The following is a 144179-nucleotide window of genomic DNA, read 5'->3' as shown; positions in this document are numbered from 1 at the left end:
TCTTGGATCTAGGAGGTGAGAGTGTGTATTAAGTTGATCAGGTATTACAGTTGTATGGTCCTGATTTTCATTGAAAGTAAGTATTGACCAGTGAAACAGTCTTTACATCCGAAGGTAAAGAGTATTAAATGAGGTCAATATCAACTAATATGATGTCATCACAATGAAAAGGCACATGGTTCCACAGTTCAAGGACAATGAGAATTAGTGGAGATGTTTTCTTTACTTACCTTAATTAGAATTATCTGTTCAGAATTCCAGTCAGACATTAGGAATATGATAACTCCAAATGCAAGGGAGCATCTGTAAGAGTCCTAACTAGACTAGTAAGAGTCAAAAACTATCTTAAAATTACATGTCGTTTTGTCAGGTATCAGGATCGAAATACCCCAAATACGCAATTAAAATGCAGTTATTGTATTTCTGTTGGAGCTAAGACATATGCACAAGTTTAGATCATTCCAGAGCACAGCCAAAGGTGCCTTGCCAAAAATGCCACAAAACAATATCTGCATCCCCTGTCACTTTAGGTTTAACGTATAAATAAGACCATAAGATGTAGGATGCAGACCATTGAGCCCATCTGCTCCACCTTTCAATGAGGTCATGGATGATCTGAAAATACTCAATTTCACTTTCCAGCCTGATTCACTGACTGATTTAAAAATCTGTCTGTCTATCCTATTGAAAGTACTTAATAACCCAGCCTCAATAGCCCTCCATAGTAAAGAATTTTGCAGATTCACTACTCTGAGAGACAAATATCCTCCTCATCTCTGATATAAAAGGGTGACCCCTTACTCTGGAATTATACCCTCAGGTTCCTTTCTGTCCCTCAAGAGGTACAACCTCTCCATATGTACTCTGTCAAACCTGCTCAGAATCGTACATGTTTCAGTAAGTCCAGTCTTACTCCAAGCTCCAATGAGCACAAGCCTAACCTACATAATCACTCCTCATATGAAACCTCCCCCCCCCTTACCCAGAATCAACCTAGTGAGCATTCTCTAAACTACGCCCAATGGCAGTAAATATTTCCTTAGATAACAGGACCAAAAGTGTTTACAATATTCCAGATCTGGTCTGACTGGTGCCTTGTATTGTTGTAGCAAGACCTTCCCATTTTATATTCAATTCCCTTTGAAATAAAGACCAGCAATACATTTGTTTTCCCTATTATCTGCTGAATTTGGATCCTTTTATGACTAATGCATGAAGACCACACCCTCCCCCCAATATCCCTCTGTCCTACAGATTTCTGCAGTCTCTTTCATTTAAATAACGTTCAGCGCTTCTACATAAGAACATAAGCTGAAGTAGGCCTTGACCCTGTTCCCCCACTCGATAAGACCATTGGTGGGTTTTTTTGTGAACTTACCCGCCCACTCACCATAACCCTTAATTCCTTCACTGATCTAAAATCTATCTATCTTTGTCTTAAAAACATTCAACAAAGTCATCTCAACTGCTTCACTGGGCAGGGAATTCCACAGATTCACAACCCTCTGGGAGAAGAATGTCTTCCTCAACTTAGTCCTAAATCAGTTTGCCCTTATTTTGAGGCCATGCCCCTAGTTATGGTTTTACTAGCCTGTGGAAACAACCTCCTATTTCTATCTTATCTAATCCCTTCATAATTATTTTCATTTCTCTAAGATCCCCCCCCTTCATTCTTCTAAATTCCAATGAGTATAGTTCCAGTCTACTCAGTCTCTCCTCCTAAGCCAACCCTCTCTACTCTGGAATCAACCAAGTGAACCTTCTCTGCAAGCACTCCTATGTTAGTACATCCTTTCCTTTTGGAGACCAAAACAGTATACAGTATACCAGGTGTGGCCTTACCCTTAACCTATACAGCTGCAGCATAACCCCTCTATCTTAAACTCTATCTCTCTAGCAATGGAGGACACTATTCCATTTGCCTTCTTAATCACCTGCTGCACCTGCAAACCAACATTTAGTGATTCATGCACAATGACACCCAAGTCTTTCTGCATAGCAACATGCTGCAATTTTTCACATTTAAATAATAATCCATTTTGCTGTTATCCTTACCAAAATAGATGACCTCACATTTACCAACGTTGTACTCCATCTGCCAGATCTCTGTTCACTCAATTAACCTATCTATATCCCTCTGAAGACTTTCAGTGTCCTCTGCACACTTTGTATCATCCATGAACTTGGTCCCCAACACTGAATCATCTATATAAATTGTAAACAATTATGGTCCCAACACTGATCGCTGAGGCACACCACTAGCCACTGATCTCCAACCAGAAAAGCACCCATTTACCCCCACTCTTTGCTGTTAGTTAACCAATCCTCAATCCGTGCTAATACATTACCTGAAATGCTGTGCATCTTTATCTTATGCAGCAGCCTTTTGTGTCTTGTTGAATGCCTTCTGGAAACCTAAATACACAACATGCATCGGTTTCCTATTGTCCTCCACACTTGTAATGTCCTCAAAGAATTCCAGTTAATTAGATATTCTATTCTATTCTGTCAAAATGATCTCAGCTTTTATCCACATTAAATTCCATCTGTCTCCCTCCATATACTCTTTTAGTCATGCTTGCCACTTTCCTTCCACCTACGTTTGTATCATTTAGTTTCCCTTTTTGAACATGGGTGTTATATTGACAGTTTTCCATTCCTCTGTATTTTTTTTCAGAAACTAAGGATGCCTGTACATTCACAATCTCAACAGCTGCATCCTATAAAATCCAAAGATACAACCCATGTCAGGGAAACCAATTGGTCCTTAATCCTAATAGTTTCCTCGTACTTTGTTGATCGTGATAACGATTGTCTCTATTCCCTCCCTTCTTTAGACCCTTAATTATTTAATATTTTTGAAATGCTGTTGGTGTCCTCTGCTGCACAGCACTTATTCAACTCCCCTGTCATTCCCTGGTTCCCTATTATTATATCTCCAGCCTCATTCTCTAAGAGCCTATGTTTACTTTGACATATCTCTTCTTAAATTTATAATGAATTACTTGTTAATTTGCCCTCATTGTTTATTTTCAGTCTCCCTATTTTCTTTTTAATCATGTTTTGTTGGTTTGTAAAAATGTTCTAATTCTTTGGTTTATATTAATCTTTGGTACATTGCATATTTTTTCTTTCGATTTGCTATTTATCCTTAACTCGGTGAACCATAGTCAGACTATCGTCTTCCTAGAATCCTTCTTCTTCACTGGAATATATCTTTGCTGTTCGTCAACTATCTTTTCTGTTAAACTCCTTTCACAGTCCACTCCAATCAATCCAGATGGAAAAACTAAGAAATTATGTTTAACACAAGTTTCTTATTGGTACAAAGTGGTTGAGGAAAGAAGTTTCCTTCTTGAAGGGATTAAAATGAGCAAGCTATGGTGTTCATTTACAATCCAGGGACAATGCAGGGAGCCTAGTGATGGGAGATAAGGAAATAGCAGGAGAACTTAACAAGTACTTTGCGTCAGTTTTCACAGTGGAAGACATGAGTAATATCCCAAAAATTAAAGGGTGTCACGGGGCTGAGTTGAGTATGGTTGCCATTACGAAAGAGATAGTGCTAGAAAAGTTAAAAAGTCTTAAAATTGATAAATCTCCTGGCCCCAATGGGATACACCCTAGAGTTCTGAGAGAGGTTGCTGAGGAAATAGCAGAGGCATTGGTTGAGATCTTTCAAGAGTCACTGGAGTCAGGAAAGGTCCCGGAGGATTGGAAGATGGCTGTAGTAACCCCCTTGTTCAAGAAAGGATCAAGGCAAAAGATGGAAAATTATAGGCCAATCAGCTTAACCTCGGTTGTTGGTAAAATTCTAGAATCCATCATTAAGGATGAGGTTTCTAAATTCTTGGAAGAGCAGAGTCTGATTAGAACAAGTCAACATGGATTTAGTAAAGGGAGGTCATGCCTGACAAACCTGTTGGAATTTTTTGAAGAGGTAACAAGTAGGTTAGACCAGGGGAACCCAGTGGATGTGGTCTATCTGGACTTTCAAAAGGCCTTTGATAAGGTGCCACACGGGAGACTGCTGAGCAAGGTGAGGGCCCATGGTGTTCGAGGTGAGCTGCTGGGATGGATTGAGGATTGGCTATCTAACAGAAGGCAGAGAGTTGGGATAAAAGGTTCTTTTTCAGAATGGCAGCCGGTGACGAGCGGTGTCCCGCAGGGTTCGGTGCTGGGGCCACAGCTGTTCGCATTATATATTAATGATTTGGATGAGGGAACCGGGGGCATTCTAGCGAAGTTTGCTGATGATACAAAGTTAGGTAGACAGGCAGGTAGTACTGAGGAAGTGGGGAGGCTACAGAAGGATCTAGACAGGTTGGGAGAGTGGTCCAGGAAATGGCTGATGGAATTTAACGTGAGCAAGTGCGAGGTCTTGCACTTTGGCAAAAAGAATATAGGAATGGACTACTTTCTAAATGGTGAGAAACTTAATAAAGCCAAAGCACAAAGGGATCTGGGAGTGCTAGTCGAGGATTCTCTAAAGGTAAACATGCAGGTTGAGTCTGTGATTAAGAAAGCGAATGCAATGTTGTCTCTTATCTCAAGAGGGTTGGAATATAAAAGCAGAGATGTACTACTAAGACTTTATAAAGCTCTGGTTAGGCCCCATTTGGAGTACTGTGTCCAGTTTTGGTCCCCACACCTCAGGAAGGACATACTGGCACTGGAACGTGTCCAGCGGAGATTCACACGGATGATCCCTGGAATGACAGGTCTAGCATATGAGGAACGGCTGAGGATACTGGGATTGTATTCGTTGGAGTTTAGAAGATTAAGGGGAGATCTAATAGAGACGTACAAAATAATACATGGCTTTGAAAAGGTGGATGCTAGAAAATTGTTTCTGTTAGGCGAGGAGACTAGGACCCGTGGACACAGCCTTAGAATTAGAGGGGGTCATTTCAGAACGGAAATGCGGAGACATTTCTTCAGCCAGAGAGTGGTGGGCCTGTGGAATTCATTGCCACGGAGTGCAGTGGAAGCCGGGACGCTAAATGTCTTCAAGGCCGAGATTGATAGGTTCTTGTTGTCTAGAGGAATTAAGGGCTACGGGGAGAACGCTGGCAAGTGGAGCTGAAATGCGCATCAGCCATGATTGAATGGCGGAGTGGACTCGATGGGCCGAATGGCCTTACTTCCACTCCTATGTCTTATGGTCTTATGGTCTTATTCTCAAACTGAATTTTTTTTATTTGTCACTAGGGGATCTCTTACTCTGAGATCATTTATTAAACCTACCTCATTACATATTACACTTTGGGAAGAATAACAGGAAGGCAGAGTACTGGGTCAATGGAAAGATTCTTGGTAGTGTGGATGTGCAGAAGGATCTTGGATCCCTGAAAGTTGCCACCCAGGTTGATAGTGCTGTTGAGAAGGCACACGGTGTGGTAGGTTTCATTTGTAGAGGGATTAAGTTCCTGAGCTGCAATATCATGCTGCAACTATACAAAACGCTAGTGTGGCCGCACTTGGAATATTGTGCACAGTTCTGGTCACCATATTTAGGGAAGGATGTGGAAGCATTGGAAAAGGTGCAGAGGAGATTTACCAGGATGTTGCCTGGTCTGGAGGGAATGAATGAGGAAAGGCTGAGAGACTTGGGCCTGTTTTCATTGTAAAGAAGAAGGCTAAGAGGGGATTTGTTAGAGATATACAAGATGATCAGAGGATTAGGTAGGATAGACGGTGAAAGTCTTTTTCCAAGGGTGATGACGTCAGCTTGTACGAGGGGGCATAACTACAAATTGAGGGGTGATAGATTTAAGACAGACATCAGAGGCAGGTTCTTTATGCAGAGAGTGGTAAGGGCGTGGATTGCTCTACCTGCCAATGTAGTTAACACAGCTACATTAGGGAGATTTAAACAATCCTTAGATAAGCGCATGGATGATGATGGGATAGTGTAGGGGGACGAGCTGAGAATAGTTCACAGGTCGGCGCAACATCGAGGGCTGAAGGGCCTGTTCTGCGCTGTATTGTTCTATGTTCTATATGGACTCTACATAATAAAATTATCTAAATGATTATGTGTATTGTGTTGCAAGATCATTTCTTTGTTATCGTTCTAGTTCCATCTCATACTAATAAAGCTACCCTGCCTCTCCTTCCTCCCTGCCTGTCCTTTTAAAAAGTCACTTACCCTAAATATTTAATGCTTAACTTCAATTTTCTTGTAATAATGTCTCCATGATAGTTATGATGTGGTGGTGCTGATGTTGGACTGGGTTAGACAAAGTCAAAAATCACACAACATCGGGTTATAGTCCAACAGGTTTATTTGAAACTACAAGTTTTAGGAGCTACCTGAAGAAGGACTGAGTTCTGCAAGCTTATAGTTTCAAATGAACCTGTTGGACTATAACTCAGTGTCTTGTGATTTTTGACTTTGTCCATAATACTGGTCCACAATCCTTTACCTGAAATTCTGAAATCCGATCAGCTCTGAAATCCAATATTTTTTCTCGTGGAGTGTGGTGTTTTGTCATTTTGATGTGTGAACAGATGACCCAACTCCACACCCACTTGAACCACGTCACTCGGATGTGACATGGTAGTGTGGCCCAGCAATGGCAGGCGTCAACTGAGTCTCAGTGCTCGTAATATTCACACATGCGTCTGCTCTGAGATAATTTTTTTTACTTCACTGTGAAACTGTCATTTATTCTGAAATCCAAAATATTCCAAATTCCAAAAACAACTAGCCCCAAGGATTTTGTATAAAGGATTGTGTACCTGTAGCTATAAGCTCAGACTGATTAAACTCCATTTGAGCTGGTAACTCATTTGTTTTATTCTGAATACTATGTAGAGCCACTATTCTTGCACTTTTACCATTGTTTCCCCGTTTAAGCCTATTTTCTGCTGTTTTTGTCTATACTCTGTGCCATCCTGCCCCACTCTGGGTATCATTATCAAAATAGTTGCCCTGCAATGCCATGACATGCTTTTGTTTGGTAAACATCTATATGCCCCCTCCTGAATCAAATACAATACAAAACAAAATACAAAAGGTTTGTTCTGCGCAGTAAAAGCTGGGCAAATTTAATCTAAAAGAAATCTAAATACCATCCCATCTGCTTGCTTTCATTGATTGGCAAAGTGATGGAAAGTGCTGTCAAAAGTACTAACAAGTAACTGTTCACCACTGCTCAATTCGAATTCTGCTGGAACCATTCAGTTTCAAACCGTATCACAGCATTGATCCAAATTTGGACAGAAGGCTTGATTTCAAAGGGTGAGTTGGGAATGACTGCCCTTGACACCAAGGCAACTTATGACCAAACAGATTTCATGAAGAGCTAATAAAATTGAATTCAGTGTAAATCAGGGAAAACCCTCCACCGATTAGAGTCATTCCTGTCGCAGAGGAATTGTGGTAGGCACAGATCAACTATATCAGTCCTAGGACGTCACTGCAGGTGACACAGTCCTCAGCCAAACCACCTTCACCAATGACTTTCCTCTATCATAAGGCCAGGAGTGAGGATGTCAACTGATGATTACACAATGTTCAGTATCACCTCAGACACCATACTAGTTGATGCCCACATGCAGCAAGAGTTGGAAAACATTGCACCTTGAGCTGATATGTTACAAGTAACATTTGTGCCATAGAAATGTAACCACTGACCACTTTCAACAAGAGAGAAGCAATTATCTCCCATTAATATTCAACAGTACTGCTTTTGCTGGAACCATATTATCAATATCCTGGGGATTACCCTTAGAATTACCATTTAATTACTCTGGAGAGCAAGTCACAGGTTTGGAATTATGTGGCTAACTCCCCAAAGTCTGTCCACGATCTAAAAGCCACATGTCAGCAATATGGCAAAATACTCTTCATTTGCCTGAATGAATGTAGTTTCAACAACACTGAAGAAAATCAATGCCATCCAGGTCAAAGCAACCAACATGGAAAGCAGTGGTGGAGAATGGTACAATAACAATATTTAAAAGGCATCTGGATGGATATATGAATAGGAAGGATGTAGAGGCATGTGGGCCAAATGCTGACAAATGGGACGAGGTTAATTTAGGATATCTGATCACCTTGAACCGAAGTGTCTGTTTCCATGCTGCATAACTCTATGACTCTGAACACTATTCACCACCTTAAAAATTTGCTCATTTCACCATCAACATCAGTGTGTACTATCTAAAAGATGTACTGCAGCAACTCACCAAGCTTCCTTTAACAGCACCTTCCAAAACCATGACTTACATCACCAGGAAAATCAAGGGCAGCATATGCAATGGAATGCCACCATCTTTAAGTTCCTCTCCAAGCCCCAAACCATCCTGACTTGGAACAATATCAATATTCATTCAATGTTGATGGATTAAAAACCTGGAACTGCCTCCCTAATAGAGTGTACATATACTACATGGACTGTAGGAGTTCAAGAGTATGATTCTATCAAGGATAGTTGGGGATGGGCAACAAATGTTGATCGTGCCGATCTTCTTAATTTTCAATAGTGAGTAAAACGAAATGCAAACAGCAAAACAGGACAAAGAAAACAGGATGATCTACAAAAAATGGGTATGAAAAGAAAGTTGCAAGTGATATCAAAACCTGGACAAACTTGTTTCCAATTGTATTAGGAGTAAGAGAGTGGTCTGTGGAAATTTGGTTCTACTGATGACAGTGACATTGCTACTGAATAAGGAATGGAGGAGATGTTTAATAATTATTAATACCAATATGTACTATTGAGGAAACAATCTGCCTGTTAGAGATACTGTGAAAATCAAGAAATAAGTAGTACATGCAACTCACCAAAATTAATGTAAGCTAAGCAATAATAAGAAAGAAAATGATGGCATGACATTTCAGAATTTAAAAGAAAGAAGGTCTTGCATATGCCTTAATTATATTCTTCCAAAGTTCTCTTTATTTGGGAGCTGTTCCTTTAGGTTAGGAAATTGTGCTTTTCCCTCCATTATTTATGGAAGGTGACAGAGGGAAATCAGATTAGTTTGCATAACATCTATTGCTGGTAAGTTGTACATTGCTTTCATTATGTATAGAGTGACTGAACATCTTGAAAATGTCTGGTGGGCAGAGGAAAATCACTTATATGGGCGTCTGGAAGGTGTGTAATAAACGCTTTCATAAGAGGCTAAATAGAAGCCCATGGAATTGAAGGTTATTGAGCTATTTCGAAAATTGGTTGAGCATTTCGAGATAAGGACTAAAGACAATAGTCAGTTACTCAACTTAATAGGATGTGTCTAGTGGTATACCACAAGGATTAGTATTCTGGACTCAACTATTTTCTGTATTTATGAACGGCTTAAATAATGGGATAGAATCTACATATCCAAATTTGCTTATGATGCCAATTGCTTATGATGCCAAGTTGGGTGGCTTGGAAGGCAGTGCTAATGGGACCATAAAGTTACAAAGAGATATTCATAAATTATTTAAATTGGCATAACCATGGGAACTAGATTTCAATATTGGCAAATGTGACAACCTAAAATAGACAGCATGAAATCCTTTCTAAATGGTGGGAAGCCAGAAATAGCGGAGGTCCCAAAAGACTGTATGTCCTGGTGCACAGGTTATTTAAATGTCATCAACAAGTAAAAACAATAATCAAAAGGCCCTTGGAATGTTTGCCCTCCTTATCAGTTGCTCCACCTGCAGACCAACATTTTGTGATTCATAAATGGGCGACCATATCGCTCTGTAGCAGATTTCTGCTGTCTTGTTCCACTCAAGTAATATACCGCATTTCTATTCTTCCAGCTGCAGTGGACAAGTTCACATTTTCCCACATTGTATTCTGTCTGCCATTTTTGCCCTCTCCTTAATCTATTTATAACCCATTGTAAGCCTTTTAAAGTTGTCTTGAGAAATTAATTTCTTATCTATTTTTGTGTCATCAGCAAATTTGTCAATCATACTTTCAGCCCCTTCATCCAAGTCATTGATTTAGACTCTAATTAGTTAAGACTTTGCTTCCTCTCTCACTATTTCTCCCCCCTTTTTCTATTTATTTCTCTCTCTTTATCTTTATCTCTTACTTTCTGTTTCTCCCTTCCTGTCTTGATCTCCTGACTCTCTCTCTCTCTCTTTATTTCTTGGTTTCCTTCTCTATCTCGATTTCTATGGCAACATTTTTATTCTCTGTCTTACTGGCATCCAGTGGGGCAGGATGTATATGTTGTTCTTTGTGCTTAAAGACTGTACTTCCAAACAATTTAGTTTAGAGAACAGAATACAGTAAAAATGTGCTATTCTTCCTAACTGTATTGAAATCCTTAGCAGGTGTCTTATTATACTTGAAGATTTTCCCAATGCCATTTCCTCACTCAAGCAGCCTGATAACATTTTCTTTAAGGCACACCATATTTTTCTCTGTAACCTGAAACTTTTTTTATTCAGTTAACCTTTTCAGCAATCCAGAAATCTATACTGACTTTATACTGACAATTACTAATTGAATTTACAATTAAATACATGATTTATAGAAGAATACGGCCAAAATATTGTACAGCACAGCATACTACATATGAGACCTAGAAGCAGTCCAGATGACATTAATTTAATCTTTAGGAATAAAAACACTAGATCGAAACAAACTATCCAAGAAGCTTACACCAATGAAAACAGAGAATGCTGGAGATCACAGCAGGTCAGGCAGCATCCATGCAGAGAAAGCAAATTAATGTTTCGAGTCTAGAATACTGTTCATCATAATGTCATCTAGTCATCTAGATGCTTTCTCTCCACGGATACTGCCTGATCTGCTGTGTTCTCCAGCATTTTTGGTTTTCAAGTACAGGTTCTAGCATCTGCAATAATTTGCTCCTACAAGCTTACAGCAATGACCTCTTAGGATTCCAGGTGCTTTTCTTCACTAAATACAGAGCCCAAAAATACAATATGTTACTGTAGGGAAGGAAGTTTTCCTATTAATTGAACAGTAATGCAGAAGTCTGGTGTTGCATCTGATGTATCCAGCTTCTGGATTAGTGGTGCTGGAAGAGCACAGCAGTTCAGGCAGCATCCAAGTAGCTTCGAAATCGACGTTTCGGGCAAAAGCCCTTCTGCCCAAAACGTCGATTTCGAAGCTACTTGGATGCTGCCTGAACTGCTGTGCTCTTCCAGCACCACTAATCCAGAATTTGGTTTCCAGCATCTGCAGTCATTGTTTTTACCACCTTGATGTATCCAGTTGGCTATATTATGGAGGATTTGTATGAACTGTGCAAGGTTCACTGGAACTTACAATTTAATTTAAATGAGGAAACCTCCCAAAAATGGAAATGAGAGACAGGCCACAGAAATCATGCACTGCTAGGAAGGAATATTCCTTTCATTAAGCCTTTATTCTTAAGTATACATTATAATTTTTTTGTTGGATCACTAATGACTTTGTGTCTGCATTGTTTTGGTTTTGTATTCCAGTGGGCCTTCTTGAACTGCTAATGACCTAGTTTATTTCATTCTGCAATTTTTATGCTTTATCCTTCCTGCCAAGATGAACAACTTCATATTTTCCCACATTCTGCTCCATCTGCCAGGCGTTCCCCCACTCACTCATCCTATCTATATCTAGCTGCAAACTTGTTTATGTTCTTCACAGTATACTTTCCTACGTAACTTGTGACTCATGCACCTAGGACACCTAGATCCTTCTGCACCTTGGAATTTTGCATTGGTTCATCATCTGACACAATTTTGCTCATTCACCTTAACTACGTCTGTCTGCATCTTTTTAATGTCATCGATAAAACATGCTTTCTTACCTATTTTTGTGTCCTCTGCAAATATAGCTGCCATGCCTTCATTCCCCTTATCTAAGTCATTGATCTAATTAGATAAAGTTGAGGATCCAGCAGAGACCCCATTAGGATACTACTCATCACATCCTGCCAATCAGACAAGTGCCCACTTATGCATAATCTCTGTTTTCTGCAAACTAAGCTTCAATCCATGCATATATAGTATAGTCAATGCCACATGCTTTTAGTTTCCTCAATGACCTTTGATGTGGCACCTTATCAAATGTCTTCGAAGATATTATGACAACAGGCTCTCCTTTATTCACAGGAACATAGGAACTGGATCAGACCATTCAGCCCATCAGGCTTGTCCTACTATTCATTATTCGTGGGCGGCATGGTGGCACAGTGGTTAGCACTGCTGCCTCACAGCGCCAGAGACCTGGGTTCAATTCCCGCCTCAGGCGACTAACTGTGTGGAGTTTGCACATTCTCCCCGTGTCTGCGTGGGTTTCCTCCGGGTGCTCCGGTTTCCTCCCACAGTCCAAAAGTGTGCAGGTTAGGTGAATTGGCCACGCTAAATTGCCCATAGTGTTAGATGTAGGGGTAAATGTAGGGCAAGGGGTATGGGTGGGTGCGCGTCGGTGTGGACTTGTTGGGCCGAAGGGCCTGTTTCCACACTGTGAGTAATCTAAAACAAAAATTAAGGTCATTGCTGATCGAGCTCTTCAGTGCTTTTTACCCACTTTATCCTCAACCCCATAACTCTGTGTGCCACGGATCAATCTTAACTTTAACTGTACTCAAATGCTGAACTTCCACAGTCCTGATATGGTGGAGAATTTCAAAGGTTCACATCTTCTGAGTAAAAGTAGCCGTTTTTAAGTTGTATCACCTGTTCTCGATTCAACTAGGGTAAATATCTCACCTGTAACTACCCTGTCAATCTCTCGTTATTTTGAGACTGCTTATACCAGTCTTTCTTTAAGTCTAGATTTCTTTCCATCAGTAATCTCTTCTGGGCTGCTTCACAGCTTAAACTACACACCAGCCTGTCTCTGATACCATCACTTAAGTTGTCTCCAAATTTGCAGAAATCTGTTAACTTTTTAAAACTTGCTGCAAACTAGGAGATATATTCACCATCATGCTGAATCGTGAATTTGTGGAATTTGAACCTTTCGGCAATCACCAATGGTTTTGGTGCAAAATGGTTCCTGCTAGCTTAGATTACTTACAGGCCCTTCGGCCCAACAAGTCCACACCGCCCCGCCGAAGCGCAACCCACCCATACCCCTAACCTAACACTACGGGCAATTTAGCATAGCCAATTCACCTGACCTGCACATCTTTGGACTGTGGGAGGAAACCGGAGCACCCAGAGGAAACCCACGCAGACACAGGGAGAATGTGCAAACTCCACACAGTCAGTCGCCTGAGGTGGGAATTGAACCTGGGTCTCTGGCGCTGTGAGGCAGCAGTGCTAACCACTGTGCCACCGTGCCGCCCCCTAGTTCTTTGTAAGTTTTGGAACCCAACTTCTCTTGTTGTACCAGACTCCTCAGGAAGTTAAAACTTTATCAGGAATGACTGTATCTTCTTCAATTTTGTAACCCCGAACAAAATAATAGAATCTCTCTGTGCAGGAGTTCCAACTGTCTGTATTATCATCATAAGGTTCCCCAGCACCAACATTTCTCACATTTTTTAAAATGGAAAGGAATTTAGAAATGTAATGTATCACAAAATCTTTACCACTACCTTGCTGCTTTCTCTTGTTTAAATGAAGGTATTCTTGAAGCTGCCTGTTTCTTTCCAAGTCTAGCTCAAGATACCTCTCCATGTAGGGTATTCAAAACTCCCAGTAATCCTTCAGCAGGGAGCACCCAGTGAGCTTTTTCTGTGCAGTTCATTTCTTCACTGGGGTGAAATTTTCTAATAGTTTGCTCACTGTACCTGCTTCATTGCAGCGATAGCATCGTTTTGCTTTCTTTTCCTCTTTTTATCAAATCACCACCAAGATTTGCAGTGATTCATTTCTCTTCGATAAATTAGTGGATTGATTGGGTGGCTCCTGAAGCAGTTTTTGTCCTTGTTGCCAGTTTTCTTCTTGTGTTAAGTTCCCAGGAAGGACCAGGAGGCCAAAGTGTTGAACGGCAGGAGCTTTACTCTGTTCACTCTGCAGGCAGCAACGTTAGACTAAACTGTTTTCTGTCCAAAATGACTGGCGATGTCATTATTCTATCAACTGATTGGATGGGATTTAGGGGTATTCTACTGACACGGACAGAGAACTGGTTGGCAGAGAGGAAACAAAGATTAGGAATAAACTGGTCATTTTCCAAATGGCAACCAATTACTAGTGGGGTACCGTAGGAATCAGAACTTTGAGCCCAGCTATTTACATTCTATTAATAATTTAGGTGAGTGTATTAAATCTAGTATCTCCAACTTTGCAGATCTCACAAAGCTGGGTGGAAGGTTGAACTGTAAGTAGGTTTCAAAGATGCTCTGTTGTGAAGTGGATAAACTGAGTGAGTGGGCAAATGCATGGCAGATGAAGTATAGTGTGGATAAGTGTGAGGTTATTCACTTGGGTAACAAAGACAGGAAGGCAGATTATAATCTGAATAGTGATAGATTATGAAAAGGGAATGTGAAATGACATCTGGGTATCCTTGTATACTAGTCGCTGAAAGTAAGCATGCAGGTGCCCCAGGTAGTGAAAAAGGTAAATGTTATGTTAGCCTTCATAGTGAGAGGATTCAAGTAGAGGAACAGGGATGTCTTGCTGCAATCATACAGGGTCATGGTGAGACCACACCTGAAGTATTATGGGTAGTTTTGGTCTCCTTGCCTGAGGAAGAATGTTCTGATTATGGAAACAGTGCAACAAAGGTTTATCAGGTTGATTGCTTGGATGTCAGGACTGATGTATGAGGAGAGACTGGGTTGTTTAGGACTATATTCACATGAGTTCAAAAGAATGAGGGGACATCTCAGAGAAGCCTATAAAATTCTAACAGGACTAGACAAGATAAATATAGGAAGGATGTTCCTGATGATGAGGGGAAGTCCAGAACCAGGGGTCACAGTTCAAAGCTTCAAGAATGATCATTTAGGACTGAGATAAGGAGAATTTCTTTTCCCAGACAGTGGTGAATCTGTCAAGTTCACTGCTACAAAAAGTATTAACGCCACAACATTAAATGTTTTCAAGAAGAAGTTGGATATAGATCTTAAGGTTAAAGGGTTGAAAGGGTATGAAAAGAAAGTGGGAGCAGGGTTGATCAACCATGATTATACAGCCAGTTCTTAAATAACACAATGGTTACAGTCTTGTATAACCCTACATTATAGAAAAATCGTGCTTTAGAATCAGCGCTTAAAATTGTTGGCGCTGTAATCGCATTACAGCCAACACATATTTTAAAAGTTTGAACTTTAGAAGCAACGTCCCCAATTCGTCAATCGCGTTACAGAGAATTTGCATTGATGAAACGCGTGTTATAACAGAACGACCTGTACTGATTGGTGGAGCAGGCTCAAAATATGGAATGGCCTATTCCTGCTCCTATTTTCTTTGTTTCTATTTAACTTCAATTATCCTTATTTGGATAGCCAAGTTGACTTCAAAGATCTTGAGCATTTGTCTGTAACAAATAGCATCCTCTGGAGTTACCATGTTGAAGGATCAAACTGAGACAGTCATTATGGAGGACATTAATTACCCATTGTTGCCCAGAATTATCCCCTACATTGGTATGTGGCAGAGTTATCCCTTACATTAGTATGGATAATGACATTGTCTCTTGGAAAAATAGCACTTCTCTAATTCACCTATACACTAACTCAAATTAGCACAGCCACTTCATTAGAAGCTGTGATGCTGTCTTTCATGCCTTCTAACAATACTGATACACCACAGACATACACCACTTCCTTGGTCCTTAAAGGGATCACTTGGAAGAATTACCAGGTTAGAATGAAGTAAGTGCATTAGGAGAAAGAAGCATTGAATCAAAAATTACATCATAAACTGAAAGGGTTAATGAAAATCACCTCTATTATTCTAACCTGGATAGCCAAGATTACTTTAAAGGATGTATTTTAGAGGACCAAAGATTTGATTTGCAGCTATCACTCGTGTTACCAACGTGGTATCTGATTGGAGTGCAGGAAAGATACAAAATTGCCAAGCATCCACTGGATTCGTTGCAGAACTTATGGTCTTGTCTGAAAGCTACATTGCTGAAGTGACCAGAGGTTTCTGCATTATAGCTCATTACTTCTGCATAGCCCATCTGGCTGCTGTGCTTCAAAATTTGACCTGAGAAAGGGTCTAATTATATGGCACATTTCACCGATATCCCAAAACACTTTACAGCAAATGAAATACTTTTGAAATGTAGTCACTGTTGTAATGTAGAAAATGCTAATGGAACTACTTGGAAAATAAAGGCAGAATGATGCTGGCAAAATAAAAATGAGATTAAGCACAAGGGAGCAGAATTATTGGCTGGATGAACTTCCAAATCTGTTTCAATCATTGGACATGATTTAATAGCACAAACATTTTAATAGTGATCTTTTCCAGCAGAGTATAACATTTAATAATGTTCTTAACTTCTTGCATAAGAAAAGCCTTCCATCCATTGAGTGTATTTGACCATCAGCACCCACAAATGCTCAACCTCATTTGCCCAACATAACCTGCCAGAGAACAGGAGTGGCACGGTGGCACAGTGGTTAGCACTGCTGACTCAGTGCCAGGGCCCCCAGCTCGATTACAGCCTCAGGTGACTGCCTGTGTGGAGTTTGCACATTCTCCCCGTGTCTGTGTGGGTTTCCTCCGGGCACCCCAGCTTCCTCCCACAGTCCAAAGATGTCCAGATTAGGTGAATTAGCCATGCTAACCTGCCCATAGTGTTCAGGGATGTGTAGGTTAGGTGCTTTAGTCTGGGGTAAATGTCAAGGAATAGGTCTGGGTGGGCTACTCTTCAGAGGGTGGGTGTGGACGGGCCTGTTTCCACACAATAGGGATTCTATTGAGTTTCAACAAAATTAGAAAATAATCTTTTCTTAACACTTACACATTATGACAGTTTATATTTCAATGTTTTCGCATCTAATCTGATGAACCTCCCAAATAGTCCCTGGTCAGTTTGAAGGTTCTACTCTGAATCTGCTGAGTGCTTGGCAATTTTGTATGGTACTCAAATCATATCCCACAGTGGTATCATTAGTGATTGCTGCACATCAAATCTTTGGTCCTCTACAAGACATCATTTAAAGTAATCTTGGCTATCCAAATTAGAATAAAAGAGATGACTTCTATTAATCTTCTACAGGCTCCAACTCCATTAACCTGATGCTTCTGTAATACTTAAGTCAAGACTTGCAACATTAATAACCCCTAAACTCTTCTGTTAGGTGTTGACCAAATTCTTAAAAGCACTTATGTGGGAGAAAATGTATTCCAAAATATGTTGTTACAAAGCATCCAGAACAACACATACCTTTTGTGAATACGTGCAATTGTGAGGAGCCTTGTGCCACCTTTTGCTCAGTGTGCAACTCAGTTTCTAACAAAGGTTGCCAGGACCATTTTTGTTTTTCAACATGGCCCCAGTGAAACAGAAGACTCTATTGGCTAATCGTGTATTTGCAAAAAATTAGCAGTAGTGCTCAAAAAAAATTGGATAAAATCCCATCTTTTATAAAAGCTGTGATGTAAGCAACTTTACTGTTGCCTTTTAAATTCAAAAGCCAACTGAAGTAAGAATTCTATTTTTGTCAGTATCATTTATCCAAGACCTCTGCATGAGGCAAACTGAACATAAAATGTGTCTTTATGCAGCTGGCATGCTGCTACTGATTCAGATTTCCAAACCCTCTATCCCCCATTAAAGGGTCATTTTATGAAATTGTGTTCCCAGTGTGGAGCCTTGCCTGCCGAGAGTATTGCAAATTCTACTCACTATTTTTCAGAAGCATGAGGTAAATGCTCGTCTTCACCACATGGGTGGTAATATGACTGAAAGGATCACATGGTTTTAGTTCAGCGGTACACAGGTCAACCAAAGTCAACTAGTACAGCTTGCCGATCTACTCACCAGGTTACAGTTCACACACTGAAGTTGAAAGTGTGACTCTATTATTTTCATCAGTTAGCAAATTAAACAATGTGTGTGCTGCCTCTTGGATCTGCATTTTTGCAGACAAAAAGAAAGCATTTATCTGAAACATCATCTGAAGCTTTATTGAAGTCACCCTTAAATTGAACGATATTATAAAAGTAGGAATGGGTTTTGTGTCTATATTTGTGGGAATAAGAGAGAGAGTGATTATTTCCTCATTAATTTTGAGTTCATTTCTTCAAAAGCAAACATGAAATTTGAGTTTGGAAGTAAAAATCCTCTATTTATAATGTGTGTTGTGTTGGCTATTAGAAAATATAATTCTAAGGAGTGGTTCATGTGTGCTGGAGAGGAGAGTGGAGAGGTCAAAAACCAGCAGTGATGCAGTGGTTAGTACAGCTACCTCACAGTGCTAGGGACTTGGGTGACTGTGTGTGTGGAGTTTGGATGTTGTTCCTGTGCTGTGTGGGCTTCTGCCAGGTGCTTTGGTTTCCTCCTATAGTCCAAAGTTGTGCAGTTTAGGTGGATTGCACATGGTAGTTACAGAAACAGGATCTGGGTAGGATGCTGTTTGGAGGGTCAGTGTAGGGCCAAAAGACTGTGTAGGGGTTCTATGATCTGCTGGTTGTGAATCAGTCTGTTCAGGCTCCTGAAGACCAATGGCAGAAGCTCACAACTCTGAGAAGCCATTATTATTGAATTTAGGACAGTCAATGATAATTACATATATTAATTAGCCTGCAAGTTGACAGATTCCCTGACTCTGATGACCTTTATCATAGACTTTTAAAATAAGTGGCTGTAGAGGTAGTGGATGCACTAATTATAATTTTCCAGAATTCCATGGCTTCTGAAATAAACCTTGGATTTGGAAAACTGCAAATGTACAACACAGTTCAAGTGAGGAAGGAGACAAGACAGGAAACTATAAACCAACTGACTTAACACCTGTCGCAGGGAAAATTATTCAATCAACTAGACAAGTTTATTTTCGATAATACATTAATGGGATGTAGCGGTGACTGGTTAGATCAGCTTTCGTTACCAATTGGTATTTTCCCTGGAGTAGATTGTGGTGAAAATAATGCTGCAGTTCAGATTTTGTAAGTACCCCTAAAATGGGATAGGGTTTGGGAGTGAGTTCCAGGATTTTGACCCAATGACAATGTTATATACATTTCTAAATCAGGATGGTGAGCGACTTGGAATGGAACATGGTAGTGTTCCTGTCTATCTCCTGCCCATGTCCTTCCAGTTTGTTGTGGTTTTGAAGGGTGCTGTCTAAACAGCTTCGGTGAATTTTAGCAGCACATCTTGTAGATGGTACACACTGCTACGACTGAGCTTCAGTGATTAAGGGAGTGAATGTTTGCGGCCGTGGTGCCAATCTAGCAGGCTGCTTTGTCCAGGATGGTGTCAAGCTTCTTGAGTGTTGTTGGAGCTGCACCCATCCAGGCGAGTCAGGAGTATTCCATCACACCCCTAATTTGTGCGTTGAAGATGGTGGATTTGTTTTGGGAAGTCAGGAGGTGAGTTACTCAATGCAGTATTGGCAGCCTCATCTTCTGGTCAACAGTAACCACCAGGGTGTTGATAATGGTAGATTCAGTGATGGCAATGCCATTGAATATTAAGGGGTGAAGTTTGGATGATCTCTTACTGGAGATTGTCATTGCCTGGCATTTGTGTGGCCTGAATATTACTTGCACTTGTCACGTAACCTGAACTACGAACAGTGCTAGCTGCCACATTATCAAATGGATGTGGATGCTTTGGAGCAGGTGCAGAGGAGGTTCACCAGGATGCTGCCTGGTATGGAGGGCCTGAGCTATAAAGGGAGGTTGAGTAGATTAGGATTATTTTCTTTAGAAAGATGGAGGTTGAGGGAGGTTTACAAAATCATGAGAGGTGTAGACAGATTGGATAGCAAGAAGTGGGGGACTCAATTACTAAGGGTCACGGGTTCAAGGTGAGGGGGGCAAAGTTTAAAGGACATAAACATGGAAAGTTCTTTACACAGAGGATGGGGGTGCCTGGAACACATTGCCAACAGAGGTGATAGAGGCATGATAGCATCATTTAAGGTGTATCTAGACAGGTATATGGGATACAGATCTTTAGAAAATAGGCGACAGCTTTAGATAGAGGATCTGGTTTGGTGCAGGCTGTTCTTGTGCTGTAATTTTCTTTGTTCTTTGTCCTTTGTCAGCCCAAGCCTGAATATTGCCCAGGTTTTAGTGTATAAAGACTGCATCAGTATCTGAGGAGACGTAAATGGTGCTGAATGTTGTGCAGTCATCCCCTAGTCTAACTTTAGGGTAGAGGGAAAGTCATTGATTAAACAAATGAAGATGTTTGGACATAGAACACTATCCTGAAGAACTCCTGCAGAGATGTCCTGAAGCTGAGATATCTGACCTCCAACAATCATAACCATCCTCCAATGTTTCAGGTATGAGTCCAACCACTGGAGAGATTTCCCTGAGTTCCATTGACTCCAGTTTTGCTCAGGCTCCCTGATGCTGTCACCCTCACCTCACTTCTGGAATGCATCTCTTTTCTCCACGTTTGATCCAAGGCTGCAATGAAGGTAGGAGCTGAGTCGCCCTGGCAGAACCCAGATTTGGTGTTACTGAACTAGTTACTGCTGAGCAAGTGCTGCTTTATAGCACTGTAGGTAATACTTCCCTCACTTTAGTGCTGATCGAGAGAGGACTGATGGGACATAAACTGGCTGAGTTGAACTTCTCCTGCTTTTTGTGTACAGGACATATCTAGGTGATTTTCCACATTGTTGGGTAGATGTCTGTGTTGTAGCTGTGCACAGTGGTATTGGGAACACCTCGGGTCTACATAATGATTGTTGAGGTACATGGCTAGTCACAGCTTGCCAATGTGAGAAAGACCCAATTATTCCTACTGTCTCTTTTCTGTCTGTTAGAAACTTAGAAATATAGAAAAAAAATGAACAGGATGTCCCTCAGATAGACAAATTGCCTCTGAATGCTCATAAAGGCCTTTCCTAAATTCTATGAATGACTGTTCATCAAGAGAAGCAGCATTGATCTTGCAGCTGCTCCTGGGATTGCAAGTTTAGTTAAAGATTTATTATGTTTTTTTAAGTTAGTACAGTCATTATAGGTTACTAATATAAGAATTTTATTCATCTTGATTCATTAACATTCAAAAAAAACAAATAATTCGCACAAAAAAAATCATGATTTGTTTTTAAAGAGTTTTTTTTTAAAATGAGCTTTCCAGGGACTACAATGAACAGCTGAGGTTTTTTTAAATTTAAAATTCAGAAGTTAAAAAAGTCTATAGGTGTTCAGAAGTTTTTGTTTTACATTGCAAAGGGTTTTGTTTTTTGAAAACCCAGACAATTCTTTTTAAAGTAAGGAGTTGTGTTTTTGTTCTGGAGAGTCCTGCGTGTGGTTGGCTCTGGAGAAAACTTTTATTATTTGATGAATGTCGAGCAGTGGATGTGGTGTACATGGATTTTAGCAAGGCGTTTGATAAGGTAGGCTCATTCACAAAGTAAGGAGGCATGGGATACAGGGGAATTTGGCTGTCTGGATATAGAATTGGCTGGCCCATAGAAGACAGAGGTAGTAGTAGGTGGAGAGTATCCAGTCTGAAGCTCAGTGACCAGTGGTGTTTCATGGGGATCTGTTCTGGAACCTCTGCTCTTTGTGATTTTTATAGCTGACTTGGCTGAGGAAGTGCAAGGGTGGGTTGGTAAGTTTGCCAATGACATGAAGGTTGGTCGAATTGTGCATAGTGTGGAGGGCTGTTATAGGTTGCAATGGGACATTGACAGGATGCAGAGAAGTGGCAGATGGAATTCAACCTTGAAAAGTGTGAAGTGATTCAATTTGGAAGATTGAGTTCAGAATTCAGAATGCAGGGTTAAAGGCAGGAGTTTTGGCAGTGTGGAGGAACAGAGGGATCGTGGGGTCTACATCCAAGGTCCCTCAAAGTTGCCACCCAAGTTAATAGGGTTGTCAAGGTGTATGGTGTGTTGGCTTTCACCAGCAGGGGATTGAGTATAAGAGCCGCGAGGTTATGCTGCAGCTCAATAGAGACCTGGTTAGACCACACTTGGAATATTGTGTTCAGTTCTGTCGCTTCATTATAGGAAGGATTTGGAAGCTTTAAAGACGGTACAGAGGAGATTTACCAGGATGCTGCCTGGAGTGGAGGGCATGTCTTGTGAAGAAAGGTTGAGAGAGCTAAAGTTTTTCTCACTGGAATGAAGAAGGATAAACAGTGACCTGATAGAGGTGTACAAGATGATGTGAGGCATAGATAGAGTGGATAGCCAGTTACTTTTTCCCTAGGGTGGAAATGAGGCGGCATAATTTTAGGGTCATTGGAGGAAGATTTAAGGGAGATTCTATACACAGGAAGTGTTGGCTGCATGGAATGCTCTGCCAGCGGTGATAGTAGAGTCAGATACTTTGGGGACATTTAAGTGACTCTTGGATAGACACTTGGATGATAGATAGTACAACAAAGAATATGTAGGTTAGTTTGATCTTAGAGTAGGATAAAAGGTCAGCATAACATCGAGAGCTGAAGGGCCTGTGCTGCTCTGTACTATTCTATGTTCTATATTTTATGAATGTATTGAACAGGAGTCAGTTTTTATTAAGTTTATCAGCTAAGCATTTAGTTTTATTTAAGTTTTATATGTTTGATCTATATTTTTAATGTTTTTCAATTTAACATTATTTTCTGTAGGTAATGAGAGGCAGCTTATTTTATATATTGGGGTTATTGAATTTTTTAATGCTTATTATTAAGGGCATAAATGAAATACCGAGTGAGGTGGCTAGTAGATTTAGAAACTTATTACACTGTAGGATCACTCAGATAGATGGGTGACTGTTGGGAAAGGGAACAAGGTAGTTCAAATGTCTCTAGTGGCTTTTTCGCTATCAAATAAATATTCAGTTTTTAGAACTGTCGAAGGGGATAGTCGCTCTGAAGAAAATGGAAGGGGCAGTCAGTTATTGGCCATTTGAATGCTTATTATATTCGGCAGCATTTGACAAGATTTAATAGAATTATTGTTATCAGAAAGTCTCCTGTCGGGCACAGAAATTCTGTGGCAGTGAGCGTAAATTTAGGATGTTTTCCTGGTGCTAGAATTAAGGCTGTCTCTAACTGTTTCAAGATTAGAGTGGTGCTGGAAAAGCACAGCAGGTCAGGCAGCATCCGAGGAGCGAGAAAATCAATGTTTCGGGCAACAGCCCTTCATCAGGAATGAAGGGCTTTTGCCTGAAATGGTGATTTTCCTGCTCCTCGGATGCTGCCTGACCTGCTGTGCTTTTCCAGCACCACTCGAAGCTAGACTCTGGTTTCCAGCATCTGCAGTCATTGTTTTTACCTAAATGTTTCAAGCATATTGTTAAAGGTGAGATTGAGAAGCAGTAATTATTGTACACATTGGTAGGAATGACATATTTAAGGAAAAGATTAAAGCAGTACAGAGTGAATTTAAGAGGTTAGGTAGAAGATTTAAAAATAATTAAGTAATTAATCAAGAAGTGTCCAGTTCTATTTGCCCAGTTATAGGGAAGAGTATAAGCTGGAGAGGTTCAGAAGAGGTTTACTAGAATGTAGCTGGGATTGGAAGGTTTAAGTTATAAAGAAAGGCTAGCTAAGCTGGAACATTTTTACTGGGCATCGGAGGTTGAGAGGTGATGTGATAGAAGTTTATCAAATAATGAGAGGTATAGATAGAGTTAATGGTTGGTCTCTTTTCCGTAAGATAGAGGATTTCAAGACTAGGGATATATTTTAAAGTGAGAGGAGAGAGATTTTAAAAAATCATAAGAGGCAAATATTTTACACAGAGGGTGGTTTGTGTGGAAGGAACTTCCTAAGAAAGTGGTCGGTTGCAACGTTTAAAGGACAATTGGATAGATCCATGAATAGGAAAGGATTGGAGGGATATGGGCCAGGTGCAGGCAGGTGGGAATAATTTAGTTTGGGATTATGTTTGGCATGGACTGGTTGGTCCGAAAGGTCTGTTTCCGTGCTGTATGACTCTATGACACTTTGAGAGGCCATTCAGCTCTTTGAGCCTCTTCCACCCACCATTCAATATGATTGTGGCTGATCATCGCACTCAGTACCCTGTTTCGGATTTCTCCTCATACGTTTTGATGCTTTTAGCCCTCAGATTAATGTCCAACTTCTTCTTGACATCATTCAATAGCACGGCCTCAACCACTTTCTGTGACACAGAATTCTACAGGCTCACCACTCTCTGGGTGAAGAGACTTCTCTTCTCAATCCTAAATGGTCTTCCCCATATCACTACATGCTTCTGGACTTTCCGAGCATCCGGAATATCCTTCCCGTGTTTGTCCTGCGTTTTGTATTGGTTCAGTCAGGGAGCCCTGCCCGATACAGGACTGTCAGAGGTTCTGTTCGTTCTGAGAGCTGGCGCTGAGGGAGCTGGATCAGTGTTAAGGGCTCTCCACGTATGAGTGATCTTGTAATGAGAGACAAACCTCTGTGGGGTTGTGTCAGTGGCAAGAGAGAACATACTCCGGAAGAAATTCACTCACAGCAGGTATCTTTGAGTTGAGGTAAGCATTTCTGGCATCACGCTGTTATTTGGGAAACTTGACTCATTTGATCCTGCCATCGGAGACTTGCTAAGTGAGGGTTCAGATGAGTGCGTTTGGTCCTGAACAGGCACGTGGACCAAATAAAAGTTTTTAACTCGCAAACGGTGCAGGAGCAAAACGTGCCCGGCTCCTCGACCATCTTTCTGACTGTTCGGGAACCCACGGGTTCTCCGTCTCTGTCAAGTGTTGAAGATGCCAGGGAATCTGAGGTGAACACAGCAAGTGTCGCCTTTGCCACCTGAAGAGGAAAATGAATCTCTTCTAAGATGCCTTGGTGCAAGAGGTGAGGTACTGTGCATTACATGCCACCCGTATCAGAGGCAGAATTGGAGAATCCTGACCTGGGGGCTAAAATGCCCGAAGAGGAGCAAAAAAAAAGGAACCAGCCAATGTCATCGGACTCAGAATGGGGAGGGATGTAGTGATGGTAATGAGGTCAGCCGGGTAGACCTCATAAGAATATGAGTTCCCTAATTGAGGCTGTTAACCTGGTTCAATCAGGTAGCCCTGGCTGATATGTGTAAACAGGAGTGTCAGAGGTTCTACTCACTCTGAGAGCTGGCTCTGAGAGATCTGGATCGGTGTCAACTGTTTCCACACTGTTGGGAATCTACTCGATGACTCTTCATGTTTCAATAAAGGGGGACCAGCCTGTGTGGAGTTATTTCAGTATATTGGACATTGCTTGGAATTTCTCACATTATGGGGTATACAGCATTGTAGTAGCTGTACTAGAATAGCAGGGGCACATCAAATTCACAGCACATATCTTCAGTATTGCTGCTGATGTGTTGTCAGTGTCTGTAGCCTTGGCATCTATTAGACGTCATCTATTTCTTGACATCACATAGAGTCAGGAGAAAGTGAGGACTGCAGATGCTGGAGATCAGAGCTGAAAATGTGTTGCTGGAAAAGCGCAGCAGGTCAGGCAGCATCCAAGGAGTAGGAGAATTGACGTTTCGGGCATGAGCCCTTCTTCAGGAATGAGGAAAGTGTGTCCAGCAGGCTAAGATAAAAGGTAGGAAGGAGGGACTTGGGGGAGGGGCGTTGGAAATGCGATAGGTGGAAGGAGGTCAAGGTGAGGGTGATAGGCCGGAGTGGAGGTGGGGGAGGAGAGGTCAGGAAGAAGATTGCAGGTTAGGAAGGTGGTGCTGAGTTTGAAGGATTTGACTGAGACAAGTTGGGGGAGGGGAAATGAGGAAACTGGAGAAATCCGAGTTCATCCCTTGTGGTTGGTGGGTTCCTAGGCGGAAGATGAGATGCTCTTCTCATGGAGTCAGTCAAATTGACTGAACTCTGGTGTCTGTCATCCAGAGGACCTGTGGAGGATGCCAAGATGGATCATCATCGAGCATGAGAATATGTGTGGAGTCTCCTCCTCCAGTGAGTTGTTTAATTGTACACATTGGTGGGAATGACATTTTCAGGGAAAGTCTTAAAGCAGCATAGAGTGAATTATTTAATTGTCCACCATTGCTCATGGCAGCACTGCACAGTGTAGATCTGATCCATTGGTTGTGTGATTGCCTAATACTGTCTATTACTCTATGCCTCCACTGTCTGGCATGCAGATAGTCCTGTATTGTAGCTTCACTAGGTTGACACCTAATTTGTAGTTATGCACTGGTGCTGCTGGAAGCATGTCATTCTGCATTGAACCAGGGTTAACTTACTGACGTGATGGTAATTGCAGAGGGGGAGATACTGGCCCATGAGGTTGCACATTGGGTTTGAATACAATTCCAATGCTGCTGATGAACCATAGACCCTCATGGCTGCTCAGTCTTGAGTTGCTAGGTCTGTTCAGAGTCTATTTTACTTAACACAGTGATAATGTCACACAACACAATAGCTGGCATGCTCAATGTGAAGAAGGACTCTGTATCCTCAAGGGTTGCTTAGTGGTCATTCTTATTAATGCTGTCATGGACAGATACATAATGGCAGGCACATTGATGGGGATGAGAACCTATTTTTTTTCTCTCACCACCAGCAGCAGATCCAGTTGAATAGCTATGTCCTTCAGGACTTGACCAGTTCAGTCGGTAGTGCTTCTGCCAAGCCAATTTTAGTGTTGGACCTTCAAATTGCCCATCCACAGGACATTATTTACCTTTGCCACCCTCAGTGCATCCCCAAGTCATGTTCAATATGGAGGAATGCTGATTCATCAGCCGAAGGACTGTGTGATGGTGAGGTGGGTAATTATTCGGTAATCAGCAGGAAATTTCATTACCCATGTGTTTGACTTGATGTTGTAAGACTTAATGGTGTCTGGAGTCAACATGAATGACTTCCCCCAAAAGTCCTTCCCAATTGTATACCACTGTGCTGATACTTATAGAGTCAAAGAGTCATAGAGATGTACAGCATGGAAACAGACCCTTCGGTCCAAACCATCCATGCCTACCAGATATCCCAACCCAATCTAGTCCCACCTGCCATCGCCCGGCCCATATCCCTCCAAACCCTTCCTATTCATATACCCATTCAAATGCCTCTTAAATGTTGCAATTGTACCAGCCTCCACCACATCCTCTGGCAGCTCATTCCATACACGTACCACTCTCTGTGTGAAAACGTTGCCCCTTTGGTCTCTTTTATATCTTTCCCCTCTCACCCTAAATATATGCCCTCTAGTTCTGGACTCCCTGACCCCAGGGAAAAGACTTTGTCTATTTATCCGATCCATGCCCCTCATAACTTTGTAAACCTCTATAAGGTCACCCCTCAGCCTCCGACGCTCCAGGGAAAACAGCCCCAGCCTGTTCAGCCTCTCCATGTAGCTCAGATCCTCCAACCCTGGCAACATCCTTGTAAATCTTTTCTGATCCCTTTCAAGTTTCACAACATCTTTCTGATAGGAAGGAAACCAGAATTGCACGCAATATTCCAACAGTGGCCTAACCAATGTCCTGTACAGCTGCAACATGACCTCCCAACTCCTGTACTCAATACTCTGACCAATAAAGGAAAGCATACCAAATGCCTTCTTCACTATCCTATCTACCTGCGACTCCACTTTCAAGGAGCTATGAACCTGCACTCCAAGGTCTCTTTGTTCAGCAACACTCCCTAGGGCCTTACCATTAAGTGTATAAGTCCTGCTAAGATTTGCTTTCCCAAAATGCGGCACCATGCATTTATCTGAATTAAACTCCATCTGCCACTCCTCAGCCCATTGGCCCATCTGGTCCAGATCCTGTTGTAATCTGAGGTAACCCTCTTCGCTGTCCACTACACCTCCAATTTTGGTGTCATCTGCAAACTTACTAACTGTACCTCTTATGTTCATATCCAAACCATTTATGTAAATGACAAAAAGTAGAGGGCCCAGCACCAATCCTTGTAGCACTCCACTGGTCACAGGCTTCCAGTCTGAAAAACAACCCTCCACCACCACCCTCTGTCTTCTACCTTTGAGCCAGTTCTGTATCCAAATGGCTATTTCTCCCTGTATTCCATGAGATCTAACCTTGCTAATCAGTCTCTCATGGGGAACCTTGTCGAACGCCTTACTGAAGTCCATATAGATCACATCTACTGCTCTGCCCTTGTCAATCTTCTTTGTTACTTCTTCAAAAAACTCAAGCAAGTTTGTGAGACATGATTTCCCACGCACAAAGCCATGTTGACTATCCCTAATCAGTCCTTGCCTTTCCAAATACATGTACATCTTGTCCCTCAGGATTCCCTCCATCAACTTGCCCACCACCGAGGTCAGGCTCACCGGTCTATAGTTCTCTGGCTTGTCTTTACCGCCCTTCTTAAACAGTGGCACCACGTTTGCCAACCTCCAGTCTTCCGGCACCTCACATGTGACTATCAATGATACAAATATCTCAGCAAGAGGCCCAGCAATCACTTCCCTAGCTTCCCACAGAGTTCTCGGGTACACCTGACCAGGTCCTGAGGATTTATCCATCTTTATGTGTTTCAAGACATCCAGCACTTCCTCCTCTGTAATCTGGACATTTTGCAAGATGTCACCATCTATTTCCTTACAGTTTATATCTTCCATATATCTTCCTATATCTTCTGCTGGTCCACCCAACTGATGGATCAGGACATACCCAGGGATGGTGATGGTGTTGTCTATAAGATGTGATTCTGTGATCATGACTATGTCAGGCCATTGCTTGACCAGTCTGTGAAACACCTCTGAACGTTTTGGCGTACGCCCCTAGATGTTGGTAAGGAGGATTTTGCAGAGTTGTCAGGACTGAGTTTGCTGTTATCATTTCTGTTGCCGAGCTTGATGCCAGCTGGTACATGATGTTTGTTCCTTTTTGAGACTTTCTCGCATTTTGATAATAACTGAAAGCTTTGTCAGCATTTCAAAGGGCACAGTATGTGGAGTTTTACATAGGGCAATGATATAGGGCATTTGTGAAACTACTGGAGACCAAGATCCAATCTAGCATTCTGTATGTTGCTGTATGTTGCCCAGATTGGGTGAAGACAGCAGTTCTCCTTCCCTCAAATGCATTAGTGAAACAGTTGGGCTTTTACACCAACCAACAATGGTTTCATGGTCATCATTAGACTTTTAATTTCAGATTTTACTGGACTCAAATTCCACCACTTGACTATCTGCCTTGGTGGGATTCAAATCCTGGTCCCCAGATCATTACGTGGATCTCTAGATTACTAATTCAGCAACAATATCAGAATCGGGAATGTGGTGCTGGAAAAGCGCAGTCGGTCAGTCAGCAACTGAGGAGCAGGAGAATCGTCACTTTAGGCATAAGCCCTTCATCAGAGTATCAGCATCTTCCTTTATTAGAGTTCTTTGATTAATGAGTGAAGTGAATAAAGGGAGGTTAGTAGTGTATTTAGATTTCCAAAACAATTTGATTCGTGCCCATTAAAGCTTACCATGCAGGATAAAAGCAGTGTAATATATTAGCATCAGTAGAAAATTGGATAGCTAACCAGTAACACAGAATAAATGGGACTTTTCCAAATTGGCAAAATGTAGCTAATAAAGTGTTGCAGCTATTAATACTGGGGTGACTTTGATAAAGGGATCGATTGTATTTTAGCCAAACTTACTAGCAAATACAAAGCTACGTGGTCCAAAATGTTCTGAGGAGGACAGTGCGCATTGGGATATAGAAATGTCAAGATAGCAAGCAATATATGACTTGGGAACATGTGAGATTGGCCATTTTGCCAAGAAGAATAGAAAAACAGGTGACTTTTTAAATTGGGGGAGAGACTATAGAATGCTGTAGTGTGGAGAGATTTGGGTATCCTAGCATGTGAATCACAAAAATAGTAGCATATCAGTAAGCAAGTGATTAGGAAGGCAAATAGAATTTGGCCCTTTTTGCAGTGAGGATAGAACATAAAAATAGCACAATTATACAGGGCATTGGTGAAACCACTGCAGACCTTGGCCCGATGTAGCATTCTGTTTTTATTCTCTTTGCTAAAGGCAGGATGAGGTTACATTGGATGCAGCTCAGAGAAGGTTCACCACGTTGATTCCTGAGATGAAGGGGTTACCTTAACGGAAAGATTGAGCAAGTTGGGCGGATACCTATTGAGGTTAGGAAGAATGAGCCATGTTCTTTTTGAAAAAGCTTGGGACGGTAAATTTCGGGCTCACACTCAAGACACTGATTCAAATAAGGGGTCCATCATTTAAAACAAAGATGAGTAGGAATTCCTTCTCTCAAAAGCTTGTAAATCTTTGAAATTCTTAAACCTCGAGATAGAAATCTAGAAAACAGGAGCAGGAATAGGCCATTTGGCTCTTCTCACCTGTTCCACAATTAAATATGACCATGATCATGGCTGATCATCAAGCTCAGTAAACTGCTATGCTTTCTCTGCATTCTTCTTCATACTTTAGTCCTAAGAACTATATCTAACTCCTTCTTGAAAACATTCAACGTTTTGGCCTCAACTGCTTTCTTTTTAGATTAGATTAGATTACTTACAGTGTGGAAACAGGCCCTTCAGCCCAACAAGTCCACGCCGCCCCGCCGAAGCGCAACCCACCCATTCCCCTACATCTACCCCCCCACCTAATACTATGGGCAATTTAGCATGGCCAATTCACCTGACCTGCACATCTTTGGAGTGTGGGAGGAAACCCACGCAGACACGGGGAGAATGTGCAAACTCCACACAGAGAATCGCCTGAGGCGGGAATTGAACCCGGATCTCTGGCGCTCACAGCAGTGCTAACCATTGTGCCACCATGCCGCCGCTTTCTGTGGTCAAGAGTTCCACAGGCATTCAGTGGCATTGATAATATTCAAGGTCGATACAAATTTTGGATCATAAAAGTAGAGGATGTTGCCCCTTCAACTGCTTCACCATTTAATAAGATCAGGATTATTTGATTATGGCCTACAATTCATTTGCTCCCCCCGCTCCACTCCCAGACTTCCAGACCCCTAAGACATGGTTTATGGGGTAGAGGGATGAATACAGAGTTGAGGCCACAGTGAGATCATTCATTACCTTAATGAATGCTGGAGCAGGCCTGAGGGGCTGAATGGCCTATCCTGGCTCCTACTTGTTCTGTTCTTGTATTCCTTATGTTCCCCTTCAAAGGTGACACCCTAATACAGCCATGAAATCAAAGGTGGCTACCACATAGGAGCAACATTTTCTAGGCTCTCTAGGCCTTAGGAAACTTGAGGTAGCCACCACATCCACCAGAATCCTTTGAACAGACAGATAAGCAGTCTGCCTCTACCCCAGTTGACAACACCAGAGCAGCACTATTTTGGAGAGCTCTCACAGGCATTTGAGATAATCCATCTAGCTGCATTTGAGTTTTACAGGGAATTGGTGTGTGGTTTGTTGTCACCTTGTTGTTGAATGGTCTTAATGAATTCTGATATACTGGACCAAAAATGAATCATTTACTTCTGCCCCAGTGAGCCATTAACAGTTTAATTGCTTTTGCAAAGGGTGTGGTGAGAAGATCCAAATCACATTTAGTCAATGTATTGTCCATGCATTGGCCTTATGCCATGATGATAAGAGGAGAGCAACAAGACTATTGAAGGTAGAAGATTTAATTGCTTATATATGGGTGTCTAAGGAAAAATCACTGGAAACCTGTGATTAATAGAGACCTTGTGATGCATAGCACAGAAACAAATTCTTCGATCTAACTCAGCTAAGCTGACCAGACATTTGAAATTAATCTAGTCCCATTTGCCAGCATTTGGCCCATATCCTCTAAACCCTTCCTATTTATATTCCCATCCAGATGCCTTTTAAATGTTATAATTATACCAGCCTCTACTACTTTCATGTTGTGGGTGGTTCATGTATGGAATGAATTGCTAGAGGAACCATTGTCCCTTATGTCCCTTTTAAGTCTTGCCCCCTCACTTTAAACCTATGTCATCTAGTTTTCGACTGCCTTACCCTCAGGAAAAGACTCTATCCATGCCCCCATGATTTTACAAACCTCTATAAGGTCACTGCTCAGCCTCCGACACTTCGGGGAAAATAATCCCAGCCTATTTACCCTCTTCGTATAGCTCAAACCCTCCAACACTTGCAACCTGAACCCTTTCAAGTTAAACAACATCTCTCCTGTAGCAGGGAGACCAGAATTGAATGTGGTATTCCAAAGGTGACCTAGCCAATGTCCTGTGGACCTGTAATATGACCTCCCAATTCCTATATTCAATGCATTGACCAATAAAGGCAAGCATACCAAATACCTCCTTTACTACCCTGACTACCTGCGACTCCACTTTCAAGGAACATTGAACCTGTACTCCAAGGTCTCGTCATTTGGCAACACTCCCCAGGACCTTACCATTAAGCCTCCTGTGCATGTATTCCATTGTTCTTTCATTGTGTTCCACCTGATCAGTTGTCCCATCTAAAGCTTCACTCTTGAGGGAGTCAGTGTGCACTAAGAAGTCCTCATTGTTGAAATTTTCTCCTCTCTATACTACCAAAAATGCAAAGTACAGCTTGCTACTACAATGTGCAAGTGCTTGGCTGGGAAATAATGAAGGCCTCAAACAGATCTGAACCAGTGTCCATTCTGCATTTTCCAGGTCCCTACAACCTGCTCAATGGCCATTGCAGTTGTCACATGACAGCTGTTGTACATTCGCTCTGTATCTGTGCTGGGAATTTGCACAGGAACGAGGAGCCATGTCTTCAGTGGGTGGTCATCATCAGCCAGAATCCAGCCCTAAAAGATGTGCAGGGAGTATGAAAAGCTCAAGCACCTGGGATTGCCATCACTTGAAGATGTTTAACAGTTCCCTGCGAACTCTGCATAGCATGAAAGAAATACTTGATGATGTTTACAAAACACTAAAAAACTCAGGAGTGGAAGCTGTTCCTGTTGATGGAGGCTGCAGTCTGATCTATGGAAGATCTTGAATCTGGATGGCTGCATGTGTGTAATCAGAAATGCCAGGAAACTGGAGAAATCCATAATGACCATTAAACTTCTCGACCTGTCTGTCTGGATTGGGTTTATTGTATATTTAATCACAACCATTTTGATACAGCAATGAAGTGCAGGCTGGGAAACTGCACAGGTATCTTCAGAAGATCCTTGTAATGATCCTAAGGCATAAAGATTCAGCACTAGCATGACCTTTAACTTCACAGGCAATAGGTACCCAGCACTCTCTATTGCACTCAGATCCTCTGCCATCATGGTGTGCAGTTCAGTGATCTTTTCCCTGGAGAAGAACAATCATCAACAAGATCACTATTCCAACGTTTTCAGGAAACAAAGTCCGTGGTGGTACACCCTCTTTGGTGAATAGCATCTTTGGTAAACAAGATGTTGGCTGTGTGTCCCTGTGTGTCCTTCACCTCAAAGCCACCTTTCAGTTTCCTGATACATGTCTCCCGCTGTGCTTCAGCCCATTCCCAGAAGATGTAGCTATTTACCATTCAACCTCTTCCTTACATTGCATGCAGACATAAATTGAAAGTAGGAGGCAATGGCCTAGCGGTGTTGGAGCTGGTGTTAATCTAGAAACTCGGTTCTGGCAACTTGGATTCAGATCTTGCAATTGCAAATGTTGGTATTTGAATTGAATAAAGAATGTGAAAGTAAGGGTCTAATGATGACCATGAAACCATTGTCAGTTGTTGGGAAAACTCTCTGGTCCACTAATAAGCTTTGGGTAAGGAAGCCTGTGACTCCAGACTCACAGCGATGTGGTTGACTCTTAAATGCCCTCTGGGCAATTAGGCATAGACGATAAACGGTCAGAGACTCCCACATCCCTTGAGTGAATAAAAACACAAATTGCAAGTCCGAGAGGACACGCAGTCGGAATTGTTCCTTCCAAGATATACACCAAGTTTCGTCAGTCTCTAGATTGCCAATCCTATGATTTAATCTTTCTCATCCTCCCTACACTCCCATCTCGCTTCTCACAATGGCTCCAAACCAGAAACAAAGTGGCATTCTTTGAGGTTCCCCTCCTTCAAACTAACATGGCTCTACAGGAGAACACGGCACGGTGGTACAGTGGTTAGCACTGCTGCCTCATAGCGCCAGAGACCTGGGTTCAATTCCCGCCTCAGGCGACTGACTGTGTGGAGTTTGCACATTCTCCCTGTGTCTGCGTGGGTTTCCTCCAGGTGCTCAGGTTTCCTCCCACAGTCCAAAGATGTGCAGGTCAGGTGAATTGGCCATGCTAAATTGCCCGTTGTGTTAGGTAAGGGGTTAGATGTAGGGGTATGGGTGGGTTGTGCTTCGGCGGGGCGGTGTGGACTTGTTGGGCCGAAGGGCCTGTTTCCGCACTGTAAGTAATCTAATCTAATCAAACATATTAAATAGGAGCACAAGTAGGCTATTTGGCTCTTGGAGCCTGCTCTGCCATTCAATAGGATTCCTAGTTCTTATTATCTTATAATCTGGAGATCAGTGAAGTCCAATGCAGACATTTTATCTACTTCCTGGTCTGATCATAATCTCAGGTCCGCTTTACTGCCCTTCCCAAATCCAACCCCTCCTAACCCTTGATCCCTTTTCAATTCAGAATCTGTCTAACTCAGCCTTGAAGGTGTTTGTTGGTCATGAAGTAGGGTTCCTTTATCTGCTGCAATAACTAAACTTCAGACACTGCAGGCTGAAGGAATATCTACAGTCAACACTCCCTCGAAGTGGCACGGTGGTGTGCCACACAGACACTGCAAAGTTCCACTCATTCTGCTCAGTGTGATAATGATGACTTCTGGTTTTGGAGCACACATTGAGGAAGAAATTAGAGGAACCATTGTCTGCATGATTTCTGTGTGCCTGAAAAATGCATGTGTGACTGAGGATATGAGAAAGCTGCATCACCTTAACCACGGGAAAATGGTTCTGTTGCAGTGCCTCACATAACGTGTGCCAACTGCAGTAATTGCCTGACTGATGCAGTGGGAATATTTTCATAAAGGCTGCTACAAATTACAAAGGCATGAAGCCCAAATTTTAGTCGAGTTGCTTCTTGGTAATTTTTAACAGAAAGGCCTGCAATAATATAGCCCAGGTGGAGGCCATTCAGCCTATCGATTCAACGCTAGCTCTTTCAGAGAACAATCCAGTCAGTGCCACTTTCCCGAATTCTGCTGTGCTGTATGACCACAAGTAACCTTCAGGCAAGGATTCGAAGATCTCATTGCTGCTCTCAGGCTACATGACGTGCTAATGCAAGTGTTTACCAGCAGGAGCATGTCGAGTAGGAACAGATAAGACAGCTGTCTTTCAAATAAACACTGCATCTGGTCCATCAGGCATCTCTGTGCAAGTGCTAATAGATGTGTCAGAAAGCAAACAGCACCAGTCACAACAGAATCAGGCTGAGGGGGAATCATGCTGACAACTTTCACACACCAGGACGTAGATAAAATGTCTGTATTGGACTTCACTGATCTCCAGATTATAAGATAATAAGAGCTAGGAATAGGCCATTTAGCCCATTGAGTGTGCTCTGCTATTCATTGTAATGGTGACTGATTTAATTGTAGTCTTGACTCTATTTTCCTGCCTGTCTCACCATAGCCCTCAACTTCCTGGTAGAACCCAGACCATTTGAATTCAGTCTTGATTATATTCCGTGATCCTGTCTCTGGAATAGAAAATGTCAAAGATCAGAAGTCGTCTAAGAAAATAAATTCTTCTTATTTTTGAAATTGTGCCTCTAGGTTCAATGTTTCCCTTAAAATGAAAAATACTGTTTCAGCATTGTTGCAATCCTGAAGCAAGCCAACAAGTTTACATTACAAGCTTGGTTAGAGTCAAAAACACTACAGATGCTGGAACCCAAAGTAGACAAACAGGAGGCTGGAAGAACACTGCGAGCCAGGAGATGGCGAAGTCGATGTTTCGGGTTGAGACCCTTCATCAGGATTGGGGAAGGGGGAGGGAGCTCAGAAATAAATAAAAGGAGGGCCATGGGGCTGAGGGAAAGGTAGGTGGGTTGGCAATAGGTTCAGGTAGGGGTTTATTGTCATAGCTAAAAGGGAAGGTTGGAGCAGTTGGGTGGGATGGAAGATGGACAGGTAAGGTGGGGAGGAGAGTAAGGGCTGGATGTGGGATGAAGTTGGGGGTGGGGAGATAGTGAAGCTGGTAGGGTGGGAGCTGGAATGGAAGGAAGAAGGCTGGGCTGGAAAGGGAGATGGGGGATGGGTGGGAAGATTATTTAAAACTGGAGAAGACAATGTTAAGTCCTCCGGGCTGCAGGCTGGCGGAGTGGAAGATGAGGTGTTGTGCCTCCAATCTGCGATCTGATTCACTATGGCAATGAAGGAGGCTGAGGATGGTCATGTCAGAGGGGGAGTGGGAAGAGGAATTGAAATGGGCTGTGACCGGGAGGTCGGGCTGACTGTTTAGGGCCCAGCAACGGTGCTCGGTAAAACAGTCACATAGTCTACGTTTGGTGTCACCAATGCTGACAAGCCACATTGGTGCACTGGATGCAGTAGACCAGGTTGGAGATGTTGAAGCACTGTTTGGGGCCCTGGATGGAGGTGTGCAAAGAGGTGTGTGGGCAGGTGTTGCATCTTTCTTGGTTACAGGGAAGGTGTGTGGGGTGGGGGGGGGGGTGGTTGGAGGGATAGGTGGGGTGTGGTGAGAACTGTCGAAGCAAATGGTCCTTGTGGAAGGCAGAGTGGGGGGGAGAGGAAGATATTCTGGGTGGTAAGGTCTAATTGGAGTTGATGGAAGTGTTTGAGGATGATAGGTTGGAGGTGGAGGATGGTGGGGTGGAAGCTGAGGATAAGGGGGACCCTATCTTAATTATGTTTGGGGAGTTGAGTTTCGAGTTGTGGAACGGGGAATGGTGCAGGTGCAGTGGAGGGCTGTCTGGATGAAGTGGGGAAAGAACGTTGTTGGAAATAGGAGAATATCTGGGATGCTCGGGCATGGAACGTCTCTTCGTCGGAGTAGATGCGGTGGAGATGGAGGAATTGGGAAAACAGGATGGAGCTTTTGCAGGATAGAAAGTGGGAGGAGATGTGGTCCAGGTAGCTGTGGGAATCTGTGGGTTCATAGTAAACGTCAGTCCGTAAACTGTCACCAGAAATGGAAATGGAGAGGTCAAGAAAGGGGAGGAAGGTGTCCGAGATGGACCAAGTGAATTTGTTGGCGGGGAGATCACCAGAGGCGATGAGGTTACAGACAGTGTGGGAGATAGTGGGTAGGTGGGCTATGGTGGGGTTGTGGACAAGGGGGAGGTAGGACATGATGTTGGAGAGCTCGCATTTGGCCTCTGTGACATAGAGGTCCATCCTCCAGATTGTCACCTTTGTCAGGGGATATGATGGTGAAACAGGGGGGTTGATGCGGTGAGGTTGGAGTGGGTGGGTGGATAGAGAAATCGAGGCGGTTTCTGTCATGTTGGCTGTCAGCAATAAAAAGGTCTAGGATGGGTAAAAGACCAGGAGCAGGTCTCCAAGAGGAAGTAAAAGGTCAGAGGTGGGAGAATGGGTCAATGAAGGATGGTTGGGAGTCTTTATTGAAGAAGGAAGCATGAAGGAGAAGGCAGTGGAAGAAGAGCTCCATGTTGTGGCAGGCATGGAATTTGTTGGGGGTGGAGGGGCAAAAACGTGAGCCCTTTCCTGAGGACAGACCGTTCAGCTTCAGAGAGTTTGTGGTGGGGGGATGGTGAATATACAGCAAGGCTCAGGCGTGGGGTTTTGGGGTTGGGGTTTCTCGAGGAGGCTAAGGGGAGCAGGAAGAGCGATAACATGTGATGGGTAAACGTTGGATGCGGTGCGGTGGGAGGGAGTAGTTGTAGGAGGGTAAAGGAGAGTGGGAGGTGGTGGGCTGGGAGATAAGATGGAGGATTAGATGTGGGGAGGGATGGGGGGGAGATGGGGTAAAGAGGAGGGAGGAGAGGTGGAAGGTTGGGTGTGTGGTGGGGGTGGACATGTGAGGAGCGAGAGGTGTGCTAACTAGCTGCAGGTGGGCACTTGGACCCGGGAGTGACTCTGGGCATCGCAGTCCGTGTCTTGATTGGAGAGTGAGTAGAGTCCGGAGTGGAGGTGGAAGTTGCAGGGAAATTGAGGCAGATTCCCAGTCAGTTCATTGACGGAATTTAGGCCAGTGTTCAAGGAGTCAGCTGGAGTGCAATCAGGGGTTAAAGGTGGGTCCCAGTCGATGGTGGCCTGAGTGACAGACCAGAACTGTAAACGGCATCCAGACTGGAAGTGGTATTGGACTGGAGAAGCCCGGTTCTGGATGTGGCCTGCATGTGTGCCTATTTTCGACAAAGTTGTTAACCTCCCTGCCTTCATTCAGACATCTCTCCATCACACCGCCAGCATTTCCCGCTCCACTGCTCTAAACCCAGCCCCCAAACATAATAAAGATACTGTCCCCCTTGTCCTCACTTTCCGCTTCACCAGCCTCCGCATCCAACATGTCATCCTCAAACACTTCCACCAACTCCAATTAGATCTTACCTCTCTGAATATCTTCCCCTCCCACCCCTCTCTGCCTTCCACCAGGACAATTCCCATCGCTACTCCTTGGTTCGCGCCTCATTCCCCCAACGACCCCTCAAACTGCCCCCAGCACCTTCCACTGTAACTGAAAAAGAGGCAACACACCTCCCTCACCTCCATCCAGGGCTCCAAACAAGTACTTCCATGTGAGACAGAGGTTGACCTGCTTCTCCTCCAATCTAGTGCTCCCAATGTCATCTTTTGTCCATCGGTGAGACCAAACGTATACTAGTTGACCATTTCACGAATCATCATTGCCGGGTCTTCAATGGCCAGCCTGACCACCCAGTCACCGCCCATTTCAATTCTCCCTCCCACTCCCCCTGCGACAAGTCCATACTCAGCCTCCTCCATTGCCACAGTGAATCAGACCGCAAACTGGAGGAACAACACTTCACCTTCCACTTGGGCAGCCTATAGCCCAGAAGACTTAACATTGATTTCTCCAATTTCAAATAGCCTTCCCACCCATCCCCAAATCTCCCTTTCCAGTCCCACCCTCTCCCTTCCATTCCACCTCCCGTCTCACTTGCTTCACTATCTCCCCACCCCTAACCTCATCTCATGTCCAGCCCTTACTCTCCTCCATGCCCCCTTACCTGTCCACCTTCCTTCCCACCTATCTGCTCCACCCTTCCCTCTGACCCATGACAATAAACCCCTACCTGTATCCACCTATCGCCATCCCACTTACCTTTCCCCCAGCCCCACGGCATTCCTATTTATTTCTGCTGTCCCTCCTGCCCCCCCAATCCTGATGAAGGGTCTCGACCCGAAATGTCGACTTGTCCACCTCCCGATGCTGCTGGCTTGCTGTGTTCTTCTCGCCTCCTGTTTGTCTACTTTACATTACAAACTGTCTAGGGGCTAGTTAGTTTAAAGTAGACACAGCATGTAATCCAGAAGCAGCACGGTGGCTCAGTGGTTAGCACTGCTGCCTCACAGCGCCAGGGACCTGAGTTTGATTCCAGCTTCGGGCGACTGTCTGTGTGGAGTTTGCACATTCTCCCCGTGTCTGTGTGGGTTTCCTCCGGGTGCTCTGGTTTCCTCCCACAGTCCCAAGATGTGCAGGTCAGGTGAATTGGCCATGTGTTCAGGGATGTGTCAGATAGGAGCATTAGTTAAGGGGCAAATGTAGAGTAATAGGATAGGGGAATGGGACTGGGTGGGTTACCCTTCAGAGAGTCAATATAGACTTGTTAGGCCTAATGGTCTGTTTCCACATTGTAGGAATTCTATGACTCACCATGTGAATAAAGACACATGATTGAATGGTTTCAAACAAAGAATAATAAACTTTACTATGTAGTATTACAACAGTAATAAAATCTTCAATACATGTACAACTTATATTCTAACACACAAAACTAATGTGTCATAAATATGTGTAATAGACTGTGATCAAACATCCCACAACACACATAAAATGGCAAATGTGATCAGAACAGATGAAATAGATTTTTCAATAATTCCTCTAGATGTTACTAACATAGTCATCAAACCTCATTAAACTTCACAAGGGCTTGCAATTTTTCACTTTGCCAATCTGTTCTCTGAACCCCTCTCAAGAACTGATCTATCATAGATGGCCTGAGGCAACTGCTCCCATTCTTGTTATTAACCCTCCTTTTCTGGGCCTGCACTCCCCTGGACTCCAAAACCACACTCTAGCAACTACTCACCGTAAGAACTAGACCATATCCACAGACTGCAAGGCCCTGCTTTTCTCTGATCTCTAATCTGGTTCAGCTGCACAAAGCCAATATTGCTTGCGCCCTTCCTGCGCCGTTGCTCTCAATTACGCTGAACTATTAATGGCAGACGGCTTTTCTCAAGCCCTCCCCACTGGCACAGCTTCAAAACTTTTCCCAAAATTTAGCCTCATTAAGATTCCAGTTGTGAGCTTACAAACCCACAAAACAAAGTAGTTGTCAGAAAAACCCAATGTGGAAATCAGAGTGGGTGTCGGGTGCATCCAGTTCACTGCCTGCTTCAAACAGCCTCCATCTTGCCCACAGCCAAACTGAAGAGGAGGGCATAACCTACGAGCACCAGTTGCTCAAACCCTTCCACTATGGACACTGACAGTAGGTATTTATGAAGCTAAGGCCAACATCCTGGCACATATCTGATGCACTGAGAGTGTCCCCTGTAAGTATAGACTTGTCTCGCAGGACCCAATAGCACCAGCAGGGTTTGGCTGCATCTTGTACATTTGCAGGATAGTGAAGGAGGTGTTTGGTATGCTTTCCTTTATTGACAATAGACAATAGACAATAGACAATAGATGCAGGAGTAGGCCATTCTGCCCTTCGAGCCTGCACCGCCATTCAATATGATCATGGCTGATCATTCCTAATTAGTATCCTGTTCCAGCCTTATCTCCATACCCCTTGACTCCACTATCTTTAAGAGCTCTATCCAATTCTTTCTTAAAAGAATCCAGAGACTGGGCCTCCACTGCCCTCTGGGGCAGAGCATTCCACACAGCCACCACTCTCTGTGTGAAGTAGTTTCTCCTCATCTCTGTCCTAAATGGTCTACCCCGTATTTTTAAGTTGTGTCCTCTGGTTCGGCACTCCCCCATCAACGGAAATATGTTCCCTCCTGCCAGAGTGTCCAGTCCTTTCATAAGCCTATACGTTTCAATCAGATCCCCTCTCAGTCTTCTAAACTCAAGGGTATACAAGCCCAGTCGCTTCAGTCTTTCCGTGTAAGGCAATCCTGCCATTCCAGGAATTGACCTCGTGAACCTACGCTGCACTCCCTCAATAGCCAGAATGTCTTTCCTCAAATTTGGAGACCAGAACTGTACACAGTACTCCAGGTGTGGTCTCACCAGGGCCCTGTACAGCTGCAGAAGCACCTCTTTGCTTCTATACTCAATCCCTCTTGTTATGAAGGCCAGCATGCTATTAGCCTTCTTCACGACCTGCTGTACCTGCATGCTTGCCTTCATTGACTGGTGGACAAGAACACCCAGATCTCTCTGAACAGCCCCTTTACCTAATTTGATACCATTGAGGTAGTAATCTGCCTTCCTGTTCTTGCCACCAAAGTGGATAACCAGACATTTATCCACATTAAACTGCATCTGCCATGCATCTGCCCACTCACCTAACTTGTCCAGGTCACCCTGTAATCCCCTAACATCCTCATCACATTTCACCCTACCACCTAGCTTTGTGTCATCAGCAAATTTGCTAATGTTATTGCTGATACCATCTTCTATATCATTTGCATATATTGTAAAAAGCTGCGGTCCCAGCACGGATCCCTGCGGTACCCCACTGGTCACTGCCTGCCATTTCGAAATGGAGCCGTTAATCACTACCCTTTGTTTCCTGTTAGCCAACCAATTCTCTATCCAATCTAGTACTTTGCCCCCAATCCCGTGCGCCCTAATTTTACTCACTAACCTCTTGTGTGGGACTTTATCAAAAGCTTTCTGAAAGTCCAGGTACACTACATCCACTGGATCTCCCTCGTCCATCTTCCGAGTTACATCCTCAAAAAATTCAAGAAGATTAGTCAAGCATGATTTCCCCTTCATAAATCCATGCTGACTCTGTCCTATCCTGTTACTATTATCCAGATGTGCCGTAATTTCATCCTTTATAATAGACTCCAGCATCTTTCCCACCACTGAGGTCAGACTAACTGGTCTATAATTTCCTGCTTTCTCCCGCCCACCCTTCTTAAAAAGTGGCACAACATTAGCCGCCCTCCAATCCTCAGGAACCAACCCCGATTCTATTGAACTCTGGAAAATAATCACCAGCGCATCCACGATTTCCCGAGCCACCTCCTTCAGTACCCTGGGATGCAGGCCATCAGGTCCCGGAGACTTATCAACCTTCAGACCTAACAGTCTCTCCAACACCAAATCCTGGCAAATAGAAATTCCCTTAAGTTCAGGTCCTTCAGCCACTGTTACCTCAGGGAGATTGCTTGTGTCTTCCCCAGTGAACACAGATCTGAAGTACCCATTTAATTCCTCTGCCATTTCTTCGTTCCCAGTAATATATTCCCCTGCTTCTGTCTTCAAGGGCCCAATTTTTGTCCTAACCATTTTTTTGCCTTGGACATACCTAAAAAAGCTTTTACTATCCTCCTTTATATTCTTGGCCAGAGTAATGAATACAGGTCATGTTGCGGCTGTACAGGATGTTGGTCAGACCAATGTTGGAATACTGCATAAATATTCTGGTCTCCTTCCTATCAGAAAGATGTTGTGAAACTTGAAAGGGTTCAGAAAAGATTTTCAAGGATGTTGCCAGGGTTGGTGGATCTGAGTTACAGGGAGAGGCTGAACAGGCTGGGGCTGTTTTCCCTGGAGCGTCAGAGGCTGAGGGGTGACCTTATAGAGGTTTACAAAATTATGAGGGGCATGGATGGGATAAATAGACAAAGTCTTTTCCCTGGTGTCGGGGAGTCCAGAACTAGAGGGCATAGGTTTAGGGTGAGAGGGGAAAGATATAAAAGAGACCAAAGGGACATTTTTTTCACGCAGAGGGTGGTACGTGTATGGAATGGGCTGCCAGAGGATGTGGTGGAGGCTGGTACAATTGCAACATTTAAGAGGCATTTGGATGGGTATATGAATAGGAAGGGTTTGGAGGGATATGGGCTGGGTGGTGGCAGGTGGGACTAGATTGGGTTGGGATATCTGGTCGGCATGGATGGGTTGGACCGAAGGGTCTGTTTCCATGCTGTACATCTCGATGATTCTATGGCTCTACTGCACAAGAACAGTCTCCCAATCCATGACATGGATCAGGCTGCCCACTAGGATTGCTCTTCACTTTTTCAGTGCGCATTCGTTTGGTGCCTACTAGCACGCCTGCAACATCCAGACCAAACCTTCTACTGCCGTGGCAGGTAGATGGCTATGATATGCAGCAGTCTTTGGTCAATGGCATATGCATCTTGTTGCATATCATTGTGCCAGGTCAGACTAGCACCTGTACCAGGTGGCAATAACATTCATGGCAAATACATGACACTAGCAGTGAGCAGTCTGAGATGTCTGAAATCTTAGGGGTGTAGTCCGCAGTGAAATCTACAGGGGGGGGTCCCCATCAGTCAGGGGAGTCTCCAGTAACAGCAATGGCTACAGTCACGTGTGCCTTTGTACAGGGGTTCCATGCCTCATTGCTAGAGGAAATGGGTAACATAGAACATAGAATATAGAAAAGTACAGCACAGAACGGGCTCTTCAGCCAACGGTATTGTTCCAAGCATGAATCCTATTGTAAAATAAAATAACCTTACCCATGCACCCCTCAACTTACTGCTATCCGTGTGCATGTCCAGCAGTCACTTAAATGTCTCTAATGACTCTGCTACCACCACCACCGCTGGCAACGCATTCCATGCATTCACAACTCTCTGCGTAAAGAACCTACCTCTGACATCTCCTCTACACCTTCCTCCTAATATCTTAAAACTATGACCCTTTGTCCAAGTCAATCCTGCCATAGGGAAAAGTCTCTGGCTATTGATTCTATCCATGCCTCTCATTACCTTGTATACATAACGGTGAGTCCTCTGTCTCCATATGGACTAGTCTGGATGTGGGTGGGGGAGCTGGGTTCTGTCACAGAGACAACAGCGACCATCAGTCAGGGATCTAGTCATCTTTGCTGGTGCAGGCATGTCAGGTCACTGCCAGGGGGTGGGGCAGAGTTATTAGGTACAGGAATAAGCCATTCAGCCCTTCAAACCTGCTCAACCATTCAACAGGATCATGGCTGATCTGTGGCCTAACTCCATACACCTGCCTTGTGCTCGTATCTCTTCATACCTTTGTTTAATAGAGATTTGTCTATGTGAAATTTGAATTTAACAGTTGAATTAACATTGCCTACCATTTGAGGAAGACAGTTCAAAACCTCTACTACTCTTTGCTTTCTTACATCTCTCCTGAATAGCGAAAGTGAGGACTGCAGATGCTGGAGATTAGACTCGAGAGTGTGGTGCTGGAAAAGCACAGCAGGTCAGGCAGCATCCAAGGAGCAGGAAAATCAGGTGAAGGGCTTTTGCCTGAAAGGTCGGATCTCTCCTGAATGGCCTGGCCCTAATTCTTAGACTATGATTTCTGGTTCTAGAATCTTCAACCAATGGAAATAGTCTATCCTGTATTTCCCTGTTAATATCTTTGATTAGATAACTCCTTAACCTTCTAAATTCTAGAGATTAAAGGCCTAGTTTGTATTATCTCTCCCTATAACTTAGAAGTCTAGATCTCATCCTAGTAAATCTGCATTGAGCCCTCTCCAGGGCCAAAACACCCTTCCCCATGTGTGGTGCTCACAGATTCCAAGTGGGATCTAATGAGGGCTTTGTATAACTGCAGCATAATATCTGCAATCCTATGCCCCACCCCTTTAGATATGAAGGCCAGAATCCCATGAGCTTTCTTGACTACTTTCTGCAGCTGTTCATGACATTTTAAAGAGCTGTACACCCAAATCCCCAAATCTCATTGGCCATCCATTGTATTTAACTTGTGCCTTCTAAAAAAAAACGATCCTTTCTTCAACCTGAAATAGATAACTTCACATTTGTTTATATTAAAATCCATCTAACACTGCTTTGCCCATCCAACTAACCTATTCCATTTTGTCTCTGTCACAGAAATTGGGTAATGACTGTGGGATTCACAGAATGGGCACCTTGGAAGGAGAGGGTGATGTCATTGGTATCAGTGGAAGGTTAATACAGAGGCTGAAAGTCAGTAAGTGGGGTAAGTGAGCTGACATGTGAGGGAGGTGAATGCATCTACAACCGTTCAATGGGCGTTCACAGCAGAAGAAGCTGCCCGTTAACACATGATATTTCTGCAACCCTGGCCAAATGCAGCATTGGCCCTCTCCATGTGTTACACCTCTTCGGCACCATTTGTCACTTGTGGGTCACTTGGGTCACTTGTCCACACAGGGCAGCTCCACAGTGGGAAATGTTGAAGGTGTGTGTGTGTGTGTGTGTGTGTGTGTGTGTGTGCCCCATATTAGAGTGCGTCAATGCCATGTGCAGGCATTGCTACCCCTGTCCTACATGATTTAGTTGGCGCTTATGATAGACCCTCAGCCACTGTGCCCACTACTGCCCAAGGAATGATATAGCAAGGTAGTATCTAGAACCAACACAGTCACATGAGCAGCTGGTAGGATCCTGTGTCATTGTGAAACCCAGAGGCCTTGGAATTTGGTCGGGAGATCTGGGCCACTTGGGTAGAGGATCTTAGTGCCAGGGTATGATGCCCCTTCTCAGGCTAAACCTCCAAGGCTTAGGAAAGTGGAAGTGGAGGTGGAATGCCCTGAGTGGAAATGGCTGGGATGCCTATGTATGGTTCCACGTCTGGCTGGGTGCCCGCGTATGAGGACCTGGCACCTAGACTGGAATCGAGACTCCCTCCTGCCACTCCCAGTGCCCTCCCCTTTCTACCTTCGGTCCTGAGGAATAATGTCTGGGGCAGCAGAGTGGGCGATTCCCTAGCATCTCCCTGGGGTGCTGGGCATCCTGGCATTATGGCCAGTAGTTAGATGTTTCACAGGGCACTGACACCATGGTTATGTCGATGTGGTAGTGGAGTGATGAGTGGTACTTACTTGGCTGTTGGAGCTTGCAGGAGTGGTCCCGCCCATCTCCTTTCAGGACAAGAAGTTTCTCCGTTTAGGAGACTAGGACACAGATGCCTGGAATTCCCCCACTGGTTATAGGAGATATTTTTTCTGCAATGACATGAAGAGTAAGAGGTAAGCAGACATTGTTAGTGTTTCTGACAGCTGTTAATGCTGGTACATGTGAGGGCCAAGGTGTTGAGGTGTACCGAGGGAGTGAGGAGGCAGTGCGCAGGGCTTGGAGGGTAATTAGTGTGGGAGATTGGGGATCAGGGAGCTAGCGAAGGTAAGTGTTATAGGCAACAGAGGGGCTGTCAGGGCATTTGTCTTATTGGGAGGAAGGTTCAGCGGCAGAGCTGGAGTGAGTGTGAGGAAGCAGAGAGCACTTACCCCTTGGCAAAACAGAGACGGCCATTGATCAGGGCCTGCATGGTGAACCAGTCCTCCATACTGGCTCAGGTGGGCATCTCTGATCACTTAGCATCGCCTGGTCACACAGCCTCCTCTTCTAGCAAGAGACCATCTCTCCACTGCATCCCCCCATACAGCAGAACCTCCAGGTTTGTCTCAGGGAAACACAGTGCCAGCCTTCCTTTCTCTGTCATTTCTCTGCTTGCAAGACTGAGCAGGACAGCTGGCAAATATCAACACTCCTCCAGGTAAGTGGCAGGTGTTCAAAGATGGTATAGATGCAAGGAATGCTGGTCTTCACTGAATGTCCACAGAGTGGTGAGTTCTTTCAGGAACAATGTATGGTACGATGGGACAGAAATTGGGTATGATACACACCATAGTGGGGAGAATGACAACTAATGCACACCTTTGGTAAGATATAGTGAACAAACTTGCTCAGCCTTGCAGTGAGGATCACTCTGCGAAACCTGTAAAGCTTGCACTTAGCCAAAATAAAACCCATAACGTTCAGTTTGTATTTCCACAGAATTCTGGCTTCTACTGCATAAAGGATGCTTATAAAAGGAATAGTTCATCACACCTCCTACACTGTTAAGCTACTCAGAACTTTCTATGTTTCAATAAGATCATCTCACAGTCTTCTAAACATCAAGGAGGAAGCCAAACCTGATTAGTTTTTCCTCTTAAGGTAATCTATTCATTGTAGCAGTCAGCCGAGTGAACCTTACTGTACTGCTTCAAAGGCAAGAATATCCTCGGTTTGATTTGAGCTTACTGATCCTCTATCCATGCTCATAACATTCGCAAAACTCTTATCTTGTGGACAAACTTTTCAAAAGATGGTTTAGATACCAAACTGCACCTCCTTCAGTCAAGGCTAGGTAGCTACATCTACAACGATGGTCTCACAAACAGCATAACAATAAAATAATGAATTGAAACAACTCGCGTGCTGCTTTCTTCTTCCCCTGAGCGTGGGATTCTTTAGGCAATCCAGAATTACTGGAACGCAGAATGAAGTTTAGAGATGTCTTCGAAGTGTGCAATGCAGCAGTCATTCCAATCAGCGCTGTCATCTTTTCCACAATGTTGATCAAATTTGCAATTTAGGAAAACATGTGCATGAATGTTCAATAAAGATTCAATAAATGAATCTTTCCTTGTGGTACTTAGGTTTGTCTTCCATGTCATGAGGTTATGCTTTGTGGCTCTGACACGGCAATCTCCAATGAAGCAGATGTTGCCCAGGTCTGGCTACGATACAGGAGTACCAATGGAATGCACCCACCAGTTTGCTCTTCTTAGAAAGATTGTTCCACAGTCTCTTACTCAGCTTAGAAATACCATCTGCAGCGTCTGTAATGTTGTATTGATTTCAGTATCACCAAACAGATTGCTAGTGATTGTAGAGCCTAGATATGTGAAGCTATTGAACAACCTCCAGTGTCACATCATCAATGCTGATAGATGCCGCAATGGCAATATGCTGGGCTACTCATTTGTCTTCCTGATGGTAATGGTCAGGCAGATGTGAGTGAGTCTGTCCATTTGCAGCTGCAGGTTTTCCACAGTGTGAAATGTTATCCCAGCATCAGTAGCAGAGAGAAACTAGCTAATATGGACTCAGGTGACCATGGCTGCACATCTTTCTCTGAGCTCATATGTAAACAGCCACCCTCTCTTGGAGAAACTGAACGCATATGACAGCAGCAAAGGCAGCAATATGCTAAGCAATGTCAGTACCAAGACACAACTTTGTTTGATGCAACTGCAGATGTCAGAGGGTTCTGATCTTGACCCATCATAGCTGAACGTATCCAACACATTGACATGGTCAGAGGAGGTCCCATTGAGTTTCATCAAACAGCCAATTTTCTTCAGCAGCTTAAATAGACCATCTATGCTTACCTGGTTGGAGGTTTTGGAGAGATCAGTGAAGGGAATATGGAGCGACATTCTTTGATCACAGTATTTCCCTTGTTGCACAGAACTCAGAAGATCATATTGATGGTGGCATTTTTACCCCTTCCATACCTATAATTCTAACAGTAATAAACTCAAGAAGGTTCAAGCAGTCTTCAAAACTGTGACCATGAGGAAATCGCTTTCCCACTAAAGCTACCCAGTAGGTTTCCCTATGTTCCATTCCACACCCCCGCTTTGGATTACAAGATCAGAATCCCTACAGTGTGGAAACAGGCCCTTCAGCCCAATAAATCCACACTGACCCTCCAAAGAGTAACCCATCCAGACCCATTTCCCCTAACCTATTACTCTACATTTACCCCTGACTAATGCACCTAACATACACATCCCTGAACACTATGGGCAATTTAGCATGGCTAATTCACCGAACCTACACATCTTTGGATTGGGGGAGAAAACCAGAGCACCTGGATGAAACCCATGCAGACATGGGCAGAATGTGCAAACTCCACACAGACAGTCGCCTGAGGATGGAATTGAACCTGGGTCCCTGGCGCTGTGAGGCAACACTGAGCCACCATGCCACAAAAAAACTAAGTTTATAAAACTTTGTCGATAATCATGCTATAGCTATGTGGATGTTTGAGGAAACACTACCCATAATCTCCAGAACTCCTGACAATATCCCAGCGCGAACACTGAAGACCTATCCTCCAGGACAAGCTGTATCACGGCTAAGCTGCTCCAATACAGTTACAACGCTGGAAGATTGCCCAGTCACAGCTTATCCACCAAATGCAAAGCAACTTCAATCCAACCAATTACTGTTTGATCAATATACTCTCACAGGTTCAAGCAACACCAATAACTGCTCAGTGACGTTCTGTTTCATCACAACACTCAACTGCAGAAATACCTTGCTACATGTATAGACAAAAGAGCTGAATCCAGCACAGTGGTGATAGGAGGTAAATCTTCAAAGCAGCATCTGATTAAATATGTTGATAGGGATTGAGGAAAAGCTGTCAAGTGGTTAGAGTCATACTTGAGACAAAGAAAGATGGTTGTGGCCAGCACCAGCACTCTAGACCCAAGTAATCCCAAAAATAAAAGTCAGGATCTTACTTATTGATAACATGAGTTTCTTGAGGTTTGATGAACTGCAGAAGCACGAGTAATATCACAAACATTTAAGAGAATTGGGGGCCATTACCAAAGAGAAGGTCCAAGAAAACTGCAAGGTCTGAAAGTGGACAAATCACCTGGACCAGATGGGCTACACCCTGGAGTTCTGAAGGAGATAGCTGAAGAGATAGTGGAGCCTTTAGTAGTGATCCTTCTGGCATCACTGGAGTCAGAGAGGGTCCCAGAGGGCTGGAAAATTGCTAATGTAACCATCCTCTTTAAGAAGGGAGTAAGGCAAAGGACTGGAAATTATAGGCTGATTAGCCTGACCTCAATGGTGGGTAAGATCCTGGAATCCATTGTGAAGGATGAGATTTATGAATATTGGAAAGCATATGGTAAAATAGGACAAAGTCAGCATGGTTTCATCAAGGGGAGGTCATGCCTGACAAATCTGTTAGAATTCTTTAAAGAAGTAACAAGCAGGGTAGACCAAGGAGAGCCAATGGATGTTATCTATGTGGACTTCCAGAAGCCCTTTGATAAGGTGCCACACAGGAGGCTTCTAAGTAAGATAAGGGCTCATAGTGTTCAAAGCATGGATAGAAGACTGGCTGACTGGCTGACTGGCAGAGGGCAGAGAGTGGGGATAGAAGGGTCCTTCTCAGAATGGAAGTCAGTGACTTGTGATATTCTACAAGGATCAGTGTTGCGACCACAACTTTTCCGTTTATACATTAATGATCTGGATGAAGGAGCTGAGGGCATTCTGGCTAAGTTTGCAGATGATACAAAGATAGGTGAAGAGGCAGATTATATTGAAGAGGTGAGAAGGCTGCAGAAAGATTAAATTGGACAGGTTAGGAGAGTGGGCAAGGAAATGGCATATAGAGAAAATTGTGGGAAAGTGTGAAATCATGCACTTTGGTAAGAAGAATAGAGGCAGGGACTATTTTCTAAAAGGGAAAAAAATTCAGAAATTTGGATTTGAAAGGAACTGGGAGCCCTAGTCCACGATTCTCTTATGGTAAACTTACAGGTTGAGTTGGTAATTAGGAAGGCATATACAATGTTATCATTCATCTTGAGAGGACCAGAATATAAAAACAGGGATGTACTTCTGAGGCTTTATACGGCTCTGATCAGACCACGTTTAGAGTATTGTGAGCAATTTTGGACCCCATACCTCAGGAGGGATATATTGGCACTGGAGCAGATCCAGAAGAGGTTCACGAGAATGATTCCAGGAATGAAAGGCTTAACATATGAAGAATGTTTGAGGACTCTGGGACCATACCCAATCAAATTTAGAAGGATGTTGGGAGATCTGATTGAAACCTACAGAATATTAAATGGCTTGGACAGAGTGGACTTTGGGTAGATGTTTCCATTGGCATGAGAGATGGGAACCCGAGGGCACATCTTTAGAATAGAGATAAGGAAAAACTTCTTTAGCTAGAGAGTGGTGAATCTGTGGAATTTGTTGCCACAGAGGGCTGTGGAGGCCAGGTCACTGAGTATATCTAAGACAGAGATAGTTAGGTTCTTGTTTGCCAAGGGGGTCAAAGGTTTGATTAGATTAGATCCCCTACAGTGTGGAAACAGACCCTTCAGCCCAACAAGTCCACACTGACCCTCCGAAGAGTAACCCACCCAGACCCATTTCGCTCTGACTAATGCACCTAACACTGTGGGAGGAAACCGGAGCACCCAGAGGAAACCCACGCAGACACGGGGAGAATGTGCAAACTCCACACAGACAGTCACTTGAGGTTGAAATTGAACCTGGGACCCTGGTGCTGTGAGGCAGCAGTGCTAACCACTGAACCATCGTGCCACCACTGACAAATGGATGATCCCTTATTCTGAGATTAATATCCTTTGGGGAATTTACGTCTCCGTATCTAACCTTCAAGCCCCCTAAGAATCTCATGAATTTCGATAGGGTGCTGCAACTTTAAACTGTCTTTCTACATTTAATTAATATTCATCTCTTCTATTCTTCCTTCTGTGTATAACCTCACATTTCCCACATTATATTCCATCGCCAAGTTTTTGCCCACTCAGATACCCTGTTTGCTTCCCTCTGTAGACTCTGTGTCTCCTCATCACCTGCCTTCCCACTTATTTTTGTGTTATTCACATGGTTATAGTTTATTCACCTCTGTCATCAGTCATTAATATATCTTGTAAATAATTGTGACCCCAGCACTGATCCCCGTGGCAGTCTATCTTCTACTAGTTAGCCAGTGTTCTCGCCATGCTAATATAGTTCAAACACTATGGGTTCTTATCTTATTAAACAGCCTAATGTATGGTACCTTATTGAACATGCTTTGGAAAAATCAAATATATTACATCTACGCATTCCCCTTTATCTATTCTGTTTGTTACCTCCTCAAAGAACTGTAATAAATTTGTCAAGTATGATTTTGACTTCATGAACCTTTGATTAAAGTATTTATTTTTGAATGCCCTGCTATTTCATTCTTTATAATAGACTCTAACAGAAGTTAGGTTAATTGGCCCATAGTTACCTGTTTTGTTCTGTCATCTCTCCATATCCTTTTTGGATAAGGTTTCTATGTTGGCAGCTTTGCAACCTTCTGGACTTCACCAGAATCAAAGGATTCTTAGACGACTACTATCAGTGCATTGAATGTATATGCAGTTGCTTCCTTTAAAATCCTACGATGGAACTTACTGGCCCTCGGCCCTATTAGTTTCGCTCGGACCTTTTACTTTATTTGCTGCATTTATTTCCTTCCTCGCTATTAGCCCCTTGATTATTGAGTATTTTTGGAGTGTTAGTGTCCTCTACCATTTCCCAGCTTCTCATTATTTCCCCAATCTTGTTCTCAAAAGGGCTTATCTTCATTCCCTCTCCTTTCTATATATTTAAAGAAGGTCTTTCCATCTTTATTTTTGTCACTTACAAGTCTGCCCTCATAGTTTATTTTCTCCCTCATGACTGTTTTTGGGTCATCATTTGTAGGCTATTAAAACTTTCCCAATCTTCTGATTTACCATGAATTGTTGTCACATTGTAAGGCTTTTTGTTTCAGTTTGACATTGTCCTTAATTTCCTTGGTCAGCCATGGTTGATTTATTCCCTTTCCAGAATGCTTCTTCCTCTCTGGGATTTCTCTTTGCTGTGACCTTTGAACTGTTGTCTTAAACGTTTGCCATTGTTCCTCAACTGTGCTTCCTGCTAAACTTCCTTTCCCAGTCTCACCAACTCTGCCCTTGTTCCTTTATAATCACCTTATTTATGTTTTGCACGCATGTTTAGTTATTCCTGACCCAAGCTTTTCACTTTTAAACTGAATGCCAAATTCTTCCATGTTATGGTCACTCTTCCTTAGGGGATCTTTTACTCTGATATCATTTATTAAGCCTGCTCATTATACATTACCAGATCAAAAATAGCCCGATCCTCAGTTTGATCCATAACATATAGTACTAAGAAACTATCCTGAATATTCCTAGCACCAAAAATACATGACCAGCCTTTTACCACCGATTTAAATTTCTCTGTTTTATGGTTATGCATGAAATGACACCCCTTCCCCCCCTCTACATTTAGGTGCATGCTTTATGGTACTATATACAAGGTAGTTTGCAGCATTTGTACACTAACAATAGTAGACTCTATGGATACCTATCCATTTGTGCATCCTACATTACTTGGGATTTGACGGAGATACAAATTTGAAAGACCACTTTCGGTCATGTTCACTTAATCTATTTTTTTGTTTTAAAAAGTCCTTAAAACTGCTGGGTCCAGCTGCGCTTGAAATGACAGTGGCTTACCTGAAATGTTTAAATGCCCTTGACCCGAGAATGCGAGACAGGATTGAAGGCTCAATGAACATATCAAAGTCCTTACCCACTTGGGAAGAGGATCAGAGGAAATTCAGAGTGAAGAAATCTATTTTGAGATAATGCTTGGAATTATTCATCATTTTATACTTCATTAACACAATGCACACTGCTTGATGATTACCTCTTTCTAAATCACTGTGGACTATGGATGAGGACAAATTCAACATGTCACTTTAAGTAGTCAGGTACTAAACAGTTACTAAACACTCTGGTAAATACCTGCCGCCGAGGAACTTTCCTCCAAATCATAATCTTTCTGGGTAGAAGTCTCATTGGACAATGTTTTCCTTGTTATTTCTGATTAGGAGAGCAGTGTTGCTGGTCAGGTCAACACTTACTGCCTCTCCCTGGGCGCCCTACGAAGATGACAGGAAGACTACCTTCTTGAACCATTGTTGTAATGGTTTGATAAACTGCAAAGACATTTCACGGAAAGTAAAGAGGTAATGTTCCCTCTGAGCTGTGCATATCTGTGACCCTGCACTAATCAGGAATGCTGGGCAGGTGTTCCCTTTAAGATTCACAAATTGTGCAATCATGTGGCAATTTAAAAAAAAGTGTACAGAGCAAGGGACAGGTTCCACAAAGCAGAGGGAAATTGGAAGAAATTAAATGTCAACTATGTAGAGGTGAAATTGGGTAAAGATACTAAGTTTACTTCCCTAAAATGACATTTCAGAATTGCTTTACACTTACAATAATTTAACAGCTGTATAACTGCTTCTACTGATAACAGCTCTTAATTCCAGATTGTTTTCGAAAACTACGTTCAAATTCTCAAACCGAGAGTTGGATTTGAACTCTTAACCTTTGTATTATTCACACAGTAAATGAATCACAACAATACTGTACCCATGAGATTAAGATGTGGCTGAACTAGTTGTGAAATTTTGTTTAAGGCACTCTGATATCATCTCAGAGCATTATAAACAAATCCAACATAACTGAGGCTAAACTTTTACCATCTTTTACTGGTTAGGAGGTGTCCAATGCCCCAGACTCCGACTCTATGAGGAAAATCATACACCAAAGCTTTCATTAAGCATAAATTTGTAAAGCCAATTTGCATCAAAAGTATACCATATGTTTGATGCACTGGAGGGTAAGACTTCCCACCCAAGTCAGAATTGGTGCAAGTTGTCTAATTTAATATTCACACTAACTACCACTGCCATACCTGATATAACCCAACTTTGGCTTGGAATTCCCAAGATAAATAATCAATAAGATAATCAAGTCTTCAATATTCACAATAGTTACTTTTTATAAATACACATTAAACCAATTTTAGAAGCAGAATTTATGGTCGTAACCTGGAAATGGATGTCAGATTGAAAGAACTTAAGAGACTGATTTGAGAGAAATGTGAAAACCCCGAATACTAGATTTGCAGGAGGAATAATTCACCTTGGCTCACGGGGGCAAAACAAGCAGCCAATATACGTATTTGCACCGCTGTCCAAGCGGAATTTTCATCCAATGTGTTTTAACAGAATCTGTATCAATGAATTATAAAAATATACTATTTTCTCCATTGGTGAAAATTGTAAATGTCAGTCTTGAAGTCACTTTTAAGTCATTTAACGTGAAAAGGTCATGATTACAAAAATCCTATTCATTTTTTAAAAACCAATAGATTTCCTGCTGTTGTTTTAATATCAATGTATGGTCAAATATCCTGAGAGAGACATGGTTATGGCATTTGGATTGCAACATAACAAAACTTCAGTTTATGTTACATATAAAAATTTCATAATATCAGATACATCAAAAAATTACTTGAGCCAAAATAACCATGAGGCACTTTTTAATATTTAATGAAAATTGAGAGACATTTACCTCCATGATAGAACTAATTTAACCAAACAAAAACTAAACGTACAGAATTGAAATTCTCATGAGCTGTGAACCTTGACAGCAATTTACATCACATCCATCTGTATAATTAAGTTTTGTCTCCGCTGTGTTTTAAAAAGACAGGCATTGAGCTTCCTGTTGTGTTGGAAATATGACTGCATGATGTTATATAGGACACAGAAAATTCTTCTTTTCCAAATAGAACAGGAATGGCTAGGGTGACATTAACATCAATAGCCTAAGCAACACCTCGTGTACCTTGAACCTTTTTTTGGAGGAATCTTGCCAAACTGAGCAATGTAACATAGTATGTCACGAGGTTTCATAGATGTAACATTTTAAGCAACTTGTATTTACTCTTTTATCGTCTGCTATGCTTGCCATGCATATCCGGGATATTCAATATATTATGCACTGGATACCTCTATAAGAGCTGACATCAGCATGGTAGCTGGCACTGCTGCCTCACAACACCAGGGACCTGAGTTTGATTCAACCTTGGGTGACCCTCTGTGTGGAGTTGCATACTCTCTCAAAGTCTGTGTGGTTTTCCGCTTGGTGCTCAGTCCAAAGATGTGTAGGTTGGGTGGATTGACCATGCTGAATTGCCCTGTAGTGTCCATGGATGTGTAGACTAGGTGAATTAGATGTGATTAAATGCAGGGTGATGGAGTAGGTCTGGGCGGATGCTCTTGGGAGGGTTGATGCAGACTTGAAAAGCCAAATGACCTCTACCTGCACTGTATGGATTGTGTTGTAACTCGGACCTTTGGAGAGGTTCAGGGCAAAATAAATGCTCCGTTTAACAAGACTGCCTGATGCATGTAATGTGATAATTCTCCCTCTAGACTGCACGCTGACATTTCAGCATCACCAGACAGTGAAACATCTGCCAGCACTGAATTCTAAGAAGGGAGCCGATAACAAAAGTAAAAGTGCACCAGCAGGGAGAATCTTTATATAATAAACCACATGGTGCATCCTGAAAATTGTGTGGAGATAAGCCATTCTGGATCAACCAGGAAGAATCATGGAGCAGTGAATCACTAATACCTAAGGTGTATTAATTGCTGTTCTCATGAGTTCATTGGCCACAGTGTAACATTGTGCAGCAGCAGGAACGTGTCTGAAATGAGGACAGAAAATGATGCTAACTTTTGGAATGCTAAAATATCCGAGTTCTCCTTCTAGCCCCTTCTGATCGTGTAGTTAGTGATCACTACATAATAGAATGTCATATGCAGTTTGAGAGAGCGCAACTCTGATCTCAAACCAATGTCCTCAGCTTAAATAAGGACAATTACTGAGGTGTGTCGAAAGAGTTTTCTAAAGTGGACTTGGAAAATAGACTAAGAGAAAAGTCAGGGAATGGACAGTGACTGGATATTTTGTCGTGTTCAGTGAAAATTTATTTAGGTTAAAAAGAAGGGTGTACCACCATGCTTAACAAAGACAGTCACAGAATGGATCCAACCAAAATCTAAGGTAAACAAAGTGGCAGAAACTGATGGCAGGCAGAGGATTGGGAATATTTTAGTAACCAGCAGCGATGAATAAAAACTAATGAAGAGGAAGAACATGAATCATAGAAGTAAATTGACAAGGAACATAAAAACAAACAACAAGAGTTTCTATGAATGCATAAAAAAAGAGAGAGGAAGAGCACCAAGGATGCTGGGGTTTGATCCTAGCCTTGTCTGACTGTCTGTGTGGAGTATGCATGCTCTCCCAGCGTGAGTTTCTGCTGGGTGCTCCATTTCCTCCCACAGTCCAAAGGTATACAGGCTAGGATTAGCTATGGTAAATTCTGGGTCGCAGGGGAGGGTGGGGATTTGAGTTTGGGTTCAGGTGTGGGTGGGATGCAGATGGGCCAAGTAGTCTCTTTCTGCACAGTAGGGATTCCGTGCTGATGGCTAGTGCTGATAGCAAGCAGTGAACTACAACTATCAGGGACCCACTCAGACTTTTGTGTAAGAATGAGCACCATTTAAATTTTTCAGAGAAGGAGAGAATTGGAATCGGTGTAGAAATTAGCTGATTTGGGACTTATGAGACAGTAGAATTGACGTTTCGGGCATAAGCCCTTCTTCAGGAATGAGGAGATTGTGCCAAGCAGGCTAAGATAAAAGGTAGGGAGGAGGGACTTGGAGGAGGGGTGTTGGTAATGCGATAGGTGGAAGGAGGTTAAGGTGAGGGTGATTGGCCGGAGAGGGGGTGGGGGCGGAGAGGTCGGGAAGAAGATTGCAGGTCAAGAAGGCGGTGCTGAGTCTGAGGGTTGGGACTGAGACAAGGTGGGGGGAGGGGAAATGAGGAAGCTGGAGAAATCTGCATTCATCCCTTGTGGTTGGAGGGTTCCTAGGCGGAAGATGAGGCGCTCTTCCTCCAGACGTCGTGTTGCCATGGTCTGGTGATGGAGGAGGCCAAGGACCTGCATGTCCTTGGCGGAGTGGGGGGGGGGGGTTAAAGTGTTGAGCCACGGGGCGGTTGGGTTGGTTGGTGCGGGTGTCCCAGAGGTGTTCTCTGAAATGTTCTGCAAGTAGGCGGCCTGTCTCCTCAATGTAGAGGAGGCCACTCTGGGTGCAGCGGATGCAGTAAGTGATGTGTGTGGAGGTGCAGGTGAATTTGGGATGGATATAGAAGGATCCCTTGGGGCCTTGGAGGGAAATGAGGGGGGAGGTGTGGGTGCAAGTTTTGTATTTCTTGCGGTTGCAGGGAAGGTGCCAGGAGTGGAGGTTGGGTTGGTGGGGGGTGTGGACCTGACGAGGGAGTCGCGGAGGGAGTGGTCTTTCCGGAATGCTGATAGGGGAGGGGAGGGAAATATATCCTTGGTGGTGGGGTCTGTTTGGAGGTGGCGGAAATGACGACGGATGATACGATGTATCTGGAGGTTGGTGGGGTGGTAGGTGAGGACCAGTGGGGTTCTGTCCTGGTGGTGATTGGAGGGGTGGGGCTCAAGGGCGGAGGAGTGGGAAGTGGAGGAGATGCGGTGGAGAGCATTGTCAACCATGTCTGAGGGGAAATTGCAGTCTTTGAAGAAGGAGGCCATCTGGATTGTTCGGTATTAGAATTGGTCGTCCTGGGAGCAGATGCGGCGGAGGTGAAGGAATTGGGAATATGGGATGGCATTTTTACGGGGGCAGGGTGGGAGGAGGTGTAGTCTAGGTAGCTGTGGAAGTCGGTCGGTTTATAGTAAATGTCCGTGTTGAGTCGGTCGCCGATAGAAATGGAGAGGTTTAGGAGGACCAATTCTAATCCCGAACTGCTCCCAGAAGGACCAATTCCAATACCAAACTGCTCCCAGGAAGACCAATTCCAATACCGAACCATCCCATATTCCCAATTCCTTCGCCTCCACCGCATCTGCTCCCAGGAGGACCAATTCCAATACCAAACAATCCAGATGGCCTCCTTCTTCAAAGACTGCAATTTCCCCTCAGACGTGGTTGACGATGCTCTCCACTGCATCTCCTTCACTTCCCGCTCCTCCGCCCTTGAACCCCGGCCCCTCCAATCGCCACCAGGACAGAACCCCACTGGTCCTCACCTACCACCCCACCAACCTCCAGTTACATCGTATCGTCCTTCGTCATTTCCGTCACCTCCAAACAGACCCCACCACCAAGGATATATTTCCCTCCCCACCCCTATCAGCATTGTGGAAAGACCACTCCCTCCGCGACTCCCTCGTCAGGTCCACACCCCCCACCAACCCAACCTCCACTCCCTGCACCTTCCCCTGCAACCGCAAGAAATGCAAACCTTGCGCCCACACCTCCCCCTCACTTCCCTCCAAGGCCCCAAGGGATCCTTCCATATCTGTCACACACTTGCACCTCCACACACATCATTTACTGTATCCACTGCACCCGATGTGGCCTCCTATACATTGGGGAGACAGGCCGCCTACTTGCAGAACGTTTCAGAGAACACCTCTGGGACACCTGCACCAACCAACCCAACCGCCCCGTGGCTGAACACTTTAACTCCCCCTCCCACTCCGCCAAGAACATGCAGGTCCTTGGCCTCCTCCATCATCAGACCATGGCAACACGACATCTGGAGGAAGAGCGCCTCATCTTCCGCCTAGGAACCCTCCAACCACAAGGGATGAATGCAGATTTCTCCAGCTTCCTCATTTCCCCTCCCCCCACCTTATCTCAGTCCCAACTCTCGCACACAGCACCGCCTTCTTGACCTGCAATCTTCTTCTCGACCTCTTCGCCCCCACCCCCTCTACAGCCTATCACCCTCACCTTAACTTCCTTCCGCCTATCGCATTCCCAACGCCCCTCCCCCAAGTCCCTCCTCCCTACCTTTTATCTTAGCCTGCTTGGCACACCCTCCTCATTCCTGAAGAAGGACTTATGCCTGCTACGTCAATTCTCCTGCTCCTTGGATACTGCCTGACCTGCTGCGCTTTTCCAGCAACACATTTTTCAGCTCTGATCTCCCGCATCTGCGGCCCTCACTTTCTCCGACTTATGAGACATAAATGTATGGGAATGCATGGAACTTGGTGAGACCAAACCTGGATTATTGTGTGCAGTTTTAGTCACCTTACGCAAGAAAGTCTATTGCAGAGTCTATTCCTACTGCAGAGGGAGTATAGCCAAAGTTCACTGATCTGATTCCTGGGATTGCAGGTGTGCCATGTGAAGAGTGATTGGGGTCACTGGACCTGTCTTCATTCGAAGAATGGGAGGGGATCATACTGAAACATATACAGTTCTGACATTGAGGATGGACTGAACGTCGGGATGATGTTTCCCTCCAGAGCAAGGAGTCATGGTGTCACAATATGTGAAGGCCATTTTGAACTGAGATGAAGAGGACGGTCTTCACTGAAAGATTAATGAACCTGTGGAATTCGCCACCAAAATGAAAATGGCAGTGGAGTCCAATTCAGTTGGATATGTTTAAGAAATAAATGAATAAATAGATTTCCAGAGGCTAAAGGTGTCAAGGGGTATTGGGAGAGAGCGAGATAGAGAATCAGCTGTTATCATGTTGAATGATGGTGAATGAAGAAGCAGAAAGGCCTACTGTTGCTCCTAATCTCCATGTTTCTGAAATAATAGGTCATGAGATAAAGAGTACACAAGCAAAGTGAGTAGAAAATTGCTTGAGCAATGGGAAGCAGAGCATCTAATATCTAACATCTAAAAATTGTGGTTAATGGGTATTTTTTGGGCTGGTTGTGGAGTTTCTCAGCAGTTGGAATTGAGACCCTTGCTTTTCCTAACACGTATGGATCTAGATTTTAGTGTACAGGAGACAACTTAAAGTTTGTGGACAACATAGAACTTGGAAGAACTGTTAACTATGAGCAGGAACTTCAAAAAGACATTGACAAGTTGGTGGAATGGGGCAGGTATGTGGCTGAAGTTCAATGAAGAGGAATATGAAGTGATACATTTTCGTACAAAAAAACATTGAGAGACAGGATAAAATGTAAGATATTATTCTAAAGGTTGTGCAGGAGTAGAGAAACCTGCGTATATAAGTATGCAAGTTATCAAAGGCGGCAGGACAGGTAGATGAGCTGTTAAGAAAGCCTACAGTATTTTAGGCTTCATTAGTAGGGAATGCAGAGTGCAAAGAACAGGGTGGTTATGCTCAACATTTATGGTACTCAGGTTAGACATCAGCCAGAGCACTGTGTGCAGAACTGACTGCTCCACTACAGGAAAAGTATGAAAGGACTGGAGAGGGAGAGAGCAAGAGAGACAGAGACAGAGCAAAGAAGTGGATTACAAAAATGTTTCCAGGGATAGTTATGAGGATAAATTGGAGAAGCTGAGACTGTTATCCTTGGAAAGGAAAAGGCTGAGAGGAGATTAACGGAGTTTATCAAAATCATGAGGATTCTGGACAAAGTGGATAAGGAGTAACTGTTATTGCTTGTAAAAGGAAAGAGTGTCAAAGGGTACACTGTAACAGCATTTTGGAGAAGGAACATTTGCTTTGGAAAGTGTTGTAGAAGTAGGTAGAATTGATGTATTCAAGAGGTCATTAGATGATTCTTTAAATCCAAAAAAAACATGCCGGGTTATGTAGAAAAGACAGGAGATTAGCACAAGGTTAAAATGCTTGGAGAGTTGGTGCAGAAGTGATGGGCCAAATGACCCCTTTCTGTACTGTAACAATTCTACAATTCTTTGTTACCCTAACATAATATCTCCACTACTCGATGGAGTCTGGACCCAATCAGCCATTATAAAATGATACCCATTTGCATTAATAGGGTACCTTTCACATAGAAAATCAGCCCAAGTCACTCGCTCTTGAACTGAACACAGAGTTAAAGTTTCGGCTTTAGCTGAGAATTCAGAACAAATTGCACCTGTTCTGGCAAGTATTTTCTCCTCTAGTACACCAGGTTCCATTCAGCCGTTCTAAATTGCCAGAAGCAATACCTGCCACGAACAGTGCTTCCAAAGTTTTGCTTTTAAAAATATTCCATGATGTATTGAATAATGGTAACATTTGAGTAATACAGTTGAAAGTGAGTTTATCACAAAAATGAACATTAAAATTACATTGCCAGTGCACCGCCTGTGAAAAAAATCAATTGAAAATGTCTGAGCTTGGGTTGTGACTTCAGTCTAGACTCCTCAGCAAGCAGAGATGGGAGTATCAGTCCTGATTTTTGTTTAATTCACTCTTGATATGTGAGCAAAGCCAGCTGGCCAATATTTATTGCCAGTCCTTAGTTGACGTCTCTTCAGATGACGATGGTGAGCTGCTTTCTTGAATCGCTGTAGTCCGTGTGCAGTAGGTTGACCCACAATGTCCTGAGGGTAAGATTTCCAGGATTTTGACTCAGCATCACTGAAGGAACAGTGGTATATTTCCAAGTCAGGACAGTGAGTGACTTGCAGGTGGTGGTGTTCCATATGTCTGCTGTCCTTGTTCTTTGCGAAGGAAGTGGTCATGGGTTTGAAAGGTGTTGAGTCAGGATCTTTAACGATTTCTGCAGTGTATCTTGTAGTTGCACGGCTGCTACTGAGCGTTGGTGGTGGAGGGAGTGGATGTTTGTGGATGTGGTACTAATCAAGGGGGCTACTTTGTCCTGGGAGGTGTCAAACTTGGAATGTTGTTGGAGCTGCATCCACCCAGGCAAGTGGCAGTTTTCCATCACACTTCTGTAGACGGTGGACAAGCTTTGGGCAATGGTAACTCCTCTCTAGATACTTTGGTTGCTGAAAGCCAATCCAGGTTCTCTTTGATAGTGACACTGCAATACTGTCTGCTGATCTGTGTAACTGAGGCCACATGGTAATAGGTGTACCTGAGTGAGGGAGACTCAGAGACCCAGATGGCAACATCTGTTTCTGTCTTGTACACAGGAGCAAGAAACACAGCAGGCTGTTTCCAGGCACAGGGGCAACACCCCGGAAAAGTTAACATAAGTGATTGGATGGATGGATTGGCACCTGTTTCACTGGGTGATGGCTAAATATCTTGCCAGTCAATGTATGAGGACTCAAGCATTTATTTTTGTGCTTTAGTTGTTGATAGTGATCAGATGTGGAATTAAATATGGATGGTGTATAAAGGAGAGAGACCCTAAGTGGCTGAGTTGGCAGGGGGTATAGAGTACCAACAGGTACAGGAAGATAAGGGTTTCTGATGAAAGGGAACATTTTGGTTTGGTGCCTTGACCTCAAGTGAGATGTCCTTTGATCAAAAGCATGAATCTCTCAGCCAAGCTCATCACTGGCCAATGACCTTCACCTTCATTGTTAGCAGCTGTTGAGATGTCTCATGCTCATCCTCTTCTTCTGAGGATGTGGCTCAGTGTCCATCTCTGGCTCCAGTGCTGCTCTTCTCTGGAGTTGTAGGTTGTGTGAAGCACTGTGAGAGAAAATGATGGACGATATCCTCAAGAGTGTGCACTGTAGTGCACCCTATATATAACAAGGACCTGGGACCCATGGTGGCACTTGTAACCTCACGGTAGCAATGAAACATGCCAACAGTCCATGTGTTGGGGTTGCATTCACAGGGCATGTGTGTTTCACTCAACTGCTGCTCAATTCCCTTTTGAAATCATTCATCTTCTCCCTTTTCACCACGCTTAAAGACAGTCAGCTCCAGGTCATAATGCCTCACTCTGTACAAAGGGTTTCTTCACATTGCCCCATCCACAGCATTAAATATCAATCTCCTCATCTTTACACCAGCTAATGGGGACTTTCCTTTGCCAATCTTCGCCATTCCTGTTATTGTCCTGTACACATTGCTTCCAATCTCCCCTCTCTTTCTGCCAAAATGCCTCTGCTCACTTTTCTGTATTAAATGTCATCTGCCTCTTGCCTGCCCCGACAAATCTAATTCAGAAATCACTGTCCAGATTAGAATTCAAGACTGGGGTCTTCTGGTCTGTGAGGTGAGATTATAACTCAGAAGGCTATTGAGTCAGATCACTTGCCTTATTAAATATTGTTTAGACAAGTCGTGTTTTACATCAGATTTTCTTTAACAAGTAATTGTTGATAGTGTTCTTTTATCTGGATGCATATATAAACTCTAATCATGTGTGCAGCTAACAGGAACATGGGGGCATGAATGAGGTGCATTCAGCCCCTCCAGCTTCTTCTGCCATTTAATTAGGTTGTGTGTTTGAAAGGAACACACTCTGTTTCAGGCAAAACATCGTCAGGCAGAGAAAGCTGCGCAGGAATGCTAAATAATCCCCATCATGCCTTTTTTAAAAAACTGATTTTAAATGATAAGAATACAGAGTAATCCTGAAGCTTTCAACACTCGTATTCAGCTTGAGATAGGATTTGTCTTCATTATAGATTGCAATTAGAATCCTGCTGCAACTGAATCCTTCATTTATCAACTCAACCAAAACAATCACCTCAGAACATCTTAAATGCATTAAAATCTGAAACAAGTATCTCAGTTTGGTATTGCAACCAAGTCTCACAATTGGTACTGAACATTGAAAAAATGCCCAGATCTCAATATTCATTGTTCATTGGAAAAATCAACGAACACTTCAACATATGAGCAGTTTTTAAATGTTGCGTGAGGACACAATCATCAATGGGGAGGATAGGAGAGCAGACTTTACCCTCAGTGGCGATTCATAATGTCTTAAAATAATCCATATTTTAATCTTGACTTTTTAAAAACATTAGTAAGTGGAGGAATTTCTCCACAGAAAGAAGACATAAACCTACAGGGTCAGTAATTTAGCTAAAGAGCTGTCAAACAGAATATTGTAAATGTGTGAAAACATTATGTCTTCTGCTATTACAATAAAGCAGTAAGAAACTTTTAGAGAGATACATATGCTCAAATGTTGCTGCTTCACCCTCACCACGCTGCCATGTCTTTTAGATTCTAGTTTCTGAATGCAATACGAACATAAATAACATGGGACGAAAAAAGGCAAGAGAAAATAGTGGGCAGCACGGTGGCACAGTGGTTAGCACTGCTACCTCACAGCGCCAGAGACCTGGGTTCAATTCCCGTCTCAGGTGACTGACTGTGTGGAGTTTGCACGTTCTCCCTGTGTCTGCGTGGGTTTCCTCCCACTGTCCAAAGATGTGCAGGCCAGGTGAATTGGCCATGCTAAATTGCCCGTAGTGTTAGGTAAGGGGTATGGGTGGGTTGTGCTTCGGCGGGGCAGTGTGGACTTGTTGCCCCGAAGGGCCTGTTTCCACACTGTAAGTAATCTAATCTAATCTTTAAAAAAAATTCAGAATGCAAAGGTAAAGATAGCAAAGTGTTCATGGAACAGGAAAGGTTATGGACGGTGATAATGAAATACCTGGCAAAAAGTAGGGGTGTGTAAATTTTGTTTTATAACAATCAGAGTCAAAAGGAAATAGCATTAATGGGGATAATTGAAACAGCCACAGATAGGGCAAAATGAAATATTGCAGATTATATTACACTTAATTCCAGTGAAAAGAGAAGGGTATGTAAATGTGGTCAGAGAATGGGAATTTTGCTGCGAGTAAACCTAGTCCTGACTCCTCAAAACCTGTCCACCATCTGCAAGGGTCAAGTCAGGACTGTGATGGAATGTTCTGCACTTGTTTGGAACATAGGAGCATACAAATTAGAAGCAGGAGTGGGCCAGTTGACCATTTGAGATTGCTGCATTCAATAAAGTCATGATGATCTGGCTATGCTTTCAACTCCAATTTCCCATCTTCCCACTTAATCCTTGACTCCCTTGTCTATCAAAGATTGATCTAATCCAGCCTTGAATAAATTACATAATACAGTCTCTACCAACAACCCTATGAAAGAAAATAAATCTTGTCTCCATCTTGAAAAGGAGACTTTGCTCGTAAGAAATTCCATGAGCAACATCAACAGGTAAAGGTCCAGCCTGTTCAATAATTCTTAAGCGAAAACCCTTCATCCCAGGAATGGGCTGAGTAAACCATTTGGAGAGCTGGATTGAATGGTGGCACTATTTGATGAATATTCCATCAGAACTGTTTTTAATATAACGCCACTCCAGAAACCCTTCAGCATCAGCTTCAGTGTGTTTACCACCCAACTTAATTCCTGATGAAGGGCTTTTGCCCGAAACATCAATTTCGAAGCTCCTTGGATGCTGCCTGAACTGCTGTGCTCTTCCAGCACCACTAATCCAGAATCTGGTTTCCAGCATCTGCAGTCATTGTTTTTACCGAGTTAATTCTGGATCTGATTCCTGAACTTGAATTAACGAAAAAAGTGCCAAACACTTCTTTTGAACTAAATGAAACTCTAACCTCTGCTTGTGGTATCATTGTGACCTCTGACCCTGGACTTTGTTTAGCCATTGCTCTGGTCACCACACTGGGAAAAATGCCCAGAGCCTGTTCCTGTAATTGTTCAGCCTCAATGAACAGGGTGATGAGAGACAATAATTTTAAAAATCCCTTCTTCAAATGGAGAATCCAAATCGATGACTAACTATAGAAGAATACAGCAGTTATTCGATCTTGCTGGAGAAGGATTGGGACAGCACAGTGGCTCTGTGGTTAGCACTGCTGCCTCATGGTTAGCATGGTTCAATTCCAGCCTCGGGCGACTGTTTGTGTGGAGTTTGCACATTCTCCCCGTGTCTGCGTGGGTCTTCTCCGGGTGCTCCGGTTTCCTCCCACAATCCAAAGATGTGCTGGTTAGGTGAATTGGCCATGCTAAATTGCCCATAGTGTTAGGTGCATTGGTCTGGGGTGAGTATTGGGTAGGGGACTGGGTCTGGGTGGGTTACTCTTCAGAGGGTCATTGTAGACTTGTTGGACTGAAGGGCCTGTTTCCACACTGTAGGGAATCTTAACCTAATGAACTGATTTAGGTGAACCTATAACTTTCACTCTTACGAAATCATTCTCCAAAAATAAATAAACACCATCCACATGGAATTTCTTAAGTAGCCTGACCACCACTAGTCCCAAGAAGTCACATTCCAAATGAACTCTAATTCCACTGCACCTTCCACCCCCACCTCCCCCCGCCCTTGCTTTCATTAAACTTTGAAGGGAAACTGAAATCTATAGCCTTCTATATAGTTAGTCATCGATTTGGATTCTCTATTTGAAGAAGCGATTTTTAAAAAAATGTTTCTCATCTACCCTGTACTTCGACAGTCACAGCTCCATTCCAAAGGTGGAATTCCTGACAAGGTCAGTTATTCAGACACAAGGGGTACCTTCTCACCAGGCCTGATAACTCAATGATACAATCCCTGACCAAGGCCAAGCATCAATCGTGCAGTCCATTCTTCCACCAGGGCCGATCAGCTTCTAATGCTTGGATTGGTTGGGAGGAGGTGGGGCGGGACCTCAGCGTACAGTCCAGATGCTGTGCACTGCATAAGAGGTGGACTCTGAACAGCTGGGAGAGAAGCAGCAGTTTTGTGAGGGGCAAGATGAGAACAGTGAGCAGGAGGAACATCCCCTTTTGCACAATAGAGAGTGATGCAGTGTTCAATGCAACAATCTAGGTGGAACTTTGAGGAGAGCAGGGTTAAGTGACATTTGCTGACTGCAGATTCGATGCTCCCCCAAAGGGTGAGCAGACCCCATTTTGCCCCAGAATCAAATGCAACTTTGTTTCCCGTTGTTTAGTAAGTGCTGATGTTAACAATAGTTTGAAACCTTCACAGCATCTAATGTTCCCATGTTCAACAATGGCAACATGTTGTGTCATGATGGGTGTCAGTGGAGGAATAGCACTTCTTCATTCAGAGCTCAAATGCATTATGGAACGATAGATGCTGTGGTGGACCACAGCAAGCCCTCTCAAAATATATTAAGACAATGTAGACCCTAAGTCAAGTGTGAGGCACTGCATTCCAGATATAATTCAATTGGTCAAATGAAGAGAAAGTGAGGACTGCAGGTGCTGGAGATCAGAGTCGAGAGTGGGGTGCTGGAAAAGCACTGCAGGTCAGGCAGCATCCGAGGAGCAGAAGAATCAGCATTCAGGCATAAGCCCTTCATCAGGGATGAGGTTTGTGGGTCGGGGAGAGCTGAGAGATAAATAGGAGAGGGTTGGGGATGGGGTGATGGTAGCTGGGAATGTGATGAGGAGACGAAGGTGATAGGTCGGACAGGAAGGTGGAATGGATAGGTGGGAAAGAAGATGGGCAGGTCAGGAGGGCATTGCCAGGTTGGAGGCTTGGGACTGGGATAAGGTGTGAGGGGGAAAGGGAAATGAGGAAACTGGTGAAATCCATGTTAATCCTGTGTGGTTGCAAGGTCCCAAGGTGGAAGATAAAGCATTCTTCCTCAAGGCATCGGGTGGTTAGGGTTTAGCGATGGAGGAGGCCCAAGACCTGCATGTCCTTGACCGAGTGGGAGGAGGAGTTGAAGTGTTCATCCATGGGGTGGTGGAGTTGGTTGGTGCAGTGTCCCAGAGATGCTCTCTGAAACAATTCACAATTCAGCATCCTGTCTCCACGATGTACAGGAAACCACATCGGGTGCAAATGATACAGGAGATGACATTTGTGGAAGTACAGGTAATTTTCTATCAGATGTGGAAGGATCCTTTGGGACCTTGGATGGAGGTCAGGGGGCACCTGTGGGCGCAGGTTTTGCACTTCTTGCGGGGGGGGGGGGTGGGGGGGGGGCCTGAATCTGACAAGGGAGTTGCAGAAGGAATAGTCTCTCCAAAACGCAGGTAAGGGTGAGGAGGGAAATATATTCCTAGTGATGGGGTCTGTTTGTAGGTGGTGGAAGTAGCAGAAGATGATGTGATGTATATGGAGGTTTGTGGGGTGTAAGGGAGGGGAAATAGCGGTCTTTGAAAAAGGAGGCCATCTGGGAAGTTTTATGATGGAATTGGTCCTCCTGGGAGCAGATGCAGCTGAGGCAGAGGAATTGGGAATAAGGGATGGCTCTATTACAGGAGGCAGGGTGGGAGGAGGTGTAGTCCAGGTCGCTGTGGGAGTCGGTGGGTTTGAAATAGATGTCCGTGGTTAGTCGGTCGCCAAAGATGCAGATGGAGCGGCCCAGAAGGGGAGGGAGGTGACTGTGGCAGTCAGGTTTGTGAATCTTGGTTGGGAGGTAGAATTGGGGGGTGCGGGGTTTGCAAATGATGAGGTTGGAGACTGTGGCTGGGAGATCCCCTGAGGTGGTGAGGTTGTGGATGGTCTGTGAGATGATGGTTTCGTGATGGAAAGATACTTCATTCCCGATGAAGGGCTTTTGCCCGAAACATCGATTTTCCTGCTCCTCGGATGCTGCCTGACCTGCTGTGCTTTTCCAGTACCACTCTAATCTAGACTCTGATTTCCAGCATCTGCAGTCCTCACTTTTGCCGGCTTAGAGTGGAGGGAGTGGAGGGCTGCGTGTTGTGAGGGTGAGAGGTTGGAGAGGGGAGGGTGGTGATCGAGAGACTGATTGAGGTGATCTGTGCCACAGTGGCAGTTGGAAATGAAGAATTCAAAGGCAGGTGAGAGGCCAACACAGGGCGTCCAGGTGGACGGGGTGTGTTGCAGTATAACAGGGAGGGAGGGGAGTATTTGATTCTGTTGGTTACTTTCCTGATGCAATAGGAAGTATGGATGCAGTCAATGGACAAAAGGCTGGTTTGTGTGATGGACTGGGCTTTGTTCACAACTCTAGTTTTTTTTGGTTTTGGAAAGAGAAGTTGCCATACCAAGTATGATGCATCCAAATAAGATGTTTGCTTCTTTGGCGTATCTATAAAAATGGGTAAGAGTCTTTGTGGATCTACCAGTTTTCCTCAGCTACAGGAGGAAGTAGAGACATGTCGTGCTTCCTTGACAATCGTGGCAATGTGGGTGGACCTGGAGAGATTATTGGTGATTGTCAAATTCCTGAGAGTGACTCACTTGAACACCTCCACCTCAGCACCATTGGTGCAGACAGGGATAGGTCCTCCACTTGGCTTCCTGAAGTCAGTGGCCAGCTCCTTTGCTTTGCTGACATTGGAAAGATTGTTGTCTTTTGCCATGCCACTAAGTACTCTTTCTTTCCTGTATTCCACCTCGTCATTGTCTGAGATCTGACCGACAACAAACTTGTCAGCAAACTTGTCAATGGAGTTGGTGTGAAAATTGGCCACACAATCTATGTGTATGAGTACAGCAGGAGGTGAGTGCACAACCTTGCAGGGCACTGGTGTTGAGGATTATCATGGAAAAAGTGTTGTTGCCTATCCCCTAACTGACTGCAGTCAGGAAGACAAGAATACAGTTAAAGTAGGGAGCAGAGACCTAGGCCCTGGAATTTGGAGATGAGTTTGTTTGGGATTATGGTGTTGAAGGTGGAGCTATTGTCAATAAGTAGGAGCCTGATGTAGTCCTGATGTAGTCCTGATGTAGTCCTGCTGTCCAGATGTTTCAGTGATGAGTGTAGGGCCAGGGAGACTGTCTGCCATGAACCTAGGAGGCAAATTACAAGGAATCAAGGCAATCTGAGAGGCTGGAGTTGTGAGCTATGACCAACCTCTCACAACACTCCATAATTATGATGAATTTAAAAGTCACACAACATCAGATTATACTCCAACGGGCTTATTTGGAAGCATTAGCTTCTGGGCCACTGCTCCTTCATCAAGTAGATGTGGAACTGGATGATAAGACACAGAATTTATAGCAAAATATTACAGTGTCATGCAACTAAAATAATATGCTTCAGCAGTCAGGGACATTCGGCCTCTGATCTTCAGGTGACCATCCTTCAAGGTGGACTTCAGGATACGCAACAACACAGAGTGGCCGAGCAGAGGCTGATAGCCGAGTTTGGTACTCATGAGGATGGTGTCAACTGGGACCTTGGGTTCATGTCACCCTACAGGTGACCCCACTACATTATACACACTCTCTCACACACAGACACGCACTCTTACATACTCATACATTAACGCAGATCCTCTCAACACACACGTTCGCTCTCATACACGTACACATACACCCTCCACTCTCACACCCACGCACACACCCTATCATAGGCTTTTACTCCATCACACACACACACAATCAAACATGCACACATGCAAACACACACTCTCTCATGTGCACTCACACTCACATGCACAAACTCACATGCATGCACTCTCTCTTTTTCTCTCTCTCTCATGCACGCACGCACACATATAAGTCTATGGAGTGAATTGCATTTGCAGAATTATATTTGCAGATACATTCTATTTTGCTCAAAAAGCGCGCAATCTGCAGGCAGTCAGTGCAGGCAGTCAAACCTGCAATATTTGATAAATTCCTACTTTGGAAATAGAACCAGTCTGACTCAAGACTGGGATACAGACAGGCTCTAACCTCACACCTTTAATGCATTGTCTGAGCTGAGATATCACCTTTTTTTATATAAAACCTCGAGTTATTGCAAGAAAATACGGGACAAAGTACACCCCTTAAAGAAGAAGACAAAAAGCAAAGTGTTACAGTACTACGGTCATAATGAAAATTCATCAGGTGGTGGATGGTCAAAATGGCCAATCACTTTTCTTTTTCCCTACTCTGTCTGTCATTGTGTCCAATGATAATCTGGTGTCTAGGAGGAGGCTGCCTCACAGTGGAGTCTATTGGCCTTGTTTGGATGGATGACACCTGGAGGCTTTGATTGGAGAGCCCAGAGATGCTGGCACACCTTCCTCAGCTTCCAGAGGATTGGGGAAACTGCAGGCAGGATGGAGGGGAAGGACCCGATACATCTGAGGGGCTTGTGTGGGACTCCTCTCATGTCTGAGTGTCTGCTTGCATGACCCTGTCTCCTCAAGAGAAAGGGGCACCTGGATTGAGGTCGTTGTCCCTGGTGACTTGCTGTTGATGCTCAGCACCAATTGCTAAAGCAATGGAGGGCAGGTCTGTGAGCATCTGTGGTGATCATTGAACGTTCTTCTGGAACTTGCTCTCCCTGGCAGCAGTCCATGGAGAGCCAAATGCATGTTGTGGAGCTAGTGTGGCACTGAACAAGTCAATAGATGCCTCCAACCTTCAATCCAGTTTATCAAGTATCTCCAACCAACCTTTCTGCAGTGATGGCGACAGTCAATGCATTTGGTTTCAATGCTGACAGCATGGGTTTTCTCCTGTCTGGGCTGAGCAGGCACCTGGTCTCTGGCAATCCTGGGTGCCAGCAATGTCTTCCTTACCCGAATGTGGAAATGTGTCAGTGATGTGCTCAGCAGAGTCTGCTGCTGAATCTTATACAGATCCTGCCAAGGGGTCAGCTGATGGAGGCTGACCCCTGTGGAGTCTCTGCTGAGGACAATAGCATGAGAAAAATTGCCAGAGCTGACAGCAGGAAATCTGGCAAAAATTCAGCCCCGTATTGTAGATTCCATGTAAATGCATGAATACCTCAAACAGAACCATTGTACACAACGTTCTTATGAGAAACAGCAATAGGAATAATACCAGTCCTGTGTGGTTTAACGAAGTTGAAAAAAAAAATTGCTTATGGACTGCATTTAATCCATCATCACTTTAAGAAATTAAGAAATCTCTCCTGAATCAACTCCAGTTTAATGCCTTTTTTGTATTAAAACCTTTAACCCTGACTTTTACGTAACCTGCTCAATGAATGTGGAGCATCCAGAAGGTTAAATTAGTGGTGATTAATTCTGTCTGTGCCATATTGGGGCTGACTGCTATTTTAATTCCACGGTTTTGGGAGACGTGTGAAATGTGAATGCCTCATACATATTAAAACGTCAGCATTTGTAGGCAGAAACATAGTGCCTCCTACACCAGGTAAAGCTGTCTCAGAGTGGTTTCAGGGTAATAAGAAGTATTGCTAGGTAGAAGTCTTTAACCACTGAACAGCCTTAGTGAGGACAACTTAAGGATGCAATGATTTTCTTCCTCTTCCAACTTACTCCCCTGCAAAGTTTCCCCAAAATACGTCATGACTAAGAAAATCAAATTCAGAACAACTTTGACATTATGTATGAAGAAATATAGGTCTGTTAAAACCAGACAAGAATATTATACATGTAAACAATGAAATGGGAAAATTATTTTTGCCAGTTTTCCAAACGAATCAAAGACAGTTACTAATGCAAGGTAACGTAAGCATGAAAACATTTGGAAAAAAACTGGTAGGTCCCAAGAGCTGATGGCTTTCACCTTAGAGTTTTAAAGGAAGTGGCTGAGGAAATTGCAGATCCTTCAGCCATTATCTTCCGAAATAAAGAACTATGGATGCTTGAAATTTTAAACAAAAACAAATTGCTGGAGAAACTCAGCAGGTCTGGTAACATCTGGGGAGAGAAGCCGCAAAGTTAACATTTCTGCTCCGGTGACCCGCCTTCCGAAAATGATAGGAGCTGGGAATAAAGGAGGCATGTATACATATTGCCTTCTTGAATGGCTGCAGTCCATGGGGTGTAAATATATGAGGAAGTGAAGTCCAGGATTTTGACCCAGCGACACTAAAGGAATATTTTCAAGTCAGGATGGTGTGAGGCTTAGATGGAATGTGCAGATGGTAGTGTTCCATGTACCTGCTGCTCCTATTCTTCGAGAGGGAAGGAAGGTGTCATTTAAAGGAGCACTTGCGAATATTCACTGTCCATCTTGTAGATGGTACACTGCTACGACTGAGTGTCAGTGGTGGAAAAACTGAATGCTTGCGGATACAGTGCCAGTCAAGCTGGCTGCTTTGTTCTTCAAAGCTTCAAATATAGTCAGAGCTGCACCCGTCCAGGCAAGTGGGGAGTATTTCATCTCACTCCTGACTTTTGCCTTGTAGGTGGTAGACAGGCTTTTGAAATATTGCGAGCAGTATCGAAGGAAGAATTTGCTGTTCTTGGGCTGGAGGAGAGCTCCAGAGAACATTTGCAAGAATGAATCTAGATTTCATTCATGAGGAGCACTGGAGGACTCTGGGACTGTACTCGATGGACTTTAGAAGGATAAGCAGCATTAGTGAGTTTTGAGAACATCAGTAGCTCAATTCTGGATGTAGGTTTGCTCGCTGAGCTGGAAATTTCGCTTTCAGACATTTCGTCACCATACTAGGTAACATCTTCAGTGAACCTCTGGATGCGGGAACAGGAAATGACATCACCAACCCAAGGAAACCCAAAACACATAAATAGAAAGCAGGCTCCACTCACCAGTGCTTCGTCTGGGGGCTCACTGAACATGTTACCTAATATGGTGATGAAACGTCTGAAAATGAGCTTTCCAGCTCAGCGAGCTAACCTCCATCCAGGATAAGCAGGATCTCATTAAAATGTACAGAATACTGATGGGTCTGGTGGTCTGGACATGAAGAAAAGAGAGTTTCCACTGGTAGGAGAGACTGGGTTTCGAGTGCACAGCCTTAGCGTGAAGGGATGACTCTTTCGAACTGAGGAGGATTTTCTTCACCCAGAGGATGGTGAATCAGTGGAACTCATTGTGAAAAGGGCTGTGAAGGCCAAGTCAATGAGTGTAGATAAGACAGGGATAGATTGATGCTTGGTTAGTAAGGGGTTCAAGCTCTTGCTTGAGGTTTCCAACTGTGAGAGAACTCCACCCACTGCTGCGTCACGTTACATGGATCAAATAAGCTTTTTAAACTGATAGGAACAGGAGAATCAACGTTTCGGGCATCAGCCCTTCTTCCTGTTCCTTGGTGCCTAACCTGCTGCGCTTTTCCAGCAACACATTTTCAACTCTGATCTCCAGCATCTACAGTCCTCGCTTTCTTCTTTTTAAACTGATATTATTCTTCACTATTGCCCACCTTGTATATATTTGATAACTCCTGCTAAATTTTGCTCAGCTCCCTCATTTCTTTTATCTACAGTAAGATCTTAAAAATCTCTCTCTGGGCTCTACCCCAATACCGTCCTTGCTGCTCCATGTTCCACCTCCTGCTTCTCTCAAGTCCCTGAAGTCCCTTTATCATTGTCTAGTTTTCTCCATGTTTCAAACCTTCAAACCAGGCTTCCTTCCCTGCCGCACAGTATCGAAATGACACTTAGCAAAGTCTCAAATTACAGTACATCCCAACGGCCTGTGACAAAGGTAAATGATCCCATCTCAGCCCTTCTGATCTGTCTGCAGACATTGACATGGATTACCACGATATCATCCTCCAAACCATTACCACTGTCATCCAGTTGGCGAGGGGGGAGGGGGGGGGTGTGGGGGGGATGTGTGAGAGGGAGAGAGTATCTGCTTCAACTGGTTCCATTCATAGAAATTTAAAATTAGATCAAAACAATTGCCTGAAATGGCTTGTGTTCCTGCTCCCACAATGGTACCCCTGGTTTCCCCACTGTATCCTATCCATTGCACTGTATAAACTCCAGCTGTTTGCTGTCTTTAGCTCTTCAAAGAATAAGACCATAACACATAATAGCCTTACCAGACTCAAAACATTAACTGTTTCTCTCTCCACAGACGCTGCTGGATTGCTGAGGTGGGGGGGGGGGGGTCTTATTTAACACTTAACTTTTATTTCACATCGAGAATTAACCTGATGAAGGGCTTATGCCTGAAACATCGACTCTCCTGCTCCTCGGATGCTGCCTGACCGACTGTGCTTTTCCAGTGCCACACGTTTTGACTCTGATCTCCAGCATCTGTAGTCCTCACTTTCTCCTGCTAAAGAGAATTCCCAAGTTAACTCCTTCCATCCACATACAATTAAACAGTTCATGTATGATTCATTTATGAATATCTTGGTGAGGGGAGATTGAGCAGCTTGGGATAGTTCTTACTGCAGTTTGAAGCATGAGAGATGACTTTATTGAAAGACAAGACTCTTAGAGGATTTGACAGCGTAAATACTCAGGGATTGTTTTCCATTGGAGATGCTAGGACCAAAGTTTTGACACAGATTAGGACGGATTTATTTTCTCCAGAGTTAGAGAATCTGTGGAATTCTTTACTGCAGAGTGCTAAATTGAGACTGAGTCATTAAGTACACTCAGGGCTCAGATCAATACGTTTTTAATCAGTAAGGGTATCAAAGAAAACAAAAAACAAATATCTGGGGAAGTTCAGCAGATCTGGCAGCTTCTGTGGAAAGAAAGCACAGTTAACTTCAAGTCCGATGACTCTTCTTCAGATTTGTTCCAACAGTTCCAGTCAGGAGATTCAGATCGAGCTAGTGAGTTTCTCAGTGAATCATGGGCTTCAATGCTGAAATACCACCTTGCCAGAAGCTGTTGGCATGAGGTCAGCAGACTCTGTGTGAAAGATCAGCCCTGGTCTTTAGGGGATCCAATGGCAAAACAGTAGGCTGTTTTCTTTTGGGTCTCATAACAACATGGAAAATAGGTGCAGGAGTAGGCCATTCGGCCCTTCAAGCCAGCACCACCATTCAATGGCTGCTCATGCAATCTCAGTATCCCATTCCAACCCTCTCCCCATACCACTCGATCCCTTCAGCTGCAAGAGCCATGTCCAGCTACCTCTTGAATGTATCTAATGAATTGGCCCCAATAGCTTCTGGTGAGAGAGAAATCCTTCCTCATCTCGGTCCTTCCTCAATCTCGGTTACCCATTATTCTTAAACTGTGACCCCTAGTTCTGGACTTCCTCATCAAGAGAAGGGGGTTGGTGGGGGCAGAGTCAGAGGCAAGATTTATGTGCGTAGTTTGCAGTCCCCATCCCCCTGGTTCCCATCTCTGCAATTGGACGAAATAAAGTCCCTCCACCAATCCAATAGGCAGGATTGCCTGGTTTCCTAGTCACTGTATTTCACGTTTGCTCAGAAATCAAGTAATCAGGGAAGTGTCAAGTCGAGTTCCTTCAGTGGTAACTCATTAACCACTTGAGGGCCTGAATTGGAGGAGGAGATGGTGGGAGAGTGGTAATATCACTGCACTAGAAATTCAGATTCAGGCAATACTCTGGAGATGCATTCAAATCTCACCACCAAAACTGATGCAATTTGAATTCAATCTGGATTAGTCCGAGTAATGGTGCTTGTTAAATGCAAAAACCTCACTTAATAATGCCTTAATGTAACTATCGTCAATGCTATAAAAGCATATATGATTCACTAATACCCTTGAGGAAAGAAAATCTGCCATGCTTACTTAGTCAGGCCTACATGTGACTCCAGACCCACAGCAACATGGTTCACAGAAATGACCAATCGAGACATTTAATTCAAGGGCAGCTAGGGATGGGCACGAATGTTCCTTATAACTCCAGGGAGTCGAAGATTGCTCCCTGGAGATTACTACCATTGTCTCAATATCTTGCACATGCCTTATTAAAATAATCTAAGCTTTTGTTTGTTTTCCCACAAAAGCGGTAAATTAAATCATTTTACAGAAAAGAAAAGCTCAAGGTGTAAGTGGTAACATAACTGAAGATTGGCTGGCTCATAGGAGACAGAGAATAGGGTCTTTTTCAGGCTAGCAGGATATTGTAAACAATGTGCCACAGGGGCCAACTCTTTACAATTTATATAAATGATTTGGATGGAGAGACTAAAGGTAGCTAAATTTATTGATGACCCAAAGATAGATAGGAAAGTGAGTTATGACAAGGAAATAAAGAGCCTGAAAAAGTGAAGGTAGATAGGTTGATCTGGCCGATGGAGTGTAATGAGGGAAAGTGTGAAATTATTTATTCTTTCAGCCAAAATGGACAAACAGCATATTATCGAAAATAGTGAGAGGTTGCAGATCGGGGATGCAGAGAGATCTGGGTATCTTAGTGCATGAATTGCAGAAGGTTAATATGCAGATCCAGCAAGTAATCGGGAAAACTCAATGTTATGTCTTTTTGTGAGGGGAATGGAATACAAGAGTACAGAGGTTATGCTTTAGTCATACAGGGCATTGAGGTGATCAAACCTGGAGTGATGTGTACAGTACCAGTCACCATACTTACAGAATGATGTTAATGTATTGGAAGTGGTTCAGAGATGTTTTACTAGACTCAGGCAGAAAAGTATTGTATGACCAATAGGAAGATTAGGAAGTGTGGACGGGCAGTGCAGTAGTCTCGAGTGGCCATTCCTGTCTCAGACAGATATACCTTGTTGGATACTGTTGGGGGTTGGCCTCTTGGGGGAAGCATCAGTATCTATCTCTGTGGTACCACAGTTGGCTGTGCTGACCAGCAGGGTAGGAAAAGCCTGGCAGAGTTTTAATGACAAGGGACTTAACTGTAAGGGGACCTAACAGAGAATTGTGGCAGCAAACAAGACTGTCAAATGGTGTGTTATCTCCCTGGTGCCAGGGTCAAGGATGACTCAGAGCTGCTGCAGAGTATTCTGAAGGGTTGGGCGAACAGCCAGCAATCATGGTACATGTTGGTAGCATTGACCTGGGTAAGAAAAGAGCCAATGTTGCAATAGATTAGAATTACGTTTGTAGATTAAAGAAGAAGGCTACTAAGTTTGTTATCTCCAGATTAGTTCCAGTGTCACGTGTTACTGAATAAAAATAGGAAGATAGGTCTAATAAACGTGGCTGAAAGGATGGTGTAGGAGGGAGGGTTTTAGAGTTTTGAATCAATGGGGCAGTTTCTAGGGGAGGTGGGACCTGTACAACCTGGCTGTGTGACACCTGAACCATACAGTCCCTATCCCTCTATTCTCTGCCTGTTTGTGTACTGGTCAGTTTGCCGGGAGATGACAGATTGGAAAGTGGATTTAAGATCAGCTATAATTGTTTTGTTGATACTGGGAAGGATGATCTGTAGCTATAGTCTGATATTGACCAGCTGATAAATGGCAGATGGAATTTAATCCTGATAAGTATGACGTGATGCATCTTTTGAATAGCAGAGATGTCTTGAAACAGAGGGGCTACATGAAGTTCCAGAAAAATTACCTCTACATGGGCTTGAGTGCTTAATGTATGTATGGTTTAGCTTCTACAAGTGCATTTTGATTATGACATTCAATTGTTAGTCCCCAAACTGCTGTAAAGAATAGAACCCCTACAGTGTGGAATAAGGCCATTTGGCCCAACAAGTCCACACCTACCCACCCAGACCTGTTCCCCTGCCCAATTACTTTAGGTTTTCCCTGACTAATGCACCTAACTCACACATCCCTGAACACTATGGGCAATTTAGCATGGCCATTTCACCTAACCTGCACATCTTTGGATTGTGGGAGGAAACCAGAGCACCCGGAGAGAATGTGCAAGCTCAACATAGACAGTCACCTGAGGCTGGAATTGAACCCAGGTCCCTGGCGCTGTGAGGTAACAGTGCCACCCATTAAGCCACTGTACTGCCATTAATGCGAGGAAAATTCAGTTCTAACGTGACCCCAATCTCCAACAGATGGACTTTTATTTTATTCCCATTGCTTCATTATTCCTTATGATTTGCTTTTTGTTGAGACAATTATATACAGTGAGCAGCCTGTGGTGGCGAGAGGGTTGGGGTTCAAAAAGAGAAACTAAAGCTGGATCACGTTAAGAATAAATCACCTGTTTTTTCATACTTTTCTTTGGGAGCCAAGAGACCTCTGCTAAAAATGAATTTGTGGTGCATTGAACCATGTTATAATAGATTTCCATGCTGTTTCAATTCGCCAAAACACAACTGAAGATACCAACAGCTGATGTTTTTGTCTTGTGGATATTTAATTATAATACTTCCAGGTTTGTAGCCTTAAAACAGAACAGACATGCTTGATGACTTAATTCCATAGATAGAAAAGCATTTATATTTGCAGTGGGTATACCAGATTAAAACATACAAGTTGAATAGCAATAACAGGAGCCAAGGGAATGCATTTCCAATCCATTGGTATGTATTCCATTGTATTGTAGCTTATTATAAATTATTCAAATTTAGTTTGGAAATTTATGCATTAATAAAGCATTTGAAAAAAGGTTTTGCATGCTTGTACACTGAATGTTCAAGTAGAGTTGCCATGGATACACCAGAGCTTGTGGTTAAAAGTGCGCATTGAGCATCTTTATAGAATGTCTTCTGGGGTCAGGAAATTGGTTAGTGAGCCCCTTGCAATGAACACAGTCTCACTGTGAGTGCTGTTTACTTTGCTCTCCTGTTATTTTATCTTGGTAATTCTGTTTCCTCTCCCACTTGTTCCCCTGTGATGGAATGGATGAATTGCAGAATCCATAGTGGGTAGTGGGACTGGGGGTGGGAAACAGCTGACAGACTAGAGAAGGGGGGAAGTTGGATCCAGGACCTGGCAATAGACAAGTACAAGATTGTTACAGTATACTTTGTTCACTTTATATATTAATGATCTGGATGAAGGGACTGGGGGCATTCTGGCAAAGTTTGCCGATGATACGAAGTTAGGTGGACAGGCAGGTCGTACTGAGGAGGTGGGGAGGCTGCAGAAAGATTTAGACAGTTTAGGAGAGTGGTCCAGGAAATGGCTGATGAAATTTAAGATGAGCAAATGCAAGGTCTTGCACTTTGGAAAAAAAGAATACAGGTAAGGACTATTTTCTAAATGGTGAGAAAATTCATAAAACCGAAGTACAAAGGGATCTCAGAGTGCTAGTACAGGATTCCTGAAAGGTTGACTTGCAGATTTGAGTCCATGGTTAAGAAAGCAAATGTAATGTTGTCATTTCTCTCAAGAGGGTTGGAATATAAAAGCAGCGATGTGCTTCTGAGACTTAATAAAGTTGTAGTTAAGCCCCATTTAGAATACTGTGTCCAATTTTGGGCCCCACACCTCAGGAAGGACATACTGGCACTGGAGCATATCCAACAGAGATTCACATGGATGATCCCTGGAATGGTGGGCCTAACATACAATGAATGGCTGAGGATCCTGGGATTGTATTCATTAGAGTTTAGAAGGCAAGATCTAGTAGAAATTTACAAGATAATTCATGGCTTAGAAAGGGTTGATACTGAGAATTTGTTTCTGTTAGGCGAGGAGACTAGGACCCGTGGGCACAGCCTTCGAATTAGAGGGGGTCAAAGAACAAAGAACAAAGAAAATTTACAGCCCAGGAACAGGCCCTTCGGCCCTTCAAGGCCGAGCCAATCCAAATCTACTGTCTAAACCTGTCGCCCAATTCTGTATCCCTCTGTATCCCTCTGCTCCCCATCTACTCATGTATCTGTCCAGACGCATCTTAAATGAATCTACCATGCCTGCCAGACACCCACCATCCTCTGTGTGAAGTACTTGCCAGTCTATCCCCCTTAAACTATTCACTTCTCATCTTGAAAGTGTGATCTCTTGTAATTGAATCCCCTACCCTGGGAAAAAGCTTATCTCTATCTACCCAGTCTATACCCTTCATAATTTGGTAAACCTCAATCAGGTCCCCCCTCAATCTCCTTTTCTCTAATGAAAATAAACCTAACCTACTCAACCTCTCTTCATAGCTAGCACCTTCCATACCAGGCAACATCCTCGTAAACCTTCTCTGCACCATCTCCAAAACGTCCACATCCTTTTGGTAATATGGTGACCAGAACTGTACACAGTATTCTAAATGTGGCCGAACCAATGACTTGTACAATTTTAACATGATCTGCCAGCTGTTATACTCAATGCCCCGACCAATGAAGGCAAGCATACCATATGCCTTCTTGACCACTCTATCCACCTGTGCAGCAACCTTCAGGGTACAATGGACCTGCACACCCAGATCTCTCTGCCCGTCAACTTTTCCCAAGGCTCTTCCGTTCATTGTATAATTCGCTCTAGAATTAGACTTGCCTTCAGGTCGTCTACGAATGATTTAGCACCAGGTTCCCCATGAACATGATGCGTGATTAAAGGAGAAGGTGGTGCCCACATGGCCATGCTCCAGACCAGAATCGAATGGCTCTACTCACCGACCGGAGTCGGTAATCCTAGGCCAACCAGTGATCTGCGGTGCTAGGGTATCATTGCATTTAGAACAGAAATGAGGAGATATTTCTTCAGCAGGAGAATGGTGGGCCTGTGGAATTCAGAGCCATGGAGTGCAGTGGAGGCCGGGATGTTAAATGTCCTCAAGGCAGATATTGATAAATTCTTGATCTCGCAAGAAATTAGGAGCTATGGGGAGAGTACAGGTAAGTGGAGTTGAAATGCCCATCAGGCATGATTAAATGGTGGAGTGGACTTGATGGGCCGAATGGCCTTACTTCCACTCCTATGTCTTATGGTCTTATGATCTTACCATGGTTTCTGTTAATTGAATTACTGACCAGACTTGACCACACAGTCTGTGGATCTACATCATGGAATCCTTACAGTACAAAAGCAACCGTTCGGGCCATTGAGTCCACATTGCGACTCCAATGGCATCCCAATCAGACCCACCCTCCAACTCTGCATTTCCTATGGCTAACCCACCTAAGCTATATCTCCCTGGACTCTATGGGGAATTTAACATGGCCAATCCACCCAACCTGTACATCTTTGAACTGCAGAAGGAAACCAGAGCACCTGAAGAAAACCCATGGAAAGAATGAGCAAACTCCTCAGAGACACCTGAGGGTGGAATCGAACATGAGTCCCTGGAAGAGAGGCAGCAGTGCTAACCAATGAACCACTGTGCCACCCTAAAGGTGGGTCATTAGCACAGCTCAGATGGTTCTGGAGAGCTATGCCATTGAGTTTTTAACCTGTGGAGCCTGGGTTGATTGGACACTATTTTGGATGACAATCGGCAATGTAATCTTTGAAGAGAGAAAAGCAAACATGGAGCTGGAATCCTACCTAAGGATTGTCACATTCAACTTTGTATATGAACTACTAGTTCCCTTTGGACAAAACAGTTTACTGTTATCAAGCCTCTGCGCTTACTCTCAGTGAAATGTTAATCAAGTTAGACAGCGCATTGCAGAATCCTACTCTAGATTTTTCTTTTAAACACAACCTGTTCAGAGATGTTATTGCACAACCATTTTCCAAGATGCTATTCCATTTTCCTCCACCAAAAATTAACTTCAGTCCAGAATAAAAGGAATCAAATGTTAAAGTGATCCAGACTACGCTTGATCTGAGTCCAAGGGCCTGTCTCATTATTAAAAATAGAGGATTGATCATTGAAACTTAAAGCATCACATGTCTTCCATAAGGCAGTTTGTTATATGTTAGTAACAGGTACAACCAACTAGTTAGGCATCATCCTAACCATCAGGAGCTAGAGATAGCATGGCTGTCTCCATAGAGATTATGCTACCTTACCTGATTCGCCATCCAAAGACTGAAATACAAGATAACTCCTTCAGAACTGTTATCTTTTACAAAGAAGGCTAGTTTTGAAGGACTGTGGCTGAATAGGTGACACATACAGTGCATTGCCTAGTAAATGTCAAATCCAGCTTTGTTGTATCTACCATTTAATGTGCTATTTATAATATCTTGACTAATATTGATTTGTTTGTTGACTACTATAATTGTAAAAGTAAAAAGTTGAGAGAAAATCTGTCCGTGGGTAATTTCAGCTTAATTTGTTGGTCTCCATTGGGATCATTCTCAAGAATGGAGAAAAAGTTCTTTTATAAGGATTCATACAATAATTACTATTGCTTTCTGAATCAATGATTGAGCCAATTCTGCATGAAAACTGAAAAATGAATTGTGTTTGATTTAAGATTTTCTACTCAATATTAGATATGTTAATTATTCCTAAAAGACCAAGATCTACAAAATGTAACTTAACATTGGCAAACAGTATGAATGTACACTTGTTCAATATCAGTAAGTGCATTTCTTGGTTTGGAAGAGAACAGATTTTCCAGTTAGCTCAGACTGCATTGCATTAATTAATACTTAAAACATTTCTTGTAACAGATTGCGCACTCAACAGTAGGGATCAACAACACTGGCTTGAGGTCATTAATGCACCAGTTTGTCATACTTAGACAACAGTTGGAGTTTTCACTTGCTTTGAATTCAGCAGAGTTGCCTTTCTACATTTCTGCAGTAAAATTACAGATAATCTTCTCATCAACCTTTTGTAGACCTTGTCTCTAATCTATTTTCTCTGCAGGTACACTAAATGCTATTGTTTAAAGGAGCAATTTAATTCATAGTCAGGACGATAAATCATTCCCAGTGTCAACAGTCATCTGTAAATTCAGTGGGAGAGAAAGTGGGGAGATAAGTTAAGTGAGTGAAATGGAAGTGGACTGTGGGCTTAGCCACAGGGAAAGATGCAGTGGTCAAATACAGGAGATTTGGGAGAATCAGAGCATATTATTGGTAATTATCATTAGGTATAGCACCTCCTCGCTGGAAGTAGTCTGGGACAAATGCATAAGATTTTACCTGTTACTATACAATAACAATGCTACAATACTGGCATCGACCCAACAATATGGAAAATTGCCCAGTACGTCTTAGACACAAAGTAAAATTATTCCTCCATCAATCGGTAAGATGATGGAATATATATTGTTGACAGTTATATTAAGCAGCCCTTGCTTAACAACAATGATGCTCAGTTTGGGTTTCTCAGGGCCACTGAGCTGGTCTAATTGTAGATTTAGTCTCAACATGAACAGAAGAATAGAACTCCTGAGGTGATGAGAGATTGGCTTCAATATTAACATTCCATTTGACAGTGGCATTGAGGACCCCTAGCTAAAGTCAGTGGGAATCGGGTGGGGGGGGGAGGTCTCACCATTGGTTCGAGTCATACCTTTGATAGGAAGATGGTTGAGGTTGTTGGAGGTCAATGCCCACAGTCCTAGGACATCTCTGTGGGTGTTCCTCAGGGAGGTGTCTCGGCCAAACCACCTTCAGCTGCTTCAAACACACTTCCTATATCATGAGGTGAGAGTGGGGAATGTTTGCCAATGATTGCACAATGCTCAGTCCCATTCATACACAGATACTCAAGCAGCCCATGTCCAAATGCAGCAGGACTTGGACAACATCCAGGGTCAAAATCTTGGAAGTACTTCCCTAGCATTGTGTGTGTTGACTACAGCAGTTCATAAAATGTCTCAGTATCTTTAAAGAGTGCTAAATTCTGGTTTGGACAGTGACATCTACACCCATGAAAAGTAGAGAAAGAAAAACCCCTAGGTCCTGACAAAATCTCAGCAGATCAGAAAATAGAAAAATCTGTGGGGGCTGGGGAGAAAATAGAAATCCATAGGGCAGTTAATCTAAAGTCTGGTATTGGGAGAATTCCCATCCGTTACTAAAGGAGACAATGGCAGGGAATTCAGTTTAATCTGTTGGAACCATTACAGTTGGGAGAAGGGGAAGGTTTTAGATCTATTAGAATGTGTTAAGAATGCCCCAAGTAACATGAATAAAGATAAACCAGTAGATATATATTTGGATTCACAAGATACATTCTATAAGGTGCCATGTAAAAGCTTACTGCACAGTAGGAGCTCTTGACAGAGTGATCTATTGGCATACATAGAGGGTTGGTTAACCATTGGGAAAAAGTAGGGAATAATGGGTCATTTTTGAGTTGAAAAGCTAACTAGCAGAGTGCTGCAGAGGGGTTAGTGTGGGATCATATATATTTAAGATATTAATGACTTGGGTGACTATATTGTAGCCAATTTGCTGCTCATAAAAAAGATAAATGGGAAAATATTGGCAGATGAATTACGATGTGGGAAAATGTGGGAGTTGTTCACTTTGGGTGGGAAGAATAGAAGAACAATATTATTTCTCGGTACTAGCCAAAATGTTCCAGTACAACTGCAAGATTGTCAGATGTCTCTAGAAAATTTCGCAGGTATACCTCCACAGAAAAGAGGACAAATCCAATTTGGCCGAGTAACTATTCCATCAGTCTGTGGAAATGATAGTCAATAATGCCATGGTGCATCAGCAGCAGAACACAGTCAGCTCCATAGAAGCCAGGCACTAAAATGTCAATAGAATGTTATTTGGTTAGATTACTTACAGTGTGGAAACAGGCCCTTCGGCCCAACAAGTCCACACCACACCGCCGAAGCGCAACCCACCCATACCCCTACATCTACCCATTACCTAACACTACGGGCAATTTAGCATGGCCAATTCACCTGACCTGCACATCTTTGGACTGTGGGAGGAAACCGGAGCACCCGGAGGAAACCCACGCAGACACGGGGAGAATGTGCAAACTCCACACAGTCAGTCACCTGAGGCGGTAATTGAACCCGGGTCTCTGGCGCTGTGAGGCAGCAGTGCTAACCACTGTGCCACCGTGCCACCCACCAAGAGAGCCTGGTAATACCCATTGAAAGGTCCCAGGTATTATTTCCACGTAGATATCTATCTGACAATGTTGCAATTGTACTGGAACATTTTGGTTAGTACCGAGAAATAACACTGTTCTTCTAATTCTTCCCATTCAAAGTGAACAACTCCCACATTTTCCCACATCGTAATCCATCTGCTAATATTTTCCCATTTATCTGCTTATGAACAGCAAATTGGCTACAGGAATCTTCATGTTGGGAGGAATGGAGAAGGCACACACTTCAGTCCAACCCAGATTTAAGGAGTTGTTGTATGTAATAAATGTTTCTGATCAATCAGCAATTGTTGGTGTAGCATTCGACTTTAGATCCAGACATTAGGATGTCTCAAAGCATGTTCTCTTTACCTTCCCTACTCAGGAGAAATAACAAACATAGACGATCCGTCATATAACCAGCAAGCTAAACGAGAGAGAAGAGAGACTCTGGGGTTGAGAGAGGTTTAGTTAGCCTGTGTTTAAACAGTGAAATCAGCGGTCACAGAGCCCTTGACGATTACTTTGTTAAAGTTCTGAGGAAGGGTCACTTGACCCAAAACGTCAACTGATTTCTCTCACAGATGCTGCTAGACCTGCTGAGCTTTTCCAACAATTTCTGTTCTTGATACTTCATTAAAGTCATTGGCCACAGGAGCAAGAAGTGACTAGGCTCTGTCATAAGTGTACAAGATCACATGATCAATCTGGCTGTAGAATTTAATGCAGCAAAAAAAAAGGTACATGCGTAAAGACATGAGCTTATGAATTAGTGCAGGAATATGTACTTTGGCCTCAAACCTGCAACACCCATCTTGGCTGACCTGATTGGAGAGTGCAGTAGAGTCCACATTCTATCTCTGATGCCCTTGAGCTCCCTTGTCAATAAAAGCCCTGTCTACTTATACACTTAATGGTAAAGTCATAGGGAGTGTTGCTGAACAAAGAGACCTTGGAGTGCAAGTTCATACCTCTTTGAAAGTGGAGTCACAGGTAGGTATAATAGTGAAGAAGGTGTTTGGTATGCTTTCCTTTATTGGTCAGAGTATTGAGTACAGGAGTTGGGAGGTCATGTTGCAGCTGTACAGGACATTGGTAAGGCCACTGTTGGAATATTGCATGCAATTCTGGTCTCCTTCCTATCAGAAAGATGTTGTAAAACTTGCAAAGGTTAGAAAAGAGTTACAAGGATGTGGCCAGGGTTGGAGGATTTGAGCTATAGGGAGAGGTTGAACAGGCTGGGGCTGTTTTTCCTAGAGTGTCAGAGGCTGAGGGGTGACCTTATAGAGGTTTCTAAAATCATGAGGGGCATGGATAGGATAAATAGACAAAGTCTTTTCCCTGGGGTGGGGGAGTCCAGAACTAGAGAGCATAGGTTTAGGGTGAGAGGTGAAAGATATAAAAGAGACCTAAGTGGCAACCTTTTCACTCAGAGGGTGGTACGTGTATGGAATGAGCTGCCAGAGGATGTGGTGGAGGCTGGTACAATTGCAACATTTAAAAGGCATCTGGATGGTAATATGAATAGGAAGGGTTTGGAGGGATATGGGCTGGATGCTGGCAGGTGGGACTAGATTGGGTTGGGATATCTGGTTGTCCTGGACTAGTTGGACTAGGGTTTGTTTCCATGCTGTACATTTCTATGATTCAATGACTCTATAGTTCAACCTTAAAAATACTCAGTTTCCACTGCTCTCTGGGGAAGAGAATTCTGTCGACTCAAAAAACCTGTGTTCATCTTAAATGGGAGGCCTTTTTGTTTGAACAGTGTCCCTTAGTTCTCGTCTGTTCCACCCTCAACATTCAACCTGTTAAGTTCTGTCAAGCTTGCATTTCAATAAAATCACGAGATCCAAACTTCAGAAGTCTGACAATGAATACAGGCCCAGCCTGTACAATCTTTCCTTCTAAGATAACTTTCCATCCCAGGAATCAATGAAGCGAACCTTTTCTGAAATACTTCAAATGTGATCGTGTGAGGTTTTCTCCCCGCCCAGTGAGGAGATCAAAGTGCTCCAGATGTGGTGTCAGCATTTTCCTGCACAACTGCAGTAAAGTGTCCCTATTCTTATATTCCGTTTCCCTTGCAATAAATGCAAGCTCTTTGCTTCCTAATCACTTGCTATTGCTTGCAAACAGCTTGTGATTCATGTTTCAGAATACAAGAACCCCTCTATCAGTTCAGCAATCTCTCCATCAAAATATGCTGTTTTTCTATTTATCCTTCAAGGAGTTCATATTTTCTCACAGTATCCTCCACCTGCCAGTTTTCAGCCTGCTTACTTAACCAGTCCATGCTCCTTTGCAGACTATCTCCAATTAAAATTAAGCCATTTTCCTTTCTTCGTCAGAAAATTTACAAACATATCTTCTGTGCCCAGCACAGTTAAGAAAAATACAAATCACTTATTGTTTTCCAATTATTAATCAATAACCCGCCTGGACCAAACAAAGGAGGAGACTTTAAGCTGTGCCTGTTATGAAAAATCTCAAAGGAAGGTAGGACCCATCAGAAATTAATTCAACTCAATGTCAAGGAATCATATCGGTTTGCTTTTAACAAGGACAATTGCCAGAATACAAGTCTAAATTGATTACTATATACTTAGCTTCAACATTGTGTCACCCCTTTATTTTTACTACAGGAAATTAAGGCATTTTTGAAGTCTGGTCACTATTGTATTGTAGGAAACGCAATCACGAATTTACAAACTGAGAGAAAATGATCAGATAATATGTGTTCGTGTTATTTAAAGGATGAATGCTGACCGGAGTGAATGGCTCAGTCCTTTAAATTGTTCCAGTCAGACTGCAGGTCTTAAGGGTGGACTGTGCCTTTTAAAACCAAGCTGCTCTGGATCACTGAATACTGAAAATAACTCATGAAGTGAAAGTGAAGGGACACTGAACAAGAGGGTAAGGAGAGGTCTCCAATATTTCCAGATGCATACCAGAGACAAAAGCATCCATGCTTCTAAAGGAGGTCCAAGACACCCCTCATGCCAACACCTGAAAGGACAAAGCACTGACACTAAACGTAGTTTGTATCTCCAGATGCACAAATCCCTGATTTACCAAACCAGCAAGCTCAACAGTATCACCACTCTCAGCCCCTCTACTCAATAGTACTTAGGGCTCTTGCTAACATTCAGATACGCCATTTCACCCACACACACACATCCATCCCTGATGTCAGCCTCACCCACCTCCAGCTATTCAGCTGTAGCAGGCAGATCACAAAATCACCAACGGGGCCTCACAGGAAAGACAGAGGTGTTGACATAGCAATAATGTCATTGGACAAATATTACAGAACTCCAAGTTAATGTTCACGTGGGAGAAATGAGCTTTGCTTCAAATTTCACCATAGCAGATGAGGGAAATGGTGAAATTGGAATTGAACAAAACTTGGAATCAAAAGTTCACCTCATGGCAGCCATTGTTGACTATGATTAAAAAAAATTCAATGAGTTCACCAAGGGCATTAGAGAAGCAAATCTGACACCCTTATCTGGGTGTGGCCTACATGTGACTCTAAACCCCCCCATAGAAACAATCCACGCGGTTAGGCTGCTATTATACAATCAAGCTACAATAAAGCAGTATATTTCCAGCCAAGTGTCATGCCCCAAATAATCCAAGGTGCTGGTGTGTGAGACCTTTATACCCTCAGGTCACGTGCTATGCTGCAGTGATGAGCAAAAGTACACTGTCTTTCTGCCCATGAGAGATACCACTATAGCATAAGTCTTCTCCCTCATGTGACAGAGCAAGCCGCCAAATCACCAGTAACTAACTAACCACTGCACTCAAAAACAATCTGGCTAGTAGAAATGATGGTCCTTGAAAACTTGCAATGATCAAGACTTCCTGAACAGCACTTCGCAAACTTGCAACCTCAAAAAAAAGCAGAATGAAGGCAATACATGAATGAACACATCAGCTCTGAGGACATGTATCATCACTTCTTTGTTGCCGCTGAGTCAAAATCCTGGAAATCCTGAAAACTGCATTGGTGACCCTGCACCACATGAAAATCAATGGCTCAATAGAATAGTCCATCACCACCTTTTCAAAGGCAACGAGGCATCAGCAATAAATACTGAACTTCCTTTTCTCAAGAAACAGTTCAGAAGGTTCAATAGTGTTGCTAGTGCAGAAAACAGGGTGAAGGCAATTAAAAGAGGTTGCAATAACAACACCAACCTATAGTTTGAATTTATATAGCTTTCGTGAAATAGAATAATCCAAGATGCTTCTCAGAATCAGTATCAAACAAAATTTGATCCCAAACTACAAGAAACCATATCAGTACAGGTGATAAAGAGCTTGTTCAAAGAAATAGGCTTTTGAGGAGCATCTAAAATCAAGAAGGAGAGACAGAGAGAAATAGAAAGGGAATTCCAGAGCATGGGACTTTGGCTGTTGGACATCAGTGAACAATAGTGGAGTGATTAAAGTTGGGAGGGCATGAAAGAGGCCAAAATTGGAGGGATGCAACTATCTTAGAGGGTTGAGGGCTGGAGGAGTTTGCAGAGCGAGAGAGGGGTGAAGCCATGGAGTAATTTGAAACCAATGGTTAGAATTTGAAAACCAAGCCTTTATTTATCCAGGAATCAGAGCAGGTCAGTGGCCACACAGGTAATGGGTGAATAAGACTTGGTTTGATTGAAGACACAATAAGTTTTAAATGCTTCCAGTCCACAGACGAAAGAATGTGGATGACCGACCAAGAATGGGTGGGAACTGTCCAGTTCAGTGGTGCAAATGGGATACGCAACAATGCAGAGTGGCCAAGCAGACACTGATAGCCACGTTTGGTACCCATGAGTATGGCCTCAGCCAAGATCTTGGGTTCATATCACAGTACAGGTGACCCCACTACGCTATACACACACACACACTTTTACATGCTCACACACTCACGCAGACTCTCTCTCATACTCACGCTCATCTCATATACATACACATGCTTATCTCATATACGCACACATATCCACTCCCCCCACACTCACACCCACGCGCACACCCTCTGACAGACTTATATTCCATCACACTCACAAACACTTTACCAAGTATGCACACACACAAACACACACTCTCTCATACACACACACACACACACACACACACACACACACACACTCCCTCTCTTGCAAGTATGCCCACTCACATATAAACCCATGGGATGAATGTGCATTTGCAGAATTATATTTGCAGATACATTCTATTTTGCTCAAGAAATGCACAATCTGCAGGCAGTAATATTTGAAAAAAATTCCTACTTTGGAAATAGAACCAGTCTGACTCAAGATTAGGATACCGACAGCCTCTAACCTCATGCCTTTAAGGCATTGTCTAAGCTGAGATGACTCCATTTTTTCTAAAACCTTAAGTTATCTCAAGAATGTGACTTAAAAGAAGTTCTGGGATTGACATATTAATGAACTGAAACCTGTGACCCATTCTGAAAAATGAAAGACTTAACAGCAATCTAGGTTTGTTCAATATATAATTTCAGCTGCATGACACTGTAATATTTTGCTATAAATTCTGTGTCTTACAGTCCTGCTCCATAACCACCTGATGAAGAAGCAGCACTCCAAAAGCTAGTGCTTCCAAATAAACCTATTGGACTTTAATCTGGTGCTGTGTCTTTGTTTAAGTAAGACAAAAGAATCATGAATGGGCAGGGTCAAGCTCATACAGATCCGAAAACAATTATCGTTTTGTTTTATTAGCTGCTAGAGCAAAGCTTGAGTTAAACCCTAGATGCTACACGTGTAGTGTCTCCCACCCACTCTCCTCCTCTAACCAAAAATAAAGACTACGTTGTGTTGACAAGATAAGGTTTCCTATTTCTTTTTTATCGCGTGATTGGGAAAATTATTTTCTTTTCTTCTTTTCTCATTTATCTGGTATTTGATATTATAGTTGGACTAGGTTTAACGTATGAGTAAAAATGGCAGGAAATCTCAGATCCATGTTCTGCTCGTTTTGCTCAATGTGGGAGCTCAGGGACACGGCTGATGTCCCTGACTCCTTCATGTACAGGAAGTGTGTCCAGCTGCAGCTCTTGTGAGACCGCATGACAGCTCTGGAGCTGTGGATGGACTCACTGTGGAGCATACGCGATACTGAGGAGGTCGTGGATAGCACATTTAGTGAATTGGTCACACCACAGATTAATATTGCTGAGGGAGAAAGGGAATGGGTGACCAAAAGGCACAGAAAAAGCAGGAAGGCAATACAGGCGTCATCTGCGGTCATCTCCCTTCAAAACAGGTATACTGTGTGGGTACTGTTGGAGGAGATGGCTCACCAGCAGAAGGCAGCAGTAGCCAGGTTCATGGCACCATGGCTGGCTCTGCTATGCAGAAGGGCGGGAAAAAGAGTGGAGGGGCTATAGTCATAGGGGATTCAATTGTAGGGGGAGTAGATAGGCGGTTCTGTTGTTGAAAACAACTCTCCTGAATGGTATGTTGCCTCCCAGGTGCATAGGTCAGAGATTTCTCAGATCGGCTGCAGCAATGTTGGCACCAATGATATAGGTTAAAAATGGAATAAGGCCCTACAAGCAGAATTTAGGAGTTAGGAGCCAAGTTAAAAAGTAGGACCTCAGATGTACTAATCTCAGGATTGCTGCCAGTGCCATGTGCTAGAACATAGAACATAGAACATAGATCATTTCAGTGCAGTACAGGCCTTCAGCCCTCGATATTGCGCCGACCTGTGAAACCAATCTAACCTACACTATTCCATTATCACCCATATGCTTATCCAATGACCATGTAAATGCCCTTAAAGCTGGCGAGTCCTCTACTGTTGCAGCCAGGGCATTCCACGTCCTTAGTACTCTCTAAGTAAGGAACCTACCTCTGACATCTGTCCTATAGCTATGTCAATTTAAAGCTATGTCCTCTTGTGCTAACCATCACCATCCGAGGAAAAAGGATCTCACTGTCCACCCTATCTAACCCTCTGATCATCTTGTATGCCTCTAAGTCACCTCTCAACCTTCTTCGCGCTAACAAAAACATTCTCAAGTCCCTCAGCCTTTCCTCATAAGACCTTGCGTCCATACCAGGCAACATCCTAGTAAATCTCCTTTGCACCCTTTCCAACGTTTCCACATCCTTCCTATAGTGTGGCAACCAGAACTGTACACAATACACCAAGTGGGGCTGCACTAGAGTATTGCATGCTGCCCATATTGCCTCAGTGCTCCAGTCCTCCATAGTGTCCTCCTTCAGGATAGCTGTGCTATCCTCTCTGACCAGTAATGCAACTCCTCCACCCCTTTCACCTCGGTGGTCTGATTAGCAAGTTTGCAGATGATACTAAGATTGGTGGAGTAGCAGATAGTGAAGGGGATTGTCAGAGAATGCAGCAGAATATAGGTAGATTGGAGAGTTGGGCAGAGAAATGGCAGATGGAGTTCAATCCGGGCAAATGGGAGGTGATGCATTTTGGAAGATCCAGTTCAAGAGAGAACAATACAGTAAATGGAAAAGTCCCGGGGAAAATAATGTACCCAGGGAGATTTGGGAGTTTAGGTCAATTGTTGCCTGAAGGTGGCAATGGAGGTCAATAGCGGTCAAGAAGGCAAACGGCATGCTTTCCTTCATCCAATGGGGTATTGAGTACAAGAGTTGTCAGGCCATGTTACAGTTGTATAGGATTTTGGTTCGTCCACATTTGGAATACTGCCTACAGTTCTGGTCGCCACATTACCAAAAGGATGTAGATGCTTTGGAGAGGGTACAGAGGAGGTTCACCAGGATCTTGCCTGGTATGGAGGGTGCTAGCTAAGAAGAGAGGTTGAAGAGATTATGATTATGTTCATTAGAAAGATGAAGGCTGACTGGAGATCTGATTGACGGCGACAGTGTTATGAGAGGTATAGACAGGATGGATAGCAAGAAGTCTTTTTCTCAGGATAGGGAACTCAGTTACTAGGGGTCACAAGTTCAAGGTGAGAGGGGAAAAATTTAAGGGAGATACGTGTGGAAAGTTCTTTATACAGAGAGTGGTGGATGCCTGGAATGTGTTGCCAGCAGAGATGGGAGTGGCAGGCATGATAATGTCACTGAAGATGTACCTCGACAGATACATGAATGGGCAGGGAGCAGAGGGATACAGATCCTTAGAAAATAGGCAATAGGTTTAAATAGAGGATCTGGATTGGTGCAGGCTTGGAGGGCCGAAGGGCCTGTTCCTGTGCTGTAACTTTGTTCTACTTCAATCGAGTAAAGTTGTGCAAATGCTTCATTTTGTATTTTATCTGTGTTATTGGAATAAAGAGTGTTTTATGAAAGCTTAGCGGTGAAATAATCAAATCATATCTGGAACACAGTGCCTTACATTTGCCTTTTTTAAAAATACAAAAATTCGGATCTTATTTAGCTTCATAATGCACTTTGGGATGTCCAAGACATCTCCTACATGCATCTTGGTTTTAGCGGGAGATGGTTTGAAATTAGCAAATGATTTAACTCACTGTCCACTTCCCAAAGCAATCCACAAGCACAGTACCTCAGAGGGTTTGAAACAAATCCTCTGGAGATGATATACCCACACAGCAAGCACCGTCCATACCAGGCAACATCCTGATGAATCTCCTCTGCACCTTCTCTGCTGCAGTCATATCTTTCTGGTAGTATGGTGACCAGAACTGCACACAGTATTCCATTTGTGGCCTAACCAATGCTTTATGAAGTTGTAACAAGTCTTTCTTGCTCCTATATACTATGCCGCCTCCTAATCAGGTCACCCCCAAACCTCTGTCCTTTCAATGAAAATAACCTACTCAACCTCTTCTCATAGCTAGCACCCTCCAAACCAGGCACCATCCTAGTGAATGTCCTCTGTACCCTCTCCAAAGCATCCACATCCTTTTGGTAATGCGGCGACCAGAACTGTACGCCGTATTCCAAATGTGGCCAAACCAACGTCCTATACAACTGTAACATGGCCTGCCAACTCTTTGTACTCAATACACCATCGGATGAAGGAAAGCATGCCGTATGCCTTCTTGACCACTCTATTTTATAAAGTTAGCTTTGTTAAGGGCTTTAGTTGCTGGGGGAAAGCCTTACAGCAATAGACGATTTTATTTCTCAGTATCTGATGTATCTATTGAGGGAGGAGAAGCTGAAACTTGTTACTGGATAGCCAAGCAGTAATCCAGCATCAGAGGAGACAAGTTCCAAAACCCTGGTGGGGCCATTCCGCAGTCACTTTATCTTTCACCCACCATTCCAAGTCAAAGGATGGTTATTGGGCAACAAGCTTTACCTGTTGGTGGCGTGGCTCATGACTCTGGTCCACGTGCTCAGCAGGCTGGCAGTGGCTTGCACATTGTGGAGGAGACAGCAAGTGCTTTCAAGCAATGTTTCTGCTGCTGGACAACTCAAGGAAACTCTACTTACTCAACATTTCAGGAAGAATGCTGTCCAAGCCAATCTGCGCCATCTAAAATACCGTGGTAGTCTCCAGGCTGTGGATGGAAATTTGTGTGAGGCTGTTTCTCATGGGAACATAGGAATATGCTATCCATCTCCTCAAGTTTGTTCCACCATTCAATGAACTAATAGTTGAGTTGTGATCTAAATCCATAAACCTGCCAATGCCTGTATCTCTTAATACCTTTGCTTATCAAAAATGTATCCATCTCATCTTAAAGTTAACAACTGATCTATCGTCCACTGCCAATAGTAGAAGAGAGTTCCAAATCTCCATTACTGTCTTTTGAACAAGTCCTTCCGAACATTTCTCCTAAATGGTCTGACTGTAATCTTTAGACTAAGCCCCTAAATTCCAGCATTCCATCCAGTGGGAATAGTTTTTATTTAATTTTTTAAGAATTCATTCATGGGATGAGGGTGTCACTGGTATTGCTTATCTTGCATTGACCGTCTGGAGTCACATGTCGGCCAGAACAGGTAAGAATGGGAGTTTCCTTCCCTACAGGACATTAATGAACCAGCTGGGTTTTTCTGACAGTTGACAATGGACTCATGGTCATCCTTGGACCCTACATTCCATCAGCTGTGGCAGGACTCAAGCTCAGGTCCCTAGAGCATTACCTGGATCTCTAGATTAACAGTACAGCAATAATACCATTAGGCCCAATCTACTCTGTCTTTCCCTCTTAATATCTTGAAGACTTCCATTGGATCACCTCTTAACCTTCTAAATTCTAGAGAAATCAAGTCAAATTTGTATAAAGAAGACCAAAGAACTGCAGATGCTGGAAATCTGAAACTAAAACAGACATTGATGGAGAAATTCAGCTAGTCTGGCAGCAGCTGTGGCGACAAAGTAGAGTTAACATTTCAAATCATGTGACCCTTCTTCAGAACTGATTTGTATAATTTCTTCTCATCACTTAACCCCTGAAATCGAGGTATTATTCTTGGAAACCTACACTGTGCTCTCTCCAAGGACAATATATCCTTCCTAACATGTGGTACCCCAGTACTCCAACTGGGGTCAGACCAGGGTTTTATATAACTGTAGAAAACTTCTGCATCCTTATACACCAGGCATCGCGATATAAAGGACAGCATTTCATTAACATGTTTGATTATTTTCTGAAGCTGTATAGGGCATTTTAAAGATCGATGCACCTGAACCCCCAAGTTAGAGTGGCTCAGTGGTTAACACTGCTGCCTCACAGCACCAGGGACCCAGGTTCAGTTTCACCTTGGGTGACTATCTGTGCAAAGCTTGCACATTCACCCTGTGTCTGTGAGGGTTTCCTCCTATGTTCCAAAAGGTGTACAGGTCAGGTGAATTGGCCATGCTAAATTACACATCATGTTCGGTGCATTATTCAGGGAAATGAGTCTGGGTGGGTTACTCTTTAGAGGGTTGTTGTGGACTTGATGGGCTGAACAGCCTGTTTCCACACTGTAGGGAATTTAATTTAATCAGTCTCTTTGGACATCCACTCTATTTAACTTCATACCATATGGGATGCCACAAAACTGGTCCCTTTTTTCGAAAAGCTGTTCCTTTTCTCCAGAATACTGTGTCCCTGATTGTTTTCTCAGAGGGGTCATAAAACAGTCCAGGCTTTGAAACGAATGGTTTGGTGCAGAGATAAAAAGGCTTACGGAGAGGCCTTTATGTTTGTGCGTGAACAGATGAGACTTTAGGCCAACACTTTCATGTCTTAGAAGTGACCTGTATAATGAAAGGGGAGTGGTCAATCCTAGAAGCTGGAGTGTTGTGAGGAGTTCAGCTATAGAGCTGTGTGGAAACAGGCTGCTAGACTCTCTCTCCTTCTGCCCTTCTAACTTCAACCTGTGTGCCTTTGTTTCATTTTTGCTCTGTGTTTAAAGGGTTTGTTTATTGGGACTGTTGTGTATATTCAGAACAGCATAATTAAGTCTAGGTTGGATAGACTAAGTTCTGTAGGTGTTCTTTATTCTGTGCTTTGTGTTTCATCTTGTGAATAAATTTTTGTCTGTTTTGAAACCTGGTAGCCAACCTAGCTGACTTACTCTGGGTAATTTTCACTGTACATTTAGTGAAACATGTACCAAGTTACAGTCTGAGCTGCCAGCTTAAGAATGTTTTGAGTGGTCTGGCCTAGTCCATAACATACTAGAGGCTCTTTGCGGGATTTAAACAGCGAGTGATAGGTTTGATTGAATAGACAAAGCTTGGGATAGCAATGGCTCTTTCAGTTGCCAAGGTGGACTCGGTGACTTTGGAAGTTTGACAGAAGGTGAATAAAACCAAGCTGCGGGAGTTAGTGGACCAGCCGGTGATGAGGCAACCTCCTAACGTAAGGAAAGATGAGATGATTTCAGCAGTAACTCAGCATTTAAATTTGCTGAAAACATCATCAGGATCTGTAGAGATGGCAAGAATTCAGTTGCAAACAAAGCAATTGAGTTAGAGGTGAGAGAGAAGGAAAGGGTAGCAGAACTGAAACAGTTTGAGTTATGGTTAAAAGCAGAAGAGAAAGAAAAAAGATAACAAAGGGTTTTAGCAGAAGAGAAAGAAGAAGAAGAAGAGAGAGTTTGAAGTTCAAAACTGACAGTTTAAAGGAAAGTCATCTTAAAAGGATGGAGATGAAGGCTGAAAGCAGGTCGAGTGGGGATGAACAAACCCATGGTTTCATCTGATGAGAAACTGTTTAAGTATGTTCAAGCATTGCCAAAATATGATGCGAAGGATGTGGAAGCCTTTTCCATCTCATTTGAAAAAGTGGCTAAATAGATGCAGTGGCCAGTAGCAACGTGGGTTTTGTTAATCCAAACAAAACTCGTAAGTAGGGTTAGTGAGGCATTTGCATCCCTGTCAGAGGAGGGAGCTGGGGAGTATGACGAGGTGAGAAAAGCCATCTTCAGTGCATATGAGCTTGTACCAGAAGCTTATAGACAACGTTTCAGGAATCTAAGGAAGGGGAGAGGAAAGATATAAAAGAGACCTAAGGGTCAACTTTTTCACGCAGAGGGTGGTACATATTTAGAATGAGCTGCCAGAGGATGTGGTGGAGGCTGGTACAATTGCAACATTTAAGAGGCATTTGGATGGGTATATGAGAAGGAAGGGATTGGAGGGATATGGGCCGGGTAATGGCAGGTGGGACTAGATTGGGTTGGGATATCTGGTCGGCATGGATGGGTTGGACCGAAGGGTCTGTTTCCAAGCTATACATCTCTATGACTCTATGACCCTGGTCAAACCTATATTGAGTTTGAAAGGATCAAACAAAGTAATTTCAAGAGACGGATACGAGGTTTGAATTAGAGCCAACCTACAATGCTCTTAGAAAGGTAATTATTTTGGCGAATTCAAAAATTCACTGCCTGAACTCATGTGGAATAGCAGAGAGTTAAAATGGTAAGGTTAGCAGCTGAAGTGGCTGATGATTATGAGCTTAAAACACATTTTGGCTTCCAGAATCAATTTCAGTCCGTGAGGGGTAGGAATTGGGACAAAGAAAAACCCTCATGTGGAAGGGGTAAGGTAGACCTTGGTGAAGTTCATAAGGAGAACTTACCACAAGGTAAAAAGGAAACCCTTGAAGGGGATAAAGAAGGTAAAAATCTGCGGTGTTTTCATTGTCACATGAAATCAGTGTTGATGGGCTAGGAGAAAGCCAAAACAGGATAAGCCTGGAAGTTTTGTTGGCATGGTAACAGAAAGCATAGTGGAAACTAAAAAGCTTCTCAGAGTGCACAAACTGATCAGAGGTTGATTAAGGAGAAAGTGCCAGATCTGCTTAAAAAATATACCCATAAAGGTAAAGTTTGTTCACATAGGCCAGGAGTAGCAGGCAGAGAGGTTATAATAACAAAGGGACACAGGATCCTCTCAGTCTGTAATGCTGAAGGATGAGGCGATAGGTACTCCTGAAGGACTATTGCCAGAAAAGGTACTGGTAAAAAGAACCCATGGTGAGATAAAAAGCACTCAATTATGTAAAGTGAGGCTAGAGTGTCCAGAAAAGAATGGAGAATTTGTGGTAGGAGTACTGGACAAACCCTTAGCTCCAGGAATAAAATTTGTCCTTGCAAATGATATAACTGATTCACTTAGTAGGCGTGCTGCCTACTCTAGTTGAAAAGCCAATGGAGGTCCTGGCTAGTAAAGCACTGCAGGAGTGTTATTTTGGAATCTTCCCTGATTGTGTAGAACATAAAACGTAGAACATAGAACATAGAACATAGAACAATACAGCACAGAACAGGCCCTTCGGCCCACGATGTTGTGCCGAACTTCTAACCTAGATTAAGCACCCATCCATGTACCTATCCAAATGCCGCTTAAAGGTCGCCAATGATTCTGACTCTACCACTCCCACGGGCAGCGCATTCCATGCCCCCACCACTCTCTGGGTAAAGAACCCACCCCTGACATCTCCCCTGTACCTTCCACCCTTCACCTTAAATTTATGTTCCCTTGTAACACTGTGTTGTACCCGGGGAAAAAGTTTCTGACTGTCTACTCTATCTATTCCTCTGATCATCTTATAAACCTCTATCAAGTCACCCCTCATCCTTCGCCGTTCCAACGAGAAAAGGCCGAGAACTCTCAACCTATCCTCGTACGACCTACTCTCCATTCAGGCAACATCCTGGTAAATCTTCTCTGCACCCTCTCCAAAGCTTCCACATCTTTCCTAAAGTGAGGCGACCAGAACTGCACACAGTACTCCAACTGTGGCCTAACCAAAGTCCTGTACAGCTGCAACATCACTTCACGACTCTTGAATTCAATCCCTCTGCTAATGAACGATAATACTCCATAGGCCTTCTTACAAACTCTATCCACCTGAGTGGCAACCTTCAAAGATCTATGTACATAGACCCCAAAATCCCTCTGTTCCTCTACCTGACTAAGAACCCTACCATTAACCCTGTATTCCGCATTCTTATTTGTTCTTCCAAAATGGACAACCTCACACTTGGCAGGGTTGAACTCCATCTGCCACTCCTCAGCCCAGCTCTGCATCATATCTAAGTCCCTCTGCAGCCGACAACAGCCCTCCTCACTGTCCACAACTCCACCTATCTTCGTATCATCTGCAAATTTACTGACCCACCCTTCGACTCCCTCATCTAAGTCATTAATAAAAATTACAAACAGCAGAGGACCCAGAACTGAATCCTGCGGAACTCCACTTGTAACTGGGCTCCAGGCTGAATATTTACCATCTACCACCACTCTCTGCCTTCGACCGGTTAGCCAGTTTTCTATCCAATTGGCCAAATTTCCCTCTATCCCATGCCTCCTGACTTTCCGCATAAGCCTACCATGGGGAACCTTATCAAATGCCTTACTAAAATCCATGTACACTACATCCACTGCTCTACCCACATCCACTGCTCTACCCTCATCCACATGCTTGGTCACCTCCTCGAAGAATTCAATAAGACTTGTAAGGCAAGACCTACCCTTCACAAATCCGTGCTGGCTGTCCCTAATCAAGCAGTGTCTTTCCAGATACTCGTAAATCCTATCCCTCAGTACCCTTTCCATTACTTTGCCTACCACAGAAATAAGACTAACTGGCCTGTAATTCCCGGGGTTATCCCTATTCCCTTTTTTGAACAGGGGCACAACATTCGCTACTCTCGAGTCCCCTGGTACCACCCCCATTGCCAGTGAAGACGAGAAGATCATTGCCAACGGTACTGCAATTTCCTCTCTTGCTTCCCACATAATCCTAGGATATATCCCGTCAGGCCCGGGGGACTTGTCTATCCTCAAGTTGTTCAAAATGTCCAACACATCTTCCTTCCTAACAGGTATCTCTTCTAGCTTATCAGTCCGTTTCACACTCTCCTCTTCAACAATACGGTCCCTCTCGTTCGTAAATACTGAAGAGAAGTACTTGTTCAAGACCTCTCCTATCTCTTCCGACTCAATACACAGTCTCCCACTACTGTCCTTGATCGGACCTACCCTCGTTCTTGTCATTCTCAGGTTTCTCACATACGCATAGAATGCCTTGGGGTTATCCTTGATCCTATCCGCCAAGGATTTTTCATGTCCTCTCTTAGCTCTCCTAATCCCTTTCTTCAGGTCCCTTCTGGATATCCTGTATCCCTCCACTGCTCTGTCTGAACCCTGTTTCCTCAACCTTATGTAAGCCTCCTTCTTCCTCTTTACTAGACATTCAACCTCCCTCGTCAACCAAGGCTCCCTCACACGACCATTTCTTTCCTGCCTGATAGGTACATACATATCATGGACACGTCGTATCTGCTCCTTGAAAAAGTTCCACATTTCCACCACATCCTTCCCTGACAGCCTATGCTCCCAACGTATGCTCCTCAAATCCTGTCTTACAGCATCATAATTTCCCTTCCCCCAATTGTAAAATCTTCCTTGTTGTGCGCACCTATCTCTCTCCATAACTAAGGTGAAAGTCACAGAATTGTGGTCACCATCACCAAAATGTTCACCCACTAACAAGCCCACCACTTGTCCTGGTTCATTACCGAGTACCAAATCCAATATGGCCTCCCCTCTGGTTGGACACTCTACATACTGCGTTAGAAAAGCTTCCTGGACACACTGCACAAACACTGCCCCATCCAATCTACTTGATCTAAAGAGCTTCCAATCAATATTTGGGAAGTTGAAGTCGCCCATGACTACGACCCTGTGGCTTCTGCACCTTTCCAAAATCTGTTTCCCAATCTGTTTCTCCACATCTCTGCTGCTATTGGGGGGCCTATAATAAACACCCAACAAGGTGACTGCACCTTTCCTATTTCTGACTTCAGCCCATACTACCTCCAGAGGCAGATCTCCCTCAAACTTCCTTTCTGCAGCCGTTATACCATTTCTAATTAGCAATGCCACCCCCCCTCCTTTTTTACCACCCTCCCTAATCTTACTGAAACATCTGTAACCAGGAACCTCCAACAGCCATTCCTGTCCCTCATCTATCCATGTTTCCGTGATGGCCACAACATCGTAGTCCCAGGTACCGATCCACGCCTTAAGTTCACCCACCTTATTTCTGATACTCCTTGCGTTGAAGTATACGCACTTGAGCCCATCTCTGTGTCCGCAAGTAGTCCCTGTCAGTGCTACCTTATCCACAGCCTCCCTACAGTCCTGGGCATCCTGACACACAGCTAGCTTACTTGCTGGACTACAAGTCCGGGTCCCATCCCCCTGCCAAATTAGTTTAAACCCCCCCGAAGAGTGCTAGCAAACCTACCCCCCAGGATATTGGTGCCCTTCTGGTTCAGGTGCAACCCATCCTGTTTATACAGGTCCCACCTTCCCCAGAATGCAGTCCAATTGTCCAAATATCTGAAGCCCTCCCTCCTACACCATCCTTGCAGCCACGTGTTCAACTGCACTCTCTCCCTATTCTTTGCCTCTCTGTCACGTGGCACCGGCAACAACCCAGAGATGACGACTCTGTCTGTCCTAGCTTTTAGCTTCCAGCCTAACTCCTTGAGCTCTTGAATGACCTCCCCACCCCTCTTCCTACCTATGTCGTTGGTGCCAATGTGTACCACGACTTCTGGCTGCACACCCTCCCCCTTAAGGATTCTGAAGACACGGTCCGAGACGTCTCGGACCCTAGCACCCAGGAGGCAACAAACCATCCGAGAGTCTCGCCCATGTCCACAGAACCGCCTGTCCGTCCCTCTAACTAGAGAGTCCCCTATAACTAGCGCTCTCCTCCTCTCCCCCTTTCCCTTCTGAGTCTCAGAGCCACAGATCCCTTCACTGCAGCTTACACCTGCAAGGCTGTCCCCCCCAACAGTTTCCAAAGCTGCATACTTATTTTTTAGGGGAACGACCACAGGGGAACCCTGCACTGCCTGTTTCTTCCCCTTCCCACCTCTAACTGTTACCCAGCTACCTCTGTTCTCCGGCGTAACTATGTCCCTGTAGCTTCTATCGATCACCCTCTCAGCCTCTCGAATAATCCTCAGCTCATCCAGCTCCAGTTCCAGTTCCCTAACTCGTTCGGTGAGGATCAGGATCTGACTGCATTTCCTGCAGACGAAGTCGGCAGGAGTATCGGTGGTGACCCCTACCTCAAACATCCTGCAGGAGGAACATTCCACCGCCTGTGCTGCCATGACTGTACACTTTGTCTCCAAAAACAAGAACACTGAGTCAATAACCTGTGGACTTTAAAGTTAGGTTAGAGGAGGAGGGTGAGAGGGAGGCCCTACGAAAGTAGGACCTGGGGTCTAGAACACACCCACTCAAATACTAATCACTTACCTTCCCGCCCAGCTATGCGCTCCAACCTCACTTCCGCTGCCCGCTACAGGTAAGCAATTTTGAAACAAACTGTCTTACCTCTAAGCTAATTGAGTTACAGCAGAAAGATGAGAACTTAAAAGTAGTTGTATCAAAAGATATATACAGAGGAGAGTGAATGCATTCCTGTGTGTTATTACTTAACAAATGGTATCTTAATGAGGAAATGAAGACCATCACACATTCAAGCAGATGAGAGATAGGCAGAAATTCATCAGATTGTTTTGTCAGTGGGGTATAGAAAGGAGGTGCTGTGAGTGGCGCATGACCTATCACTTGAAGGTCACTTAGGGGTGAGGAAAACATAGGCTAAAATACAAAGACTTTTTACTGGCCTGGACTACATAAGGATGGAGTTGAATTTTGCCGGACCTGTCATACATGTCAGCTAATTGGAAAACCACAGGCAGTAATAAAGCCTGCACCGTTAATACCTATTCCTGCATTTGAGGAACCTCGCATTTACATGGTCCCCTACCTCAAACAAAAAGTGGGAATAAGTATTTATTAGCAATAATGAATGTGTCGACTAGATTTCCCCAGGCGGTCCCATTATGCAGTGTCACAGCTAAAACGATTGTAAAAGGATTATTCAATTATTTTTACTAGATAAGGATTACCAATAGATGCAATCAGATCAAGGGTCAAACTTCACATCCAAACTATTCAAGGAGGTTATGAATAGCTCGGGAATAAAACAATTCAAATCTACCGCGTACCGTCCAGAATCACAGACAGCTCTAGAAAGATGGCATCAAACACGAAAGACCATGTCGAGGGCTTATAGTTAGGACCATCCAGATGATTGAGATAAGGGAGCTCCATTTGTGCTCTTTGTGATCAGAGATGCACCAAATGCAATTTGCTGTACAGGTATGGACAGAAAGATGGGGCGATTATGAAGGATGAACAGGAATAACTGAGTAGTCTCGTCAGTAACACAGCCCAGATGCAACTTTTCATGTGCTGGAACTTAATCAGGTCTTGAAAAATCAAAAGTGGGAGACATCTTGAGAGTGAACACATGTTTAGATAAAAATGATAATAAAGTATTCTGAGGTTCTCAGTTTTGGGTAATTTCAATTATATGACAGTGAATATCTTCAGTGATACAAATCTTGGTTATGGATTTTCCAGAGTCGGAGGATTTGTGACGTACCTTATAGGAGATGGAAACATATATCTCTTTGCATTGGAGGCAAATAAAGGAAAAGTGGTGAAGAGCACAATAGCTATAGAAACTTGCTGGTGCTGTTGACAAGTGTTCTATTTGGCTCAGATCAAAGGAAGAATGCTGTGTGTAAAATGGACTGAAAGAACAGTGCCAGTAGAATGTTACAAAGGTAATCAGTCTTTCTGGGATAATGCTCATCCCAGAAGCTGTAGGTGAAGAAACACTTGGGTTCTTATAATCAGTTTAAAGCAGGTACTGGAGAGGAAAGAAATCTTTAGTCATAGATCACTCGGTACCAATCATCAGCTGTCAAATTGTTTCACTAAGAGGAATACCTCCACAGAAAAAGTGTTGCAGACAGGTTATCCTGTTTTCATGCTGTAACGTGATCGATGAATTGGGGACGCTGTTTCTAAAGTGCAAACTTTTAAAACGTGTGTTGGCTGTAATGTGATTACAGCGCCAGTACTTCATTCGCTGTTTCCAAAGCATGATATTTCTGTTACGTATACAAACGTGAACATCGCATCATAGGAGAACTGCCTGTAATCATATAAGAAGTATGTCTCACGATGTAATAGTGAGAATCTGAGTTTTTTAATGTATGTATTTAACCTTGCATAATTTTGCTTTCTTAAAAGAAATGCAGTCAGTCAGAGTTAGAAATGCAGGTCCCTTTAAGTCTCCAACAGAACAACTCTAGAGTTCTTTGTGTGAGAGAGATGCAGAGAAAAGTGGCTGAGCAGAGGCTGATAGCTAAGTTCGGTACCCATAGGGAGGGCCTCAACCGGGACCTTGGGTTCATGTCACACTACAGGTGATCACCATTGCACAATACACACACACACACACACACACACACACACAGATATTCCTACACACACACACACACACACACACAGGTACACACAGACGCGCACACAGACACCCATACACACCCTTAGAGACACACACACTCCCACGCGTGCACCCCCTCACTGACTTAAGACACTCTGCACTCACTACACATACAAACACACACACTTTCTCACACTCACAACCCCCACCCCAGACAGGCACACACACAGACAGACAAAGACCCACATGCACACATATATTTTGTGTGGTGAATTTGTACTTGCAGAGTTACATTGCACTTTGCTCAAAAACTGCATACATTCATGTAGAACTCTGAGCTCAAAAACTGCATGAATTTATGTAAAACTCTGTTATCTCACTTTTTAGATTAGAATCAATCTAAACATCAGGTCATAGACAGAGAACACAGGGGGCTAACACCTTCAACATATTGTCTAGCTATCACCATTGTTAACAGCTAACCCAAGAATGCAACTTTTTAAAAAAGGGTTTTGTGATTTACACATGAAAGAAGTGAAACTATCACTGTATTCTAGCAGATGAAAGGCTTAACAGACAATCAATTTTTCAATGTATAATTTCAGTTACATCACACTGTAAATTTTTGCTATAAATTCTGTGTTATGATCGAGCCCTCCACATTGGGCGGCACGGTGGCACAGTGGTTAGCACTGCTGCCTCACAGCACCAGAGACCCGGGTTCAATTCCCGCCTCAGGCGACTGACTGTGTGGAGTTTGCACATTCTCCCCGTGTCTGCGTGGGTTTCCTCCGGGTGCTCCGGTTTCCTCCCACAGTCCAAAGATGTGCAGGTCAGGTGAATTGGTCATGCTAAATTGCCCATAGTGTTAGGTAAGGGGTAGATGTAGATGTAGGGGTATGGGTGGGTTACGCTTCGGTGGGGCGGTGTGGACTTGTTGGGCCGAAGGGCCTGTTTCCACACTGTAAGTAATCTAATCTAATCACCTGATGAAGGTACGTCGCTCCGAAAGCTAGTGTGCTTCCAATTAAACCTGTTGGACTATAACCTGGTGTTGTGTGATTTTTAACTTTGTGTGAGAGAGTGATACTGATTGGATTTAGTATTAGAGGCTCTTGTGGTGCAGTGGTTCTGTCCCTACCTCTTGTTCAAGTCTTGCCTGCTCTGGAAGCATATGATAATATGTTTGAGAAGATTTTAGCTCAGGTTAAGGTTCTGGATATACGTTTGCTCCCTGAGCTGGAAGGTTTGTTTTCAAATGTTTCGTCACCATACTAGATAACATCATCAATGAGCCTCTGGATGAAGTGCTGGTGGTATGACCTGCTTTCTATTTATGTGTTTGAGTTCCCTTGGGTTGGTAATGTCATTTCCTGCGGTAATGTCATTTCCTGTTCTTTTTCTCAGGGGGTGGTAAATGGGATCCAAGTCAATGTGTTTGTTGATTGCATTCTGATTGGAATGCCATGCTTCTAGGAATTCGCGTGCATGACTCTGTTTGGCTTGTCCTAAGATGGATATGTTGTCCCAGTCGAAGTGGTGTCCTTCCTCATCTGTATGTAAAGATATTAGTGAGAGTGGGTCATGTCTTTTTGTGGCTAGTTGATATTCATGTATCCAGGTGACCAGTTTTCTGCCTGTTTGTCCAATATAGTGTTTGTTATTGTTCTTGCAAGGTATTTTGTAAATGACATGAGTTTTGCTAGTTGTCTGTATTGGGTCTTTCTAGTTTATTAGCTACTGTTTTAGTGTGTTGGTGGGTTTGAGGGCTACCATGATGCCAAGCAGTCTGGCAGTCATTTTGAAGATGTCTTTGATGTAGGGGAGAGTGGCTAGGGTTTCTGGACATGTTTTGTCTGCTTGTTTGGGTTTGTTGCTGAGAAATCGGCGGACTGTGTTCATTGGCACCCGTTCTTTTCGAATACACTGTATAGGTGATTTTCCTCTGCTCTTCACAGTTCGCAGAAGTGGCAGATGGAGTTTAATTCAGATAAATGCGAGGTGCCGCATTTTGGGAAAGCAAATTTTAGCAGGACTTATACATTTAATGGTAAGGTCCTAGGGAATGTTGATGAACAAAGACACCTTGGAGTGCAGGTTCATAGCTACTTGAAAGTGGAGTCGCAGGTCGATTGGATAGTGAGGAAGGCGTTTGGTATGCTTTCTTTTATTGGTCAGAGTATTGAGTACAGGAGTTGGGAGGTCATGTTGCGGCTGTACAGGACATTGGTTAGGCCACTGTTGAAATATTGCGTGCAATTCTGGTCTCCTTCCTATTGGAAAGATGTTGTGAAACTTGAAAGGGTTCAGAAAAGATTTACAAGGATGTTGCCAGAGTTGGAGGATCTGAGCTACAGGGAGAGGTTGAACAGGCTGGGGCTGTTTTCCCTGGAGTGTCGGAGGCTGAGGGATGACCTTATAGAGGTTTACAAAATTATGAGGGGCATGAATAGGATAAATAGGCAAAGTCTTTTCCCTGGGGTCAGGGAGTCCAGAACTAGAGGGCATAGATTTAGGGTGAGAGGGGAAAGATATAAAAGAGACCTATTTGCCAATTCTCAGCCCATTGGCCCATCTGGTCAAGATCCTGTTGTAATCTCAGGTAACCCTCTTCGCTGTCCACAACACCTCCAATTTTGGTGTCATCTGCAAACTAACTAACTGTACCTCTTATGCTCGCATCCAAATCATTTGTGTAAATGACAAAAAGTAGAGGACCCAGCACCGATCCTTGTGGCACTCCACTGATCACAGGCCTCCAGTCTGAAAAACAACCCTCCACCCCCACCCTCTGAGCCAGTTCTGTATCCAAATGGCTAGTTCTCCCTGTATTCCCTGAGATCTAACCTTGCTAATCAGTCTCCCATGGGGAACCATGTCATACACCTTACCGAAGTGAATATAGATCACATCTACTGCCCTGCCCTCATCAATCCTCTTTGCTACTTCCTCAAAAAACTCAATCAAGTTTGTGAGACATGATTTCGCATGCACAAAGCCATATTGACTATCTCTAATCAGTCCTTGCCTTTCCAAATACAAATACATCCTGTCCCTCAGGATTCCCTCCAACAACTTGTCCACCACCGATGTCAGGCTCACTGGTCTATAGTTCCCTGGCTTGTCCTTACCACCCTTCTTAAACAGTGGCATCATGTTAGCCAACCTCCAGTCTTCCAACACCTCACCTGTGACTATCGATGATACAAATATCTCAGCAAGAGGCCCAGCAATCACCTCTCCAGCTTTAGATTAGATTACTTACAATGTGGAAACAGGCCCTTCGGCCCAACAAGTCCACACCGCCCCGCCGAAGCGTAACCCACCCATACCCCTACATCTACATCTACCCCTTACCTAACACTACGGGCAATTTAGCATGGCCAATTCACCTGACCTGCACATCTTTGGACTGTGGGAGGAAACCGGAGCACCCGGAGGAAACCCACGCAGACACGGGGAGAACGTGCAAACTCCACACAGTCAGTCGCCTGAGGCGGGAATTGAACCCGGGTCTCCAGCGCTGCGAGGCAGCAGTGCTAACCACTGTGCCACCGTGCCGCCCACAGAGTTCGAGGGTACACCTGATCAGGTCCTGGGGATTTATCCACTGTTATGCGTTTTGAGACATCCAGCACTTCCTCTTCAAGGAAAAGCTCCTGTGTGTCCTTGATAAGTATGTACCTGTCAGGCAGGGAGGAAGCTGTAGAGCGTGGGAGCCGTGGTTTACGAAGGAAGTGGAATCTCTGGTCAAGAGGAAGAAGAAGGCTTATGTTAGGATGAGATGTGAAGGCTCAGTTAGGGCGCTTGAGGGTTACAAGGCAGACAGGGAAGACCTAAACAGAGAGCTCAGAAGAGCCAGGAGGTGACATGAGAAATTGTTGGCGGATGGGATCAGGGTAAACCCTAAGGCTTTCTATAGGTATTTAAGGAATAAAAGACTGACGAGAGTAAGGTTAAGGCCAATCAAGGATAGTAGTGGGAAGTTGTGTGTGGAGTCAGAGGAGATAAGGGAAGCCCTTAATGAATATTTTTCGACAGTATTCACTCTAGAAAATGACAATGTTGTCGAGGAGAATACTGAGATACAGGCTACTAGACTAGGTATGATCGAGGTTCACAAGGACTAGAAATCCTGCAGAGTGTTAAAATAAATAAGACCCCTGGGCTGCATGGGATTTATCCTAGGATCCTCTGGGAAGCCAGGAAGGAGATTGCCGAGCCTTTGGCATTGATCTTTAAATTGTCATTGTCTACAGGAATAGTGCCAGAAGACTGGAGGATAGCAAATGTGGTTCCCCTGTTATAGACCAGTGAGCCTTACTTCAGTTGTTAATAAAGTGTTGGAAAAGGTTATAAGAGATAGGATTTATAATCAACTAGAAAAGAATAATTTGATTAGGGATAGTCAGCATGGTTTTGTGAAGGGTAGGACGTGCCTCACAAACCTTATTGAGTTCTTTGAGACGGTGACCAAACAGGTAGATGAGAGTAACCTGGTTGATGTGGTGTATATGGATTTCAGCAAGGCGTTCGATAATGCTCCCCACAGTAGGCTATTGTACAAAATGCGGAGGAATGGGATTGTGGGAGATATAGCAGTTTGGATCAGTAATTGGTTTGCTGAATGAAGACAGAGGGTGGTGGTTGATGGGAAATGTTCATCCTGGAGTCCAGTTACTAGTGGTGTATCACAAGGGTCGGTGTTGGGTCCACTGCTGTTCGTCATTTTTATAAACGACCTGGATGAGGGCGTCGAAGGGTGGGTTAGTAAATTTGCAAATGACACTAAGGTCGGTGGAGTTGTGGATAGTGACGAAGGATGTTGTAGGTTGCAGAGAGATATAGATAAGCTGCAGAGCTGGGCTAAGAGGTAGCAAATGGAGTTTAATGCGGACAACTGTGAGGTGATCCACTTTGGTCAGAGTAACTGGAATGCAAAGTACTGGGCTAATGGTAAGATTCTTGGTAGTGTAGATGAGCAGAGAGATCTCGGTGTCCAGGTACACAGATCCTTAAAAGTTGCTGCCCAGGTTGACAGGGTTGTTAAGAAGGCTTACAGTGTTTTAGCTTTTATTGATAGAGGGATCGAGTTCTGGAACCATGAGATTATGCTACAGCTGTACAAAACTCTGGTGTGGCGGCACTTGGAGTATTGTGTACCGTTCTGGTCACCGCATTATGAGAAGGATGTGGAAGCTTTGGAAAGGGTGCAGAGGAGATTTATTAGGATGTTGTCTGGTATGGAGGGAAGCTCTGACGAGGAAAGGGTGAGGGACTATAGGCTGTTTTCATAAGAGAGAAGAAGGTTGACTTAATAGAGACATATAAGATAATCAGAGGGTTAGATAGGGTGGACAGGGAGAGCCTTTTTCCAAGTATGGTGATGGTGAGCACGAGGGGGCATAGATTTAAATTGAGGGGTGATAGATATAGGACAGATGTCAGAGGTAATTTCTTTACTCAGAGAGTAGTAAGGGTATGGAATGCTTTGCCTGCAACAGTAGTAGATGCGCCAACTTTAAGTACATTTAAGTCGTCATTGGACAAGCATGTGGGCGTACATGGAATAGTGTAGGTTAGATGGGCTTCAGATTGGTATGACAGGTCGGCACAACATCGAGGGCCGAAGGGCCTGTACTGCACTGTAATGTTCTATGTTCTAAATGAATCGACCAAATTCAGTCCATTTGAATTAATTTTGGGGCATGAAGTAAGAGGACCTTTAAAATTGATTAAGGAGAAATGAGTAAGTCAGAATTCAGAAACCACCCATTTGGACGATGTGTCAAATTTTAGAGAACAACTAAATAGAGCTGGAGAGTTGGCTGGACAGCATTTAAAAGTATCGCAGCATACAATGAAACAGGAAGCAGACAAGAAATTACAAATTTGCAATTTTGCCATTGGGGATAAGGTATTAGTGTTACTTACGGTATTAGGTGAACCTTTAAAAGCAAGGTTTAATGGACCTTATCAAATCTAGAGGAAATTGAGTGAGGTGAACCACTTGACATGGACTCCAGACAGGAAGAAATCTCATAGAGTGTGTCATGTGAATATGCTCGGAAGGAAAGCAAGAGGAGAATGTGTTAAAGATTATAGCACAGAAGGAAGAACCAAATTCAGAGGATTCTGAATGGGACATTCCTCAAATCAAATTGGACAATGAGGAAGTTGTCAAAAATTGAGATATATTATTGAGTTACCTTCCACAAGAAAATCGAAATGACTTGAAAGAATTATTACTATCACTTGGGGAGATATGAAGAAATAAACTGGGAAGTACCAACCTAATTGTGCATGATGTAAATATAGGAGATGCTGTTTCAATTAAGCAACATCCTTATAGGCATAATCTCTAAAGTTGGCACAGTTTCAGAAGGAGATAGAACGCATGCTCCAAGATGGCATAATCGAAGTGAGTTACAGTGACTGGAACTCACCTATAGTCATGGTGCCAAAGCCAGATGGTACCCAACAGTTATGTGTGGGCTATTGTAAAGTCAATACTGATGCATTTCCAATTCCGCATTTGGAGGACTGTGTCAAAAAGGTGGGACAAGCAACTTACATTTCTAAGTTGGACTTGCTCAGAGGCTACTAGCAGGTACCTTCGTCAGAGAGAGCAAAAGCAATTTCAGCTGTCGTAATACCAAATGGACTACATCAGTTTAAAGTCATTCCATCTGGTATGAAATCTGCTTGGGCCACATTTCAGAGACTAACCAATAAGGTCATTGCTGGATTAGTCAACTGTGTTCTTTACATTGATGACCGGGTGATTTTTAGTGAAAGGAACATTTACAACATTTATCGGACTTGCTCAATCGACTTCGGAAGTCAGGCTTGGTGATAAACCTGGCTAAAAGTGAATTTGCCAAAGCCCAAGTCACCTCCCTGGGCTATGTTATTGGATGCAGTGGCCCAGCGGATGCAAAAACAAAAGTAATTGGGGAGTTTCCCACACCGTCGACAAAAAGGGCAGTACTGCGGTTCCTGGGATTGAATGAATTTTACTGGAAGTTTGTGCCGAAATTTGTCAGTGTGACTGCTCCACCCACCGAATTGTTAAAAAAGGGCATGAAGTTTCAGTGGACAGAGGACTGTCAGAAGGCGTTTGACAGCCTGAGTGCTGTCTTAACCACTGCCCCAGTATTGGCCACACCTAATTACACAAAGCTATTCAAGGTGGCTATCGATGTCAATGATGTGGGTGTTGGTGCGGTGCTCCTGTAGGAGGATGACGAGGGAATAGAAAGACCAATAAGGTATTGTTCCAGCAAGTTGGATGTTCATCAACTGAAATATTCAACATGGAGAAAGAGACTTTGAGCTTGGTGTTGGCATTTCAACATTTCAATATTTATATTACCATCAACGCATCTGAGACAATCAAATACACTGATCATGATCCATTAACATTTGTGAAGGGATTTAAGAACAAAAGCGCCAGACTGTTTAGATGGAGCTTGATGCTGCAGCCATTCAATTTGAAAATTGTGCATGTGGCAGGATGAGAAAATGTGATTGCCGATGCATTATCGAGACTCGGATGAGATACGGAGACGTTCAGTAGCGAGTGTGTCATGGCCTGGATTTGAAAGTGTTTGTGTGTGTTTGCATGAGTATAGTCAATGTAGTGTATATGTGTTAGAGTACTAACCAAGTTTTTTTTTAGGGGTTTTAATAATGAAGCCATCTTCAGATATTGATGTTTCATTTTTTTAAAGGGGGGAGGTGTCACAAAGCTGGTCCATTGTTTCTAAAAGCTGTTCCTTATCTCAAGGATACTGTGTTCTTGGTTTTTTTTTCCAAAGGGGTCATAAAACAGTCCAGGCTTTGAAACGACTGGTTTGGTGCTAAGATAAAATGACTTACTGAGAGGCCTCTTTGATTATACGTGAACAGATGACACTTTAGGCCGAAGCGTTCATGTTTTAGAAGTGACCTGTATAATGAAAGGGGAATGGTCAATCCTGGAAGTGAAGCCTTGTTTGAGTCCGTTCAGCTGTGGAGCTATGTGGAAACAGGCTGCTAGACTCTCTCTCCTTCTGTCCTTCTAACATCGACCTGTGAACCTTTGTTTAATTTTTTGCTCTGTGTTTAAAGGGTTTGTTTATTGGGACTGTTGTGTATATTCGGAACAGCATAATTAAGTCTAGGTTGGAGAGACTGAGTTCTATAGGTGTTCTTCATTCTGTCCTTTATGTTTCTTTCCATAATTTTGTGAATAAATGTTTGTCTGGTTTAAAACCTGGTAGTCAACCTAGCTGACTTACTGTGGGTAATTTTCACTTCGTGAAAATGATTGTACACACTGTATACTGTACACTTACCAAAACAAATAGCAAAGTTACGGTCTGGGCTGTCTGCTTAAGAATGTTTTGAGTGGTCTGGCCTAGTCCATAATAAGGAAGTACCCTGATTTAACATTTTCCGATCCAAAATGGTAACCTCACACTTGTTTACATTGAACTGCATCTGCCACAGTCTTGCCCACTCACCTAGTCTATCAGCCTCTCCATCTTCTCTGTGTTCTCCACTGACTTCCCGAGAATCAGACACAAAATGGGACGAGGGCTGCAGTGAGAGGAGAAATGTGAGAAGTATTCTTACATCATCTGCAACTTCTCAGTCAAGAGTCAGTGGATGAGTTGGGCTCGGGGGAAACGGGGATGGTGGAAGAGGTCATCATTAATCCCTTCAGCCCAAACAGTGGCCAGGGGCTCATTAACGCCATGAATAAGATCAATGGTGTTGCTGTTAAGAAATGCTTTTTGAAGCTTCACCTGCTCAGATCACAAAATGTTTTCCTGCATTGCATTCATATTCCTTCCACAAAACTGACAGCAAAACTGGTAATAGCTGCTTCTCTAGTGAACTGGGGGCTCTCGTTCACCCTCATTCACTGTCTTCCCACATCTTACACCAAACCTTCTGGTGCACAGCCTAGAAACCATGGTCAACACGTACATCCATGTTCAACCCTGTTTGAAATCACTCTCACACCACTTGTACGCTTCCTCTAAGGAGTTCAGGTGATTATTAATAGCTACTCACAGCTATGAGTGCCCTGCTGATACATATAGCCAATGAACAGCACAGATAATACCAGCAGCACCATATATTGTCTGTACCAGAAATGACAATGCATGTTAATTTGAACTGAAATCTAATGCAAAATATTGAGAGTGAATCAATTTCTCCAGTTATATCTTTCACTATTTCTTTCACTTCCTCATAACCCTTCCATCGTCCCCTCAAACATTCTCTTGGTCTTTTCTGTTAGAAATTCCATTTTGGAATTATAATTAAGTATTATCTCTTAATCAGGCACTTTAGGTGTGAAATTTATTCACTTAGCTCTTGGGACTAATCTTCACAAATTCATTAGAACTCTTCACTGGAACACATACATGTGGTAATTGCTGTAATAAAATGATTATCAGAATAAACAATGAGGCCTGTTCACACAGAAATTGTGCCGTTTCATTTGTTTCTGTAATTAGTGTGGAGTTAATCAGTAGTCTGGGCACATTTTCAAATGGCGCTCACAGTAAGGTCAGAGGATAATAGTTCTGCAAATGTGTATTTCCGGATGGTCAACATGTAGAAAAATGCCACAATAATATGATAAACTCACTCAGTATTGCTAAATGCTCAATATATGCACATTTGTATGTTAGAGATAGAGCATAGACATGGCTACAGCTGACTCTAAAGTGGCATCTCACTGACTATTGTGATCGATATTATATAATGAGCCCAAGAGAGTAATGTACCCAACTGACAGAATGTCTTATTGTTAGGAATGGGTATAGTCTTATTTTTTCACTCACAGATGTGTCAGTGATTAGATTAGATTCCCTACAGTGTGGAAACAGGCCCTCCGGCCCAACAAGTCCACACTGACCCTCCGAAGAGTAACCCACCCAGACCCATTTCCCTCTGACTAACGCACTGAACACTTCGGGCAATTTAGCACGGCCAATTCACCTGACCTGTACATCTTTGGACCATGGGAGGAAACCCATGCAGACACAAGGAGAATGTGCAAACTCCACAAGACAGACGCGTGAGGTTAGAATCAAACCTGGGTCCCTGGCACTGTGAAGCAGTTGTGCTGACCACTGAGCCACCGTGCCACCCAGTGATGGAGGCAGCAAATATTTAAGATGGTGGAAGGCTAGCCAATCAAACAGGCTAATGTAGTGTGCAATGTTGGAGAGGTTGTTGTTAATGACATACTAAATATTTTGTGTTTTAAGGCGTTATTTAAGCTTTGCAAGTTACCCGTCAATCTATCTCCCACTGGACTATCATTCAATAACTCAACATGAGACTGGTGTTTGCTAAACTGATCCCAATGTAATGATCCCTTCTGAGGATCTTCTCTTCACATCTCGATTTATTTAGATTTCTTACAGTGTGGAAACAGGCCCTTCGGCCCAACAAGTCCACACCGCCCCGCCGAAGCGCAACCCACCCTTACCCCTACATCTACCCCTTACCTAACACTACGGGCAATTTAGCATGGCCAATTCACCTGACCTGCACATCTTTGGACTGTGGGAGGAAACCGGAGCACTCAGAGGAAACCCACGCAGACACGGGGAGAATGTGCAAACTCCACACAGTCAGTCGCCTGAGGCGGGAATTGAGCCCGGGTCTCTGGCGCTGTGAGGCAGCAGTGCTAACCACTGTGCCACCGTGCCGCCCATCTCAACCCTCTTGATCCCATGATGTGCCTCTTAAACATCTTGAACCCCCAGTCCTGTAAAACATGTTCTCACTCTCTGTCCAAAATAATCAAACTTCCCTTCTTGACTGCATTCATGTCTGCAAACAGAAAGTTCTGGAAGACATTCAGAAAATCTGGGAGCCTTTGCAGAAGCGAATTAGTGTTACAATTTCAAGCCAATAGCCTTTCATAGAGACATGTCAGTGTCCTTCATTCTTCTCTGTTTCTGAATCAACAGTCATTAGTTTTCTCTATACCTCTCTCCAGAAAGCCATCAGAGCTAGACACTAACCCCTGGCCACCCACAACCTTATGGCTATTTCCATTTCAATTTAACTGATTCTTGAGTGATGATTCCTTGCCCATTATTTAAACCTCTCTGCACAATTGAAACAAAATGTCCCTAATCGCTCTGCCTTATCTGAGTCAATCTTCAAACTTTCAAGCACCTTCTCTTTCTTTTCACACCTCAGCCTCTCACCTTTGGTTTAAAATTCATTTCCCACCAGGTCAGTCCCTGAGATCTATTTCTTTCTTCCATCAATGTTTATACTCAGTAATTCTTCATACGTGTTTATCTGTCTTTATTTCAGCCACGCCTTGCCCTCTCCCTTCTGAATTTACTGCCCTCCTATTTGAACTAAATTTCTTATTTTATTTAAATTGGCCTTCCTTTCTTTCATGGGATGTGGGCATTATGAGGTTGACCACCCCTCGGAGAATGAAAACCAAAACACCCAAAGGGGAGCATCTCACCCTATAATCTGTAAAACGCGTGTGAAAGTGGTGTAACCTGCTTTTCAGCAACTTCTATTGGTTAAATAAAATAAATCCCTTACAGTCACTTCAAACTCAACAAGTAACAATTTGCTTATCTAACTCTAACAGTGAACAAATTAACTAAACTATTAACAAACTGAAAAAAAACCCTTGTAGCTACTAACTATTCCTGAATACGTTAAGTTTCTAATGGTAGACCGTTCCAATATATACAAATCTCACTTGTTTACAAAAAAAAGAGTTTAGTCTCTCAAAACTTTAGCCAGGTTATGTATCTTCTGGAATGTTCTGTGTCTCCTCCATTGAATCTTCTATCTGGGACAACTTTTTCCATCGATCCTTCTATTAGGAGCACCTTTGTCCTTGGGATTCTTCATTGTTGATACCATTATTATTTAGATAGTGCTTTCTTTTATACGTAGATGATTATGAGAGTTAATTTTTGTCTCACGAGCTGAAGGATGTTAGCTCTGCCAATGGCAGTTAGTCTGGGGTCTTTTCCAACTGCCCCTTCTTTTATACCCTTGATGACATATCAATATTTTTTACATTGGATTGGTCTCATGTTGTCAAAACCATTGGATTTGAATTTCAATAGGTTTTTGTTATCTAAGTGTCTGGTTCAAATTGATTGGTTAAATTCAAAAACCTGTTATCTTGGTAAAAACTTCCACTTGGCCTGCTAATTTTATGGCTTTTTGATACAAATGTTTCAGTTTGGGTTCTCTGTGTCCTTGCAAACTCACTGTACTGCTCACAGGCATCCATTTTAATCTCCAGGCACAGACAAAACACCATCTTTTAAACGGACCATGCAATGCTTCACCCATCTTGCTATTATACAATTTTACACACACCAAATTCTAACTTTCTGCCTCCCTTTCTTCTATTACTCTACCCAACTTTGCAACAATTACTAGAGAGGCCAGCATCACCAACAGTAAGCAACCTTGTTAGAAGCACCTCAGTTCAATACACAAGGAGCACTCTCAGCAGTTCTGCTTGCTATATTATTAAGAAGATGTGGAGACAATGATATAGGTACAAAAACAAATACCGGAACTAAGAGGTGATACCTGTCAGAAAAGACTGAACAGACTGGGACTTCTTTCTATCGTCAGAGAGGTCTACAGCACAGACAAGTCAGTCACAACAACCATCTATTCTCATCGTATTTTATGCCTCTCAAAATTTTATTAATCTGAATGATGTCCCTTGTCAATCTTCTCTGCTTCAAGAAAACAATTTCTGTCTGACCAATCTCTTTTTATAATTAAAGCTCCCCAGTCAAGACAACATCCTGGTAAATTTCCTCTGTACCCTCTCCAGTGCAATCACATCCCTGCTATAATGTCGACTCTAGAATTGCCCTCAACACTCTTGCTGTGCCTTAACTAATATTTGACACAGTTCCAGCATAATCTCCCTGCTCCTAAACTCGAGCCCTTGGCTAATAAAGACAAGTAACTCATATGCCTTCTTAACTGCTTTATCCACCCATCCTTAAGAGACATCACACCAAGGTCCTTTCCATTCATAGTGCTTCCCAAAGTGGCAATCAATGAGAGAAACTCAGCAGGTCTGGCAGCAGATGTGGAGAGAGAGTTGAGTTAACGTTTCAGGTCCAGTGACCCTTCTTCAGAACATTACTCTTACCTCTGCTTTCATTCCACAGTTGCCCCCAAACCTGTTGAGTATCTCCAGCAATTTCTGTTTTTGTTTCAGATTGCCAGCATCTGCAGTTCTTTGCTTTAACTACCAATTATCATGCTTACCTTTGCCTTGTCTGTCCTATCCAAATGCATCACCTCACATTTATCAGGACTGAGTTGGCACCGATTTGGCACTGATTAGCCTATCTACATCCTCCAGTAGTCTAAGGCTATCGTCCTCACTATTTACCACCCCGCCAATTTCTACATCATCAGTTACTGATCGAAACTCATACATTCAAGTCTAAATCCTTTATATAAACCACAAATGTCAAGGGCTGTTTTCTGAGGGTCATCTCATAGAAAGCTTCACCATGATGAAAGGAGTTGATTGTAAATGAAACCCCAAGACTGAAACTGTCAAGTAATCACTAATGAATTCAAAGGGAAATGTAAGAATGACATTGTTATCCAGAAATTGATGAAAATGTAGAACTCATTATCACAGGGAGTAATTGAGGTCAATAATGTAGATGTGATTAAGGAGAAACTAGGTAAGCACAATGAAGAAAGGATTAAAAAGATATGTTGATGGAGTCAGATAGCAGAGTGAGGGTGGAGACTTGTGTGAAATGCAAATATGTGTAAATGTATGGCCTGTTGGATGGAACAGTCTGTTTTATGCTGTAATTACTTTGTAATTAAAACATTTTGTAATTATAGCTCAAAGGGTGCAAATTCTAGCATGGCTGAAATACTGTTCCTTAATCCATACGTTACTAGGTTTGATCAGGTCCCATACTAAATGATATTGTACCTCAACTCAACTTTGGCAAAATCGCCTGCGACACTTCAGTTAACTACAAGGCAAAAATAACCCACTATTTCATTAAAACTTGCAGCAAGCATTAAGTATTTTCTTTTACTGACAAGGTCAATATCAGAGGTTCAGCTGCCTCTGTTCTGTTCCTCCCCTTTTGCCCACCACACTCCTCCCGAAACACCCCAACCTTATCCCTGACCCATGACTGTCCAGACTTTCTCATCCATCCTCTGTGTCTTCTCTTAGATCATCCATTTTCACCTCTTAGATCCTAGAGCACTAAATTGTTAACTGCACAACTTCCCTATGTGTTAGATAACCTTAAAAATGGTTTTGTTTCCTCTGAACCCAGCGTTCTTTCAAAATCATTGTCACCTCCCCATTCTTGTCAAGCAAATTTCTGTAGTCAGTCTTTAAACTGTGTGTAGCGATGGATAATGCTGCTATTCAAGTGATTGAACTGATGAAATGGTGCACATTTGGTTTTCCATGAATATTATTTGTGTTCACTGTTTTAGAAATAAATCATCTTTTGCCAAATTGTTTGCATTAAAATAAACAACCGTGCTAATGGATATAAATCTTTCTCCTCCAAATTTGGTTGTCACTCTATGGGTTTGGTTAATCTTACATCGTCAGTCACCCTGCTATAGGAAGAATATTATTAAATCAGAGAAGGTTCAGAAAAAATTGACCAGGATGTTGCTGGGAATAGAGGGTTGAGTTATAAAAATAGGCTGGGACTTTCTTTACTGGAGGGTAAGGGGTTGAGGGGTGACCTTCTAGAGGCTTATAAAATCATGAGAGGTATGGAAAAGCTGATTGGGAAGGCCTTTTCCCTGGGTTGGGGGGAGTACAAAACTAGGGAGTGTATTTTTAATGTGAGAGCAAAAAGTTTTAAAAAGCCATGAGGGAGAGCTTTTTCACACAGAGAATGTTTCGTGTGTGGAATGGACTGCCAGAGGAAAAGGTGGATGCAGGTACAGTTACAATATTTAAAAGAAATTTGGATAAGTACGTGAATAGGAAAGATTTGGATGGATATGGGCCAAATGCAGGCAAGTGGGACTAGTTTAGTTTGGGAACATGTTCGGTGTGGACCATGGGCGAAGGGTCATATCTGACTCTATGAATGTATCCTCAATTGCTTTCCGTTGACAGTACTTATGTCAAAGAGAATCACTTTTCTACCAATGTTCTTTGCAGTCTTCAGCTTTTTCTTCCAATATGTCACAAATTAATGAAAGAAAGTTTAAAGATACAAGTCAAGAACATACTTAAGAGAAAAATGTTTTTCCTAATCCCTAACTTGTACCAAATCAAGACAGTTAATTGCTGTGACTCCCCAGAGAAAAGATCAGGAAGCCATGCATGCTGTACTGATTTCTTTGAGTCAGAAACTGTTAGCATTTAACAGGGAACCATTTTCACAAACCCCTCAACAGTTCCACTGGGACTGACTAGATTATACTTCTTGAAGTTGAGTGACAAAAGTATCACGCACATCGGTGTGATAAGAGGCGGATTTGTTCATTGCTGTGGATAAGTAATGTTTGTTCTTGCAAAGTGCAAAGCACACTGTTTATTACTGCATTTGTTCTGTTCCAGGGTGGTAAACATGTGGGAACTCTTCACTGCCCGATGGCATGAACTAAGTATACCTCTGTTTTTTTACCAACTTGGATATTGGGAACTGGGGAGATAGTCATTATCGTACTCACGAAGGATAGAATGATGATAGCAGGATAATTATCAGCAAAAATGCTGAAAAGCAATAAGAAGTAGTTGAGATTGTTTTAACTTTCAGTTAGATCATAACTGAATGTGAGCCTCAGTCCCACCTTGCTGCACAAACCTCATAACCCTGAACTCTCCTGGAATCAATACATGCACCAAGCTCCAGCTTGAACATATGTCAACAATTCAGCATCCACTGTTGTCCAGGCAGAGAATTTTGAATATCCCGAACCATTTGAGTCCTAAGTAATTGCAGCTTTATTCTGAGGCTGTAACGGGAATGAAGAAAGCAACAAAATAAAAATAGAAATTTCAGGGCCAGTGGAATCTGTGGGTCAGATGCAGCTGAGGGCTCTGTCAACCACCAGGAAGAAGGTAGATATCTCTGAGGACCCTGCAGAAGATGATAGACAGAGAAATTGAGAGAATGGAGTGGAGTCTTTTCAGGAAGTAGTGTCTAGATATATAGTCCAGGTAAATTTGGGAGACAGTGGGTTTGTAATGGATATCATAGAATCCCAACAGTGTGGAAGCTGACCTTTCAGCCCATCAAGTCTACACTGATCCTCCGAAGAGTATCCTATCCAGACCCACCTTATCCCTGCATTTCCCATGGCTAACCCTCCTAGCTTGCACATCCTTGGATACTATTAGCAATTTAATATGCCCAATCCACCTAACCTGCACATGTTTGGATGTGGGAGGAAACCGGAGCACCCAGAGGGTATGCAAGCAAGCACAGGGAGAAGGTGCAAACTCCAGACAGACAGTCACCCTACAGTGGAATCAAACCCAGGTCCCTGACGCTGTGAGGCAGCAGTGTTAACCACCGTGCCACCATATTGATGGCCAGCTTATCCACAGAAATGAAAACAGAGAGGTCGAGGAAGGTAAGGGAGGAGTCAGAGATAGGTCAGGTGAAGGTGAGAGCAGGATAGCAATTGAAAGCAAACTTGATAAATGTTTCCATTTCCAGGCAAGAGAGGGAAACAACACTGATGATATCATCATTGTACCAGAGAAAGAGTTGTGGCTGGGGAACAGAGTAGGACTGGAACAGTAATGATGCTCTAGAATGACAAGTTCCGAAGAAAAGGTAATTTCCTTCCCAAATGTTTACAAAAGTCTGTGGGAACAATGTAGATACCCTAAGTCTGATCCTCCAAATGAAAGGAAAACCTGTAGATACTAGAAGTCTAAAACACAAACAGAAAATACTAAAGTCCTCAGCAGGTCAGGCAACATCTGCGGAGAGAGAAACAGACTTAACGTTTCAAACTGAGGCTTCTGGAGAAAATTCCTTGATCTGAGATATTGAACAAAGACTCTTGAGCTGGGTATCTCAAATCAGCAAGTTTCCTGGCTTGTCGCTCCAGCATTGGGAGAATCAATTTTCACATGGGGATGGGGTTGGTGTGAATAGGTGAGATGGGCCCATTGTCCCTAGAAGAGAACAGAGGTACCCACATGCGCTGAGGACTGAGATGAGATGTTTCTAAGGCGCTCACTACTCAAAGCATTTCCAGGTCAACTCATGCCAACCCATCCCTAGCCACCCCAAAGACTCTTCATAGCCCTATCACATTAATCACTTCATGCCAACACATATTTTCCCCATCACAGTTTGCCCTAAACTTTTCATAACAACTTACTCAATATCCACCATGGAAAGACTTCAGGAGATAAATGTATGTGAAAGCACCATACTGTAAATATAGGTCTAAATATAGAATATACTTTACCACAATTCCTGAAGAAGGGCTGATGCCCGAAACGTCGATTCTCCTGTTCCTTGGATGCTGCCTGACCTGCTGCGCTTTTCCAGCAACACATTTTCAGCTCTTTACCACAATAAAGCCTTCAGTATAATATAAAAAAACTTCCATACATGAAATCCAAATCAAAAATTTTAAAACCACTCAAGTACTTAATCCTTTGTAAAAGGGCAACAAAATTTGTATTCATCACCCCACATCAAAGAAAGTGAATCCTTTATTAAGCTCTTTGAGTTGTCAACCAACCTTTGAAGTTAGAATCCTTCTGCTGAAGTGATAATAGTTTGCAGGTATCAGCCAAGCATTTGTGATAATGTAATGTTAGCTCCAGGGAAAATGTCAACAAACAGCTATTATAATTGTTGGAACATGTTTCTCAATTCTTAGATGATACAGGTAGCCTTTTGTTTTATTGCTTAAAGTCTTCTGAACTTCTCTTGATTTGGCAATGGATCCTTCAGCTTAGAAAATTGCACGCACCACTCTACTTTTTAAGGAAGGTGTGTATTAAACATCAGAGAATCATTGACCAGTTAGACTGAATTTATTGTCAGAAAATCACTGAGATCTGTAATTAAATCTAGGATAATTGAATATCAGAGAGAACTAACGCTGATTTATAAAAGGTAGCACATGCCCGGTAAATTTAAATGCTAAATTTACATACTGTCCTGGGATGTGCAGGCTGGGTGGATTAGCATCAGGAAATGGAGAGTTACAGGGATAGGTTTGGGGGATAGGTCTGGGTAGGGGGCTCTTCGGATGGTTGGCATGGACGCGATGGGCCGAATGCCCCGCCTCCACATTGTAGGGATAGATTCTATGATTTTATGAAATAATTGATTTAGTTATGAAGTTTTATCTGAGCATGAGAACAAAGAGGTTAGGAGAAATGGACAGGTACTCTCATTGACAGGATGAGACTAGTGGTGCCCCTCATAGATCTTTAAGAAGCCTCAACTAAACCCCATATTTATTAATGACTTAGATAATGGAGTAGAAATCTGCAGATGGCGCAAACGTTAATGGACAAACCGCTGGCAAATAAACTTTATGTTGGAAAATGTACTTTGGACCTAAAGACAAGATACTTTCTAAATAGCGGAAAGCTAGAACCCATAGCAGTCCAAGAAAATGTAGCATTCTAGTTACATTTGTAGCCTGGGCAGCTGACAGCCCAGAGGACTCAACATTGAGTTCTCCAATTTCAAATAACCTCCCTTGCCCTCCCCCCCCACCTCCACCGACTTCCTTCCCAGCCCCTCCCCCTTCCTTCCACCCCTCCCAGCCACCAACCGGATTCATTCCTCCCATTGACCAACCAGGGTCGTACCCTCTGCCAGTCTTCACTTATCCCCACCCTATTTATCTGCAGCCCCCCTACACCCATCCCAGTCCTGAAGAAGGGTTACACCCGAAACATCGACTTCTCCACCTCCTGGTGCTGCCTGGCTTGCTGTGTTCTTCCAGCCTCCTGCCTGTTTACATTGATCAGCAGAGCATCATGGACAAACAAAGTAAGTAAACAGAAAAACTAACACAATCCTGTTGTTCCACCTAGAGGCCTCGAATACAAGGGGGTAGAGTTATACTTCAGCTATACACAGACTTTGATTGGACTGCACCTAGAGTTCTGACCTTGCAGAGTGTTCCTAATAGATTCACCAGGAACATTACTGAACATCAAGGGTTGAGTCAGCAGGAGAGTTTTCTGAGACTTAGAAGACACAAGAACCTTTCAAGATATAAAGGGGAACAGTTGGAATCCAGACCTAGATGTCATAATCTAAAACATCAAATTTTCCAGAAGTGGAATTAGGAAACACGTCTATACACAAAGGCTACTAAGAATATGGAACTCTCTTCCTCAAGCAACAATTCATGATAGGTTGCTGTAGCTGAGTGTCAATTTCTTGTGGTTCCTGTACAAGGACCCATGTGTCTCTCACAGTTCACAGTTTCCCATAATTCAAAGAATGTCCTTTTGTCCTATTTTCCTTTCAAGTGGATAGCTTCAAACCCTCCACACACTATTCCGTTTGCCATGTCCTTAACTACTGAACTCAACTTGCATACAAGATGGTGGCGGCAGAGAAGGCAGTGTCCAGGCTCCTGTGCTGAGACTTCTCCTCTTTTTATTTCTTTTCCTTTGTCCCCCTTCTTCTCTTCTCAGTTTTTATTTTAGCTTTCGCTTAAACTTACCTTCTATAGTCAGCTCCACTGTAGGCAGGTGGCTTCAATGGGGTCCTGAGTGGCAGTATCTTCAGAGGCAGCATAGCTACAGAGTCATCTGGCCTGTGAAGCCCTTGTGGCATTTTAATGGCGGCATGGTGTGGGTTGGTGCAGTCCGGAACAAGACTGTAGCAGCGAATCAGGACAAGTTGCACTCTCTTCAACTTATCTTTCTTTATTATTCTCTTTTAAGTTAATGAGAATGGCGCCGATGCTTGGCAATGGTACAAACTTGCCACTGTATTTTATACTGAATACACGTGACAATAAATGATCCAATTCAGTTCAATTCCTTTATCTCTTTGCAGAGAGCTCTCTGGAGGGCTCAATGGGCCGAACGACTTCTTTACGCACTGCTGGGATTCTATGTTTTGCTTCAGATTTCCAACATCTGCAGTTCTTTGTGTCCATTTATTTTACTCTCTGTTTTCTGCCTGTTAACTAATCCTGAGCCTACCTTACCCTGAATTCCATTAATCCTGATTTTTCCTGACAACCTGATGTTGTATGGAATGATTTTTTTGAAGATCCAGAAATGGTTACAAAGGGATGGTAGTACTGATGTAATGATTTGTAAGTTAATAGGCCTCTTCCCAGGCTATTTGTTCAGGTTCCTCCTTACGCTAAATGAAGGCTGGTAGCTTTATGGCCCAGAGTTACTGAAGTGTATTGGTGCCTGAAGTATAATCTAAAGTATTGTGTGACTGACAATTTTTTCCGTTCATTTTCTATGTTCTACATTCTGTGTTCTATTTTCAGGCTTGGTACAGGGTAACTTTCTCCCGGAGGGGGATGGGAAGAGTCGTGAGTTGTGACCCCACCCTATTCCTTTACCACCTTCTAGACTAAAAACCGAAAGAACTGCGGATGCTGTAAATCAGAAACAAATACAGAAATTGTTGGAAAAGCTCAGCAGGTCTGGCAGCATCTGTGAAGAGAAATCAGAGTTAACGTTTCGGGTCTGGTGACCCTTTCTCAGTTCTGATTTTGTTCGACCTTCTAGACCCTTGCTTCTCCTGGATCTTTCACCCCTTCCCTACCGACAGGGAAGATTAGATTACTTACAGTGTGGAAACAGGCCCTTCGGCCCAACAAGTCCACACCGCCCCGCCCCACCGAAGCGCAACCCACCCATACCCCTACATCTACCCCTTACCTAACACTACGGGCAATTTAGCATGGCCAATTCACCTGACCTGCACATCATTAGACTGTGGAAGGAAACCGGAGCACCCGGAGGAAACCCACGCAGACACGGGGAGAACGTGCAAACTCCACACAGTCAGTCACCTGAGGCGGGAATTGAACGCGGGCCCCTGGTGCTGTGAGGCAGCAGTGCTAACCACTGTGCCACCGTACCGCCCAAAATTCTCATGCGTCACCCACACTGATATGGCAGTCTGTCAATGATGTGCTAAACGCTGGGGTGGTTACTAACTGAATTTGTAAATGCTGACGCATGCAATTAATTGGCAAGGGCCATGTTGCATGCCACCTCCTCAAATATGTGCATCTTGCATCGTTATTGTTTTGCATCTTCGGCGCAAACAAAACCTTTTAAGCCTTCGTGACTGTCTGGAAATGAAAAAGAGAAATACAAGTAAGAGTTTTCTTTTACAACATGTTATAATCAGCAAATGTTACATAGAAATGCATGGAACCTTTGAAGGGGAAAGATGAATGGCTTCTAGGAGCAGTTACAAGGGAACTCTGTTGAAGGTGACAGTAATAAATGACCACCAGGAGCAATTAGAATTGTTTTAGGAGACAGAAAGATTTGAGGGACATGATGAGAAGACAGGTTGCTGGATTTGATATATAAACAAGAAGCAAGCTCAATTTTTTCTTTAAAACATTCTTAAGCTCTGAACCAAACCCTCGCTGCGTCTGCAGGATCAAGTGAATTGCTGTGGTTCAAATATATGACCTACACTGAAAAATGTAAATGTGTTTTCTTTCTTCTTTCAGATACTGAATGACTTGGGTGTTTCGAGCATTATCTAATTTTTATTTGCTGTACTTTGGCTTGAAATGCAGTAAAATCAAGTCTGACTACAATGTCTATAAAAACAAATGAAATTAAGTAAAAGAAAAAGAGAGACTCACGGTGGGGAGAGGGATTGGGACAGTTATAGCCCCACCCCCATATCACCTTCTAGAACTTTTCTTCTCCTGGATCTTCTACCTGTTCTCCACCTCTAGGGCATACTCTTGCATAGGGATAAAGGGTAGGATTAAAGAGAAACCCGAGGCATTCCATACATACATTAAAAACAAGAGAATAACTAGGGAGTAAGTAGGACCACTCAAGGATAATGGAGAGAACTTATGCCTGGAGGCAGAGGATGTGGGTGAGATCCTAAATGAGTACTTTTCATCAATATTCACCCAGGAGAACAATATGGAGGATAGTAAGATTAGTGTGGAGCATGCTAATATGCTAGGCCATTTTAAGATCAAGAAAGAAATGGTCTCCCCAACGGCTCAATGGTATCTATCCCAAGTGAGTCTCCCATCAGTGCTTGGGAAGGATATACATGCATTTGGAAAAGCATGACCAATAATGTTGTGCTGAACATGTCATCAGATTAAACTAATCTCTTCTGCCTGCCTTTTGTCCACATCCCTCCATTCCTCTCATATTCATGTGCTTATCTAAAAGTCCCTTAAACATCCCTATCGTACGTGCCTCCATCACCACCAATCAGCTTTGTGTGGAGCAGGTCACATCTTACTAACTTGACTGAAAGTTTCAAGGAAGTGACAAAGGTGGTGAGTGTAGAACAGTGGATGTTGTCCACGTGGACTTTGGTAAGGCTTTCGACAAAGTCCCTCATGGTAGGCTCATCCCGAAGTTTAAGATGCATGAGATCCATGGTGACCTGGTTATTTGGAGAGTAGCACAAGGGTGTTTTTCAGACTGGAAGTCTGTGACTAGTGGTGTCCCACAGGGATCCATATTGGGACCTCTGCAGTTTGAGATATATATAAATGAAATGGATGAAGATGTAGATGGATGGGTTAGTAAGTTTGCGGACGACATAAAGATAATGCAGAAGGTTGTCAAAGGATACAGTTGGATGTAGATCAGTTGCAGGTATGAGAGGAGAAATGGCAGATGAAGTTTAATCCAGGTATGGATGAGGTGCTGAACTTTGGGAGATCAAATGTTAAGAGAAAATATATTGGCAGGGTCTTGAACAGCATAATGAACAGAGGGATCTTGGGGTTCAAGTCCATAGCTCCTTGGAAGTGGCTACACAAGTAGATATGATGCTATAGAAGCCATATAGCATGCTTGGCTTTATTGGTCAGGGTATTGAATGTAAGAGTCAGGATGTCATGTCACATCTTTATAAAACTTTGGTTAGGCTACACTTAGAGTATTGCGTTTAATTCTGGTCGCCACATTACAGGAAGGATGTGGAGGCCTTTGAAAGGGTGCAGAAGAGGTTTACCAGGGTGCTGCCTGGATTAGAGGGCATGAGCTATAAGGAGATGCTAGAAAAACTCAGGTTGTTTTCTCTGGAGCAGCGGAGGCTGAGGGGAGACACGATAGAAGTTTATAAAATGATAAGATGCATAGAAAGGGTTGATAGAATCTTTTTCCCAGAGTTGAAATGCCGAATAACTAAGGGGCATACATTTAAGGTGAGAGGGGAAAGTTCAAAGGAGATGTGAGGGGCAAGTTTTTATACACAGATAGTGGTAGCAGTGTGGGCGGGGGTGGTGATGGAGGCACGTAAGATAGGGATGTTTAAGGGACTTTTAGATAAGCACATGAATATGAGAGGAATGGAGGGATATGGACAAAAGGCAGGCAGAAGAGATTAGTTTAATCTGATGACATGTTCAGCACAACATTATTGGGTTGAAGGGCCTGCTCCTGTGCTACGCTGTTCTATGTTCTGTGTTATACATGGCAAAAGTAGTGGATGTCTTCATAAATCCAAAGGCTCGTTCCTGAGCATGGTATTTTTGGGGCAGCATGGTGGCTCAGTGGTTGGCACTGCTGCCTCACAGCACCAGGGACCTGGGTTCAATTCCAGCCTTGGGCAACTGTCTGTGTGGAGTTTGCACATTCTCCCCGTGTCTGCGTGGGTTTCCTCTGGGTTTTTTGGTTTCGTCCCACAGTCCGAAGATGTGGAGGTTTAGGTGAATTGGCCATTGCACGTAGTGTTCAGGGATGCCTAGCTTAGGTGCATTAGCCAGGGGCAAATAGAGGGTAGAGGAGTGGGTTACTCTTCAGAGAATTGGTATGGACTTGTTGGGCCGTAGGGCCTGTTTCCACACTTATAGGGATTCTAATTCTATTTTCAGCGGAATGTAATGGGCTCGGGATTCATGAATCTTTCACTCCTGCCTGGTTTTGGCAGAGTGGTAGTCTGAAATCTAAAATGTGCAGATTTGACCATGTACAATCATGACTGAACCTTGTGGATCTGTTTGCACAGTTAGCGTATCTTTTTGGAGACATAAACTTCCTTCGGTGGGAGTAAGGTGTCCTTTGGAAGAGGTCAGGTGTTCTTTGGGGTTGCTAAAAGTAGACAAGCTTGCGCGTAATGAGTGCACGAACTCATCAAGACTGTCAAGCTTTCAAAGAACTGTCAAAGGAACCTGTCAAGAATATTAAAGCATTTAAAATTCAGACCTTTTAATCTTTGAAAAGAAGCTTGGAGAGTTAAAGAGTTATTGCCTTACATTTCAATGTGTCAGTTAACATTAGCCTGGGGATTTCTATTTCTGGATTATTGCATCAAGACTGGTTTTACAAGGATCTAATCGGAACATGGGCCCAGGAGTAGGCCATTCAGCCCCTTGTGCCTGCTCCACCATTCAATAAGATTATGGCTAATCTATGGCCTAACTCCACATGCATACTTTGGGTCCATGTCCCTTAATACCTTTGCTAGTAAAAAAATGTCTATTTCAGATTTAAATTTAACAATTATATTAGCATTGACTGCCATTTGAGGAAGAGAGTTCCAGATCTCCACTGTTCTTTGTGTGTGGAAGTGTTGTCTACCATCTCTCCTGAAAGGGCTTTACCCTAATTCTTAGACTATGTCCTCTGGTTCTATAATCTTCAACCAGTTTGTTTTTACCTTGACGTTCTCTGTTAATGTCCTGAAAACCTCGATTAGGTCGCCCCTTAACCTTCAAAATTCTAGAAAATAAAGGCCTCGTTTGTCTAATCTTTCCTCAAAGCTTCATCCTTGAGGTCCAGGTATCATCATTGTAAACTTGTATTGAACTCCCTCCATGGTCAAAACACTAATCCGAAGGTGTGGTGCCTAATCTGCTCACAGTACTCCAAGTGGGGTCTGACTAGGGCATAACTGCATCCCTGTACTCTAGCCCTTTAACTATGAAGGCTAATATTCCATTAGCCTTCTTCACTACCTTCTGCAGCTGCTCACGATATTTTAAACAGATATGCACTTGTACACCCAAAACTCACTGGAAATCCACTGTATTTGACTTAGTGCTTTCTAAAAAATACCCTGGCCAATCCATCTGCTACAGCTTTGCCTGTTCACCTAATCTGTCAATCCCCTGTTCTAATGTTATGCTATCATTAACACTGTCTACAAAGCTGCCCAATTTTGAGTTGTTCGCAAATTTGGATATTTGATTTTTGATGCCATTATCTAAACTGTTACTGAATGTTGTGATCAATTGATGCTCTAATACAGACCCCAGCAGGACACCACTAACCACATCCTGCCAATTTTGACATTTATCCCTCAACCCAACTCTGTTTTCTGCCACTCAATCAATTGCTCTTCCAGGTCAGTAATTGGCCCTCAGTTCTGTGGGCTTCCACCTTAGCTAATAGTCTCTTGTGTGAGACTTCATCAAAGCCTTCGGGAAGTCCGTATTAAACAATATCCATTGACTTACCTCTATCCATTATTATGTCATCTGTTCAAAAATCTCCATGAGGTGTGTCAGGCATGACTTCATTGGGTGTTCCTTTCATTTCACAGTCTGACAGTGGCAATTGATTTTGTACTTTTTGATTTGGGACCATAAATTCTGAGGTTTCCTACTTTTTAAAGGAATATTTGGTTTATGGTGCTTTATTGAGATGAAAGAATGTAAACATTATAAATGTCTATGAGAATGTGTGTTTCTCAGTACAGTCAAGTGTGCAATGAACTTACTTTATTTAATGGATTTTTATTTCTTCCCATCTGTGCATGGGTGCTGGGGTCTCCCCATTACGGATAGTAGATAAGTTGGAGTAGTCAGTGAAAGAACAAAAGAGGTGCATGCTTTGACATTAAGTTGCCATTAGGGCTATGAAACACTAGGGCTTGGTGGTGTGAATGGTGTAGGGGGCATTAGTGTGGGCACAGGAGTGTAGGTTGGCATGGAGGGTATGATTGTTACAGCTGGTATGGATGGGCAAGGAAGGTGACGACTGGAGGTATGCTTTCGGTTACCATCGTGCAAGCTTTTTTGACGATCTCACCCCTGCACCCAAGCATCCTCTTTATGCCTTTGTCCACCACCTCCTTGAAAATGGAAAGCTCGAGCAGGCATCTTCAAAGTCGAAACGTGTGACAATGGAAAAACACAGCAACTCAGGCAGCACCCAAGGGGCAGGAGAGTCAACGTTTCAGGCATAAGCCCTTCATCAGGAATGGAGAAAGTCAGGGCTGCAGATGCTGGAGATTAGAGTCGAGAGTGCGGCACTGGAAGAGCACAGCAGGTCAGGTAGCATCCAAGGAGCAGGAATATCGACGTTTCGGGCATAAGACCTTCATCAGCAATGTCAGGCATCCTCAAAGGTCTGATTTGTGGAGCTAGGAATTATCCCATCTGACCTAGAAAACACTTCTGGCTAAAGAAGTGCCGTTGTCTGGGTTGCTGGCACTCAGATATCAGCTTCAGCCAATACTAGTACCACCTGATCAGATATCTGGACTAGTCATTTACCTCTACTTTCACTAGAATCATACTTGCTACTGAAAGGAGAAAACTAAGAAGACAGATTGCACAGACTCGATTTGCACAGGAAAGGGATAGAGCACTTAGAGACATGTTGTAAAGACAACAATCTCTCCCTCAATGTTAGCAAAACAAAGGAGCTGGTCATTGACTTCAGGAGGCAGTGTGGAGGACATGACCCTGTCCATATCAGTGGCGCTGAGGTGGAGGTGGTTGGCAACTTCAAGTTTCTAGAAGTAACTATCTCCAATGATCTATCCTGGTCCATCCACCTTGATGCTACAGTCAAGAAAGCACATCAATGCCTCCACTTCCTTACAAGGCTAAGGGAATTTAATAGATCCACAATGACTTATTTTTACAGATGCACTTTATTTTTATAAGAAAATTATGAGATTTGATGAGAAAGGTAGAATTAACAGAAAGGATTGATGAGACCAATGTGGTTGATCTCGAGTATGTGTACTTTCAAAAGGTGTGTGACAAAATATCAAATAATTGGCTTCTTGGAAATAGGGAAGTGTAACAGGATTAATCGAACAGTCGCAGCTGATTGACAGAAAGCAAAGAGTAACGGTGAGTGGTCGATTTTCTGACTGTAGAAGGGCACATAGTGTGCTTCCCTGGGTCGGTATTAGGACTGGCAGCTTTTTTTTGATATTTATTAATGACCTGAACTTTGCTAATAAAGGGCAGATACTGGAAGTTGGTATGGACCTTAGATATGCAGTGACCAGTGAGGCACAGAGTAAAAGATTTCAAGAGGACAGAGAGAGGATGGTAAATGGGAGACATGGGCAGATGAAATTTAATGCAGAGAATGATGCAGTGATACATCTGGCAGGAAAAATTTATTGAATTTTAAAATATTGCAAGAATAGAGAATTCAGGAGTGAGTGGTGGATATATGTATGAATGCAAAACTTTGAAGATAATGCAGTGGTAAGTTGAGAAGATTAGTAAAACAAAGTTCTGGTTTTATTGATAGAAAAACAGAACAAATAGCAAAGAAGTTGCGCTCTACCTCCTCAGAACATTGGTTATCCCTCAGCTTGAGAGCTGTTTTCATATCTGGGCACTACACTTTGACAGGGCTGTTAAGGTTTTAGAGATGGTGCCGAAGATACTTATGAGAATGATGCCAGCTATGAGGGATTCTAGTTACAGTGAATGACTGGGAGGGGTTTGGAATAGTCTTCTTAGGGCAAAGAAGGTTAAAAGGAGCAAAAACAGAAATTGCTGGAGAAGCTCAGCAGGTCAGTTCAGTTTAGGAAACCTGGTCAGCACGGACAACTTGGGCCAAAGGGCCTGTTTCCGTGCTGTATGACTCTATGACGCTGTATTGTCAAAGGCTGGCACTAGTTAAAAGTAGCCTACACTATTTAAAGCCGGTCTGAAGTTTAGAACTAATGCTTCTCTGTGGCTTAAACAGGTGCTCCAATCCTTTCGGCTACTAAGCCTGACTTGGGAAAGACTCAAGTCAGGCACAACACAGGAAAGTAAAGCAAAAAACTGTGTATGCTGGAGATTTGACACAAGCGAGAACAGAAAGAAATATAATTCTGAAGAACGGTTGTCAGACTTGTAATGTTAACTCTGTTCTCTTTTCACAGGTACTGCCAAAGCTGTAGCGCTCCTCCAGTGACTTGTTTGCTAACCTAGGAAAGGGCATCTCTGAGATTTTCCATTGCTAATCTGAGGTTCTTAATGAGTGTGGTGCAACAGGGGGGAGATGTGCTCCATCCACAGCAGGGCCTGCAGAGTAGCAACCAATGTCATGAGCCATGCCCGAGAATCTGGATGTAGTGTGGCAAAAGTTTCAGTGACCTCACATAAGTAATTAAGCCCTTATATTTGTCTTATCCCACTAACTTCACCAGTAGACTCAATCAACACTCAATTCATCCATCACTTATCCACCAATATCTCAAATAATTAGGACTGTGGACATTCAGTGTAGACTCAATGGGCCAAATGGCCTCTTTCCACACTGTAGGGATTATATGACTCTAATCTTCCATGATCCATATTCATTGTTGCACCTCAGCCTCACTGCTGCAAGCCTCCCACACAGATCTCACAGCTCTCACTCAGTATTACTGAGGTCCTCCACAAGTTGATAGACCCAAATTTCAAACTGTTTAAAATCCATGATCTGTAGGTTGCTTAACAGGGCAACAGCAATTTTGAGGCTTAGCGTTTCATCATGAGATTCGATCCACTGTATTTGATCTAGTACCCAGCACCAATTGTACTCAGACATTTTTCTCTGAGGTATTAAGAGACTGTTGCAGTCTGAAATATTCACTAGGTAGGTTTTTCTTCGTACGTTCATTCAATTCTGAACTCTAGGAATTTAATTATGTCTTGTACAACGGAGCATAAGGAATCCATCATATCATGAATTGGACGATGAAAACCATGTTTGTTTCCTCTTATTTCACAGTAAGATATTCTGGAAGTCTCATTCAAGACAATCCTACTTGTTCTGCTAAAAAGGCCAATTAAGCTATTTTGGCAACAATAATGGGGGGTAAATATTGACCAGAACAAGTGAAAAGAGAGCTGGCCAATTGCAAAGACTTGGGGCTTCACTGAGACCCACACAGAGATTCTGTCTTATATTCCACCTTCCCACATTCCAATGACACAAAGGCAAAGAAATGTCCAAGAGGTAACATGGAGAATGTTATCATCGAATGAGTCTAAGAGGTGCGCAATGTGCTTTTCTTCAATAACATTGAAATAGCTCTATTGTCCAGCACAGCAGCAACTGCCATTATTGTCCATCAGATATGGCATCCCATTACCCTTCAATATCTGATCACAGCCCACACATTTTCAGCAGTGAATAGAAATGCAAAAGGATAAAGCTGGAAACGCACAGCAAAGACTGATTAATGTCCAAGTCGCAACTCGCTGTCAGAATCTCTTGCATTATGTTTCCAGAAGAGAACAACTTTGCAATTATCAATCATAGCTCCCTCTGCATCTAAATTATAATGCTTAGCAGTACAGCACTCAAACATTGATAAAACAGAACAGAATTTGAAGATTTTTGTCTTGCGCTTATCAGAATGCAGAAAAAGACTGAAGAAAAGAGACACTATTTTGTACAGAATGGGAAGATGGTGCTGACTGGCTTGGCTATGAAGAGAGTGAATCAATTTCAGTTCATTAAGGATTATATTTTGACTCATATTATAAGAGCAAAGGGGATGTATTGAAGACAGGCTAGGTGTGTAAGAACCGCACTATCTGAAAGATAGAATTGTAAAAATGTAGGAATGGCCTCTGAAAAGTATGGGAAAATGGTAGATTATATAATATTTATGTTACAAGGTTTTGTATAAAGCTTGGAAATGTTCTTAATTCACTCGAGTTAGTTTCATTCTTCAAGGCGATAAGACTGGCCCTCTTATCAATTACAAACAAATAGAGAGAAGGCTGAAAAAACTCAGCATCTCTATAGAAAGGAACAGAGTTGACATTTAAAGTCCTCTTGTTAACTTGTCTGATTACAAGCCCAAATTGGCATGGAGATGCAGCAAGAACAGTTAACCATCAAGCTTCACAATGAAGACAGTTAGATTCTGACTCGTGAGAACATTGCCATGGGGAGGCAGCAGAGTTTAACTGCTTCCGCGAACTCACCCTTTTCTTTGGAAAAAGATACAATCTATATATAAACAAAATCCTGAGTACTTTTGCACGTAGCTTCTAGTGCACATAACTGCATCGTACTGAGAGTTTAGTTGATGATCTTAAATTAGTTGCAGTTTAACTTTGAGCACAGTTTGGATTATTTAGCATATGATATCCAATAGTAGCATCATGTCTAATTAATGGTGGATATATTTTTCTGAGGCTTGTGATGATGGTTAATTAACCATGAGTAGCCTGCTGTCCATGGTGAATGGTCAACAGGATATACTGTTTGATATGGTCCAATATTCATTGAGGTGTCTAGCCTCCATAGTTGGCATCACATCAGCACTGAAACTCATAGACCTCATTGCTCATCTTAAGCAAGGCACAATGTCTCTTTTGGCTTAATGGCAACATGCTGTTGGTGAGAAACCTACTTATCGGTCCACTACAGCGTGAGCAAGCCAGATTCACATGCTGTCCAAGGTTTTGAGACACCTTCCCCTTCATGAGTAATTTGAGATAGGTTGAGCATCAAGCTTACATGGTGAACAGATAGCTCGGGCCCTATTCACAAGGTTGCCAATAAAATTCGACCTATAGCATGTAACTATAGAGACTCCAATGTGTATATTGACCGGAGTATGTGGATTTTTGGTGGATTGTCGTTAAAAATCTATATTCCAACTTCTGATCTAAGCAGTGGAGGAAGCTAAATTAATAAATAAATAACTACGTCGAGAGTGTGGTGCTGGGGAAGCGCAGCAGGTCAGGCAGCATCTGAGGAGCAGGAGAATCGACATTTCAGACGTAAGCCCTTCATCAGGAATGAGGCTTGTGGGCCAGGGGGCTGAGAGATAAATGGGAAGGGGTGGGACTGGGGGGAAAGTAGCTGGGAATGTGACAGGAAGATGAAGGTGGGGGTGGGATGGTGATAGGTCAGAGAGGAGGGTGGAGCAGATAAACGGGAAGGACAATGGATAGGTCAAGAGGTGCCAAATTGGAGGCTTGGGACTGGGATGAGGTGGGGGAGGGGAAATTTGGAAACTGGTGAAATCCACATTAATCCCTCGTGGTTACAGTGCCGCAAGGTGAAAGATGTGGTGTTCTTCCTCTGGGCATCGGGTGATTAGGGTTTGACAATGGAGGAGTCGCAGGACCTGCATGTCCTTGGTGGAGTGGGAGGGGGAGTTGAAGTGTTCAGCCATGGGGGGGGTGGGCGATGGGTTTGGTTGGTGCAGGTGCAGGTGCCCCAGAGATGTTCTCTGAAACGATCTGCAAGTTGGCGTCCTGTCTCCCAGACCACCTCGGTTGCAACAGATACAGTGGATGACATTTGTGGAAGCACAGGTAAATTTCTGTCAGATGTGGAAGGATCCTTTGGGGCCTTGGACAGAGGTCAGGCGGCAAGACTGGGTGCAGGTTTTGCACTTCTTGCGGTAGCAGGGGAAGGTGCCGGGAGTGGGATGTGGGCTGGTGGAGGGCGTGGACCTGACGTGGGAGTCGCAGAGGGAATGGTCTCTCTGAAATGCTCATGGGCTGGGGCTAATAGAGATAGAATTAGAGAGACCATTCCCTCCGCAACTCCCTTGTCAGATCCATGCCCTCCCCCTACCAGCCCACACCCCACTCCCAGCACCTTCCCTTGCCACTGCAAGAGGTGTAAAACCTCTGCCCAACCTTCCCCTCACCTCCATCCAAAGCCTCAAAAGGTCCTTCCACATCGAGCAGAGATTTTCCTGCACCTCCAAACACCTCATCTATTGCGTCTGTTGTTGTCGATGTGGTCTCCTTTACATTGGAGAGACAGGACGCCAACTTGCAGAACGTTTCAGAGAACATTTCTGGGACACACAAAGTAAACAACCCCACCGCCCCATGGCTGACCACCTCAACTCCCCCTTCCACTCCGCCAAGGACATGAAAGTCCTGGGCCTCCTCCATCGCCAAACTCTAACTACCCAACGACTTGAGGAAGAACACCCCTTTTTCCGCCTTGCTACCCTCCAACTGCACGGCATTAATGTCAATTTCACCAGTTTCCTCATTTCCCCTCTCCCCACCTTATCCCAGATTCAACCCTCCAACTTGGCATCCCCACTTTAACTGTCCTACCTGTCCATCTTCCTTCCCAACTATCCTTTCGCCCTCCACTCCAACCTATCCCCATCACCCCCCCCACCTTCATCCACCTTTCTAGCCTTTCTAGCTATCATCCCGCCAGTCCCATCACCTCTCATTTATCTCTCAGCCCCCTTGTCCACCCCCTCCCCACATATTCCTGATGAAGAGCTTTTGCTCGAAACGTCAATTCTCCTGCTCCTCGGAGGCTGCCTGACCAGGACCACACTCTTTGACTCTGATCTCCAGCATCTGCAGTCCTCACTTTCTCCCGATCAGAATCTCCTGCCTGCTCTGAGAAAAAGGATTAGCAGGTCACTTCTTGCGGTTATACTCAATCAATCGGTGCACTCCTCTCATTCTGGGTAAAATGGTATTCCTTTTCTCAAGTCTGTCTCTTGTGTCTGAGTTCTGATGAAAAGTTTCAAATTCCCATCTCCTCTTCATAATCTTTAAGTTATAATGCTGTACAGCACTCATATTTTGAAAATTCTGAATTTAAACTTGGACTATTTTAATAATGACTTTAAAATAAAAGCCATCTGTAGAGTTTCCCCCATATTATTTTTCTATTAAGTGTAAGAATGAAATAACTATTTATCAGTAAATCGTGAGATAAAAATAGCATAAACTTATGCCAGAGCGTATTTGAGAGAGGCAATGTTATAATTGGACCATACTATATCATTGCTACTACAAGCATTTCAATTAAATCTGTTCCTGTGTTTAACAGCAGAACTCAATCGCCAATGGGAGTTTTGCTTATATTGTAACTCACGGTGCTTCTGTCTCTCTGTGTTCCCCCTCTTCATGTGGTAACTGCAATCCATTTCCACTCACACAAACTCTGTGTCTGTCACAGGCAGTGTGTAACTCACCCAGAGCATCTTAGAAGAAATCCATTCTCTCCTTCAGGCGGTAAAGGTATCAAGGTGGAGACATCCACCAGCTCCATCTCAGATCCTGAGGTATCTCCAATGCTTGATGGAGAGGCATAGTTGAAACTGTAGTCGAGGAGCTGGGCACGTTTTGCTCCTGCACCCTTTGCAAGTTTGCAGCTTTCATATGGTCCGTGTGCTTGTGCAGGATTGTCGCACCTACCCGAACTTTATATGTCACAGGACCTAACCTGGCGTTGACCATGCCTCTGGTATGGGGAAAATCACCAGTCTCGGAGTCAGAATCAGGGTTCAATGACAGAGTTTATTGTTCAAGGAAATACCAGAGCTCCAGGGAGAGAAAGACACCAACAGCCCAGTGGTCAGCTGCGACTCATCCCTCCACCCGGAATACATCTTAAGATACTTTTATACATCTTGTGATATAATAGGTCAGTGATGAGATTATTATCTTTGTAACATGATTTGTTTATGGCAATCATTGCAGAATCGTTGATAGTTTTGATACAGTCATTGTCAGTTCCAGCGCAGCCTTTGTTAATTTCAGCGCGGTTGTTGTTAGTTTCAATGTAGACATTATCCGTTTCATTGTCTGCGTAGAAATTCATTGCTGTAGTAAATGGGCACTAATCGCTGTTTCTGAGAAGGATGATCACTGCAGCCCTGGCTAGTACTGCAGCCCTGACTTTGTATTGAGCCCATATCAAACTATTCGCATTCCTATCAAAGGTGTTGGCTGGACCCAGACACTTCGGCGGGCAGTATACACTACTCATGTGTATTCTCTCCCCTGCCTTCCTTAAACTAATAAACTAGGTTGTGAGTGCATTGTGCTGGCATTCTGGTGTCCCCAGGCAGTGTCTGTGTTTGCTCTGTTGTGTCTCTCCATATTGTGATCCAGCGGCCATCTTATGTGTCAAGTGGCCAACAAGTGGTTCAGCGGCCATCTTGTGTGTCCGTATGCCTCATGTCACCCTGCCCCGTGCCATCTCTCATTTCACCTCTTACTCATGTAGGATCATTCTTCTGGCTCCTACACCAAACTTCTTCCCCTGAAGTACTCTGTCTCTCTCATTCAGCAGAGACCCACGTCCAACATTGGCTTCTCTGATACCATTTCACCCTCCCTCCCAAGGTACAGAAAGGTCAGATTTAACCTGGTGCAGAGTCTTCTCCCCATTAGCAACTCTGCTGGAGCTAGCCCTGTAGTTGCATGAGGACTGGTCCTATATCATGGCACAGTGGCTCAGTGGTTAGCAGTATTGCCTCACAGCACCAGGGACTCGGGTTCGATTCCAGCCTCGGGAGACTGTCTGTGTGGAGTTTGCATGTTCTCCCCGTGTCTGCGTGGGTTTCCTCCGGGTGCTCCAGTTTCCTCCCACAGTCCAAAGATGTGCAGGTCAGGTGAATTGGCCATGCTAAATTGCCCATAGTGTTAGCTGCATTAGTCAGAAGGAAATGGGTCTGGGTGGGTTACTCTTCGGAGGGTTGGTGTGGACTTGTTCGGCCGAAGGGCCTGTGTCCACACTGTAGGGAATCTAATCTCTAATAGGGGCGGCAATGTGGCTCAGTGGTTAGCACTGCTGCCTCACAGCACCAGGGTCCCAGGTTTGATTCCAGCCTTGAATGTCTGTGTGGAGTTTACACATCCTCCCCGTGTCTGCGTGGGTTTCCTCCGGGTGCTCCAGCTTCCTCCCACATTCCAAAGATATGCAGATCAGGTGAATTGGTCATGCTAAATTGGCCATAGTCTGGATTAGTAGTGCTGGAAAAGCACAGCAGTTCAGGCAGCATCCGAGGAGCAGGAAAATCGATGTTTTGGGCAAAAGCCCTTCATTTACCAAATTGCCCATAGTGTGAGGTGCATTAGCCAGAGGGAAATGGGTCTGGGTGGATTACTCTTCGGAGGGTTGGTGTGGACTTGTTGGGCCGAAGGGCCTGTTTCCAGACTGTAGGGAATCTAATATAATCAAATAGGAACTGGGACAGTTTGGTACCGAGTGAAGCTGCAAGCTTCAAAGTTTGGAGTGCTCTTTCTGCCAGACCATGGGATGATGGATGGTATGGAGTTCTCCTTATATAACGGAGACCATTTGACTTTAGGAAATACTGAAATTCCCTGCCCATTATCTGTGACCAACACTTGTGAGAGGTCATATATTGCAAAAGATGAGCACCGCTTTTCTATTATCATCCCTGTGTTTGACAATTATCGTTATGCAGGACCAGTCACTTTGAGTAGGCGTTCATTATGACTACGGACACTGAGTCTATGAAAGGAACTGCGCAGTCAATGTCTAACCAGGTCCAGGGTTTAACTTGTCATTCCCATGAATGTGGGAGAGCTGCTGATGGTAACTTTTGACCTTGTTGGCACTGCTCCTCCAATGCAGCTACGTGCTAGTGGGAAGCAGCTCAATGGATCTGCTTTTGTACTTGGCCTCCTTGATGGTGTTCCAACATATATTTATACACACTTAGTATGAGATCATGACTGAATTCAGCCTGAAGCTATGGATGGCACTGCCTTATCCTCTTTAAGTAGACCTGGCAGAGGCTTGTGGTCAGTTATTATTACAAATTTACAAATGGTAGAGCTTCCTGATTCCATATATGATTACCAAACCTTCCTTTCCGATAGGATCATAGAGTCGTAAAGATGTACGACACGGAAACAGTCCCTTCAGTCCATGCTGACCAGATATCCCAACCCAATCTAGTCCCACCTGCCAGCACCCGTCCTATATCCCTCCAAACCCTTCCTATTCAAATATCCATTCAGATGCCTTTTAAGTGTTGCAGTTGTACCAGCCTCCACCACTTTCTCTGGCAGCTCATTCCATACACAACGCTAATCAGGGAGGCATTACATGTCAAAACCAAATCTCACTTGGAATCATGGAGGATGATAGTTGTTCCTTCAGTTCCCTGAAATCTATGGTTTGGCTACGCAATTATTTCCAGGACTGATCCTTTTTTAAGAGTTGATGCAAAGGTGCCAGCCAGGATGAAGTTCCGGTTATGTATGAACTTTCCATAACAATTGCAGGAGTTAATTGGAGTGATTTGTTTGCAGGCAAAGAGACTTCCAGCAAGTGGAAGGTCTTTAAAAGTGAGATAGCGAGAGTTCAAAGTCTATACTCCCTGTGTGGGTGAAGGAAAAGGTTGGCAGGAATAGGGAACCCTGGATGACAACAGGTATTGAGGCTATGACCAGAAAAAAGGAGGCCTGGCTCAGGTACAGGCAGCTGGGATCAAGGGAATCTCTGTAGCTGTATGCGGAATACAAGAGTTTACTGAAGAAGGAAATCAGGAGGGTGAAAAGGGGGCATAAGATAGCCTTGGCTGAGAAGAATAGGGTGAATCCAAAAAGGTTCTTTATGTGTATTAAAAGAAAAAGAATAGCTAGAGAGAGAATAGGACAAGGACCAAAGTGGGTATGTATGTGTAGAACTGCAGGAGATGGACAAGTTCCTCAATGAATATTTGTCCTCTGTGTTTATTGTGAAGAGAGACATGAAGACTTGGGGATGTTAATGGTCATATCCTGGGGACAGTCCATGTCACAGTAAAGAAGGTGTTGGATATATTAGACTGTATGAAGGTGAATAAATCTGCTGGTCCTGACTAGATATTTCCAAGTACATTGCAAGAGGCTAGAGAAGAAATTGCAGGGGCCCTGGCTGATATTTTTGCATCATCGTTAGCCACGGGTGAGGTCCTGGAAGATTGGAGGGTATCAAATGTTGTGCCCCTTGTTCCAGAAGGGCTGCAAAGAAAAGCCTGGGAACAGTAGATCAGAAAACCTAACATCTGCAGTGGGAAAACTACTTGAGAATATTCTGAGAGATAAGCTATACACACATTTGGAAGGACAGGGTTTGATTAGAAATAGTCAACATGGTTTTATGCATCATGCCTCACAAATTTGTTATAGTTCTTTGATGAAGTGACCAGGAAGGTTGACAAGGGCAGGGCGATAGACATAGTCTATATGGATTTCAGTGAGGCCTTTGACAAGGTAGGCTGCTCTGGAAAGTTAGACCGTATGGAATCCAGGGGGAGCTGGCAAATTGGATAAATAATTGGCTTGATGGTAGGAAGCAGAGTGTAATAGTGGAAGGATGCTTGTCGGACTGGAAGTAAGTATGAAGTCTTGCATTTTGGAAAGTCAAATCAAGGTAGAAGTTTTATGGTGAATGGTAGCGCCTTAAGCAGTTTAGTGGAACAGAGATACCTTGGAGTTCAGATGCATAGTTCTCTGAAAGTGGAGTCACCGATATACAGGACAGTGAAAAAGGCTTTTGGCACACTGGCCTTCATCAGTCAGGGCACTGAGTATAGAAGTTGGGAAGTTACGTTGTAGTTATACAGGATGTTGGTGAAGCTGCATTTGTAGCATTGTGTTCAGTTTTGGTCACCTTGCTATAGGAAGGATGTTATTAAACTGGAAAGAGTGCAGAAGAAATTTACAAGGATGTTGCCAGGATTCAACAAGTTATAGGGAGAGGTTGGACCAGCTAAGACTTTTTTCTTTAGAGTGCAGGAGACTGAGGGGGGACCTTATAGAAATGCATAAGATCATGAGAGGCAGGGATAGAGTAAAGGTCTTTTTTCCAGGGTTGGAGAATCGAGCACTAGAGGGCATCAGTTTAAGGTTAGAGGGGAAAGAATAAATGGGAAACTGAGATGCAACATTTTTGACACGGGGGGTGGTACGCATTTGGAATGAGCTGCCAGCAGAAGTGGTTGAGGCGGGTACTTTAACAACATTTAAAAGGCCTTTGGACAAATACATGGATAGGAAAGGGTTAGAAGGATATGGGCCAAGTGCAGGGAAATGGGCTTAGCGTAGATGGACATTTTCGTCAGCGTGGATCAGTTTGGGCCAAAGTGCCTGTTTCCGTGCTGTGACTCTAAGACTTTATGACTAATTCACATAAAGATTTGGGAGCGGGGACACCTTTGCCCTCACTTTATCTTTCCATGGGTGTAACCTGGTCTTGTTGACTTTGCAGCCCAGGTAGGTCACTTCAGGTGCCTGGAACACACATTTCTCCCTTCTAAGGTGTACACCCACCTTTGAGAAACATCTGAGGGCTATGTCCAAGTTCTCTCTAAGTGCTCCCTATTTGTCTTCCCTGTCATCTCGA

The sequence above is a fragment of the Chiloscyllium punctatum genome, chromosome 12, assembly GCF_047496795.1.
Source record: "Chiloscyllium punctatum isolate Juve2018m chromosome 12, sChiPun1.3, whole genome shotgun sequence".
Classification (NCBI taxonomy): domain Eukaryota; kingdom Metazoa; phylum Chordata; class Chondrichthyes; order Orectolobiformes; family Hemiscylliidae; genus Chiloscyllium; species Chiloscyllium punctatum.
The sequence above is the reverse complement of the archived record's forward strand: the minus strand, read 5'-3'. Positions refer to the sequence as shown.